Source organism: Aythya fuligula, chromosome 2 (assembly GCF_009819795.1).
Source record: "Aythya fuligula isolate bAytFul2 chromosome 2, bAytFul2.pri, whole genome shotgun sequence".
Lineage (NCBI taxonomy): Eukaryota > Metazoa > Chordata > Aves > Anseriformes > Anatidae > Aythya > Aythya fuligula.
This window is the reverse complement of record NC_045560.1, coordinates 17441380-17563275: the sequence shown is the minus strand read 5'-3', so window position 1 is coordinate 17563275 and position 121896 is coordinate 17441380. Positions and strand designations below refer to the sequence as shown.

At 40.5% G+C, this 121896-nt stretch overlaps 4 protein-coding genes across 5 annotated transcripts; 2 read left to right on the top strand and 2 right to left on the bottom strand.

Moving 5' to 3' along the window:
- The first annotated feature begins 19518 nt into the window (after nucleotides 1-19518).
- On the top strand, nucleotides 19519-48839 carry ACBD5 (acyl-CoA binding domain containing 5). 2 transcript variants are annotated; one of them, XM_032181614.1, is made up of 13 exons: nucleotides 19519-19632; nucleotides 20640-20760; nucleotides 22040-22112; nucleotides 25959-26070; nucleotides 26202-26234; nucleotides 36188-36325; nucleotides 37318-37518; nucleotides 38242-38348; nucleotides 40206-40482; nucleotides 41295-41494; nucleotides 43120-43170; nucleotides 43451-43560; nucleotides 47455-48839. In XM_032181614.1, exons 1-13 carry the CDS (start codon nucleotides 19557-19559, stop codon nucleotides 47465-47467), a joined length of 1512 nt encoding a protein of 503 aa, XP_032037505.1. In that variant the 5' UTR covers nucleotides 19519-19556; the 3' UTR covers nucleotides 47468-48839. The 2 variants fall into 2 exon arrangements, with proteins under 2 accessions (XP_032037505.1, XP_032037506.1); XM_032181615.1 differs by lacking the exon at nucleotides 26202-26234.
- Nucleotides 48840-50385: 1546 nt separating this feature from the next.
- MASTL (microtubule associated serine/threonine kinase like) lies at nucleotides 50386-68303 on the bottom strand. The gene is made up of 12 exons (XM_032183445.1): nucleotides 68255-68303; nucleotides 66518-66655; nucleotides 65970-66109; nucleotides 64470-64558; nucleotides 63776-63882; nucleotides 63313-63448; nucleotides 62723-62895; nucleotides 60288-61535; nucleotides 58294-58432; nucleotides 55355-55468; nucleotides 55149-55250; nucleotides 50386-53611 (listed from the first exon to the last, which is right to left on the bottom strand). The coding sequence occupies exons 2-12, from the start codon at nucleotides 66650-66652 to the stop codon at nucleotides 53454-53456; spliced, it is 2541 nt and encodes an 846-aa protein (XP_032039336.1). The 5' UTR covers nucleotides 66653-66655; nucleotides 68255-68303; the 3' UTR covers nucleotides 50386-53453.
- Nucleotides 68304-72142: 3839 nt separating this feature from the next.
- On the top strand, nucleotides 72143-92093 carry YME1L1 (YME1 like 1 ATPase). Its single transcript, XM_032181555.1, has 19 exons — nucleotides 72143-72172; nucleotides 73986-74117; nucleotides 76597-76759; nucleotides 77628-77726; nucleotides 78521-78630; nucleotides 79726-79876; nucleotides 79969-80076; nucleotides 80853-80935; nucleotides 81953-82043; nucleotides 83407-83559; nucleotides 84712-84844; nucleotides 85053-85115; nucleotides 85623-85735; nucleotides 86112-86267; nucleotides 86925-87076; nucleotides 88096-88222; nucleotides 88319-88392; nucleotides 89033-89119; nucleotides 90301-92093. The coding sequence occupies exons 1-19, from the start codon at nucleotides 72143-72145 to the stop codon at nucleotides 90442-90444; spliced, it is 2169 nt and encodes a 722-aa protein (XP_032037446.1). The 3' UTR covers nucleotides 90445-92093.
- Nucleotides 92094-93873: 1780 nt separating this feature from the next.
- On the bottom strand, nucleotides 93874-102202 carry PTCHD3 (patched domain containing 3). The gene is made up of 4 exons (XM_032183217.1): nucleotides 101420-102202; nucleotides 101203-101324; nucleotides 98992-99137; nucleotides 93874-95778 (listed from the first exon to the last, which is right to left on the bottom strand). The coding sequence occupies exons 1-4, from the start codon at nucleotides 102155-102157 to the stop codon at nucleotides 94205-94207; spliced, it is 2580 nt and encodes an 859-aa protein (XP_032039108.1). The 5' UTR covers nucleotides 102158-102202; the 3' UTR covers nucleotides 93874-94204.
- Between the last annotated feature and the right edge of the window lie 19694 nt (nucleotides 102203-121896).

The following is a 121896-nucleotide window of genomic DNA, read 5'->3' as shown; positions in this document are numbered from 1 at the left end:
TCCTCAAACATAGCACAACTGTTGTCAGCTATTCTTAAAATGTTATTGCTGCCCCTCTACCGAGAGACTGCAGATGCATGGGACCTTGCACATCAACTTTTATCAGTATGCGAAAATTCAGTCGTGTGTGCTTTGTTAAATACATCGTACCTCACATCAGCAGGCAGCCAAGTCCTACAAGCAGATGGCAGAGCAGCAGCTGAGCAGGGCAGTGCTGGCTCCCAGGCAATGCACCCACCTCAAGCTGTAGAAGAGAGGCTCCAGGAGGGCTCACAGCCCCTTGCCCTCCAAAGGATCTCCACCCAAAAGGCCTTGCACAAAACTAAATACATGATCTGCCTCCAAATGTGCTCGCAACTCAAGAGGACCTTTGAAGACCCCATCAAAGAGCGCCACCTTGTGACATCTCTGGCTGCACATTAACCTTCCTGGCACAACCGGGGTGTATCCCGATGGTGAAAGCTAGGTACGACCTGTTGTAGATGAGCATACACCCAAACTGGCTCCACGCTGAGCTGGGTCATCTCTAGCAGGACTTTTTAACCTAGTGCCATACAACCCCAGCAGCAGTGCTGCAAGGGCCAGGCAATACAAGACACACTAAGATTCATGGTACAGTCATGCTCAACTGTTTAGATAGAAAGCAACTTTATTATTTGCTGCCCTGCGATAGTCCTCCTTGGTTTCAGAATGGCTCTGCAGGGTCACTTGAGTGTCTTTGCAATGAGTTCTTCATGTCTGAGGTTCTCAGAGGGTTTATTGACTCAGATGCAATAGACCTGGAGACAAGCTGTCTCCATTAGCATGCATGGTGCATACGCCAGGCGATTCCAAAGCAGCTAAAGGCATAGGGATATTTGAGTAGCTATGCCAATATAAACCCTTGGACTTGAGCTGACCTTGTCTGAAGACACTAGTGTGTGTCTAAACTATGTTCAGTGGATTGTCCTCTAGAAATTGTTACTTAAGCTACATGCAAGTGTGCAAGAGAGCTGGGAACTAAACTTTTCCTGGCTGGAGAGGGTGGACTGAGAGAGAAAAGAATGTAATGATGCTCCTCAAGCTCCACCCAAATGACCACCTAGATGAGATCCCATTCAAAGTCAGATGAGCTTATATACCTCTCAACTCTTTTCCTGAGGTTTGCTCCCCCTCAGTGAGCCAGACTGATCTCAAGGGGCACTGCTGTCCTTATGGGACATAGTCCATTTTTGACTGGAAGAGAAAAAATGTGACTTCTAAATGCATCCATTTAGAATAGCATCAGAGTAGTAGTATCAAAGCAACTTCTGCACTGTAATTTGTGTAGCTCTGTAGCTGTCTATTCCCTTTTCTAGGGCACAAATTGACATGTGTCTTTGTTTTTCCCTTGAAAGCTGTACTTCCTTCAGTCGTGTTGATTGGAAAATAACCATTTATTTCTTGTTGGGCTGTTTCTCGGCTGAATCAATTCCTGATTCAGCTGTTTCGCTGCACAAGCACTTTTGACAGTGCAGTGGAAAGGGAGATGAGGGATTTGAGGGGGCAGCTGGAAGCACAGAGGCCACAGGGTCTATTCAGATCAGCCACATCAGCTCTGCTGCCAAATGCCAAGCCTCACGTTCCTGCAAGAAAAAAAAAATGTTGATTACAGTGATACAGGTATGCAAGTGTAGCTGTACTGGGACAATCCTGTGTGAATACGTAATATTTTTTTTTATTATTTTTTCTTTCTGGGGCCAAAAGTTGCCTTTTTTATATTTCCTACAGCAAATTAGAAGTAACCACACAAGAAAGCAGGTAGCTGTGTTAGTTTGCTTTCCAGTGCTTTGGATCTAGCCCAGAGAGCCTTAAGAACCTGAATAATTAACTATATTGATATTTCAGTAATCATCAAGGGGTGTCTGACTATTTCAGAGACAAATGGGGCTGTTAGCACTTCTCAGACAATTTATCAGGCTCTCTGCACTCCCATGAGCATCTCCACATGTGCTTTTCTTCAATTAATATTACTAAGGTTTTTGTCACAGCCGAAACAAGCGGCAATGCTCCCTCCCGCCTGGCCAGGGCAGCGGGGTGTTTGGGGTTGGGCTGTGTCCCCGATCCCGGTCCAGGGCCCCCTGGCACCCCCCTGCCAGTTGCTAAGCAGCCGGCGAGCTGTGCGAGGCAGAGGCAGCACACAGCAGCCAGGCATTGCTAGGCAGCCCGAGAGCACAAAAATAATAAGATCCACAAGTGCTGCTTGCAGAACGCGCAAGATAAGAGCGGCACAAAAATAAATAGTTCTGCTGTATTTTGGCGCGACCTATCGTATATTTGCACTTGCAGGCTTTCGCCTTCTGTCTCAACCTCGTTTTTCATAAAGCTCTCTTCTCTTCATCCCTCCTGTGTGCTTATCATTGCTCCTCAGCAGTGCTCTGATGGCAACAGGCCTTCCTCTGCTCTCACCCCCACGACCCTTTTCTCAATCTGTCATCTCAGCTGTTTCCCTCCTGTGCTCTGCTGGATCCCCTGTTCCTTTGGCCTCTTTCATTTTGGTTTTCATTCTTTCATCTTTCCCAGCTCAGCCTCCAGGCACCTGCCTTTCCATTTTCGCTGCACCAAAGAATTCCTCCCATATCTTGTGTCCAGCTCCTGATCTTAGCCCCCACTTCTGCCGTCCCTCCCAGCTGTTCATCACGAGGCAGGCTTTTCTTCTTAATCCCCCAAAATGCTGCATGCCATGGAGGGGAGGGCATCCACTGCCCTGAGAGCACAGGAAAAGTGGATGATCCAGACTGTTGTGATGCAGTCATAGGTATGCAGAACCTCAAGAAAGTTAATTTCTTCCTTCCCAGACCAAAACCAAGTCACACAGGTATTGTGTGACAAATGACAAGATGATCTGCTTCTTACTCTAGTAACAAATAAGGCTAAACTTCTGAGGAAGAATGGCTGGAAAGCTGTGCAGAGGAAAGGGATCTGGGAGTGTTGGTCAATGCTTGCCTGAACATGAGCTGACAGTGCCCAGGTGGCCAAGAAGGCCAAAAACATCCTGGCTTATATCAGGAATAGTGCAGCCAGCAGGATCAGGGAGGTGATCGTTCCCCTGTGCTCTGCTCTGGTGAGGCCGCACCTTGAGTGCTGTGTCCAGCTTTGGGCCCCTCACTACAAGAAGCATCTCCAGAGGAGGGCTACAAAGCTGGTGAAGGGCTGGAACACAAGTCCTACGAGGAGCGGCTGAGGGAACTGGGGTTGTTGTGTCTGGAGAAGAGGAAGCTCAAGGGAGACCTTGCTGATCTCTACAACTGCCTGAAAGGAAAGTGTGGGGAGCTGGGGGTCGGCCTCTTCTCGCAGGTAACTAGTGATAGGACCAGAGGGAATGGCCTCAAGTTGCACCAGGGGAGGTTCAGGTTGGAAATGAGGAGACATTTCTGCTCAGAAGGAGCAGCCAGGCATTGGGACAGGTTGCCCAGGGAGGTGGAGGAGTCACTGTCCCTGGGGGTGTTCAAGGAAAGGTTGGACGTGGTGCTCAGGGACATGGCTTAGTGGCTGACATTGGTAGTAGGGTGATGGTTGGACCAGATGATCTTGGAGGCCTTTTCCAACCGTAATGATTTTGTAGAGCAACCACATAAAGTAGGAGGTGGATTTCTGGCTGTGATCCTTTTTACTAGCAATTTTTTTTTGGTCCTTCTTTTATATAATGGCTTTGGGGGTGGTTAGTCTCAATATGAAATGAATCAACCCCATTGAAGAGAGAGGCTCTGAGTGATAGTCATCTTTCTGAGTGGACCCATGCAGGTTTGGCTCCATCATTAGTGAGCAGGTTGGAATTTCCTAATGAAATACCTGTTGGAGGATGGCAGTCCTTTAAAATGGAAGCTTTTCTTTGATATGTATATATCCAATAAAACTTTCCCTGGTTTCTCACCCTGCACAGAGCTTCTGAAACCAGAAAGACAGATACCTTGCCCCAAAAAATTAATATCCTGGTAATTAGCAGTGATATATAATGGAATGTAGCAGATCCAGAGACAAGTCTGCCATGTCCCTGACTTGAAAGCAGGCACTGGAAGGTTGATGCCTTGTGTCAGCAATGTCCTACTCACTTTACTCACTTGGCTCTTTGGAGTAAGCATTCCTAGCAGGGAAAAAATAAAAAATAAAAAAAAAAGTAAAAAAAAATAAACACAGCTCAAGGTCTTGAGAAACATTTTGAAGTCTCAAAACATCATTAGCACGATTTCTGTTCCGTTTTGCACCACTTAATAACAGCCATGAGGCTAACACAAATTAAAATATTCCAGGGTGCAATGCCTAAACCTGTAGAGCCACCCGAGGCTTAGTGGGGCTTATTGGATCAGGTATTATTTCCAGGGTCATCAGGAGTGTAACTGCTTCCTTGAGACACGGAGCCTAAGATGGCTTTGCAAATTCATGCAACGCTGCTAACCATGTCTTGGGACCTCTGGCTACAGGTGAACACAGAGTTAATAAGCTCTTCTGGACTATATTTGCTATACACAGAACTGAAGTGTTTCTGTTTGCTCTACCCAGAGCATCCCTAATACCTGTGGCACCCAGGGTTTTCTAGTGTCATCATTTCCCAGTCTCCCATGATCCTAGATAATGGAGAGTTGACTGTCATAATACCATCGTCTGGTTTTCATATGCACCTCAAAGCTGATTAGTTCACTGTTATGGGTACACCTAACTGCAACCTCTAGCCTAATTTATTTTCCATCTTCATTCCTAATTTTCTGTATGTTAATTGAATGGGTAAAACCCAGAAAGCAGTAAACGGGTATGTTTCAGTTCGCAGTGTCTCACAGCTAACATTTCATTTCTCTCTGTGGATTTTTGATTTTTTTAAATCAATTTAAAATATTTATGTACGTCCATTTTCATGCTAAACAAAAAGAAATCAGAGGCTCTTCAAAAGGTTCTCAGCATAATGCAGAGCCTTAAAAGAATATATTAGTGCAAAGACAGTTTAATTGCACAATCGCAATTTTTCATTGTATTTGAGGAAATGTGAGCATGGACAGGAATTGCTTTTATATAGTTTCTATTTGAAAGATTGGTGTTTTTCTAAGGCCCACAGTTTTTTGATGGAGATTAAAAGCATTCATGTTCTGTACTGATTAATTGGTATGCCTCTTTTGCATTTAAATATATACTTCATTGAATTGCAGCTTTCCATCATAAAGCAGAAAAGAAGAAATAATTAAATGATAACATCATGCTACTACAGAAAGAGTGCTATTTTCCCAACAAAAATAAACATTTGACAGCAATTCTGCAGTGATAGTATTTTTCAACACAATAGTAGGATGGCAAAATAAGTCACAGCGTAATAAGCGTTTTTTTTTCAGTAAGTAAAAACACATTAGAGTTATTGGGTCTGTTCCAGCTCCCAGTGAAACTGTAACGCTTCAACTGGAAGCAATATTGAGTCTCCAGCATTCAGTGGCATTTGAAAAGGAGCACTATCTTCAATAGGCATTGAAGCCAAAAGTAATGGGATTGGATGCAGAGCAACCCTCAGATGCAGTTGTCTACCAGAAAATCATTTCCACACTAAGATAACATTGACATCCTCCTTGGTATTGTCCCAGTCAGAGTCCAAACACAGACTGTGCAGATAATGAGGGTAAAAAAGTCATTACACATAGACTGAGGCTATTCTCTGTTGGGAACATTTAAAAATAAATCAGGCCATTTAGTGCAATCCAACAGAATTTAAAGGCTAAGCATTGGCTATTCAGAATAAATAGTTGGGTTTTTTTTATTATTATTTTTATTTTTTCTGTCTTGTTATTTTTCACTTTGTAACAGGAACAATCTCTTGTACCTATGAGATTGATTACATGACTCAAACTTAGTTTGGATATTAATCAATCTCAGCAACCTCTTATTGTTTCCTGGAGCATAATGCAGTAAAAATTGTCCTTTAATTACCACTAATGAAAGTTACCTCCAGTGGAAGCGAATATACGCCACTGGAAAATGACGTGGTTCAGAGGGCAGCAAATGCAAATATGAGCTATCTTTATGATGCATAGGCACAATTAGAAGTGAATATGCAAATTTCCAGTGGCAGCTTCCTGCAATGCTCAACAATTTGATGTCAACATTAGCTGTGAATGTTTCCATCTATTTGATTATAACTATAATAATCCCGCAGTATTTTTCTGGACAGTGTGCTTCCTGAAGGGCTGGGGACTTTTAAACGCTGTCATGTAATAAATATGGACTTATTCAGAATTAAAAATGCTATTATTATTTAAAATATTTTGGAATGCAGAGTGGATTAATTATGCTTGCCATCTCATCTCTTTATATAATGGAACTGGCCAACGACCCTTCACTCCCTGTCTGACATTTTTGCGATTCTCAGAAGTTCTTTGTTGTGTAAGGTGGTGCCTGTTCAGGTTTTTACATTGATGGAAAACATCTGATAACTAGGTATCTTTGTTCATAAACAAGGAAAAAAATGGCTAGATTTATGTAATACTATTCTGACCACAAAAGAGGTCAAGATGCTGTTTTGTATGGAAGATATAGCATACTGTAATGTGTGTGAAATTTGTTAAGTTTCCCCTGGTAATGCTTTTCTTTCAGTTGCTTCTACCTTTGTCAGTCGTACTTTAACCCTAATAGCACAAATTTCTATTTCAGACAATTTTTTTTTTTCTTCAGGGAATTTGTAAGAAGGAAACAAGGAGAAACGAATTCTATTCAATCCATTACAAATATTTCAGCCAAGAGGTTAAAGCCCCAGCAGCTCTAGATTTTGAATGAGGACTTTGAAATTTGGCAGAAGGTAATTTCAGGGACATGCTTCCTGCTCCTCCTGATAAAATCTGCCATTTGGTTAATTCATAAGTTTCTAAAAGCACTATGCTCTCGGTAGAGTTTTTTAGAGTTAGGATATATCTAAGGAGGAATTGTGTGCTTGGGTGATATTTCACTGTGCACTGCAAGGGTCAAGGGATTTTCTCTGTCTTTATTCTTGCTGAACACACAGTATCACTGTGAAAGGAAAATGGTATAGAAGGATTATATCCCCTGTCACTGAGAACACATATACTGTACTATATATTAATATAGAATTAATATAGTATTAATAGAATACACTATATATTCATACACATGTATATATATTATATATATGACCAGTTATTCCTGCAATGTAGTGGTAATTCACTGTAGATCTGAAGAACCAAATCCTGATTTTGGTCTTGATGTTGATCACACACTGAACTCAACAGGTTGAAACAACATATCAACCAGTTAATTATCTAGCAGGCACAACCTATGTGTGACCATCGTCTTATGGGCTCATCGTTGATGAGACTTCATAACCTCCTAAGCTGATGTTTGGCTGGGTATCATACATGCATACATACAATAAAGGAGGGGAGTCTTTTTTCTCATAGAGATTTATTTAAACAGACTCTTTTGAAAGCTCTTTCGGTTTCCAGAGAAAGAAAAAAATGTTTTGTCAAAAAGAATTGGGATGAATACCTTTGCCTAAATGCCTAATATACATAATTTTTTATTAGTTTTATTGTGTGACCTGAAAGGTTCCTTATCCCATTTCATACAAAAGAATTCAGTATTCAAATGCTTTCTTGATCTCCATTAGGAAGAGAGCAGCAAACTTGACATATGGTACCTCATTCAGAAACATTATTTCTTCATAACTGAAAAAGCTTCATTTCAGTTAACTCTTTTAGTATTATTTACAGTAGCCTCATGCTATATATTAGAACAATAAAGTTGCTATAAGGTGATTTTCCATTCCAGTTCCATGATGGATATAAATTGCACCAACCTGTATCAGCAGCCTACAGCTTTAGTTCAGCTGAAAGCCAGCTGGTGTTGGCTGAAGTAGCAGTGGGTCCATCACAAGCCCTGCTACCTTCTAGTGTGGGCACTACCAGCCATGACAAACTGCTGTTAGGCTGGTAGCTTCTAACTCCTGCCTCGGCACATGGCAGACACTTGTATTTTCTGAATCAGAATATCACTTTTTTTACTTCTTATGCAGTGTTAGTAAGAGTTAGGAAATAACTGAGAATATTGTACGTATCAGTAGAACGTGTTAATAGGAAGGTCTAGTAAATAAATCATCCACTTCCTCTCTTAAATATGGAAAAGTGTCCCCTGTACTCCTGTACTTCGTAGTCCAGGTTTTCATATTTCTAATTTTAAATGTCCCTACTGAAAACAGCCTTGAGCTTCCAATACGTCAGCTGTCAGACATTTCTGCAGCCCACTATGGTACTGCACAACTTTTGCAATACTAAGGGTGACATTGCCGTACGACTTTTCACAGATTTGCATACAAATGTACTGTTCAAAGGTTTAGTGAAGCCACAGGGGAATATATTTATTTATAAGTGCCCAGGAATAATGAGAGCAACAATCTACCAATTCATGTTTAATCCATCGCTGGGGTTTATTCACAAAAAAAAGATTGTATTAATTACCACGTCCAATGTATAACCATTCTGGTGTGAAAGTTTTTAATCAAATAAAAGGTGGCATTTTGTTTCAAAGTAGTTCGCAAGCTACAACAGATAAAATAAGCAAAAAAGGCTTATTCGTCATGAAGTAAGGGTTTCCCTGTGCAGGGTAATACCGAAACAATTATATCAATTTCAAATTCAGGCCTTAATATATGTCAAAACTCTCATGACAGTAGGTTGGTTTGGTTTGCCCTCCACAAAGCAGACCTCTGTTATCATTTATATTCTGAATTTATGTGGGAAAACTTCAAGCTAATGAAAGAACATGTTTTACCTGCAGTTGGCATGTACATACATTAAGCAATGCACTAGTTCTTTTATGTAGTGATGGCTAAAACTGGTGGAAGTTAAGACTTGTCAGCTATTTATTGCTGATTGTATTTTATATAACTCATATTTCATAACCTCTGTTGGTTGGTAAGAAGAGATTTAGTCACAGAAAGGCTTATTTTGATATAAATCAGTAATCTGAAAGCTAAATTCAGGACACAAAGGCAATATATGTTTCTAGCTGCAAGGTTGGTCTGAATGGTGTTTCTTCCTTCTCAATATTCCTGACATTTAGAAATATGTTTTGATATTTAATTGTATTAGTCCGTAATTCATCCAGGATAATCTAGCACATCTTCTGCTACCAATTAAAATTGTTTGGTTTTGCTCAACCGTTTCTCAACAGCACACCTGTAGAAACGACAGGACTTTGTTTTCTGTAAAATATACTGCCTCGTCTATTATTCAGGGAGGGCCACATTACATGAATGAAATGAAGCCACAGCGGGATGAAAGAATTGATCCTATCTACGTACCCAGCCCAGATGTTTAGGACACACCTGACTTGTGTGTGGGTGTGGATGAATAAGCATATTTACCTCACAGGTGCAAAAGGAGCAATAAAACAATAACCATGCTCCAGCAGGACAGGAATACCTGTTACTGTATCACTGAAGTGCTTCAGCTCAGCTTCAGGAGCCTGTCTCTTCAGTATGGGATGGTGCAACAAGCCCTGGTGACAACCGACTCTACCAGGTGAGTATGGATGTTTCCTAAAACAGCTGGATCCATGTAAGAGGCTTCTGCTGGTATGTTTTTCTGGCCAAGGTTTTGCCCTCCTGACACAGTTCCAGCAAGATGAATCTGTAGCGAGGATTTGCTAAGGCATGCCAACTATTTAACAAAACCTGCTTATTCTGGCTGAAAGGGGTAGAGGAGCATTTCTGAGAGCAGCTCCAGAGGCTGATGAGAGGGGCAGCAGTGGGTGGCTGTGGGTGTGCAGGGGATGGTGACTTCTGCAGCCAACTCAGAAGCCACTGGCAGGGGATGTGTGAACACAGCCTACGTTCACGGAAAGAGGCTTAAAAGTGTATTTGCTCTATTAAAATGTAATTTAACTCTGACAATGAAAAGGGTGTAAGACTTGAAAATTAATCATTTGTATCTACTTTGCTTTTTAATTTCCAGCCTCTGACTAGAAGTGGAATTCAGTTTCATGACAAAGTGAGTTGACACCCTTGGTTTAATGCCATTCTGCTCTTTTGAATGGCTTCTGATCTGTGAGCTAATCTGATAAACGAAGACATGTTGTGCACACATGGTATGCATTTTAAAGAGCTTCAGTGTGTTAACGTGCTACTCTGAATATGGTGGGCCCCACGAGGAAGTGAATAATTTGAGACACATGAGACAGAAGCAAAGACTGGAGGAAGTTGGGATGGTCCATTTGGAATGAAAGAACGTGCACCACAGGGCTCCTTTCTAGGGCAGGCATGAACCTTCATTTACTTTTAATACAACTATTTCAAATTATTTACTTATTTATTCTTCAGGTCATTCCCACCACTTTTCTATACACCTTTTCAATAATGTAAAATATCCAAGTCCATTGATTTGGGGTTTGATTCTGCTTCTTTTTACACATGAATTCCCAAATCCAAGACATGTGAGACAACTTCATGTCTGAGGTAAAAAATGCCATCATTTTATCATTTTTCTGTGTATTTTTTTCTGTTTTCATCAATTCTCTATTCCAGTTATGCCACAGATTCTTTAATGAAATGATTCTTTAGTCATGTATATGACAGCATCCAGCAAACGTGAAACTCTTTCACAATGATTTTTAAAATATCTATCTGTGAGTCCTCCTGTGGATGTAAACCTGAGCAAAATAAAGGTAATGGCAGGTGGCAGAAGTAAAACACAAGGCCAGCATTCCTGAAAACCAAGGGCTCTACCTTGTAAACATACACAGGTCTTAATTTTATCATTGCAACATCAGTGGGATGCTCAGGTGGTGAGCTGCAACATGTGTATGATCACAGACTTAGTCAGCTCAACAACTATTTTGTCTTCAAAAGACTCGTATTTGGGCTGTGGTTACAGCGGTTTAGGCTTCATGCTGGGAATGGTTTAATCTTTGTATTGTGAATGTCTCTCATTCCTTCATCTGTCTCCCATGCAGTTTTGGATTTTCTTATAGAGAAGAACGGGGAAGCTGTGGTGGGGTGGGGTAGGCAGGCTTGTGCAGCCAGTAGAGCACTGCCATGTGAGCCACAGCAGAACCCAGCTAATCCGAGGAGGAACAGGCTCTTCAACCTTTGATCCATTTAATACATTGCTTATAGCAACAGCTAATATGTCATTGATCGACTTAATATGTATCATAACTGCTTTATATATTATGGGTGTACAAATACGTGTGTTTAGAGTTGGTCTTTGCATTGTTTCATCGAATATAAAACAGAACTACATTTATGCATTTTGTCCAAAGAACTAAATATCTTTAAACCTTTTTTGAAAAAGAATGTCAGTACATAGTGTAAACAGTACTTTTATTGTGATATAGAAATGTAGACATCAAAATAGACAATCCCACTAATCGAAAGCTTTCTTTTTTTAAGACTTTTTTATACGTATACATATTTAAGTACTTACATTCTAAGACTTAGTTTTAATTTTTGATCTGTAAAAAATTCCTGAGCTGACATTTCATAGAGGCAGTAAAGCAGGAAAGACTTTTATGGGTAATCCAGATGAAAATTCTAGAAGAACTACCATGCACAGGAATGAGAACACATACTGAAAGTTACTCTTAAAAATGGTCTAGAGAAATAAGTGAAAAAACAGCAACTCCCTCTTGCAAAAAGTTATAAACAGGATTGAGCTGCTTATAATGCGTGATTTGCTGAGGCAGCTGGCAGACATTTATCCCTAGAGTTCATAAAAGTCAAAGGTAAACTGCAGAGAAATTTGTAGCTTCCTTTTCAAAAAAAAAAATTAATAAAAAATCATTAGACTCCCATAGCATCTCCCATCTGTAGGGTTTCGAGCAGGCAGTGAAACAGTAAAATACCTGGAGAGTGAACAGACTAACAAAAAGAGATCTTTAATCACAGTGTTTAAAACACAATTTTTGGCTTACATTAAAGGGATAACAAGGGAGATCTAGTTATCTGCAGTTTCTAAATTTAGATAATCTTAAATCAGTGTGTCCAGATTAGTTACATCCAAGAGTTTTAAAAGAGCCAGGAAAGAGCATTACAGACTGTTAATATTCATTCGCAGTCAGTTTTCAAGCACTGGAGAAGTTCCAGAGCACTTAAAGAAAGCAAAGGTTGTGCCACTATTGAAAAAAGATAAATAACTATTGTAGTCCTATCAACTTAGCATTGATCCCGGGTATACAACACAATGACGAACAGGAGATTCCATTAAGAAAGAATTAAAGAAGGATATCTTAATGATGCAAATGAATAGGAATGTTTAGAGAAGTATACATATATTCAGGATAGCTCAATAACCTTTTTTATGAAAATACAAGTTTAATAGATAAATCAGTCCACCTACCTACCTACTACAAACTGTTACAGAAATACATTCATATTTCTGTAAAATATGTGACTTTGCATGAAATTTTGATTGAAAACTACAATAACACTAAAAAACATTTGTGGTACTGAGAAATCATTATGGTGTGCATTAAATCAAGAACATGCTGACAGACTTCAAATGTGGCCATAAAGATGAGTGTAACAATTTGACTCTGTGTTATTTAACTTATTTTGACTAACCTAGCAAGAAAACAAGAAAATCATTGCTGATAAAACTTTCAGAGATTGCAGTGATTAGGGGAGTAAAAAGAATAAGTAAAAGAACAGTGTCACGATAGAATAATCTGATAAGGGAGTTGCAAAGACAGTGTAACTGAAAATGACCACTTACAGTTTCATCACTTGGAACAAAAGCTTCAGGAGTAGGTACTTCTAACTAGACTCCCCAGCTACAAATAGGGTATGAGCATCTTGTGCCTTGAGGCTCTTGTCCATCTCTATACATTCGAAAGGGTCAATGAGTTCTGGATGTACGAATGAGAATACTGAGTCTGGAAAAGGCAGCATCTCAGTCCTCTACTGCCTCTTTGATATTGATACAACAATTACTGCAGCGTTGTAGTAGTATCTGGGATTTAAGAAAGATGTTGAAATATTGGAAGGACGTAAGAAGAATGAATTCACTGGAGCATGAGCATCAGTGAATTCAATTCTAAATAAAGGAATCAAGGGGTTGCTTAATTTCTATTTGTAGGGATTCATAGAAGGATTGTTGGAGAACCTTTCAGGAAGATAATAGTGAGCTCTATAAGCCAGCAGACAAAGATATAAAGAGATAATTAAAAAAAAAAAAAAAAAGTGAACTAGGCAAATAAATGGAAGAAATAGGATATCTTTTCATTGTTCTTTTGTATGGCAAATTTGTAGTACTAACATTTGATTTCACGATGTTTTTAAGTGATCTATATGACACTTAAGACTTGGTCTTTAGTGATGATGCGAACGCTCTTTAATGGATATATCTTTGGTTAAAGATTTATAATGGCTTCTGAAATTGTCCTCTGCCCTCTGTCAGATTACTCAGTGTGACAAACAGACTTTGACATAACTTGTTGTTATCACAGGCATGTAGCTGCCCAGCTCACCACTTAGTTGGGGCTGCACGTGTATCTCTATCTGCAGCAGGCTGACTTGACTTTAAATATCTCAGTTTAGATGCATTCAAAGGCTTCTGTGGATTCAATGATCATTTTTCAATTCATATTGCTTGGTTGTCTTTGTTTCTTATATATATACATACATTTATTATTATTATTATTTTAGAAGACAACAGTAATTTACTTTGAAAACTATCCAGCGGGCTCTTTTATCTATTTTTTCTACTTTTGGGGGAAGAAGAACTGACAGCTGTCTTTCCTCATTAACCTTTCTGGCGCTTACAGAAGCTGTGATACTAAGCTTCTCCTCATACCAAACATATGTATTAGTAACCAGGGCATTTCAGTGACAAGGGAAATAATTAAAAAACAAAAACAAAAACAACAGCAAAAACACTTGTTTTCCTAAGTTTTTATTCATCCCATTCATTCATCCATCCAATAATTTTCAGCTTAAGAGTGAATTCATTATTTTAAATGGCAAAAACTTGGAGGTTCTGGTCTTGAGATGCTGAACGTTGCTGTAGCTGTCCCAGCTCCCTCACCTCACAGAAGCAGGCGGGCCTTGTCAGCCCAAAAATCTGAAGAAGCAATTCTTCACATTTTCTGGTTGAGTCAAGAAGAAATGATTTAACAGCAGAAACCAAAACAGTTCTTGAATGTCAGATTTCTTTCTCAACACGGTTTCACAGACAAACTTTCTTGGATAATGTCCAGTACCAGACCTAACCTGAAGATGAGAGTGAAAAAGCCGTGGTGCAAACCCGGCTAGCTGGCACCATGTTCTGAGGAAGCCAGATTTTTTACCAGGACTCAACGTAGCTGGGTTCTTATGGCCATTGACACCCAATTAAACTCAGTTTTAAATCCTTCAGCCGAGCTTGTTTGTAGGAGGACTTACTCTAGTAAATCACCCCTAATCTCTTAGATTAGATGGTCGAAACCCATTGGCCAAAACCACAGGGGTATATTTTCTGCCTGAATAAATATACAAAAAGATAGAGAGAGGTCAGAAAACACTTGAATTCAGCCCTCTGTGCCAGTTATATTCCAGGTTTTGTGAACTGGTAAATATGTGTCTGAAAACATTTCACAAAGTCATTTTTCAGACTCGCTAGAAAGAATCATAACCTTCTTTTGCTAGAATTTTAAAAGAACAGGCCTAAACTAGGGGTGTTATTTTTTTTTTCCTTCCAAATATTGAAAGAAATATCACAAGAGCTGTCTGGCTATAAATATGCCATTGCATAAGCACATTAATATGATACAGTCACAGTATTTTGTTTGCTGTTCCCAAGAGGCAAATTACACAAGGATAGGCTTATAAAACTTCAGCGGCACTAGTTGCAAAGATAAGAAGTACAAATGTCAAAACAGAAATAATACCCCAGACAGAGTTGGGTTTTCAGAGTCAAATTCTACTCATTTGCATTATGAAAATGTGTAACCATAAATATCCCCAAATCAACCAACTAAATCCAAATTTTCATCCCTGTAAATGACAGCACAATTTAAACTCCAGTAACTGTATTTTTTACTGAAGGGAAAAGAATAAATATTTGTTATGAACTGTCTGGTCCTGCTGTTTATAAGAAGATGCAGTTCATCATTGCTGCAAGATGAAACTTTTTAAAGCTTATTTCATGGCTGGGAAAGGGAACAGGATTTTTAAAATGTTCCATCTAGAATATGCGAAACCTGAACAATTCTGTTATAACAATCTGCTGGTTTTACAAGAATAATACCTTGAGGCAATAAGGAAAACTGAACTTTATTAAAAATTTCATAAAAGAAATGAATAGTAAGCTTGAAAAAAGTAGAGGGGCTTAAGATACGATATGAGACCGCATTGTACTTCAGACCTGCAGTGATGTAAACCTGTAAAAGGTTTCGACTTCGTAAGGACTATATAGTTCAACACAAAGTCAAATGCTGCTAAATGTCTTTGGAAGTGTGATTATATTTTGTTCTCCAAAGGGCGTTTTATGAAAACAGATGTGAGCTGATACTTCTGTTACTGCATCCTCTTTTTTGAAACATGAGATGAGAGGAGGCAGGGGGGAAACAAAAACACAGCTCACGATATTGGTTGCTGAAAGACCTGAGATACCTGAACTGAATAGCCTGAGAGGGATTTAAAATTGGATATTTTACATTTAACCCCTTTGACAACATGGAGCCTAATCCTTAGGCAAAGCAGCCTGATGGTTAAAAATAATTCCATTATTTAATCCTCAACTGTGAAATGAATTGGTATTTCTAGCTGAGTTATTAATGGGTGTATCTGAGCAGCACAACAAAACTTCCATCCCCAAAGGCATTCTTGCTCATTTCAAGCTAGCCTTTTTCCCAAGGGGCTTTTCCTGAAGAACGGGAATTAGCCTACATGGGTGGACAAACTTCAACTGCTGGTTCTGCCATATTGACGGTCTGCAAATAGTTCCCTTTCTCCAGAGCTGTTGATTTTGACACAAATATTCTTCATGATTTCATTAAGAAATCCTGCAGCAAATGTCAACTGATACATTAGCCTTTCTACTGTGAACAATGTCAAATGCTCCTTATGAAAATGCCTGTCTTAGATAACATCTTTCCATTCTTCATAAGCATGTAGATTTAACTTAGAAATTTTAATGCTAATTTAGTTCTTCATAATTATGACTATTAGGTTTTAAATAATTCATTCTCCCTCCCTGCTGGATTACATACCTCAGAAAGTAATCTTTGCTAAAATTGCATGCTCTTGGATCTGGTAGCTTACAGAACTTGCTTTTAATGAATATGAGACTACGGTCTACTTTCTTAAGAATCATTTAAAAATATTTCTGTGAAATACACTGCCGTGATTCAGACCCTTGAGGGAGCAATAGGCATAATTGGTTCCAGTTGCTGCTTTTCACTTGCATAATTATACTGACTCCTCTGTCCCCCAAGTAAAATGAAGGTGCTCCTCAAGCTGGACTGGGATGTAGCTCACCACTGGAAGCAACTGCCAGAAAATTAAATCAGACCTGGGATACAAAAGAGAAGAACACAGAGGGGCGGTTCCAGCTTACACATGGCACAGAATGAGGGTTGTAAAGGAGCTCAACAGATCAGACTTTGTAGACTGTCCTGTGCTCACTGGACATCACTGGACTCAATAACCATCCCTAATCCATCTGTGAAGAGTAGGTCCAAGGTTATACTCAGGATCACACTTGTCTGCATTTTCCAGACATCCTCCAAGCGCGCTCCTTTGGGGACTACAACAGTGTGTTTCTATGTAAGATTTTCATTGCCAGAAATGCCTCGTATTAGCAATTCACATTCTCTTCTTGCGCAGTCTGTGAAACACCAGCTGAAGGGAAGTGTGAGGATAGGAAAGTATACAGACATGTCAAGTGTCATACATAACGCTCACTGCCAAACCACGCTGGTAGCAGAGTACTGTGGTTTCTCCTCTCACACCTCAAACGATCACAGAATCACAGAATCACAGAATTTCTAGGTTGGAAGAGACCTCAAGACCATCAAGTCCAACCTCTGACCTAAGATGGGCGTCACTGGTCAGTCTTTCTATCACAGTTCCCAATGTTTAGATTCTCATATACTAGATTAAAAATAAATATATATATATAAGAAAAGATGGTCATGCTTATGACTGCTTTGGAGGCCACTTTTGCAGAGTGACAGAAACACAATCCACTTCAACACATAGATTATAAGTAGATCTTACAAACTTGTGGTCATTCCCAATAGGTACCCTACAAACTTGTGGTCATTCCTAATAGGTACCCAGCAGACAACAGAGAAACATCTTATAATGCTGTTCCCTCAATAATGGAGTCTAGATCCTTGGCCTGAGATAAAGTTCCAGATTTGTTCCTCGCTGTCTGCAACAGATGAGAGGGTCTCCTTTATTACCTGTATTAACCCTACATGGTAGTCACTACAATGAGAATGCAATATGCATATATAAGGACAGCTAATGGCATGCTGATTAGTATTATATATGAGCATTTAAATTAACTAGTCATTTGTGATATATTCTCACAGGCTCACCAGTGCTTATAATTTGTTTCTCATTTATTATTTCATCCTTGTCTCAGGGTGTGATGGTACTGATTATTTTGGGTTACTTCATTTTCAAGTGCCTCATTCTAGATCTGCAGATCTCACACTCTCACACATCTTCAATGCAAAGATGGCAGCTTCTGTTTTTTCACACAGCCATTAAATAGGCTGTCATTTGCATCTCTTTCAAAGCTTTCTTCCAGTGAAAGAGTGGCAACATTCATTATAAAAATGCAGACTTCATCTCCCTTAAAACAATTAAATGGTAAACGTCATTATAGATTTTCTCAGGTAAATAGAATTTATACATCAGCTGGCCTCACAAGAGGCCCTTTATTTATTTATTTATTTATTTTGCAATTAACTCTTTGCATTTTCAAAAAATCCATATTTATACAGAGACCCATTTATCTTCAAACAAACACTTCCCTTTGATCTGAGCTTCTGTCATTCCTACCTTCATGGATAGAAAGACGATGGATCTTAGTATAAAGCTCACAAGAGCTTCAGAAATCTAGCACTTGAAAAATTCAGAGAAACTCATCTGTAACATTCATATGAGTGCCGCGGCGATGTTCCTAACATGGGTTTGTCATTTACCCAGCGTGGGGAATCCTATTTGAACACCTCTGGAAGCGTAAGCTTCTCGCCAGTAAAGCTCTCCTGGGCCAGCTGGCTGCTGACCTTGTGGAATGCACTAGCTCAGCAGAGCACAGTCTGATCTGCTTTAATTCCCTCTCTGTGGAGCTTTTCTTTCCCACCAGAGGGCATATACTGTGAGTACACAACTGCCTTAAGAGGAATTTAAAATATATGTTGTGTACCAGATAAATGAACTGACTTGAATGCCAAGACTTTGCACTCAATTCTATCTAAAGGGGCTATTAATTCATCCTGAAACTCACTGGGTAAATTATTCCACTTGCTACAAAAGTAGTTTTAGCATACTTTTGTCTGATTTCATGCGCTGTATGCACAGCACTTCTGAATGAGGCCATTCATTTATTTAGCTACTGAGCTAGCTGGCTGTGCTGTAATGGCATTCACCCTCATCTCCGAATGCCATGGCAATAGTTATTTCCAGGGTTCCAGGTTTTAAAAATCACAATCCTGAAATTTTAATGTAAATAGGAGTCATTGCTGCTATTAAAAAAAATAAATAAATAATAGTAAATACGTGGCTAGAGTGAGTTCACATTTGGGTGGGTTATGTGGGAGCAGGTGTGGGTGAGGGCAGCTGTGAGGAGAGGGGGGAGGCAGCAAGGCAGAGTGCCAGGGCGGTCGGGAATCCTGTTTGGCATTCCTATCTTCAGGAATCTCCTGAAGGTACTGGGGACGATACTGGGGACGATACTGGGGACAAAACTGGGGACGACAGTGGGTCAGTGCTGCACAACAGGAGCATGGCACCTTTTGAAATATTCGTATAAAGTAACAAGCAGGGAAGCGAAGGCGTAGGAAGAGGGGATAAAGAAACGAGTGAAAAATAAAACCATTTGAGGTAAAAATAAAGGAGAAAACAGTCCCCTGGGGAGCAGCCCTTCAGCTAGAGCCCAACGCCTCAGCACCCGGGGGCAGCGCCGCGAGGCCGCCCGGCTGCTGGCCACCAGCCCCGGCGTGAGGAGGAAGGAAAGGGCCGGGCGGGGAGCGGGGAGGCCGCGGACTACGTTTCCCAGCGAGCCCCCTGGAGGCCTCGGGGCGGTGCGAGGGGAGGGGAAGGCGTAACATGGGCGCCTGAGGCCGGCAGGGAGGTAGGGGCCAGGCTGGGCCGGGCCGAGCTGCGGCCAGACCTGACCAAGGGGAGCGGGGCCGGGCAGGGCAGGGCAGGGCAGGGCCGGGCACCCCGTCCCGCTGCCGCCGGGGGGCGGTGGGGTGGCGGCGCAGGGCCCGGAGCCTCCCTGCCCCTTCTCCCGTGCTGCAGGCGGCCCGGCGAGGGAGGCTGAGCAGCAGCAGCAGCAGCAGGACGAGGAGGAGAAGGAGGAGGAGGAGGCAGGCGGTCGGGGACGGGACGGGACGGGGAGATGGCGGAGACCGGCTCGGTGCACGCCACCAGGTTCGAGGCGGCCGTGAAGGTGATCCAGAGCCTGCCCAAAAACGGTGAGAGCGGCCCGGGGGCGGCGGGGGCCTCGCTGCTAACACCGAGGGGACGGGACGGGGCGGTGGGGGCAAGCAGGAGGTGGCCCTACGCTTATCGAGCCCCCCCTGCACGGAGGAACGCGGGTTTGGGACTCTCCAGTTCGCCCCAAAAGTTCCTCCTGAAGGAGGGGTCCTGCGGGAGGGGCCTTTGCCTCCTTAAATCCTAAAGTTGGTTTGACAGCTTTGGGGCTGTTACCAGTTCCCTCTGCTGAGTTAGTGAAGTGGTAGAGTGAGGAACCAGCTCGTATCCTTCCGTTAATAACCCTAAAAAAATCACTAATTGCATCGTTACTTATTTCTGTTATAAGTAAACCCGGGTTTGTTGGGGTACCAAGGTAAAGGTCACTGTAAACATCCCCTAATGACTGGAATCCAACCTGAAATAATTAACTCAGTGGAGCAGGTGTGATTCTCTGCCAATTATTGCAGTTCTGTGTTTACATTTCCTGTGCCTACAAGTGTTTACTTCACAGAGGAAGAAGAGAAAACAAAACCAGGAGGAACAGTGAAACTGCTGTTGAAAGACCTGTCAAATATCGAAATAAACAACAAAAAAAGTGCCTTTTTAAATTCTGTAGTCTTTCAGTAAGTTACTGCTTGTATTGCCAGAATGGCTCGTGACATACTGTGTTTACTGAAGGCAAGCTGAATCTGTCCCTTTAAACTAAGTGAAAGGAGGCTTGCTCTTTGTTACTTATTACTCTTTTGCTAATTGTGGAGTCTGACGTTAGCGGTAGTAAAGGTTAGAGTCCCTTCAACTTGATCTGAAGCGTGTGCTCTCTGTAAAGTAAATATTGTCAGTGAGGCTGACTGCAGCTAGCTGATGTTTTTCCTTGACTCAAACTGTACTGCTCTGAATCAGGCTGTAACAAACTGCAGGCTGTTTTCAGGCAGAAATACTGACCTTGTGAAATACTTGTTAATAATCTTGACTACAACTTAATTGTATTTTAAAATGCTTTCACTAGGTTCATTCCAGCCAACAAACGAAATGATGCTGAAGTTCTATAGCTTTTATAAGCAGGCAACACAAGGACCCTGTAACATTCCAAGACCTGGATTTTGGGATCCAATTGGTAGATATAAATGGTAACTTTTCTTGTTTTTTTTTTTTTTTTTTTTTTTTTTTTTTTTTTTTTTTTAATACATTGAGTGGAGATGTTTAGAAGAGTGGCTGTTGGAGGAAGGTACTAGTGAGCTTCTTTCTTTTTCTTAATCTTTGATGCTTCAATTCACTTTCTTCCTTGTGTTCCAACTTTCTAGTTCAGGTGCAGTGTTTATCCCACGCCATAGACTGTAGGCGCTCTGCAGGGTGTGTGATGTGGAATAGTGTCTGGAATTCTTCCTTCATGCGCGCATCATACAAGATAACACGAGAAGTAAATAGGTGCTCATTGAAAGACATGATGAATACTGCTTCAAGCTCTTGAAGAGAGATCTAGTTTGTGCCTTTCTGGTTTGTCTGCCTGGTGGCAGAACTTCCCACTGTCAGTGTTCCCCTTGTGCTGGGAAGACTTCTGATTTGCCAGACTGCTGAGATCTGTTTGAAAACCCATATCAAGACTTTTTATATTAAGCGTTTATAATCATTTTGTCCTGTAGAGTGAGTATTACTGCTGTCTATATGGTCGGCTGTTTGTAGTTCAAATGTGAGCCACCAGCCTTGGGGTTTTGCTGTAAGTGGGACAAATAGTCTGGCAAGAGGTAGGGGTATTGTCAAATCAAGTGCAAGACTGAGTAAGGAAATAGTTTATTCCAGCCTGTATTTTGACAGATTCTTTCTGCAATGCTAAAAAAAACAACCAAACAAAAAAAAAAACCTTCAATTGAAGTTTTCTGTCTTGCAGAACTGGAGAGGTGGGTATTTTCTAGGTCATGGGTAGCAGTGGTGGTAACTGGGGGCAACAAACTACTTGCCTATTAGACAGGCGCATCTTTCCCCTGCTGCTAAACATTTTTCTTGTATCCTGTTATAACTTAGCTGGCACTTTACAAACAGCTGGCACTAAATATTTAGGCCTGCTTTACTCTGTAATAGAGGGCCTTAAGTCAATCCGAAGGGGAATATGTGTCTTTCATAATGTCTGGGCTTGTAAACAGCTTACTGGGTACAAGATCCTAGTTGACCAGTGAGGAACTGTGTAGTCCCCAGGCTGTTCATTTCGTTGCTTCTTTATTGATGTCCCACTGTTTAATTATTCTAGCAAATTATATATCTGGTCTTTCAAAAAAAGTTGCAAATTGTTGTTGCATTTTATTTGTATTAGAGAAACTTGGCGTATTATATAACTGACCTACTTAGGGCTGGGCTGAAAACAATCCCACAGGCCTTGCAGATTCTGAAGATGTGTGTGACTTTGCTCCTTAGGGATGCTTGGAGTGCTCTGGGAGACATGTCCAAAGAAGAAGCCATGATAGCCTATGTTGAAGAAATGAAAAAGGTAAATATATTAATGAGTAGAAGGCATCCTACAGAATAAATGTTCCATGAAATACACTAGGGAATGTGAGGAGATTCTCACTGAATACTGTCAGGGCTGCAAAATTATTCTCTATATGAGCTGTTACACTTCAATACTATGCTGTTTGGCCTGTTGGGTGAATAAAATCATGTAGTTTCCTCCAATTCAATTCCTATTGAATTTGGCATGTTTTTAGAAAAAATGAGTTCTAGTTGATCTGAAGCATAAATGATAGATTTGAAGTACTGAAAACATGGTGAAAGGGGGCTGTGGAGAAAACAAAGCAATCTAATGTGCAACAAAAGAAAAGCTGAATTTACTAAAGACTACCTTGGTTCTCCAAGTTGAAAGAGGTGAGGGATCCTTATCTTGGGGGTGGGGAGGTGTTGGAGTGGGAAGACTCTAAAAGTAACCTGTCAACAAGAATTTTGCTCTCATGACTGGAGAGATGAGTATAATCAAATAAAAACTTAAAACTTAATTGTCTTTGACTTTTTTCAGGAATAACTCAGCAGCCTAAGTTTTCTTTATTTGTGATGAAAATACTTCTTGTATATTGAATTTTGAGTCTGACACTTATAATTGAGTAATTTGTTCTGTCTTGTTTGGAATAGATGTGTAACTTGTAAACATCCATAGTTACTTTATTAAGCGTGTATTAAAGCATTAACTAAAGTAAGTGTTCAGAATTAAGGTTTCTTTTCTTTTATTATCTAACTCTTCTAACTGCAGTCCTTTGCACTAGCTCTTTTAAGTAGCCTGCCCAGTTTAAAGATTATTTTTTCTGTCCTTTTGGATGAAGGTGTATCTGTAACTTATTAGAATGAGGTTAGCATCAAGGAGAGGAAAAACTTAAGTTGTACGCTGGACATGCTTGCTTTTCTCTTAGGCCATTATCATAAACATTCTTAAGGGTTCACTTGAATACTTAACATGTTTAATGATTGGTACAGCAAAAAACCTTTACTTGGTGAAGAGATGGAATTCAACTACTTCTTGTTCTCTGTAATTTTGGTTATTCTGTTCCCATTGACAGTACTGTTTATGCTTTAAAATGAAAAAAAAAAAAATCCAGAAAACACAAGAGGCTAAATGGTCATATTTTTAAGAAATAATCCCCACCAAATTGTAACTTGCTTCGAATGCAGGCCATAAGATTTATCTCTTCCTTTCAAATCTCAGTTTCAAAATGTATTAATATTTCAGTAGAGTACCCGCTCTTTTCAGTGCAGTAGCTAGTTCCATCAGGATGCTAAAATTAAGTGGAGTTGTGCAGTGTGTTCCAAAAAAGGCTTAGTAAGTCTCCTGTGAGGAAGTCTGCTTACTTGACCCTAATGAAGCACAAATATTCTGCCTCTGTACGGATTACGTGCAGAGATTGGAGAGCAAATGACTTCTTGCCTCGCACAGCTTTGAAACTGGGGATCTGTTTACCCTGCATTACTGCAGCTTCAGCCCTCGCATTTGAAATCCTAGCTTCAGCTTTTCCAACCCAGTTGGTTCTGCTTGAAATGTCAATGGAAGTGCATTTCCCACGGATCCGCTGGGCTCTTCCATCAGCACATACTGCACTAATCTCTGTGGTGCTGCTGTGGGCGTTCGGCTCTTGCTGCATAGGTGCCCGTGACATTTGTCTCTTGATGTAACAGAACCGTGTGTAAGGGTGTGATTGGTATTTCTCCCCTCTCCACCACCCAGGAGTATAACCCTAGCACTTGAGTTAGGGCTGTGCATGTATCAGCCGACCCATTTGCAAGTTGAACATTATTGTAGACTTGTTCCCTCCCCTCATGTGGTGGCATTGAAAATTGCAGCTGTTGAGAGGGGTCTGGCTGAGATTTCCAGGTGTTGGTAGGCAATGACCTTACATGTCTCAGCCCTTGCGAAGATGAATCTAAGCTCAGGTACATGTTGTTTAAGGCAAATACCTCTTCCAAATCACATTTCTGAAAGTTTATGTTGCCAAGTACTATTTAGGCTAATTTATTTACATCTCAAATAGCTTGTTTTATTTATTAATATCATTATATGATGCTATTTATATTTAATATTTAACATTATTGTTTTAATATTAAAATTATCATATTAATGAGAAATATCTTAGCATAAAACATTAACTTACAGTGTTTTTAATTTGAAACAAGGATCTTCTTATGTCTGAAAGTCATTTCTTTCCAAAGAAAACAGTAATTCAGGATGCATAGTAACTTATTTTGTATTTACAATTTCAAAATTTGTACGTTGTGCAGAGTGGCTAATATACATAAGCAACCAACTTTGTTTATGAGGGTTTATTGGTTTTATTTTTTTTTCCTACCAAAAAGGTATCAGTTAAGGCCCTTACTGCAAAGCTGCTGTTAAACAAGATACTAGGAATTGCTCCAACTTATTAAAAGTATATTGTCATCTCTTTACAGTGTGAAGAACAGTTACTTTAAACGAATGCACATATGAAAGTGCAGTACGAAACAGTTCACAGTGTAGATGCTAAATATAAATACTTAGCAAATACAAGTGTGTTACTCTAGAGTGGGTTTCTTATTTTTCTCAGTGCTACTGAAGGTTATTTTTTCTGTTTATTTGTTTTTAAAACACCTGTCCTATGTCTAGTTCTTTTCCAGCTCCATATCTGAGCACTGAGCTCTAACAAATACAGGATGAATTATATTTGCTAAATAGATCAAAGAAGTGGTGATGGAACTGTAGGTCGATGGGATCTCTGTCTCTTGGTATCTTTGGTGTGCAAGTGTTGACTTGTTAGCTGCTAGCCTGCCTGGAGCTTCTGCCTTGTGAAATAATGCTGTAGCTTTTGCTTCTGCTGCTTAGTGAAGTGCTCGGTGCTTCTATTTGAGAAGCATGTTCTGTGGCAACCTGTATCTTCCATCTGGTACTTTCTGCTCCTCTTCTGGAGGGGGAAGCATACCATAGACAGTAGTCTGCTTCTACCTGAATCCTTTTGCATAGTTACTGGCTTTTATCCCCTCTTTTGTCTTAAGAGGAAGAAGTAACAAAGCTACCAGCTAAAAGCGTGCTCAAAGGACTTAAAATATAAGGGGGCAAATGTCTAAAACTTCAAAAACAATTTTAAATTATTGAAGTACTTTCTATTTGTTCTAGATTACAACTTAATGTTCTTACCAGAAAGTTAAAGATACTGGTTTTGTAAATTAAAATAATTTTTTTTATCAGAGTAATGACTTTTAAATTCTGCCTTTAAGTCATTTGGAGCTTGTTTGATCTTCTAAGTGTTTATGTGCATTGACACAGCTTTTTTGGATTCTGGTCACTTTGGTTTTTGGTTTTAGGTAGACCCAGGAAGGTACTTTTGATCTGTTCCTTACATTCCATTGAAGATGGCAGGTTTTGACAAATAGGAAGAATCCTCTGGCAAAAAAAGCCTTACGCTCTCATTTTCTGTGTGGAAAGGCAGTCTATAAAGTAAATTGCATCAGATAAAAGCAATCTGTTGAACCTTGGCTAGTTTAGTTTGAAACTGCTGAAATAACAGATTCCTACCAATACTGTGCTGAGGCTGTCCTTTAGTCATGGCAAATGCATTAGCTCTCCTCTCTTACTGTCACCCAAAGCAGGTTAATACAGCTAGTTAAGGTTCTTGTCTGGCAAATTAGGTCCATGCTATTAAAAAAAAAAAAAAAAAAAAAAAAAAAAAAAAAAAAAAAAAAGGAAAGAAAAAATCTTAATAATGTGTTAAGAGACTTAGTGCAATGTTATTGAGCTTACAATAAAAGTTTCTAAAACTAGTTAAAATGCATGAATCATTGAAATGCTGTTTCATGAGGTACTTCATATTTTGGACTTGTACAGATTCTTGAAAGTATGCCAATGACGGAGAAAGTTGAAGAATTACTACAAGTAATAGGCCCCTTCTATGAAATAGTAGAAGATAAAAAGAACAGAGGATCTGACCTAACCTCAGGTTCGGACAAATAACTTCCGTTATACTACTGATAATCACAGGTCTGGATTGTGTGTGGGGGGTTGTTTTCTATAAATGATTTTAAAGCTAAATGTTGCATCTTTCTGTTCATTCTCTTCTCTGTATGGCAGTTCGAATGGAGAAAGTCTCTAAATACTTGGAAGGTAGGAATAACAGATTATGTATAAGTCCATCTCTTCCATTGTTTTGGTGCTATAGTAACTTCCTGCTAATGCTTGCAACTTCTACGTTTGCCACCTCATGAGGCTGGGTTTTTTACTATTTTTATCTACAAATGAAATTAGACCCAGGAAGCCAAATGCTTAATCCTTATCTGCATGCTTTCTGAGATGCTGAGGGAAAACTGTTCCTGAAGAAAGAGGAATATTTAAAATGCCCCTTCCCTAGCTAAATCTAGTTTCTCCCTTTCCATTAATAAAAGGAACAACTGTTTAAAATGTGTAAAAGGTGTAGCTGTGAACTATTGTTAAACTATATGCTGATGCTGGTAATCCAACTCTGTTATCTGATCTGAATTTTTAAATAAATAACTCCCTAGTCAAAACCATGGTTTTAACAATCATGGTTTCTCTAATACCTTCAAAATATAAGATAGGTTTGGGAAACTTTCAAATTAAGCTTTCTGAGGCTTAAGCTTACAAAGGAAACATTTATTTATACCTTTTAAATCTCTTGGCAGGTGGCAAACCTAGTGGTGTCATAGCTGCATAAAAATTGATGTGATGATTATTTTTGTTTTTAGCAATGCTATTGTGAGAATGTTTTGATAATAATAGTTATGTTACAGGTAGTATCTTCATAAAGTTGTAATGTAGGACTTGGCTGTTTAAACCTGGCTTCATTTCAGATAAAACTATTGAAATGCATGGGATCAAAACTTGTAACGGTTTTAAAAAACAAACCATTGCACAAATGAATTTGGTTAATGTATTGAAGAAGTAGCAATCACTGGATAAGTTGCCTTTTGTATATGGCTCTTTTCCCCATCTTAAGCAAACACAATCTTGATTTTGCTTTTGGCATTGAGTTTCAGAGGGAGAGAAATAGTTTTTCATTTATTTTGAGGAAGGGTAATGGTTGAGGGTTTTAAATGGCCATTTTGAAAGCTGTATGAGTTCTTTCTCAACTAAAATTGTGCATATTTCATGTCTGTGGTTTAACAAGCCTTCCTGACAGCTGGATTGATAGGCAAGATTGTAAGAGTATCAGTAGATTCAGGTCAGTGATCTGTGTAATAAGGATTTACTTATACTTGGTGTCTAAGGCAGAGTGTCAAAAGCAGCAGCTTTTTTTTTTTTTTTAAGTGACTTTATCTAGGCAAGCAGAGAATCACAGAAGTTAAAAGCCAAGAGTCCTAAATCTGTTATTGAAATCAGAATAGTTCAAAGGTTCAGCTTAAACATAAGGCAGTATAAATAAAACTAATACAATATTGAAATTTCAACTTTTTCCTCTTCTGACAGCGTTGCACTAAATCTGGCATGTGTAGCGTTATCAATGTAGCCTTAATAATTGATTTGCCCACTACAAGAAAAAATAAACAGGAAATAAAACTAAGATTATATGCTCCTGGAGCCTACTCCAACCCTACCAAGTGAACAGCCTTTTACAACGCTCAAATGTATGGCTTCACCCATGCAACTTGAAGCTGCATCATCTCATTCTGCCACAAGTTAAGAGAGAGTTCTTGGAGAATTCTGTTGTCTTAGGGCTGCAGAAGAGAGTAGATAACTGCAGTATTACAGAAGGACCCTTTTCTTTGCAGTTGCTGGAAGAGTAGAAGACATTGGGAAAGGTGGGGACAAGTCATTGTACCTAGCTGGGATGTCCACTTTAGAAGAGCAATCCTTTAAATAGTTGCACTTGCTAATAAATAAGCAAGAAATCTGATGTCTAAAAAAAGTCTAAGAAGTTTCAAAATGCAGTTATGAATTTGAAACTTTCTGAACAGACATTCCAGTTTTCTTGTTACGTTACACCTGAAGAATCCAAAGGTGGGCTAGAATTGGCACAGTAACCATCTGATACTGGACGAGAAACATGAAAAGTTTCAAAGCCACCTCAGCCTTCCAAATGTTTCCCTGAGAATGTGTGTTGTTGTCTATTCTGACTATGAGTAAATCCAAAGGGGACAAGGAAAAGCCCGAGCTGACACGCCAGCACGAAGGCCCCTCAACAGCTGAGTGAACTATGTGGAATTTGTTCACAAGTTCTTCAGTAGAATTTTCCTGTGTACTCTTTCCATTTTGTGACCAAGGCACTTATCTGTTTTTAAAAATCCTAAATAAAGACCCTCTGCCTTTCTGTTGAGCAGTGGCACTCTCTGTAAACCTTTCTGAAGACTAGAAGTTGCCTTCAATAATGTCAAGTTATGCACCGTGGAGACAGGAAGGTTTCAGCATCGTAATACCTCTGACTTTTGTCATCCTGCTGAGTGTTTCTCTCCTGAGACCTTTGCTCCCAGCTGTATTGCGACTGCACCAGATGAAGCCCTGTTGAAGCAAGGGGACTCCTACTTGTGCAGCTGCATGGGCTGGTTTTGGGCAGCACTGATTGCAGGGCAGCATTTTGCACTGGGAGCCCATACAGGGCACCACTTCAGTAGCACCTCTGAGTGGCAGAAGTTAGTCTGGCTCGCAGGCAGGTAGAGTTTGCTTGGACACGAGAGCTATTTTTTAATTTTTTTTTTTAATATTCACTGAGGTCTGCATTCTTTTAGAACAAGCAACTACATTCCAACACTTCTGTTTTAAAGGTAGTAGTTACTGCAGGACTTAGGTAAGCTTGGGGGTGGAGGGGGGGTGGCATTTAAAAAAATCTGTTCTAAGTTATTACTTCTTGTTAGAAATACTTATTGTAGCTCTAAATGCAGTATATTTTCCAACTGTTCTTCTACAGATTGAGAAAATGCAGCTATTTGAAAAGAGAAACTACTCAAAGAGCTTTTCATCTCATTTTCAACATCTTTGCTTTGTATCAAAGCATTTGGTGGTACGGCTTTCTGCTTGTGTGTGGGTTTCATGTGAAACACCCTGTGTTTGCTTTATAAGCTCAGTTTCTCGTTTCTGTTTGACTTCAGAGGTACTTGTTAAATTGCTTTCCTTCCTTCTCATTCTTCTTTTCCTGACTGGGATTTTGATGGAACTCAGTGGCTGTGAATCCCTAACCCTTCGTAAGAAGGGAAAAAAGAGCTACAATCCCTGTTACTTCACAATTATGCCTCAGTAGGATATGTTGAATGGGTGGCTGTACCGTAGCTGAGAGGTGCATTATGTCAGGGCCAGCATGCAGCAGAAGAAGTTGATGGGTGGGTGAGAGAAGTTCTTAAAGTTCTGAGCTTTGAACTTCCTCTCCTCTTCCAGTTTCCTGCGATACCCTAACAGCTATCACCCAGGTTCCATCTAAATATCGGGAAGCACTTCTTTACTGTGCAAGTGACAAAGCTTTTGCTCAGGCTGTCCAGAGGGGTTGTGGAGTCTCCCTCTTTGGAGACATTCAGAAGCTGCCTGGACGTGGTCCTGGACAACCTGCTGTGTGTAGGTGGCCCTGCTTGAGCAGGTGGTTTGGGCTAGATGACCTCCAGCCAACCGTAACCACTCTGTGAAGGTTACAGTTCATGTTCAGGGAGGCTACTATGAATCTTACTTTACAAATGTTGTTGTTGCTATCTCATTAGTTTAGTAGCTTCAGAAGCATTTAGAATATTCTCTGTTGTGTTCCAGGATGGGATTATTGTAGGATTAAGGGCTGGGCCAGAAACTGCCAAAGTCAGTGGAGAGTGTCCCAACAAGTTGCAGCTTGTGCTGTTGCAATATATACTTCAGGCTTCACAGTCCAAATCTGGGCCTACTTTGTGGTTTGACTTCACACTGATAGTTTTATGCCTGTACTCTCTAACAAAGTTGGAAACTGCAGCAGAACATAAGTATAGAGAAAGCCTTGACTATATCAACAGCTTCACTCTTACACAAACCAGTAGAGATTACACATCAGCACTGGGTGAGCAGCAGAATGTTCAAGTGTTAAAATATATAAGACTTTTTTTTTTTCTTCTAAAGTAGAGATAGATGAGAGAAATTGTCTTACACAAAGACATACCTGACTGTATTCTGTTTCATGCTGGGTTGAGTCAAAGGTAGAAGTTTTTGTGCGTAATTGGTTGTTGGATCTGTACTCTTTCCTCTATTCAGACCAGCTTACTGCAAAAGAGAAAAGGAGTTGTCAAAAGCTCTTCAGGTTCTTTCAATTAAAAAAAAAATAGTAGATGTACCCACTTTCTGTAAAATGTTGGTGTCTCACATTATAGAGATCTGACTTGCAGTTAAAATCGTGTGCTGAGAGAATGAAGGTCTAGATTTCTCACAGCTGTGTTCTACAAAGAAGAAAAAGTAGCCAGAGGTTTGGAAGGCTGGTAAATACCAGATGTAGGTAGTCATATCTTGATTGCTCACATAAAAGTGCCCATTGGGGATGGGTTAGTGTTTTATGCATAACTTTGTTATAGGAAAAATAATGACTTTAATCATAGACTCCAAGATGCATGGAAAAGCCATCTGTGTTATCTATGAGGCACTGTAAAAAGCTGTTCAGTTGGTAGGGTTGGAGTAGGTTCCAGGGGCATATAATCTTAGCTTTATTTCCTGTTTTTTTTTTTTTTTTTTTTTTTTTTTCTTGTACAGGGCAGAGCAGTTTTTGATTAAGGCTCCGTTACTATTGCCTGGAGTTTCTGGACTATAGGTGACCCAGCAATATGTTTTTCTGTTGCTTTCAAGCATAACTCAGTTTCTGTTAGGGGGTTTTGACTTTGTGATGCTCATCTTTTGTTGCAGTTCCTGGGGCAGGAATGGTGTACTTGTATCTATTACCACACCAGTACATAGAGCTCCTCTTTACTTTCCACACTAAGTAAAAGTTCCAAATATTGACTGTATCTCTTCCACACAGAAGAGAATGTAGCAAGTCCTGCTCATTCTCCCTGAGGGACGTAGTACCAGACATGGAGGCATCCTGGATCCTGGAATGATCTTATGGCTCTTGCGAGTTGCTATAAATACTTAAGAAGCAGCTGTTCTTCATGTTCATTCTTACACGTGATCGTTTGCTAAGGTGTTGACAGTAAGTTGGCCTGGATCCGCTGGTCTCGCTGCACATACACCACGTAACTGATCGACGTGTGCTTGGTGGCCTTGTTGTCTGGTGGCCTTCGTGGAACTACCTGCTGGTGCTGGGAATGCCTGCGGGTCAGCTGCTGTTCTCGCTGGGCTGATCTCTCTCAGGAAATCCCAGGCAGGTTGTATCTGCTTGCAGAAGTCTTGGGGTAGTGGGGAGAAGAGAAATATATCCAAGTCAATCCAAAAAACCTCAGCCTTATTTTTCTGTGGAAGGTGTTCTGAATTTTCAGGGGATTAGGTACTAGTGATAAGAATGGAGATGAACTCCATTGATGTTGAACAGGAAAAAAAAAAAAAAAAGTAAAGGTCCAGGATGACTAAGTCAGTAACCCCAAATGCCATTCTTGCAAGTTAATATTAATGTGTAAGAAGCTGTGCTTCATGCTTGTTCTTATCCGCAAATTATTGTTTTGCTGTTTATAAATGGTGAATAAAGACGTGACTATTGCTGATTACTTTGTCTTTTGAAATAAAGTGGCATCTATTTGCATGTAACAGCTTGAGAAGCATATAAGCAGAGAGAGAAATGTGGAAAAAACATGGCTGTAGTCTTCTGGAAAATATTAAAAAGAAAAAGGAGAGTCTTTATATAGTAATATAGTTATAGTAAAGTTCAGGAAGACTAAATAAAAGGAATACTATATAGATGAAAATCTGATTGCCAAGATCTATGTGCTTAGGGAATACTTTTGTCAAAGAACTTAATGCATTTAAAATTAAAAGTGATAAAACAATGGTAGCTAACCTAAGGGATTTTATATTTTTCTGTCTCTGTTTTTTGGTGTGCCCTTCTAAAATCTCTTTATTTGTGATGGCAGCTCATTTGTGTGTTGTAGAACAGATGTTATAGAGTACCCTGGGCCCCTGCAAATTTTCTTTGTACTGTGGTATACTAGAAAGAATGGAAGGAAATGAGGGGTATAAAAGTCTTCTAGCCGAAGAACTTATTGCTCCCAGATGCTTGCATGTACCCCCTGCCCTTTCTGTTTCCCCTCAGGGAGGAGGAAAAAAAAAGCAAACAACAAATGAAACCTTCAGAAGGCATCACTCTCAGCAGTCTATCCTCTGAACTGCTCATCTGAGTGCTTCTTAGTCAAGATAAGCAGGGCTAGCAGATATCCATTATTTATCTTCAAGTGTGTTATTTAAGCAAACCCAAGCCTGGAGGTGGTGGCATCTTGCATAGGGATCCAGGCTGAGCATGGGCTATGTCAGGCATCACAGCTGTAGCCAAGGAAAGATGTATATCTGTGCTCCAGTTTATTGAACCGCGTGTTGAAATACTGCTTATGCTCTCTGTTCTGATGGCAAGTCAGTAGCTCCTGATTCATACTGTTCAAAGACTTTTTGGCTGGAAAGATGAAATGAAAGGACAAATATCAGGAGGGTTTCTAAAACATAAATGAACCCTGGCATGTACTCCCTCCCCATGGCAAGCCATCACTCCTTGTAGTAATACCATATCAGGATACATCAAGGTTTCAAAAAGAAGGTGGAGATTTGTGCAACAAAGTGAACGGGAAATGGCAAAACCTACTTGTGTCAACTTGGAAGTGAAGCATGGAGCCTACCTCAGTCAGGGATGAGCGCAAAAGGTTCTGCTGGCAAGGAAAGAATTCTAGTTACCTGGTTATCCAAGTAACTTAGCATAGCACATGTACATGCAGGTCCCTGGGAGACTTGACACACATTTTGACAGAGCTGGAGCTGGCACAAACACAGCAGTGCAAAGCGGTCCCTAAATAAGTAGTTACAAGTATAGCTCATGTAAATAATCTTTTGGTGGCAGGTTTTGCTGCTATCGAGCTGATAGTAAAGATATGCCATTTTACAAATACACATAGTAATCATTACAATATCAGCATATGCTTTCATCATTCAATGTTTTATATGTTTCATCCGCTATTGCATCCATCCTGGTCACTGGTATTTACACAGAATGAAAGTCTGCATGACTTCTGTGAGCATACTGTGTTGTGCTGGACAGAGTAATAAAAATAGCACAAAAATGTAAAAGCTCGCTTGATTCTTAGTATTCACATTAAAAGACACATTCCCTAGGGAGCAGCTGTTAACCTACCACCAAGGACTGGAGAAGTCACTGCTAGTTGGCTCGGATTTGGCTTTGATGCTATCACCCTGTGTTAGTCATCACTGCTGGTTTCGTAGCAGGTACTTACAGTAACAGGAGGAGTGCAGCAAACGGTGCTGGTTTTGAGCAGCAGAAGCATTTGGGAACAGACTTGATGAGGATAGGAAAAATATTTGTATTTCTGGGGAAAAATACAAGATCAAGCACAGTATTTCAGCATCGCCACAACTGTACAATGCACTGTGTTCTTCAGAGCCAGCACCAAAGCCATTTCTCCTTAAGGAGCACTGTTGCTATGAATGGCTGTGTAGAAGTATGATGCTGATGGGTTTCAGATATTTGGGTGTTCACAGCTTGCTACCCTTATTCCCAATACTTTTCTCCACTTCTTTAGTTAAGTATGCGCAATGTATCACTCGGAAGTTTTTCCAAGTGAATAATCTCCTTGCTGAGATTGAGTGCAGAGAAAACGTGTTGGAATGTTCAAAGACATTCTCTTCAAGAAGAAAAAAAGTAAATCTTACAAAATACGTTTACAGCATGGTTGTTTTTTTTTTACAATATCTTGAGTAGGGTGAGGAGGTTTACAGTTCTATGCCTGCCTTTACAGCTGAATGTGTCTCCAAGTCTTGCCTTTCCCGTTTACTCCCACGGCTGGGTAAGGCACTTGGACGTCTTGGCCTCCACCCCCTTTGTATTTCAAAGGGAAAGGTGTTGCCTGCTTCACATTGCAAGGGGGCTGGGGCTCTGCTTACTCTTCATGCTTCAAAGGACTGTTAGGTTGTCCTGATCACACAGTTTCTTCTCACAAAAACACCTCTAGCACTCAGTTTTGCAGTAAGAGAAACATTTACAAGAAATAAACTGTAAATATGTTGGGATTTTCCTTCTATGAAATTCATTTTCTTGCAAATGTTCTTTGTAGTGAGGAGAAAATGACCGTATATTCTTACAGTCTACAGAATAGACAATAGTTTTTCTAGTTCTTTTTCCACAACAAATAAACTTTTTTTAATCTTCAGATAAAAGTTGGATTAAACCAATCCAAAACAGGGATGGAGGGTGCCCCCGGCAGCCTTATTTCACAGTAAGACTAAGGTGAACAGGATATTCAACATACTCATTATGTTTGGATAAGAAGTAAAGTTTTTTTGCCTTTTTTTTTTTAAGCAGTATGGCTAAGCTTTGAAACTAGAGGAATGTGGGAAGGCAGCCTGCTTCTTCGTGGCGAGATTCAAGTAGAAAACCCTTAGCCCTAAATTACCATGCAGCAAGGAAAGCAGCAGAGCTGGTTGGGCAGCTCTGGTATAATCGGGTGTTATTTTGCTGTTTGATGTTAAGCCTAAACGTAAGAATTAATCTTTCAAGGTTCTGACAAGGGAATGTAAAAAAATATGCAAATGGAGTGCTACGGTAACAATTAAAGCAGGCAGAATCTGGCCTTGTGGTCAGCGTGTAAAATGTGTCTGCTAACTGTGTCCGCTTTGTACTTTAATTGCTCTGTGCTAATGTACAAGGCTTAAATCATCAGTACGTATTTAGCTGTATTTTTTTTCAGAAGGTGGTATAAATGTCCCTTAAATTCTCTGGTTTTGTTTATTCTGGAGGAATCTTTGCCTTGCAATACTTTGTACAGTGAGAAAATTGTTGGTGATCCTTGGAGTGATCACAGGGATGGAAAACAAGGCCTTAGCAGTTACTTCATCAAGATTTGTTTTTTTAGATACGTGCGTAATTAGACAAGCAAACACGAGCCGTGTATTTCATAGAATCATCAGATGGGTTGGGTTGGAAGGGACCTCAAAGATCATCCAGTTCCAACCCCCTGCCATGGGCAGGGACACCTCCCACCAGACAAGGTTGCCCAAAGCCCCATCCAGCCTGGCCTTGAACACCTCCAGGGATGGGGCATCCACAGCTTCTCTGGGCAGCCTGGGCCAAGGCCTCACCACCCTCTGAGTGAAGAATTTCCTCCTGATATCTAATCTAAATCTCCCATCTTCTAGTTTAAAACCATTCTGCCTTGTCCTGTCATTATCTGCCTGAGAAAAAGTTGCTCTCCATCTTGTTTATAAGTCCCCTTTAAGTACTGGAAGGCAACTCTAAGCTCTCCCTAGAGCCTTCTCTTCTCCAGGCTGAACATCCCCAGCTCTCTCAGCCTTTCTGCGTAGGAGAGTTGCTCCAGCCCTCTGATTTATTTCATCATCTTTTTCACTGAAATCAGTGCGCTTATATCCATGCTTGCTTTGCCAGATAAAGATCTCTATAAACTTTATTACCACATTTTGTGTTTGCTTAAGTCACTGGGGGCGAAGATGAATGGGATGTTTTATTTCCCTTCTGCAGGATCCTGTTGCTCACAGAACCGAACAGAATGTTTCAACGTTTGCCTTTGCACTGAGAGCAATTTTGAAGCGTTTCAGCCCAATAGGGAACTTCTATAAAATGTTGATTCTAGATTTAAATGAAAATGTCCATCGCAGTCCTAGATAAAATGTTATTGCAGCTATATCATATTTATGCCATAAACACGGATAAATATCTTGGCGTGAGGCCCTTAGTGAAAGTAACTTGCTGTCTTTTTCCAGTAGGCTTCCTCAGAACTGTTCATTAGTAGTCAGGCATTCTGTGGTGAGCCACAAAGGAGAAACATTAAAACAATTAAGGAAGAGTTTACAGAAGTAAAGCTGGCATTATTTGGTACATCTTCTAATGTGGAAATGCTTTTGTAGAACAATGACCTGATTTTTTTTGGGGGGGTGGGGGCAGTGGAGGTTGTATGTTTGTTTCTTTTAAAATACGTATTTTTTTTTCTCTTTGAATGTTTTCTTAGACCTTAGTAACGTCATGAATTCCACTCCAAATATAAAGGCTGTGAATGGCAAAGCTGAAAGTAGCGATAGTGGAGCAGAATCAGAAGAAGAAGGGCTTCGTGAAGAGGAAGAAAAAGAACTCCAGCAAAACATGAAGGGTAAGTTTTCTGCACTTGGACCAGATGGTTCTTGAAAACTTAAGTAAGTGCTTCTTTACTGTGCAGGTGACTGAGTACTGCTAGAGGTTGCCCAGAGAGGCTGTGGAGTCTCCCTCCTTGGAAATCTTTAGAAGCCCATGGGCATGGTCCTGGGCAACTTGCTGTAGGTGGCCCTGATTAGGGGTTTGGACCAGATGGCCTCCAGAGGTCCCTTCTAACCTCAACCATTCTGTGATTCTTCCCAAGTTTTTTTTAACCATGTAAGTGTTAGAAAATGCCAAAGGGTCATGAACTGTACTTCTCACTGTAATTCTTCAAGAGAATTTTATGCAAATAACTGTAAATGCATGTGTAAGAAATGGCAACATCTCAACCTGTGTTTATGAGATTAAGAACTAGGACAAATTTGTGAGCTGTGCCATATATTTTTTGACTTGGCTGAAAGGTATGTTAGTGTCTTTTGGAAAAGCTGAAAGGATACCCTCTGTTGTTTTCCTTTTTGTTGCAAGTGTTGTATGTAAGAGCTGTGAATGGCTACATGGGCTGTAACAGTAGAATTGAAAATCACATTTCTTCTCTTCAGAGAAAATAAAACAGAACTTGCAATGACATTTGTTTATGGGGTTCTTAAAGAATTTTGAGAAGTACCAATGTCAAGTGAAAGGCAAATGAAATTACACGTTTAAAGTTCTAAGCAGCTTTTTTTTTCTTCCTCCAGGGACATTAGGATAATAATTTATCAGAGGGACCTACAGTAGATCGTCTTATTTATATTTTAAATGTTATCTGCTGTTTATGCAAATTAAAATTTTATATCAGTACGTTTTGAACAGAACAGTCCCAGAGAATGTGAATCTAGGGGCGTTGTCATATTTTGTTCTGTGTGTACATTATGTATTTAGTCCATTAGAAAGCCAGCAAATTTAAGGAATATGTTTTGAGCTATTATGTACCTTGCTTTCTATTTGCAAGCTTTTCCTGTTCTTTTATAGAATATAAGAGTGTGAAAACAGAATCAGCAGCTGCAAAGGATTTGGAAAGTATTGTTGCTAATGGCTGTTACAACGATGGCTTTATCCCAGATCTGCAGAATGGCATCCAGACCAAATCTGCTCTGAATGGCTTGAACACAGAGGAAGAAATAAAGAAAACAGAGCTGAGCCTTGAAATAGCTAATAACAGTGTTCACCAAGGTATTCTCCTTGCAAGATCGTGTTTTAATTTGCATATGTTTTTCTTGGAAAACATTTCTTCTCTTGCATGCTTAATCCTGGGATTCAGAGCCTAGCAGGGGTGTCTTTCAGTTGCACAAACTTGAAGAGAGAATATTAAAAATTAATCAAATTTAATAGCAGTTTAAATAAGGCTGTCTTTGAACATCTTTTACAGAAGAGAGATGAATTCACAGAGAGAGAGAGGCTCAAACGTACAGAAATACAATTATTTTATTTTGAAATCGTTGTGCTATCTTTGTAAATACTATTGGCATTTGAAATCTAATTTGTAATGAAATGAAAATCACTAATAACTGTATTTGTCATTCCCAAAGGCTGAACATATAAATGCCGTCTCGTTGAAAATGATGTCTGAATCTATCATTTTAAAACCAATTGATAACTTTGGGCAAAACTACTTTATATTGAGATTAGGAAGAAGAGTTGAACAACCAAGCTAAAGTTAAAATTTATACCTCACAACATGGAAATACCAGTATGAAGTTTGGTTTTCCCATTAGCAAAAGTTGTGTGTAATTCCTATATTAATGTAACATCTTTATTTTTAACCTGACTTGAAGATGAAAATAGTAGGTGAAAGGAATGAATTGAAGTTTGCCTAGGCATCATAACTCATTGCTTTACTCTGCTGGGATTGGCTCACATTTACAAAGCAAGTGTGCTTACCTCCTTTACATACAGGTGGCAATGAGGAGAATACTGAAGAGGTCTCAGGAACTCAGCACTTAACCAGCGATTCAGACAGTGAAGTTTATTGTGACTCTATGGAACAACTTGGACTAGAAGAGGTAAAGGCTCAGTATCCCTAGGTGTATTTTGAAGCTGGTATGGATATTTTAAAGTAGGTTTCTAGCTGTCAGGTGAACCTGGACATACACAAAGGTGAATGAAATAACTCAGGCATACTTTTCTCTTATTTGGACTGTCATTTTTTGTTGTTTTTGTTGATCTTTTACAACGTGCTTACCACTGATTAAAAGCTTCAAAGTTTTTCCCTTTGGGATTTTTTTTTGAGGGGAAGGTAATAAAAACAACAGTTCAAACGAACAACTGTCAAAAACAACAGTACAAAGAAAGTAAGGCTTGTGTGATGAATTTTGTGTCTCGTAACATATGTAGGGATCTGAATCCTGCTATCCTTCAGAACCAGGAAGTATCTTTGTAATTGTGTGGGCTTTTGTTCTCCTTTTTTCTGGCCTGTTATATCCTGCATTTGTTTCTTAGAATAAATAAAGAATAAGCCTAAGCACTGTACTGGCTTAGTTTTTACTGGCTTAGTTCATTGTATTAACTGTGATCTTAGATGAAGACCATAGATTACTGACTTGGACCACCTCTGTAGATCCAGTTTAAGCATGGACTTTTTAGACTGTGCTCAAACACCTAGTTTGCTGGTTCTGGGGAGAGATATGGGAATGATGCATGGGATCAGAAAGACCTGCAAGCACTGCAATATTGCACCATTTTCTTGTCCATCTGTTTCCTTTCAGCAAATCAAAATTTTACCCAACAATGAAGCGTATTGACAAAGGGTGATTTGGTAGAAGTGCTGCAAGCTGTCTTTTATGTAGGTGATTTCCCAATTGTCTTGTGTGTTGTTTGAGCTTGTTTGAGACTCTTTAATTGTAGTGGGTGGATATGTGTCAGAATTTCCCAACTTGAATGAGAAAAGTTCTAGTTGCGAACAAACTAACAAACGGTTGGGTAGATGTAAATAAATCTAGAAGAACTACAGATGGAATCATTCGAACTAAAAAAAAAGGTTCACTGAAAAAACGAATACAGCTTTTTATTGCAAAAGATGTAGCAAACACTCTGTCTTCAGTTCTGATGATACAAGTGTATGAACTACTACTTGACAAACAGGATTTTGGCAGCAGTTTCTTTTCCCCTCTTTTTTGTTATTTTGTCTTTTTCATGGAGTTATTTTTCAGCTAGCTGTAGTCCTCAGTCTGCTTCAACATGTAGTTGTGCTAATGCTCGTCATTTCACTGAACAAGGGGTGCTTGTACCACCTTAAGACAGTCCTGTTGCAGAACATGTAATTGTGACCTGATCAATGTGTGTCATCTATTTTTAACGTTTTTCTGCAGTACCACGGATTTTGAGGAAGAAAGTTGGCAGAATATTATATCTTTTTTTTTAATTTTTTGGTGTAAAGGACAAGTCAAGCAGTTTTGAACAAGTTCATAATAAACGCTGTGAGTTCTTTGCAGTAAGTGCAAACACTGCCTGCTCGACGTTGCTAATAGTGTGTGAATTTGGCAGCGTGGCTCACCAGTCTGAGTTAGGATACCTCTTCACAGTGGGAGGCAAAGCCTTAAAGGAAAATGGAACACTTTGAGGTCTTCTGAAGGTTTGATTTTAGTGACTACTGAGAATTACTGTACGTTGAAAATGTCTAAAGTAATTCCAAGTGTTACCACTGTTTTGAGAATATTTGCCTCAGATGAATGTCTAACCTTTTCAATCTGAAAAGGACATTTAGACAATATAAGCACATCCTATAGCAAAACACCTGCTCCTGTTAAAAGCCTTAATGCAGAGCAAACTATTTTCTTAAAGTGAAAGAAGAGAGATTGTATTTTTGTTAGTTAACCGTTATGTTTTACAGAATTTAATTACTTCCTAATGTTAATTTGTAGCCCTTGGACATCATCACATCAACTAAAGGATCTTTAAAGCGTTCATCCCATTTATTGGATGTAGACCACAGTCTTCTGTTAGAAAATACGGATCTTCCAAGGCGTGCTTGCATGACTTCTGGGAATCTCCACCTTGGAAATAATGTAGAAGGAACAGTTCAAGAAGAAGGTGAAGTCAAGTGTGGAGGAGAAGATGGCCAAGCCACTAATGGGGGCCCTCACAAAGAGAAGAAAGGTGGAGAAAAAGCAGATTTCTATGGTGTCAGAAGAGGGAGAGGTACTGTGCACACAGCTTTTGTTTTTCCTATTCATTTTCATCGCTGCCATACGTCATGGGGGCCTAAGAAGCACTGGTCAACATAATCCAGTGAGACAGTCATACTATACAGTGCCTCTGTCCTTCATGGTAAAAATAGATGATAAAATCCTAATACCAGTGGGTAGCAATCAGTTTTCTGTTTGAAGTATTTATTTCATTCCTAATAAGCTTTACAAAAGGATTTTATTGTGTTATGGAGATCCTGAATAAGCCCATTGGCTGCTTCTGTTTTGGCTTACCTTGAAATCCAGCTGCTCTTCATGGCACCCGTTCTTCTTAAAAGTGTAGTCTTCAAAACCCATCTATGCATGAGAAGAGGTTATTTGCAAGTTATTTATATTTTTTAAATCCATATCCATTTATACCTCTATGATGTCTCATTTGAAACCAGGGAGCATCGTGGAAAGGTATCAAAAGGTATCACTCTGTTTCAGTGTCCTTTGTATTCCAGCTGGAGACTGTCCCAATTTAAAACATATCTACCCTTCATAATAAGGCAGATCTCTTTTTTTTTCAGATTTTTTCTTTCGTTTTCTTGACAGGATGTGAGTTAATAGTTTTTTTTACTAAATGGTGATGCCGTTGAATGAATGATGCTGTTACACTGAGGCTGTAGGGAAACTTTTCAAAGGACGTTGCAGTAACCTCCCAGTGCTTTTGAACTTAGTTTGGGTGGAAGAAAATTAAACAACCATTCAAAAGAAAGTTTCAATAGAGGTGGTAGCCCATTCTGTGTTTTATGTATCTATTTTTTTTCCCTCTCAACGTAGGGCACAGACTTCAGCCGCTAGGCGACGGTTCGCAAGGTGGACAGATGGGTAGCGGAGGGGATGGAGAGCGCTGGGGATCCGACAGAGGACCCCGGGGTAGCCTCAATGAGCAGATCGCCGTAGTGCTGATGCGGCTGCAGGAAGACATGCAGAATGTCCTTCAGAGGCTGCACATGCTGGAGGCGGTTACAGCGTCACAGGTAATCGTTGAAGATCTTTGATTACATTTTCATTAAATTTCCTCGGATATTTTTATGCTTTCAGATTAAAATGTCAAACAATACGTTCTTAAACTGTAAAGAAATTTCAATTATATTCTGTAGTTTGTTTCAACCTAAAGTTTGTTATTAGTGCCTACTTTCAGGAGCACAAATCAAGACTCCTGAACCTGTGAACAAAAACACGCATTTTAACTTAGAAATTAACCATATATTATTTTAGTGATTTCTGCTATCCAACTAATCTCAGCTGTAGTTATCAATACAAGTCATACAGTCACTATATAGATCATGGTTAATGTTAGTAATGCACAATCCCATATGTCTTTGTCAGGAGATCTCACTTGCTCTGAAAATGCTTTGAGATTATTTTAATTTCCAGATTGGTAAATACTTGCACACAGAACAACTTCTGAGTCCTTTGTTCAGTTAGCAGGCTGATTTTTCATAGCATTCTTTCCCTGCAAAGTAATCCAACTTGCTTAAGTTTCACATTGTGTACAAGCTAGGCAAAAAAAGTCTTAAGCAAGTCTAGATACTTGTTGATGTAGTGTTTCTTTTTCAATGGAAATAGTGATGCACATAATAGTGTAAGTGGGAGGATAGAATGTGCTGTGAATATAGTTGAATCAGCAATCAAAAATGCTTGGTTTTCTTTGGCTTGCTGATAATATTTTGAGCTACCTGAGAACCAAAGAGCTGTGCAAGCAGTATCCTATGGGACGCACATACTCGAAATGTAAGGCAGCCAGGGAGAAAGGATTTATTAAAACCATGATTCTGCTCCATCACAGCTCTTCAAGGATCTGACATCTGGATACAGATCTAAATTTTTTTTTCGGACCAAAGCAATATATGAAGAAACAGTAAAAGATTTTTTCCCCAGCAGTTCATGCTGTGCTTGCTGTCCCTTTCAGAGTAGAAACTGGGTCAAGAACCTTCTGGTTCACACTCACATTCATTAAGAAAGACCTAGAAAGCTGACTTTGTTTCTGTGAAAGCACCACAGTAGCATGGAGGGAAAGGCTTGAAACATTTCTGGTATTTCTTGCTCTCTGTATTGCCTGTAAGAGTATTTGCTCCTTATACCATTAGACATGCCTGTACCTAAAGCTCAGAGCACACTAAAAGAATGTTTTTTGTTTTTATACAGACCAGTGTAAAGAATTACACAAATCAGGCTGCTGGGATTTCACCTCTGGGTTGTAACTGCTGGACCAGAGATGAGGAAGTTGTGATAATACCTTGGGCAGGGGGGCTTTGCAAAGCTGTAGAGAGGTTTGGTCAGTGACACTGACTCATGTTTTAACACCCAGAAATGCAATAGAAATGCTATGAAGTGTAATGGAAGCATGAGAGTTTAAGTTGGAAACCAAGTGGTAAAAGGTGGCTTGCATGGGGGCTGGTTCTACTCTTTAACAAAGTTAAGGGAAAGCTTCCTTTCTCAGGATAGGATTGTAGGCATTAAGGACTGTTCCTCAAACTGTCATATATACAGGCTACAAAGTCTTTACACAATGAACTAAATATTCTCGCTTCATAAAGCAGAAATATTACAATTGCACTTTCATTTTTGGCACTTAACCACTCCTTGTTTGTATTTAAAGGCAAGATCTGCAACACTGCAGTCAAATTATCAGCCTGACTCCTCTGTTAAGGTAAAACACCGTTTGTTACTTTTTAGAAAAAATAGTGTGAGAACAGATTAGATGAATATTTTTAGCTTTCTTAGTATGTGCTTTTCATGTTGTCTTTTCCTTGACTAGGGGATAAAAAATAATCTGTCTGAAAAGATTATTTGCTAGGTGAACCTTTTTTCTGATCTTACTACTTTTTTCTACCTTGATACTATAGCATTTGAAGTGTTGGTGAAGCATACATGTGGTATTCTGTATGTGCATGCAGATTGCTAACTGGAATTTCTCCCGTTTTCCTTAGAAACCTTCGTGGTGGCCCTTTGAAATTTCTCCTGGTATTTTAGCTTTTGCAGTTGTATGGCCGTTTATTGCCCAGTGGTTGGTGCATGTATATCTTCAAAGAAAGCGAAGGTAAAGATGTGCATTCAATAGGTCATATGTACTTTATTTCATCTATTGATGACCGATATGAAGTGTATCACCTTATTTAGACAGACCTAAAAACTGCCTTCAGGCATAAGGATAATGCAAGGGTATGTGCCTGCGCCGTGTCTTTGACAGGATATCTGAAACATGAGGTCGGTATCAAAACGGGGAGCCTGCTGATCATTGCTTTGATAAATGCTGTTTCCCTGAGTTCTTTGCTTCAGGACATCTTGCTCAATGTTCCATTCTATGCATCAGTGACTGATAGCTCTGAAGATACAAGGCTAAAGCAGATCGTACCGTTGAGTCCTTGGTGTGGTGATCATAGGAAGGTGTGTGTCTTAGTCCCACAAACCCAAGACCAATGCTCAACAAGAAATTCTGGAAGCTAGTAGCAGTGCCTTGCATTAGCTGGGACTTCTAGGAAGCGACATGCATAGTTTTGTTCCCCTTGACAACTTCCCAGTGTAAGTAGTGGTTAATTTGACTCTCGATGTGGTATGCTCACTAAAGGCAACTTAGGTTAAATCCATGAAGTCTGGTGTAGAATAAATAATTTCACAGTGAGTATACATGAGAAGTTATGGCTGGATAACTTGGAGGTTATCTCCATGACGTTTTTGACCCCCTCACTTCCAATGTCCTCTTGAGCCATTTTCACTGCTTGCTGGACTCCCTAGTTCCCTTGTGCCATGAGAAAACTGTCAAATATGTTAGTCTCATCTGTCACCTGTTATTTAACATTTACTAGCAACTTGCTCTGGTATTCTTGTAATGTCTTGTTTCACTTCCTTCAGCTAGGGAACACTTGTACTCTCATCTTACCTGTTTCTCAACTTTTTAAGCACCAGAATATCAAGTAAAGGTTGTCAAGTTGGTATATACTTAAACCTCACACCTCACTTCAACTTTGTGTGCTCTTACCTTTTCCTTATAAGGTTTTTCTTCTGTCAGTCCGCAGAGAGTCTGCATATGTGTAGATATTACTAGAACTAACTTAAATTGTAACTTTTTAATGATTAGTTTTCATGCTATTGTTTTCTCTTGTATGGCAAATCACAGAGTCAGAGAATGGTTGAGGTTGGGAGACCTCTGGAGATCTTCTGGTCCAGCCCCTGCTCAGGCAGGGCCACCTAGAGCACCCTGAGCAGGATTGTGTCTAGACTGCTTCTGAGTATCTCCAAGGAGGGAGGCTCCACACCCTCTGGGCAACCTGTGCCACTTTCACCCTGACAGTGAGAGGGGTATCCTGGTGTTTGGATGGAACCCTCCTGTGGTTCAGTTTGTGCCCATTGCCTCTTGTCCTGGCACTGGGCACCACTAAAAAGAGCCTGGCTCTGTTGTCTTTGCACCCTCCCTTCAGATATTTACACCCAGTGATGAGATCTGCCGAGCCTTCTCTTCTCTGGGCTGACAGTCCCAGCTCCCTCAGCCTTTTCCCCAGTCCCTTCATCATCTTTGTGGGGTTCTCCTGTATGTCCACACCTTACCATGGCAGTGTGAAGCAGAAAGGAAGGATCACCTCCCTTTGACCTGCTGGCAGCATTCCTCCTAACGCAGCCCAGGACACCAACGGCCTTCTCTGCATGCAGGGCACGTTGCTGATTCTTGTCCAACTTGGTGCCCACATTTTCCTCAAAGCTGCTTTCCAGCTGGGTGGCCCCCAGCATGTCCTGGTGCCTGGGGCAAGACTTTGCACTTTTCCATGAGCTTCACGAGGTTCCTGTCTGCCCGTTCGTCCAGCCGGGAGATATTTGTCCAGGTCCCTCTGGATAGCAGCATGACCCTCTGGCACGTCAGCCACTCCTCCCAGTTTTGTGTCATCTGCAAACTTGCTGAGGGTACACTGTGCCCCATCATCCAGCTTGTAAATGAAGATGTTAAACAGGACTGATCAGCGCCCTCTGAGCCCGGCCCATTGAATGGTAAATGATGTAACGCCCACAAGGGCTTCACTCTGCCACCTCTGCCAGGACGTACCCAGTCTCAAAGCTGGCATTGATAACAGGGATGTTATTTGCATTTTCTCAGAAACCCAGAAGTTTCACTATTAAGGCTTTTAGGCAGTTCTGTACATTTCTTTGTCCTCTGCACTGATAAACGGAGATTTCAATTTCATCAGCAAGAAAAAAGTTCATTAAAGTCATGTTTTTAGGATCTGATGTGACGTTCCTGTGAACTTTAATGCTTAGCTAACAGCTTTAGAAGAGATGTGTTTTCTCTCAATTTTCCCTTTCTAAAAATAAAACCTGCAGTTCTTGGAAGCCTTTTTCCATCATCCCTTCTGACCTCTGTAGCACAAATTGCGAGCTGTTTCTGAGTCAGTTCACAGGGTCGGTCAGAGTTCATTTCTTAGAAAAACACACGTTCCACCAGTTGTCCTGAGACACTGCTCTATGTGATGCAGAGCTGAAGCGAATAAACAAATGGTGCATGACTTTTAGTTTGGATTTGTCTGACTTCAGCTTTCATCCACCGGATCTTTCTAGACCTTTATCTACCTGACAAAGAGGCCTTGATGTGTCCGTGGGCACTTTATTGCTATAACCAGGCCACCTTTTAATTCTTCTTTCACCAAATGGATGGAGCAACTGGAATCTCATGTTAAAGTTGTTTTCCAAACCTGAGGTGGGTTTTGTGGCTCTTCCCTGAACGCTTCACAGTTGATGAAAATTTGAGTTCTGGACACCAGGACTCGTACTACAGGCTACTAGCAGTAGTACCTCTGAGGGAGACACAGATAGTATAGCCTCAGGCAGTCCTTGACGTGTTCACCTCGACGTGTTCACCTCATCTTTATACAATCCATGAATCTCAGGAACAGAAGCAACGAACGTTTCTGTTCTTCAGCCTTCCTCTTTGCTTCTGAAGAAACGCTCCCATAGCCAGAATTTAGGGACTGTTCCCGCATCACTTTCCATCTCGAGTTTCATCTCCTGTCGCCATTGGCAGAAGGCTATCAGTACACTCAGAGATCAAATGGAATTGTGAAACAAGATTCCTTCTCTGTTGTCCCATTGCCAGTTTCAGCTTGTACTGTGAAGGTGTGTAAGCTTTTAGGCAATCGTTGTGCATTCATTGCCTCTGTCTGTGTTCATTGGGTTTTACAATACACACACCGCCCTGGAGCAGAAACAGGAGTCTGCTACCCGGTGAGGTAACAGCATGGAGTTTGGAGCCATGGCTGCTAAAATCTCTGCCTGTAGTAGAGCAGCTTCCGTGGGACGGGAGGTGAGGAAGCCTTCCCCAGCCTGCATGAGCTTTGTGTCTAGCTCGTGCCCCTGGGATGGGGCAGCTCAGCTCGCTCTGAGCACTCATCAAGTGTTAACCTGGCTCCTAACCCTGCCTCATACCCTGTCTGACTCCTTTAGGGACTTAATGCTGAAAATCTGGGTACTTGCATCCATAGCCCTCACCAAAGAAAACCCAACTCCAAAAGCAGATCAGAAATAGAAGTACATTTTTAGTAATGATTGAGAACTTTTTAGCTTCAGCTCGTGATTTTAGAACATTCTGATTGCTTGCTTTCTGGAGCCACTGGAAAACAGCTCATAACTGCAAACCACTGATGTGGTCAGGCACTATTATCTTCCTTTACCACAAACTCCTCTCATGTTCTGTACTGGAGGAGGCAACAGTAATTAATTTCATCTGCAGGCGAGAATCCTTAGTGGTATTTTGTACACCTTGGTGCGAGTGGTGCTAGTTCTGTCACCTTGCAGATTGTTCTGTAACTTGAGAAGGCAAATTTCCAGGTATTTCGAAGCAGTGGTGCATTCATGGGTAATCATTCACCTATAACCTTAATTGATTTATATATTTAGATAAAGGAAAAATCCTTTCATGATGTTAAATTAACGTACTTGTTTCTTCTTCTAGAAAACAGAACTGAGAATTGATGACTTGGCTCAAAGACTGCTAGGAGAAGATGGCCCTGGAAAGCGAAGGAATTCTGAATTCTTACAGAACCTCAGGATCTGGGATGATGTTCCTTCTGTTATAGTAATATTTGTACTACCTTTGAGCTGAACATTTAAGAACTAACATTATTGATACTTGAATGATTCGCTGCTCCTAGGTTACGAATAAATTCAGTAACTCCATCCTTAAAACCACACGAACATTAATTATTTTGGAACTTGCTCGTGGATGGGCCTTTAGTAATTACTAGTCTTGCTGATGTCAGATAATGGAGAAAATATCTTTGTAAAAGAATAAGTTAATAATACGTAAAGCTGTCACTTCAGTATAGAAATAATGTTACAATCAAAATATCCTTACCTGTTTTTCCACAGGTTTACATACTACAAGATGAAAGCACTAATGAAGTATGAATTCAATACCTTGTAAGCTGTTGGAAAAATACAATATAGCTCTTAGGAATTCAGCTGGTTATTTTTGCTGCTAAACCAGTGTGAGACAAATTTCCTTGTAAATTGATCAGAAATGAAGTGGGATGCTTCAGTTATCCTTTAAGATTGTAAAGGAGGTTTTTGAATTGTTATGTCTTGGAAATTGGAGCTGTTAGTAACAGAGGGATTGTCAAACACAAGTTTGCAAGTGGCGTGATCCATCTAAAGCAAGGGATCCATCTAAAAAGGCTGCACCTTATATTTTTAATTTTCATAATTGTATTCTTGTTGACAACAGTTTGTTTTAACTGAAATAATGCATAGTAGAGGCACAAGGTGCTTCAAAATGAGATGAAAGCCAGCTCTGTAAGTATATCTCTGAGATTTTACAAAGCTCTGTGCATTTTAAGTTTTCTTCTGTCAGTTTATGTCAAATTGAAAAAAAGATCTTATCTATCCCTTATCTGTTGTACACTCTTCCACGCTTACATTAAGAAAAATATTAGTTCTGCTATATTTCCCTCTTATTCTTCTACTTTCTTTCAAAACAAAACTTTTAAGCTAATTTTGGTACCAATTCTTTTTCTTTAATGGAGTATTTATTAACCAGGATACAGCCAGAGTTGTGCATATGTAGATAGATCAATGCATATGTAGCTAAATTGTCCAAATTTCTGGGAAAGAGAAGTGCACTAAAATTAAACTTGACAGAAAATGAAGACATTCATTTGCTATAAAGAAATAAGCCATCACATAACCTGTGCTTAAGATTTGAATCTTTAGAAATGTCACCGTATTATTGATGCACTTTCATTCTCCATCTGCACTAAATATTGCAAATCATTCTTGAGGACAGCTATTTTCTGTCCTTCCTGAAAATCTTTTTATAGTTTGAAAAGCATTTTTACAGCTATACTGTAAAAAAAAAAAAAAAAAAAAAAAAAAAGAAAGAAAAAAAAATACCACAGAATTTAATGTTTGTCTTACTGGGGCAATTATAATTTAAAGTCTTTTTTTTTTTTTAATAGTTATTTTTCCTTATTCTGATTTTCTTCTTGTAAAGCTGAATTTTGAAATAAAACGATCAGAACATCTGTGAAGACTGCTGTAGTGATCGAAAAGTTTCATCTGCCAGAGGTCAGTTTTGGCATGAGATGTACTGAAAACTCAGGTTTGAACAAATCTTATGCTGGAAGGGAAGTTCTACTGTGACCTGAAGCCATTGTGCCTGTAGCTTAAAGTCCTCAGAGTGATCGATTTAATAAAAAACCAACAAATTCTTATATGGGAAGGATGCTCTAGCTTGAAGGTCACTTAAAAACCACACAAAACTGGTAAACCCTGAAGCAGCACGTCTTCTGACAGGATGAAGCACCGCAGAGTGCCTCTCCCAGTTGATAACCGTGTTACGTGTAGGTGTCCAGCTTCTAGAGATGGTACAGACATTCCCAAAGGTACTTAACCGTTAACTTCCCACTGAAATAAATGTAGGCATGTGTTATCTGTGTTATTTATTAATGTTTCAATAAATCAATCCTTTAATATTTTGTATTTAATCTTGAATTTTCTTAATGGCTGGTAAATGCTGCACAGTGCTTTGGTGGTGCAGAACTCGTTGGCTATGTGTTGAAGCAGCAGCTGTGGTCTCAGGGCTGTAACAAAAAACAACATCGCTTCTGCAGCTCTTCACTTGTGACTCCTGCCAGGGCCTCAGCGGGTACAAGCACCTAAAGGTCACTGTAACTGGTGGCCTGGTGCAACTTGGATGGATTTCTAGTTAGCTGATAGTGCATCATAAAGGTAAGGGGGAGATATTTGTCCTTTGCCAGAGGACCAAGAGAGCTTTGACTTGGAGATGGTGGCATCAGGAGAGCACTAGCACATGTTGTGCTAGCTGCTACTCACCTCAGAAGGGCTGGCAGGCAGAAGGGTTTTGCCTGGCTCTAGGAACAGCTGAACACCTGCTGCACTGTTGAAGCAAAGGTGCAGCAAACGTCCTGCAGCAAATCCAACTTCAGCTCAGAGGACAGGCTTGTTGAAAACACAAAGGCATTCCACTGTGTGAAGCATTCAGTCAGGGACTCTAAAGAGAGGCAGTTCTTTCTTTTTTTTTTTTTCCATTTACATGTAACATGAATGCTTTTTAAGATGTTTTCTTAAGATGTTAGTGCAGAAGCTTTTGCTTCCTCCTTAACACTACTTCCCTACTGATTCTCAGGATCTTCACTGGGGTGGGGAAACAGGGATGGGTTCCTTTGCGTAAAAACAGGCACCTGCTCCCCTGTACACACCTGAGAGAGGGCCAAGAGCGTAAGGCCTCTTTAAAGACAAAAATACAGAAGTAGGCAAGAGCAGGACTGCAGTATTTTATTATTTTATACACATACACACACACACACACGAAACTGTGCAAAGTATTTTTTTTCAAAATTTCTGTAGACAGAAAAAAATAGTTTACTAGAAGAGTAACCAAACGTGAAACCTGAACATGCTGGAACAGGAGCTTACCAGCTCGGGAACACATCGGCATTTCAGTGCTTGGGCATCCAAAACTTGTGCAGTGTTCAGGCAAGCCTAACAGCAAGTTAGTGGTAATTATTGTCCAAGAGTGCTATTTCTGTGGTAAAAACTGTAAAGATCAGGGATTATCACTTCTCCAGCTGTGTAGTAGCAGGTCAACTGTCCTCCGGGATATCCTGGATGCTACAGTTTGTATGTCCATTAGGCACATAAAGCGTATGCCTTCCACGACACCAGGTCAAACACTCCAGCTGTTACAAAGGATAGGCCAGAGCTTCTAGGGGCCAAAATTTTGTTCCAGCTTACACAAATAGTTGTAATTGATTACTAATGGGAAGAAGCTTTAAAGCACTTTCAGCTACATTTGATTACAACTCTTCGTGTTTTTCCTGGACTATTTTAAAAGTCAAGCAGAAAGTGTGGAGAAAAAAGTGGCATTAAGGGTTAACAAGGAGGTTCTCTGAGATGACGCATGAAAACGCATGAAAAATACATCTAGGATACGCCTTTTTATAAAGCAAAAAACCCCACCACACATATAATATTCAACTCCAAGTTTGCTATGAACAGGGTAAATACAAGATATCGAAGAGAATGGGGAATTAGTAACCTTCAGTGCTAATTGTACACAGTTTAACAGGTGAAGACAGCAGCGGACATATGCTGCATTTACAACTATCTAACATTAAACATGCTGATTCGTCAGCTGGCTTATTTATGGTCTACAGGATTTATGGGTTTGTATTGCATTTTAGAACTATGGTAGAAGAACCATAATTTTATTTTAGAAGGTTTGAGGTTAAGAGCAAAAGGGTAAGTCAATACAGCTCTTTATGCACAGTGTTTTGGTGCTCTGCATAGTTACATTTGCATTAGATTACTTAGTCTGACTTCTGGGTGGTTCTGTAGCTCCTGGCAGTTGGTTAGGGAAAGTTTAGATAGAAGCTTACTTGACTTCTGCAGCTGATTAAGAATTATTTCAAGGAGTTAGAGGCTATTTGTCTTTAAGATGTCATACCACTGTAACTACTCCCCATAGGTATGCGCTATATACACACTATACTGAAAAATGGGAACAGTCTGTAACCATTTGTAAGGGTCTGAACAACAGTTGTGGTGCTCAATTTGCATGATTTCCACAGTTTTAGGGAGTATTTTTCTCAGCATGAAACTGACATTCATTCCTGTAAGACTGGTTTAAGAAAACTAAACTGAAAAAACAACAAACCCACACACCACATAAATTGCATAGTAATTATTTAAATCAAGGATATTTCTTTTTCATTTTAAGGATATATGTATTCCAACTATACACAGGAAAAACTTGTGTTTTCAGTAAAATGGCAAGCTAATGAACTTCTGATCATTCAAAGAATGTCATCTATGGATCCTGCTACAGTAATGTATTGTATTGATTTCCTTGCACATTTTCATGTAGCATCACTTTCAGTAAGATTCAACAATTTAAAAGTCTTCAGAAACTTAAGTCTGTCACGAAGAGAGTGAGAGTCACTGTATGTTGGACACAGCCTTCCACGATTCTGTTTCACTACGCAAAGCACCAGCTCTAGGCATGATAAACACTGAGCCATTAAGAATTAGCTCCTTAGGTCTTTTGGAGAACTCCACTCCCCCCACCAGCCCCATGCCTTTCCCAAGCTATCTGAAAGGAAAGCAGGAAGCCTGATGATGGAAATCTGAGAAAACACTGCTCGCTGAATCTTGTCTTCCAAGAAGCAGGGCAGTGAAGAGACAACTTAATTCACCTGCATGAAGGGTCAACTCAGGAAATTCAGAAGTCACTTAGCAAAAGTTTGCAAAATGCCTGGCTTCTGGCATATGGCCACTGGCCGGCACCACTGATCTTAATTTAAGAACTACAAACCTGAAAAATAAATCTGCAGGAAGTTATCTGAGAAAGCAATACCTACAAAAGAAAAATATTAAAGAAGATAATTTAAACAGAATTACCTACACACAACCCTTTAAGATTTCAGAAACGCAAACTGTGTTACATTTTAAGAATATATTTAAAAAAGCTTCCCTCTAATTAGAATATACAATACTGAATATACATTTTAACTCAAATTCTTGTGAAATCTCAGATCCGGTTGAGAGTTTACAAAACAGTCTGTTAATTTGCAACACATTATAGTCTTTAACATATAGCAGCTTCAGTATGAGTAATACTTCACTTGTTGGCCAACACTCAAGTGTGTTTTGTTTTCTATCATCCGACATGCCCAAACACTCAGCATTTTCTATTTAAAACAAGTAATTGCTAAAATGTAGGCCGTTCTGTCCATCTTCCTACAGCATCAGCTGTTACAAGGCAACAACTTAAACAGCATTTGTCTAACAGAATGGGCTCAACTCGACTTCCCCTACACCATTTGTCCAGGGAAGGATAATTACCAGCAGAACTGCCGTCAATCTTTACTGCACTACACGTGCCATGTATATACAGCTGAGTTAACTTTGATCAACGCGGTCTTAACCCTTCTGGAGGTAAGGCAAACAGAAATAAGACATTTCAATGCTGCAGTAAGGTTTCAGTTGTCCACTGTGAACAGAAACAACGGTTTTGCACAGTGGTCAGAAGACAAGTCCCAAGTAGTCGGTATAGCGAACCACCACTAGGTAAGTTACATTTAGATACAATGAGCATAAATTTATGTCCTTTCCCTGTTACTGTAAAATAACTTCCCACATCCTAGTCACAATTACTCATTGCTATTAAAAAAAGCTCCCACTTTTGCCAAGGCAAGCGTTACTACCCCTAAAAAATACAACACTCCGGCCTCTCAGTAAGGTGCAGTGACATATGAAGTAGCAAGGCGGAAGCTAAGTTTCATACAGTAGTTTCACTTCAGAATACAATAATAAAAGCAGACTGGTAACTTAAAACACTCTAAATTTGTCAAGGACACTTGGTTAAGAACATACTAGTGTTACGGAACAATCTGAAAGTGTGCAAATAACACGCAGAGTTCACTTATCTTGGTGCTATAGGCTAAATCCAGACACAGTCAGGTGCTGAGCGTTATTCCTAGCCTCAAAGTACGAGGTATCAGTTTCATCATTGGGCTGAGGGATGAACGGCATCGTTTGATTCTGTAGATTATCCCAGTCTACTCCATGAAAGAGGGGGTGAGGTTTCAGTTCTGAAATAAATGTTTTTATAAGCATTAGAAACTTCCTTCTGCCTTACTGTCTAACATCCCCCCCTTTTTTTTTTTTTTTTTCTAAATTCAACACAAGTGCAAGTTTTAATTAGATATTGGTTACCCCCAACAAACACAGAGTGGGGTAAAGTTTTCACAATAGAGCACCACACAAACTTTAAGCAACACTTCAAAGTCAGTTTCTAGTTTTGTGTAAATCCTGTGCGGAGTAAATGTGTGGGAGCCAGTCCTACCCTTCACCCCAGACCACCCACCTTTTGCTATCCCATGGAATAGCCCTTTTCTGCTTTGTACAGTCCCCAAATCATAGCTTTCTACCATCAGCTCAGGGGGATACAAACCTACGTTTATCACCTGTACCCACAGACACCAAAAGCTGTCAGAAAAAAATAGGACAGGTAAGAATCGCATTTAGGAGGTGGAAGTTTGCTCAAGACAAACACTCACTACAAACTTTAAGTCCATACCGCTGGCTTTTAGCTGTTAGGAAGTTGTTAGCTGTTAGAAAGTGTCAACCCTTGCTTACCATTCCTACATTTCCTGATCAAATAACATGGCATGATATTAAAATTTATTATAGACAAAAGACAAGATAGCAGAGGGTTAGTCTTCTAACTCCTAATTGATTCAGCTACTACACTCACATTTCCGAGAACTTTAGACTGGAATAAACCATTATGTCATCTAAATATAAGTTTGTAGGCACCACAGGCAGTTAGATTTTACCCTATTACCCAGGCTAAGGACAATAAATTAAAATACACTCAAGACAATAGATGCTTTTTGGCGGTCATTAAAAGGCCAGAGAATTCCCTGTGACATTATGAGCCTCATTTGTAAATGTGTTCCTACTCTAATTTGTACTGGCTTTATTTCAGCTCTTAGCCTTTAGTCTGAGTAACCATTTCCATAATGATTTGTTCTCCAGCGATTCCTTTGGCAATTCTCCAAGATTTTGTCCCCTTCCTAAAATATCTCACCCTATAGGTTTCCTTCCCTGTTATCAAATTCATATGAAATATATTCCCTGTTACAACTGCAAGTGCTTAAGTCCCCATATAAGGGAAAAATATACCATATACAAAGTGCATCTTGTAAACAACTCTGCCTTCCCTGTGCATTCAAAGATAGCCTGGTTCTTAAGAAAAAAAACTATTGAATTATCTTTTGAAGGATGCTTCTCTACCGAACTAGAGAAACCTTGATTAAAAGCCTAAAATCAGTTTAGTCTAAATCCCCCAAGCAGATGTTATTGAACTGGAAAACAGAGTGAACTTTAGTATGTCAAATACTGAACATCCAAAGAAAAAAGTGTTAAAAAACCCACCCCAACCTCCCCCAAAACTTTCCTCCTTCAAAAGGAAATACAGAAAATATCCCAACTTGCTAAGTATTCTGGCATTATATATGAACCTTAAGCAGGCAATAAAATTTATTGATGTAAGTTTCAATAGGAGGACACCACGTTGAAAATTTTAATTAGTTATAAAGAACACAAACAAAGTTTAATACTAACCCTTCAGTCCAGCTCTCTTAGCACTATCAATTGTTAGAAGAATATCTATTGCATTTTGGGCATTATCAGACAATTTTTCTTCACCCTCTGGCCAGGGAATATCTACAAAGATAGAGATAAGTAAGTAACTCAAACCATACAACAAACTTTGAAAAAAACAAAAACAAAAAACAACAACACATTATCCAATTACTGAAACAGATTACCTCTTTTCAAAATGTTTTGGAAGACTTGTGTTGGTGTTTCATCATTAAAAGGTGGAATTCCAGTCAGAAACTCAAACAGACAAACTCCAAGAGCCCACCAGTCTACAGCAGCACCTGAGTGAGAGAAATTGAGGCTGTTACCATTAAAACTATTTTCATGTATTTGCAAGCATATGAAGATTAGCCACAGCAAAATTTGAAAGTGTTTGTATCCTGCAAAACTTCTTGGAAATGAAAGAAGAAAAGATTGTCAACTTCTTGACAATTATGCAGAAGATAAAAAGTATTAAAGGGCTTCTTTAAAGTCACCCTGATCCTTAATTCCTCACAGCTAATGCCAGGGTTTACTGATAATAACAGGGGTGCTGATTCAATTATCAGCTCTTCAACATAGAATTCAGGAGCTGACTTCTCCACAAGCTGCTTTTTTTTTTTTTTTTTTTTGACAGGAGAAAGTTGTCTTAGATAACTCCTCTAGTGTCTAGATGAACACTTCATGTTTTAACCCCATAGCTTACTCTCAGTTCTTTGAGAACATTCCAAGAATTCAGAGTTTTAACTTAATTTTCATTTGCCTAAATTTATGCCAAAAATATTGAAGGCAGCTTGCAGGGACGAGGCAGCATGTGAAAAACTGGAATTACTTTCCATCACGCTGAAGCTGATTAGGGCAATGTGTAATTACTAGTAATCTCTCTCTCCTTTGTTATTAAGTATTTTTTCCAAGTTCTGGATTTTATAAAATTAAACCATTTAAAAACAGGCAGGCAAAGCAGTCCCAAACACCACTGCATGCGCTGTAAGCTTTCTGCATCTTTAGGCTGTGCCTATACCACTGTATAAAGAGCAGATGCCAAGCCTGCAGCAAAAAACTGAAACAAAATTAAAGTGTAAATTTTTAAAGCTTTTGTATTGTTATTAAAAAAAAAAAAAAAAAAAAAAAGCATTCTCAGCCATTTCAAAATGACTACTTGACTAAGTTTAGAAGTGCTGGAAACTGTATAATTAGTAATAATGCACTTTTAGCAGCTTTTAACAGCAGTTTGAGTGCCCCACCAAGCTAAGCACATCAAAGCAGTGAGATCACATCCATTGGTGTTAGAGGTATTTGGATGTTCAAATAAAAAAACTCCCAGCTTAGTCAAAGTTTAATAAGATCACAACTCTGAACAAAGAAGGCAGGCAGGTTTCAGTAGCACTTTTCTACCTCCTTCCCCAAGTTTAGCTAAAGATACTACATCCACTACTATAACCTTGCTAAGTCATTCCCATCAATACTTGAAGACAGGAATAGAAATACCAGGCCTGAAGTATCTGAGAGTTCTTCACATACACAAACTGATTCAGACTGACTGTACTAAGTGAAAAGGAAACAAGGAAAGTATCTCTGGTTTATTTCCTGTTACACAAGGTCTTCAACAATGCTGACATTACTCCTGAAGTCTAGGCTCACATGTGATTTCTGATAGCATAATCAGCACTACTGGCGATTCCTGGATCTTTTGTGAAGGCACCACACATTATGTGAAGTGCACATCGGATGTAACTTTCTACAGAGAGACACTGTTCACCCGAACAGTTTTCTCGGAAATTGTGATCTACTCATACTTTGACTGTTCAGAGTTGCACTGAGCTTTCCTTTTCTATGCAGTACACAGCAAACTCACCAGAGATCAGAGTCCCTGCATATGAAAAGACAATGAAGCAAGAAAACATTACAATTATTGCAAAAAACCCTAACAAAAAAAGCATATCAAAGAATATCAAGTGTAACTCAAAGTTTGTTTTTATAACTTGGTGACTCAACAAAACTAAAGTTAAAACTAGATTTTCTACTTATAACTTTGATGCGTTACAAAACTATTTTAAGATCACAACTTGGTTTACAAGTCAACTTGCAGCCGAGTTCTGCTGTGTCCAACTATTGCGTATATACATTTCCAACTATTATCCAGTTTTAATACCCACCAAAAAAAAACAGGATTCCTAAAGGGAAGCAAGAACTACCATGTGGGTTTAGTAATTTTCTTCTTGTTACAGTCAAATTTGTTGAGTCTGTTAAACCTTTTCATGGAGTTTTAGTTAATGTATGTCAGCTGCATACCTCAGGGCTTTACAAAGAATGTTGACCTCAATGGAGATCTGATAGTAATATCAGTATAATTTCCCTGAAACTGTTAACTTTATAAAAAAAAAATGTGAAAAAATCTAAAAGTATATTTACAATTAGAGTTTGTTTCCATCTCAAACATACAGGTGTACTCAGGGATATTTTCGTTGTTGTTAGTGACTCAAGCATTATTTTAGACTTTTTGTTGATCTTAGTTGAGCTCAAGATTCGAGCCAACAAAATCTGTGCACTTTAATGCTGTGCTATTTCATTTTCTTATAGTATTTTGCAGGAAATATTCAATGGCTACTACTGTCTACTTTTACGGAAAATCCTGCTAGAAATCCTGAATTTCACAAAGTCACTCAATTCAAGAATAACTGATTTTAACACAACTTTATAAACTTGTCTGAATGCACATAACACTTCAGAATCAACAATGTTGAATACAATGAAAACAATTGTAAGGTTAATCCTTTCATATTAAATTTACTATTTTTTTTTTTTTTTTTTTTAATGAATCTCTAAGTACAGGAATCACAACTTGCTCGTTCTGACTAAGCAACATAAAGGTTTCAGGCTGCCTAAGCACGGTTTCCAATACATCAGATTACCAGGTAGGACCATGCCAGATAGTCCAAACCTTCAGTCATGAAAAAAAAATGAAGGAGCTGCTGAGGCAAACAGCCATCAGTGTTTGCAGAAGCTAAGCACTAGCTTAAAGAATTCACTCTTGTCCTACTTGACAGGTTCAGAGCTCTACATTTCTAAGTCTTTAGATATGTTACCTTTTTATGGATTTACAAAATCCATGGCTTTTTTGTCTTACCATGAGGCTTTGTCAAAAGCAGCTCAGGTGCCAAGTAGTCTGGGGTCCCCAGGATGCGTTCACCTTCTACTGGGGCAGCTCCTCTTCTCACACTCTTTGGGGTCCTAAATGGCGTGCCAGCATCCCCCTGAAGAGGTGTCTTAAAACAGGCAAAAAGAAAATTTTGTACGTCAAACCAAACTTCAACTCCTACCTTCAGGTTTAGAAAAGGCTATAACAGTTGAGGATTAAGTTTAAAATCAAGTACATGTTACAAAACGTACATTCCCTGGAAGTGTGTGAAACATGCCCCTATTTCTTTCCCTCAACTATCTTGAAGCATAAGGAATTAAGCATTGCTTTTTCTTCAATAAACTTTTCCCTAAGCTCTTTTCCCAATGTCAAATCCCCAAATAACATCTCAAAGTTCAAGTCCTCTTAACTTTGAATCTGAAAATGAATAATTTACTAAATATATTTTTATAATATATATATAGTCAAAATAACATCCAATTTGAGCACGGTTCCGCAAATATTTCATAGATCTGTAAAATAATGCATGATTTGTTGCCTATTAGAAACACTCAAAATATATTAAATGAGCTGTTCATTCTTCAACCTGTACATCTATGGGATGCATAATGCCTGCAGATGAAATTCTGCTCAGGTTAGACTTAATGACTGTTTAAAGCTACACAAACCTTCTGAAAGTATTTTGGGACATAATTTGAAGAAACACAGACAGGCTAGGAGGTAGGTCAGTAACTCTCCTAGCTGTAAGGCTGACTGCACTGACAGGTACCCACTAAGGCGTGGAGAGACTGTGAAACTATCTTACACAGACTCTTATTCTCTATTCGACATTATTCCCTGAATTCTAATATATCTGGTATAGTTTTGGTTCCAGCTTCATTTTTAATACAGTAAAGATCAACTCATAAAGATCAACTATACCATACAGGCAGGCTACAGAATCTACTACTAAACCAGAAAAAAAAGTAATCATTTGGTAGTGATGTTGTTTTAAAAAGCATCACTAAAGTATAAGAAACATATTATCCTACTCAAGTCTGAAGCTAGAGAACTAGGTAACGCCATCTGCTTCTCAGGAGATGAAGTGCACTCTACCCTGACTCCAGTTCAGCTGAACACAAGATACATTTCATGGTAGATTAAAGTTTTATGCCAAAACAGAAGCAAGCAATTCAGACATGAGAAGTCTTTCCCCAAAATACTATTCTGAATGTCGCTTTTTGTACACAGAATCATTCAACACGCTTAACAGAACTGCTAAAACATTTGATGGCAAAGGCTTTAAAGCCTACATCAGCTTAAGTAACCAGACAAAGGCTTTATAAAGCTATAGGAAAAATAAAACAGGAAATATGGATCAACATACATACTTTTACCTTTCCCACATCTGAGATTCTAACTTATTGCAAGACAATTTATTTGCTACCAATAGGATTAACAGAATCAAAAGAAAAACTTCATAACCTGCAGACAGGTTTCACTGTTGATGAAAAAATGGGTGAAAAAAGGATAAAAAAAAAAAAAAAAAAAAAAGAAGCAGCAGGCATAGTAGCAATTCCTAGCAGCCAAACACCATTTACAGACTGCCTTGGGGTGATGCACACGAAGAAAAATCAGAAGACATCCCCTTGCCTCAGGAAACCTAAGAATAGCTCACAGAAAGCATCAGTGCTCTAAGAGGTGGATGAGACAGTAGAGCAGGCTTTTTGTACCAGCTCACTGTAAGAGCAAAGGATTTCTCAGAGAGGCAGGCAGATGTGTTGAACAATTTCCAAGCCATGATGTACAGTTACTGCTAAGCTCTCACAGAAATGAAGACTTCAGCCACAAAAGTGCAATGAGTGAAAGCACATCAGCAAAAGCTGTCTTTGGCAGATTACTTCAAAGTACATCAACTTTTCCTTAATTAACAACTTAAAGAATAATTCCAGGTCACTAACGTTTGATGCCCATGCCAAGTTTCTACGTGTCTCCTTGTATACCTGATAGACTCTGTACGGTCTTCCTTTCTGCAGCGGCGTAATAGCTGTTGGATAGGAGCCACTACAAGCAGGTGAAAGATCCATTATGTCTAAGGAAGCCATGCTACACGGCTCAGACACATTGGAGATGTTAATTGGACTATTGTAACTTCGAAAAACAACAGCGTTTTTTTTGAAGAGATTCAGTGTTTTCATCGTCTTTTCTGAAGGAGAAAATAATGTGTCAGGGTAGGTTTCTTCGGTGTGTATTTGGTGATTATCCTGTTCAAGATGTAACACCTTGCAGTCCTGGACAGTATCTGCTTTCTCTCCATTTTCTGAAGCACCTTGGGAGCTAGGTGATGTTATTAGCATGCCTTCTGCTTTTGGTTCCTCAAAGGAGAGGTCTTTAACACTTTTATCCAAATCTAAAAGCTGCTTTTCCAAATGGCTTTCTGTAACAGACATTTCAGGAAGGGATAAATCAGAATCTGCACTCAGGATTCCTAAAGGTTTTTCATCATCAGCACACAAAAAACTTGAGTTCATGTACTCCTTTTTATCCTTTTCATGATTTGCATCCAGATCACACATAAGATTTTTGGCTATATTTGGACTGACTGATTTTTCTGCTCTTTGCTGCCTGCCAATGAAACGATTAATTTCTTCCTTGCTTTTGCAGGTCTCCTGCAGGCACCCATCATCACCGAGCATTAAGGATTCAATTTCTGTTGTCAGACCTGTCCTTTTGTTTGCTGGAAATTCGAAGATCTGACAGCCACGTTTATATTCTGCATTGCTTTTCTTAATGTAGTTAAGCTCCTGACAAGGACTAGTGTCAACTAATTCAAAGCTTCTTTTCACACCTGGTTTTTCAAAAATTTCTTCTTCTTTGATAGGTTTGATACGATCATTCAGGCACAAAGGCGACTGTTGGTAATTGGAAGTTTCTTCTACAGCTTCATTAGTCATCTCTCTTCTACTTGCAATGAGTTTTTCTTCCCAACTCTTGTTTTCACAAAGACATTTTCTTACTATGCCTTTCACATCCAGTGTGGTCACAGGAGTATCTGTTATATCAGAATGTTCAGTTCCCAGCTTCTGCCTGCTGCCAGAATCATTGCTGCTGATGGGAGAAATAGCAGACTCCAGTTCTTTTTTCTTAAGAATTTTAGTATCTTTGCTATTCAGCAATTCTATATTAGAAAGGAGATCTGACTCGCTGGCACTTGTTTTGCCTTTTGTAGAATGGAGTTCATCTTCAGTTTGCTGCAAACGAGCACATTAAGTTTTGAGTATCAAGAAAAAGAAGATCACAGCATTACAGAAATGTGTCCTTGAAAATACCTTATTTCTACTTTAGTAAAGAACAGCAAGTTAGCAAACATTAGTAGTGGTTATGAAGAATAAGTACTGATAAAAAGCAATACATACTGCATCGGAAAAGAAAACCTAAAAGAACTAGACTAGGGAACAGCTTTCATAATTTGGCTTTTTTGGCTTTAAGGAAGAAATAAGCTCGCTACACTACAATGGAAAATGCAGTGTTTTTAAAAGCCTACAGATAAAGAAATATAGTGATTAAAATTCTATTATTTGTGACTATTTTATCTTAAGCCACAGGAAAGGAAAAAAAAAACACATCATAGCAGAAAACCCTGCCATGCTACCCTGACTGCCCTGTAGCATGTTATACTCTAGAGACGAAAGGAAAAGGTAGTATTACTACTATTTTGGTAACAAAACTAGAAACAAGGCCTTGAGAAATGGCTAGATAAAATACGTTTAAAACAACTTATAATACTTTGTTTTGCATGATCCATATAGGAATTGCAGCAAAGGGCTAAATAACACCCCAACATTTTCCTTTAGGTCTCATATTTGTCTGTGCAGAATTTCATTAACAGTTTAAAATAAGAAAAAGAATTTTGCATCAGCTATGACTCGTAAGTACTAGTGGGAGGCTAGCTGGTACAAAACCCTTCAGTAATATAAATGGTAACAGACTGAAGTGTTCTTTTGTACATTTTTTTCTCCTCTTCAAGATTTGTCTTCTAAAGAAATTCTTCAGCCTGCATGCTGAGATAATAAAACTAGAGGTATACAGTCAGCTTTCAGAGAGCCAGAGCTGGCAGCACTGCCTAACTTATGGGGAATAGAGCTAAACCACTGCCTTCCAGCCAAAGCCTTCTTTCACCCCTTTACAGGAGGTTAAATGGCATTTGCTTTTCCTGTTATATTACATGGGACTACTATTTGCTTAGGGTTAAAAAACAGTAACACTAGACAGATCCCAAACTCCCATTCAACAAGGATTACAACCAGCATTCCTTCTCCAGCAGGAAGACTTCTCTGCAGTTGAAGTAACTGGGGGAAGAAGTAGAAGAGAGGCGCAATACCGCACATAGAAGTACGAGCTGTTTTAGTTTGTAGTGGTAAGATGAAACAGTCCTGACCTCTACACCTCTCTCCCACCTGGGGCTGCTGTAGCATTCTGATTCCACACTTGACAAGTATGTGTGGGACTGACTACTGGCACTGGAGGTACCAAACCTTTTTCTTGACTGAAGCAGAGCAGGAGTTAAACTTCTCACTGGCATCACAGGAGTTAATGGAGAAGTATCAAGACCTTGAGAGAAAAAAAAAAAAAGTATATACAGATATTTATATTGGTATACACACAAACCTTGATCCAAATACACAGACTGTATAAACTAGCTTCACAGTATGTCAAGATTGCTTTAATATTGTTTTACTAAATCACTTTCAATTGAAGTACACAAACAGCTGATGCAATTTGTGTAAAATCCTAAAGACAAATCTTGAATTAAATAGCTGTGCATTAAAAAAAATAATCAAATGATGGCACTAGTAAGTTAACTGAAGAAGTGTTAGTACTTAAGCACTAGAGGAATAGTAGACAACAAGACTACTAGAAACACACCTTTATCAAGTGGGTCTAAATTATTCATGTAGGATTAAAAACCAAAAGACAGATCACATGATAGCAAAGAGCGTTGCTCAATACACGATTTGGTATATTTACCTGTTTTGAACAGTTTAGCTGAAAGAGGGGTGTTTTCCTTTTCTGCTATAGACATGGGAGAATCCACTCCATGCGGACTGTCAGATGCAATACTTGAATTGGGATTGATTGGCATTTTCATTCCAACAGGAGTATACTATCAAACAGGAAGAAACATACTTAGAAGTTAATGGAGCTGGAGCAACGCATCCCAGATTGTCAGTGTAACTTTATACATTCTTTATTAAATTTGCAACGGAGCTTAGCCATGAGCATTTACCCAACTTTTATTTTTAAATCACAATTGGTACTCAGCATTTTGAAATATAGTCCAAGGGAACCACTCCAGAACTTCAAGGTACTGAAAAATATACAGGTCATTCTACCAGCTGGCAGAAGCAGCGTAAGAATAGCCTTACTCTTCCTATTTAAGATAAGGAAAATAGAATAACAAAGTACTTCAAAACCAATAAAAATTACTTACAAAACCCAGAGAGCTGATAAGAGACAACAGTTGTCCTGGAGTACGTGAGTAGTCATGTTTTGGCTTTGCCATTGATGGTGTAGTAAGGATATCTATCATGTTTATCTCTACAAATGGATTTGAAAAAATTAAGCAGGTCAGGTTCACATTGACTATTCAGCTCTATTTTCTGCTGCTTGAAAACAGCGTGTTCAGATGCTGAAGCAGTGACCTACAATCTTCTGCTAGACTAGGCTCACTTCTTCACCCTCCTCCTGCACGTTCCATTTATTTGGGTAAGCTCCCAGTTCAGTTCGGAAATTAATATACACAAGGAGTGAGAAACATGCACCGAAGGACAGACATAAGCAGAGATACACCAAGAAAAGGCCAGAATTACTCATTCACTCAAGTTCTCTTAGTGGATTTCATAGAAACTTTGAAATCCATATCCCTTAAGAGAAATGGCTCCAGACCATTTTTCATACACCTTTGTCCCAAAGAATAAAAATCAGCCTCAAAGTGCAGTGCACAGAACACTTTACTAGCATGCACTCCGTCAGTACTTACCTACTAAAAATCAGGTATTAGTGTAGTGTTTGGGCTTATTTAATTGAAAGCTGTCTGCTACAAGGATGCAAAACATTCAAGAACACAGAATTGTGTCCAAAAAAACACTAACAAATACAACCAATAGGATAGGGATAAATCTTACCTCTGTTCAGAGTAACTCTGGAAAGCCCAAAATCTGTCAGCTTTATGTGGCCCTCATTAGAAATGAGCATGTTGTCTGGCTTCAGATCCCTGAAGATACGAATATAGTTGCAGTCAGCAAAAAGACAACCAGGCAACATTATGGAAGTCACCCAACCAAAACCACATAGTCCAAAACACTCAGAATTATTGCTGATTCTCAGCAGTAAGGTGCCTCTCAGCCAACAAAAAGTTCCAGTTGAAAGGATACAGCAATAGCTAAAAATGTCTGGCTCTAAATATTGGACAAATGTCTCGGGGCTTGTAATGCCACCATGCGTGTCACATCAGTTGCACATTCCACTACATGGAGGGTTTAATAAGTGCTCTTGATGAGGACTACCACAGCAACATTTACTGTTATGTGTAGCTCCTACATATAAGAACAAGCATGATAAGCAAACCCCTAAAAGAGTTCATGTGTTCTCTGCAGCTCTACTGAGTGCAGCAAAGAATGCTGTCACTACCAGGAGAGCATTCCAGCAGTCCTTGTCCTTTGTCCTATAGTTATGTACTTGCAGTATCCAGAGGGTTCCTGAACTAGCAGGCACTCAAATGACACAGGTAGAAAGGGGTCTTAGCAGGCAGTAAAGCAGTGCTAATACAGGAATGCACTGGGGAATGGAGGGAAGGAGAAAACCGTGTATATTTTTGTACTAATGTCCACGGATAGGTTTTATTTTTGGTGATTTATGACATTGCTGTAACGTACACATGCAAAAACCTTCAGGAAACTCTAGCAAATGAGGCCGCTGTTACTACAGAATGGCTGTCAGTATGTGTTTGAGGGGAAGATGGAGACAAACTCCACTGACATTAAGTTCTCAATTGCAAAACAAACAAACAAAACCCAAACATGTTCTATTTGGTTCTAGCTACTTTGCAGTGGTTTTGCTGAAAGGGATCATAACTTCTTCATAACCAATACATAGTTTGTCTCCAATAAATAGGAAATAGCAGTCTGGATGCATAATGGGCCTGTTTTGCACAGCAATACTTGGCTAACATAAAAGATGGATCAAAACACAACTTTAGTCAGAAATCCATCACTGGCAATGCATGCCAATGATCCCATACTCCCTGAAGAGCAGATTGCAGTTGCAGTCTGCCATACACATTCCACAAAGAACAGATCTGCAGACTGCATGTCACAACTTACACCATAAGAAATATATGATATTACATAACAAGTACAAATAAATAAAACAGGCAGGCATCCTGAATGCATTCATCCTCAGCAGCAAAGTAAAGGCCATACAGTGAGTGAGTAATGACGGCAATTACATTTATTCAATGAAACTCATGATTCATTCTACTTCGAATTAACAATAAATAGTAAACCACAATAACCACCATTGTTAAACTAAAAGAAAAAACATAGTTTACTTACTTTTTATTTTCAAATGATTGAAAAACCCAAACTACCAATTCTTTTTTATTTAAAAAAAAAAAAAAGTTTTACCTGTGGATTATCCCATGTCTGTGAAGATAGTCAAGAGCCAACGCTGCTTCAGAAATATACTTCACAGCCATTTCTTCATCAAAATATCCATAGATATGGAGAAGAGATTTGACATCTCCACCAATAAGGTACTCCATCACCTGCCATACAAATATTTAAATATAACATTAGAATATGTTTCAAATTTGCAAGTAAAATAAAAAATAGCTTTCACCTCCAGGTGAAAGCTTGTTTCAAAACGCAGAAGCTCATAGAAGCTTCCCCATGGTAGCTTACTTCATGTTCCCACACAAAGCTTTTTACTTAGATATGACAATATACATTAGTATTTTATACTACTTGCCTAGCTTACTTTCTGTAATAAACTTTTTAATTAACTTACAGAGGATTTTTAAATTATTTAAAATAATTTGCAAAGCACTTCCATGATACTCAAGGCCTGAACACCCAAACCTGTTTTTAGACATTAATATAGTTCTGCACTCTATTTTCAACACTACCATATTTTCAACACTACCATAGAACACCACAACCAATTATTTACTCACCAAATAGACATTATTAGCTGACTGAAGCGAGTAATATAAGTGCACAACAAAAGGACTTTTACTAAGAGCTAATGCATCCCTCTCTGCCTGGACCTGGTGAACCATGTTTTTATTGATCATGTCTGCTTTTTTCATCACCTGGAGAGGGGAAAAAAAATAACCAAGTAGATGAATACATTATTTCCCTATGCCAACATGCAGTTCCAATTCATTTAGCTTTATACTTCAAGCTTGCATGTGTATGTCTATATATATAAAGCTGTAGTTTCATATAACAGAATTCTAAGATTGAAGTTATTAGAGAACATTTTTTATTGGTCCTTTTAATTCAGTCTGAACAGAAGTCTGCATACTCCAGAAAATTAGTGAACAATTTGTATCTGAAGTTCAGCTGCCCTGAGCAGCTTGTCTGCAATATATGCAACTTAGAACCAGGAAAGAATATCCAATACTTAGAAAGAGCATTGCTGACCAAATCTTCCCATCTCTTCTGAGGATGCAATAACTGACCCAAGGCTTGAAAACAGAGTACAACAGTCAGCCATGCTATCTTAGTATCAAGCGAAAGACAGCAGCTGCTACTAGCCTCCCATTCCCAGCCCAACTTCACAGAGAACGCAAGTGAATTTGTAGTTGAAGTTTACAATCAAGTCATCCACCAAACATTAGTTTTCTTGGGAAGAATTCTCAAAAGGCAGGCAATTTATGATGAAGAAATAAACTTAACTACGAATTAGGTTCTAGTTCATGTACTGAATTACCCCATTATATATTGATGCTCACTCAATATTAATCTTAAAAAGAGGCATAATAGCACAGTTGATAGGTATTTAAGTATACGTTGAATATTCATTGGAAATTCACCTACCTCCAACATCTTTGGATGGGATATGTATGGTGACATTAAAGCCAATTTAATTTCTCTTCTACATGCCACACAAATTATAGGTTGAGTCCACAGCTATCACCACTATTATTGGATTTGATAATGCATCAGCAAGACCTAAGTGCAATTTGATACCTTCTGCGTAAGCATTAACCTTAACTGTACAGGTATTTAACATATATTTATATTAACATATGAATTTTGTAGCTGTGAGCAATCCATAAGCTTCAATGTGATATGGATAAAGGATTTACAGAGAAGTTTTTCAGTCATAATACTCATAACAACATTTTGTACGATGCTAAAGCAATGTAATTGAACCACTTTTCATGCAACACAAATGACAGCTGAATCCACACCTACCATCATCATTGAAGTTGATACAAATAAAACCAAAAAGACATATACAGAATGTATCAAATTACATTTATAAAATGTTGACCTTAGTTTTACAAATATTCGGCACACGTAAATGTTGTAGCTGCAATCAATCCATAAACTTCATTGCAACAGCAATTAAGGACTTCACACAGAAGCTTCTGGGTCATAACACATAATAAAATGATGTAAGTAGACGCGCATTGCTTTGAAGTATAAAACTCCTTGTTTTACGCTTGCTTTGTGTGCTACGAGCCTGGTTGTTAACCTTTGACTGCAAAACGAAGTTTTTACGACGGAGAAGCCTGTTTTTTTCACCCTGCGCGCGTTAAAAACGCAACAGCTGGCTTCCTCAGACGTGCCCTCAGCGGGGCCGCCCTGCCAGCTCTGGCAGACCGACACTGCCGGCCGGTGTGCGGGCAGGGGCCGAGCAGCTCCGGGGCTGAGGAGAGCCCCGGGGGCCGCCCCCTCACCTTGACGGCGTACAGCCGGCCCGCCTTGCGGCCCAGGTACACCTTCCCGAAGGCGCCGCGGCTGATGGGCTTCACGATGGTGAACTCCTCGATGGAGGGCGGCCGGGGGACCTCCACGCGCCTCGGGCCGGCGGCGGGGCCGTTACCGTCGCCGTTATTGTCGTTGTCCTTGTCGCCGCCCGGCCGCGCCTCAGCCGCCGGCTCCCCCATGCCCGTGGCGTCCCGCGCCCATTCGAAATGGCGGCCCGCCCCGTGACGTCACCGCGGGGAGGTGGCTGTAATGGCGGCCGTAACAGCGGCCGTAATGGCGGCTGGGGCGGGGTGAGGCGAAGCGAAGCGAAGCGGCTGAGGGTGGTGCTGTGGGCAGCGACCTCTCTGTGGCGGCCGCTGATCTGTTGGCCCTGCTCGAATCCGCCTCGCCGGCGTCCGCTGCTAACGGACTTTTTTAGTTTTGCATCTAACCACAGGGAATGGTTAATAAGGGGTTGTGAATGGTTAACAAGTGGTTGTAACTGGCAGGAGCTGAATAAAGTTGGCTGAAACGCTCTTTCAGGGTTTCACAGAATCATAGAATTGTCTAGGTTGGAAGAGACCAACCTCTGACCTAACACTAACAAGTCTTCCACTAAACCATATTGTTAAGTTCAACACCTAAACGTCTTTTAAAGACCTCCAGGGATGGTGACGCCACCACTATCCTGGGCAGCCCATTCCAATGCCTCACAACCCTCTCAGTAAATAAGTTTGTGAGCGCTGTGTCGGTGCCTGCATTTTGGAGTGATGGGTACCTGTAACCATCTCTAGCTGGACCTAGTGTCTTGTAATCTCCTCGTTATATAGCCTTCCTGGTTTTATCAGAAGCACCCCTTGAAAATTTACTCATTTTCATATATAGCAATTGAAAAACAAACAAACAAAAAAAAAAACAAAACAAAAAAAAAAAAAAACCACCCCACTCTGTTCTGTTATTTGGTGCTGTGGTTTTTGTTGCTGTTCGCTTGCTTGTCTTTTAATGAAAATTCATCATGACAAACTGTCAAAGGTCATTGTTAGTCCATGTAACTGATTTCTATCAGTTTCTGATTTCCATCTAGATTTCTCATTTGGAAGTAGGTTGGTACTTGGAGGAACAGGTGTCCTCTGGATTTCTGTGGGGCGCTAAAGGTGTAGGAATTTGAATGCAGTGTGACCCATGAAGGAATTGGAAGGTAATACTTATTTAGAAAGAAACAATGGATTTTGGTCCCACATGCTCATTTTCAGTTATGCTTCATGCATGTGTTTTCTCATACTTGCATATTGGCAAGCAGCAAGAGTGAAGTGGTGCAGTTAGGATCACTTGTGTGCAACAGCACGCTGCCTGTCAAATCCCCCCTACCACTGCTGAGTCTTTGCTGTTTCTTGGCTTCCTCTGGACTGCTGATGACAAACTGCTTTCTGGGCAGCTTTTCTATAGTCAGGAACTACTATGTTGTGATCTGTTGTCTCCCTCCAATTCTTGTTACTTCAGCTTCCATTATCCTCAGGCAGGGTTGCCATGTGTTTGTTTGCTTATCTCCATCGCTACGTTCTGCCTTCCTGTTGTGGCAGTAGGAACGGGAATAGCATATGCAATGCACTGTGACCTTGTGGCCACCCTCCTGTTATCAGAGGATGGCCTTCTGACAAGCCATCTGTGATATAGCCTTATCAGAGCAGAGGCCTTCTGCTCTTAGCTTTAAGGTCATCAGTGTTTACCAGTTTTACTGCTCTCAGCTGTTCTCTTGTGTTTTTTTATCCTTCACCCTGTTTTTTTATTTTGCCATCGCATTTACATTGCCGTTAATTAATTTCTACTAATCATAATTGCTCTGTTGCAGTCTTAGCATTGGCAAAAAGCCGTCCCCATAAGAGGTTAACACAGAACTATGGGTCTCTAGTAGTTTGTCGCTCTTTCAGATGCATATATCACTTATAATCTGACACTGCACACTGAAGTCTTGCTTGTACTTGTGGAGTGAGAATTTAACTTGCAAATGTACAAAACAATCTTTTAAATAAGCTTTCTCTAATGTTATCAGTTTATCATTGCCTGTGTTTGTCATTTAAATTGTCAGCATTAGTTTAGCTGTCATCTCTTGTCAGCAGCAATTTTATCAGAAAAGCAGAGCTGACAGCAAGGAGGGATTGCCCCTTTTGATGGCATCACATTCTGGTGGTCACGCCCCTTGTGGGATCATACAGTTCATCAGCATGTTACTCCACTGAGCCAGCCTGGGAAAGGACCCTCCCTTCCCCTGAAGCAATATCAGCTAGGTAGAAAACTAAATGCGGTGGATCCACATGAATGTTGATTGCCTTTTTTATATTGTTGGGTGAGGTTTCTACCAAATCATCTTGCTGACACGTGTCTGTTATTGTGTGAGTGCTAGTGGAAAGCAGCTGGGAGATGCACGAAAGCTAGGGGAGGCAGCACTGTGGCTTTGCTGATGCAGATCTGTGTATGCAGGTGTGGAACAGTGCTCTTTGTGAGGAAAGGAGCAACAATGAAGAACAGCAGTGAGCTGAAAGGAAGAAAACGATAGTAACCAACCAAAAGTAATTGGTGTGAACATGGAAAGATAGCACAAGGTGGAGAAAAAAAGATCAATATCAAAGATGAATTTCTGTCATATATAGATATGCCCATAACGTTTAGATTACATTCTAACTGAATGTGAGTAACAATATTTAGGTTATTGATACATATCTTAATTTGTAAAAAATTATTTCTATATGCTGTGTACTTCAAGTTCCTGAAAAATATTTTAATTACTTCAGAATGGCATCACAGGTAGTGGTTGTAAGGGCTGTCACCTTACTGACAGACAACCTTGCAAAACCCTTGGCCATTGATTGTGGGGCTGACATGTTTTTAACACCTTTTCCTTAAATACCAAAGTCAACTTCTGATCTTGAACCACGTAGACTCAACTGTAATAGGGAATATGAAATTTGGATAGGTGTGCAATATAACGGTACCAGAGAGGGCCTAAACAGGCAGGGTTAGGTACCAGTGGCAGCCTGGAGCAAAGAACAGGTTAACTGCCTGAGTGTTTTTGATGTAGCAGCTCCAGCGGGCCGTGTGGCCAGCATTTAGTCTGGAGAAGACTCAGGGGAGACCTTATTGCTCTCTATGACTACCTGAAAGGAAGCTGTGGGGAACTGGGGGTCAGTCTCTTCTCACAGGTAACTAGTGATAGGAGTAGAGGGAATGGCCTCAAGGTGTGCCAGGGGAGGTGTAGGTTGGAAATCAGGAGACATTTATTCTCAGAATGAGCAACCAGGGGTTGGGACGGGTTGCCCAGGGAGGTGATGGAGTCACCATCCCTGGGGGTGTTCAAGGAAAAGGTTGGACGTGGTGCTTAGGGACATGGTTTAGTGGGTGACATTGGTGGTAGAGGCATGGTTGGACCAGATGATCTCGGAAGTCTTTTCCAACCTTAATAATTCTATGATTTTCCTCCGTGTCTAGAGGCTACACTGCTGCTGCCGCCCTCACGAGCAGCCCTCCACGCACACCCCGCTCTGGGCACCACACGGCTGCAGCCTGGAGGCAGCGTTCAACCCAGCTCCGTAACCGTTTCTTTGCCCAGCCGTCCTGTTATTTGGGCTCCAGATGACGCCGGCAGCGCCCCCGGGAGATTAGGAAGGTTCGAGCCGGTTGCCGGGCGTCCCTTTTGTGAGGGAGGAGCGCTCCGGAAGCTTTTCCACCATCAGCCGCTTCCGAGGGCGCTCCGGGGCTGGGCGCTGCCGGCGGCGGCAGGGGGCGGCCATTTTGCCGCCGAGCCGGGCCCTCCTGCTGCCGGGGCCAGGAGGAGGACGGGGGGGGGCTTGTGGTGGTCGCCGCCGCCGCCGCCCCTCGGGAGGATGTTTTCCTTCTCCACCGTGCAGCCTCAGGTGGGGATGAGGTGGGGGGAGAGTGGAGAGCAGCCGCAGGCCGCGCCGCCCCTTCGCGGTGCGGGGATGGCGGCGTTTGGGGGCTGTGGGGATCGGCTGGGGGAGCGCAGCGCGTTTTTGGGGGGCTGAAGGGGGCCGTGAGGGGGCTGCGGGGCGCTGGGCTGCCCGCAGAGCCGCGCCGGGTGTCGACCGTGGCTTGTGGGGGGGGGAGAAGGGCCCCACAGAGCCCTCGGTATTTCGGGGGGTGAAAAGCCCCACAGACCTCTCAGTACCGGGGGGAGAAGGGTCCCCCAAACCTCTCGGTATAGGGGAGAGGAGGGCACGGTGTCGCCTCGTGGGATCAGAAGTGAAGAGCTAACCTTAGAGGTGTCATCTCTTACTACTCGTTTTTGGGGTGGAACCGAGGGGGTGCAAGCTGAAGTAAGTTGTGCAGTTGGTTGTGGTGGGTTGCTGTGGAAGTTAAAAAGAAACTGTGTAGAAACGTGGTGAGGTGGTGAAGGAAAAGCCCTTTAATTATTTGTTATAGGAGAGGGTCTGGATGCAACTGGAAAGGCATCTTTCGTCAGTCAGGGGGTAGGATGGGACTGGCGGGTTGCACGGGCTTTGGTCTGAGCCAGTGGTTTTATTCTTCTGCTTTGTGCTAGCGGGATTAGCGCATTACAGTGTCCGCTGTGGGCTTTGATAGCTCCTTCCAGATGTGGGGACCGTGCTAATTGCCTTGCTGGTGCCCTGAAGTTGAGAGGAGGCGTGATGCAATTCTCAGGAATGTGTCACTCCGCACTTTTGTAGTGGGAAATACGTGAGGAGGCCTGGTGAGTCACTAGGGTGCCAGCTTTGCCTCTCTGAGGCTTTATAGTTTTACTGCAAGCTTCCGGAGTTTAACTCTGCACAACTGATTCTCAGGAACTTTTCACGTCATGCAGCTACGTCTGTGTTCTTTTTCTTCTTTTGTATTCGTGTCTATGGTATTTTATGTGTTTTGTAATCATAGCAGGGGCTTAATCAGGAATGGCAAGGCGCTGTTCCAGCAGCAGGAGCTGCAGCCCAGCTCTTGTTACCTAGTGACACACGCTGACACGGGGGCGTTTTGGCAGTGTTGCAATTACTTGGACCCCGTGTTCACAGCAGACAGAGTCATCTGCTAGAGGAGCCCTGATACTGACACACCTGGGCATCTGTATTTCTTCATGAGATGGTGTCGCTGGGATGACTGAGTGTTGCTGAACTGCAGAATTAACTGAGATGCACGTGTGTGCTTTGTGTAGGCTAGGTTGGTACTTAGCTATGTTGCTAAAGTGAGATCCTAAGGGATAATCCTGACATTCCTGAAGGGAAAGTATAATTATAGTAGCAATTTTGTTTCCATACTATTCTAGCAAGAATACATAAAAAGTTGTCTTTTTTTTTAACTGAACATTGTCTTATATATGAATTGAGGACAGTCTCTGTCACCTAAATGTTGATGATCTGTGCCTGCTTCTGTATTTGAAAAAATCTAGTGATTATTTTACTTAAACTATTATTGTGTTTGAAAACCAGAAAACGTGGCCTTTGTTTTCCTCATCCAAGTTTTGTGAGCTTCTAATTTGTCACACATATTTAAACTTTCTTTTTTTTTTTTTTTTTTTTTTCCCTATAATTAGACATGTCAGTTAACGCTGTAGTGTTGAAACTAAGAACATGTTGTTTATTATGCAATCCTCAGTTAAAAGGCAGAGTACAAGATATGTAATTCTAACTTGTGGTTTGGAATGAAAATATGTTTAAATTGTGTAAAGGAAACTTAAATCATTAATTTATTTTATTTGCACAGGCTACCGTTCCCCTGAGTCACCTTATCAATGCCTTTCATTCACCAAAAAGCTCCACTACTACTGCCAGCACAGCATCCTTACAGCCTGCCCAGAGGGACTCCTCATCAGAGCATGATCCTCAGAACAGTGAGGTACTGAAAACCTTTGGAAAATATGTGGTTTGCTTATAACTGAATTCAATCTGTGTAATGCCAATTTAAGTGAATTTCATGTTTGATTCATTTTAAAAAACAGTGTAACGGGACTAAATGCAACAGAATCTTAACAGATAAAATATAACTTTATTGACAGAACTTAAGTCAGTGCTTTGGCGGTAAGGATAGTACAAAAATTCTGTATTTCATTAATAAGAAAAAAATGCAGCTAGTACCTATCTCAGTAATGACTTAGAAAGCTGGAGAGGATCTGTTTCCACTTAATGCTTTTTGCTGCCAAGTAACAAAATACCTTTTCTGTTAGTAAACCTGCTATTATCTTTTCAGCCTGAGTTCTAGGAAAGTGTTTCATCACTGCTTTGGAGAAAACTGTCTGAAACTTAAAACTTGTTGAGGGATTCTGGTAGATTAAATAGCATATTTGTGGGCTTTTCTTTTGACATCAGCTCTTGTTCGTAATGCTGAAAACACAGAATACAGAGGGTGCAAGGTAGAGTTAGATCTTGCTATTTTTTTCAAATAGTTTCTTGCAATGTTATGACTAAGATGATTGTGAGGAAAAACATGGAGTCTCTACAACTAACTATCAAAATCTGGAAATTGGCACAGATTCCATAATTGTACTTGTTATCCTTGTTTTGTGATTCTTCATAAATATAGGGGTATTTGCTTCTGGTGGCAAGAAGTGATTTCAGCAGGAGACTTGGATTTTTGCATGGAACTAAAAGCATATTTCATCTATTCAGTTTTGTGTTTGTCTGTCTACTCAGCAGGAAGATCTGCCCTTTAATTAAAGAGTTTTATTTTTTTTCTTTTAATTCTTCCACTTAAACTCGTCATGTACTGGTTTGTTTCTTTCTATCATGACAAAAGTATGAAAACAATAATTTAAAAAAATGCTACCAATGAAAGGAACTTTATTTTTAAAGGATGTTCTTAAAAACAAGTTCATTAGACTGTAATAAACCCAAGTTTAAGTAAAGGTTAAGTTCAACTTTAAAGTCACCAAATATTGACAAAGTACGTGCAGTTGTAATACTGAATAAAGTTGAACTAGCGGAATGACAAAAGTCATTATTTAAGGCCACAAGGTCTCTATAGTATGAAGTTACACCTGTATGCGGGGGTAGTAGCATCTTCTGAAGGGTCGTAGAAAACGTTTTTCTGTAGAGTTTTCTGTGGGTTTATCTTTTTTTAAATCTTCTTACACCCATCTCCCCCAGTAGTATTGCAGTAATTTTCTAAACAATTATTAAGCTGATGTAGGAAGTCTTGATCTACTCCTTCACATTGTGTGTAAATGGTGTTTAAAAATGTACTTTTTTCTTGAGTAGAAGTGGTCTTTAAACAGAATACTGCGTTTATAGTTTAAGAATAATTTCTTACCCTTTGAATAGGGTGATACTGTAGATGCATCTAGATGTCTGTTTTAAAGTGGCTTCAGCTTTTCACATCTTATTCAAGTGTTTTTCATGTAAATCTCCATGTTAGTTTAATCTTAAAAAGTAGAACAACATAAAGCTTACATAAAAATGATTTAGGAAAAATGAAAATATCCATAATGTTCTAACTACCAAATTAAATTCCATGGCAGAAACATTTTGAATGGCTTGTCATGTAGTTATTTCTTGGTTAAGAAAACGTGACGTCTAGTGCAGACGTTGCATCAAGAGGCTAATAGATATTTTAAATGGTCCAAGCCAATAGGAAAAATGTTTTCATAGGCATGTTTTTAAAATACCTATCTAAAAAATACGATGTTAAAATAACTTAAATCAAGATCACTGCTTTCGTAACTCAAGCAGATGTATGTTACCTCTTGCTTTTTTGAATTTTTTGTATTTTTTTTTGTAAGGAATTCCAGATCCTAGTTCCTACGCTCTCCTAAGTACAGATTTTTGCCTTTCATTGTGTCTTCCCACCTCATGGCTTTTAAAGGTTGAACTCTGGGTATAGTTTCTAAGCATCTGGTCTTCAGGTTTCTGCTAAATTTGCTCTAGCAAGTTTTTGCAGGGAAAGAAAAAGAGGTGGTGTGTGGGATTTTGTCTTTTGCCCACTTGAATGAAGTAATAAGTGGATATTACTTGTACATCTCCCCCCTCACACTCTCTAGTCTTTGTCATAAATATGAGAATGAATTGGAAAAGCATTTTTTTCCTGTGCCTGCTACAGCCATGGGAGCTATTAAAAGAGTGAATTGGGAAGAAAATTTACTTGCCATAAATGTATGCTGTTAATGAAAATATCAATGTATGCATATGAAAAAGTTACTTTGTATTGACGATAGCAAATGTTCTTTAATTGTTTCCTTTCATTGTTCTCTTCACTTATGAAATCGTTGTTTGTCTGAACTTCTTGGCTCGGTGCAGCATTTACATTTTACAATTGGCTTTGTTATTCTCATTTTTCCCCATCTAAATTAAGTAAATTGTGATCACTTATCTCTGTTTTGCAGTCTGTATTTAATTTAAGAGATCTGGGATTGTCTGATTTGAAACCTAACCAGTTCAGAGAACTCGTGAACCGGCTGCTTCCTGGCTACTACACGGAAAACAAAGTCTCTTCGCCGTGGCATACATCATACGTCTCTGCTGAGTCCTTCTTTGAAAATAAGCATGGTATGTGTTGGAGTCTAGTGCCAATGAGAGTCGATAAAATTAAATTATGAAGGTGAACACTGTGTTCTTCTGTAGTTTAATTTCTAGTGCTGTAGATAACTTGTAGTTCGAAAGTGTTTAATAAAACATCTAGTAAAGAGACTACTAATATCTTTATTGTGTACAGGCTGTCTCTAGAGTGGTGCTTCTTGAATCATGGGATTTTAAAAAATTATCTTCAGAGATTTGAACCCAAATTTTGGAATAATTTCTGAAATTTCAGACTTGAAGTAGGTGGTTGTTAAATTTGTCTAAACTCAGCTGTGGCACAAGTGCATATTCTATTAGTGATGAGTCTGAGCTATGAATTTTGTCACCCGTTTGCTTCACCAATAGAATAAATTAAATTTTGCTCATCTACTAGCGTAACACATTCATGAACATCTCCAGTTTATGTAAAGCTATTCCTTTTTTGTTTGAAGCAACGCTAAATGAGCACTAAGGAAAAATGAATTTGTGATGGCAGACTGTTAACTAGCCATTAAGAGTATTTATTTGCTGGAAAAAAATGAAACATGTTTCTTTAAAGATGTTTTGTTAGGATTAGTCTTAAATACAGGCAGTGAGGGCATCATAAATATGCCCAGAAATGTGTTAGAAAAAGTATGTAGATGATGATTGAGATACTGCCTATGCGATACTGCAGCTGGGAGGAAGAGCAGAGGACTGATGTCCGAGGACTGGTAATGGGTTAATTTGTTTAATTACAGGTTCTTGAAGGATTGTGCTAAAATAAAATTAATATTTAAGAAACTAAAAACAACTTGTGTGAGAAGTAATGTTTAGTTGCCATAGGTTGTGTTTACATTTTGATATTATATTTCTACAGGTTTTGGGGATGTCTTTAGTGTTTTGCGCTCATCATGTTTGTACAGACGGCATCCTAATCCCCTCCAAAATTTCTGTTCAGACCTTAGGTGTTGGCCAGGTATGAAACAGTAAACTGTACTTTGTTTTCTTTATAACATATTTTTATTCTTGGAAGGGTTTTTTTTGCCCCTTTTGTTTTAAAGAGGACTAACCCAGAAAATATTAGTAAGTTTCCAGAAAGAGCCTTTGAATTGGTATTAGCACTGTAAATTGTGAGGACTTTTTTTGTATTTGAGCAATATGTTTCCAGGTCTAAGCCCTTCTAGTTCTCTTCAGGGCACCTTTTTAGCTGAGCTTTTAGACAAAGCTTATTTTAGAGCATGAATCTTCATTCCCATCCTTCTGGATTAGCTTTCAAACATTTCATGTTTGTCAGCATGCCTGGATTTAATTAATGTGTATGTCTGTTCTGTTCCTGGAGACAGCGATGACAGGGTTCACCAATTATCTGTAGTTCACAAAGTGAGCTCCTGATTATTTTCACAAAAAAAAGTTACGGAAAAAAAGCATTCTAAAACATTAAGTAACGTACTTGACAGTTCAGAGTATAAGCGTTCAGGGTTGCTTAACACAGAACTAAAATGTGCTGGTTTATACAGTGTATTTTTTTAGATCCAAAAGTGTCTTCATACAATTTTGTGTGTGGTGATTTTTTTGTTGGTCAGGCATCTTAAGTAGATTGCTGTCTGCAATTCTCTTTGCTTTCTACCTTGAATATTTTGGGGAGATTATATTCGGTTTGATCAGGATAAAGTCTTTCTCATATTATAGTTCTTGAAATTTCGTATTTTTTGGTTATTACTATTATTGTAGTGGTAGTAATGGATAGTTCTAAACTTTCCGTTTTTGAAGTTTACATACAATCACGGAGCTTTAAGACTTTGCGATCAAGAGCAAGACGTTTGCAGTCAACATCTGAGCAATTCACCGAAACAAAGAACTCACTTCCTTCACTTCTGAAGGTAAATACAAGTAGTGTTATCTGGTTGTATAGGGCTTTATAGACCATCTCTTTCTCTTGAATGAATCTCCACAATTTACCAAACGTGTTCTGTTTTACTATTGTAAAAAAGTTTCTTAACTCTAAAGCTTGAAGTAAATGACAACATACCATTTTCTTACTAATACACAATTTACTTCATGTGTCATGACTGTAAAGATAGTTTCAATTTTTAGAGTAGTAATTTAAAAGTGAAAACACTGATTTAGAAATGAAATTATCAGTATTCTGTTACTGTGGCTGTGTTTAAAATATCTTGGAGTCAAATGAAGCATTAATTGAAACAAAAATACAATTAGTTTAACTTTAAAAAAAAAGTAATACAGCATGTAATTGGTGCTTTAAGGATAGACTTATTTGTGGCAACTGTCTTTTCAAGGTGCAGAAATTTTAATGTGGATGTTTTGATGGGTTAAAAACTCACTTGTATACACTTAATTTAGCAATTGACTCTCCAGACTTGGGGTAGCCAGGCACTTACCAAAACCAAACTAACTGAGGCACTCTTTGCTTCTAATTGGTTGTACAGAAGTCAGGCTAATTAAAGAGTGTTCTTATTTTATGTTTAAAATTTCTTTGAACTCTCCCGTTCTTTTAGGCATACATGATTTAACCTATGGTCTAGGTATACAATGAAGATACGCAAGAGCTAGTTCCATGCAGTGTTGCTCTTAAATTTGGTAGGGTGACCAAGCTCTATCAAAACTATACTTTGAAGATACTTTATGTTTGGAAATAACCTAAGTTGATTTCATGAAGGAAAAAGGTTAAGCTAATAACTCCCACTGAATTCTGCATACAAAGCTAGTTGTGTGCAAGGCTGTCTTAGGTTATGTCTGTTGTTTGGGGCTCTGAACATTATCTGCTCAGAGCAAAAATCAGGATGACCCTGCTGGCACCACAGTGATTTAATGCTCAAACTACTACCCTCTGTTGTCTAATCCCACACCACCTGAATTAGATGTTTTTTCTTCCTCTCAACAATGCTGTTGAGGTAATAAGTTAAATACATATCAAAACTGAGTTTACCCTAACATTGTTATGGAAATCATTTTAGGGTTTTATCCTGAGAAAGCGAAGAATTGATGTTGAGAACTTGGATACGCTAATGAAAACAAAAAACATCCCAGAGGCACACCAGGATGCTTTTAAAACTGGTTTTGCAGAAGGCTTTTTGAAAGCACAGGTATTCCTGCAAAAAACACTCGGTAAGTTATTTTAGTTCATGTATTTTGTTTTTGCATTCAGAAAGTGGTTAATCCCAGCCTATCTTAAAATTTTTCTTTGTTTTCTTTTGCAGATTCTTTGAGAAGATCACGTTTGCTTTCTTTCTTTCTCTTTGTTCTTTGTTTTTATCTTGCTATATATTCCTCATTTTTACCTGGGAAAGGCTCCTTTTCTGATGCTGGTAAGTTAACTTTCTTTTGAAACTCTTTTACTTGCATTGTACTTCCAGTGGGTTTAGTTCAAATTAAATGTGTTTTGACATGATTGATTTAGGATAATATTTCAGTGTACTAATGAAAAAGTTGTTTCCTGCTTTTGGCTACAGTCTTTTAAACAGTAATGTTGCAAAATGTTTATGAATACAAAGTTAGCTTTTAGTATCTTTTTTATTCTTTTAATGAAACAATTGCATGGAACCAGCAGAGGAGTCTGGTTGTTCATAGATTGTATTTGTCTTTGAATTTAGATGATGTGTTACCTAGGTCAGCGTAGGCAAAATGGTTTGATTTTTATTTGTAGTCACAGCCTAGTTGGTATTTGCATGGCCAATTGCCATCATGAAAAATCTGGTGGAAATACAAGAATGATCAAAGGCTGAATTAATGCAAATGGAGAACTTCAGTTTTGTGTTGAGCTGTGATCTGGTCTCATGAAGATTTCGGTATGTGCAGAAACATTGAGGGCAAACTGGTTTTGTGTACCTGTTTCTGGATGCAGAGCTTTCTGCGCTACAAGTGACCTAAAAGCACTTACACTGAATTAACTGAAAATTCTTTAAAGGGTTTTTTAAAAATATATTTTATTCTTGCTTACATTTGTAAATGGAAACATTGCTTTTTAAAAGGCCAGATATAAAGGTGGAGGCTTAACATATGCATTGATGTACAAAGTACAGTCTTGGAACAAAATGACTTCATGTGTAAATTTTGCTCTTCCTCTTCTGCTGTTTGCTATTAGTACGCTTTCGAACATCAAGTATCTTTGATGCAGCAGTTGATCCAATCCAGCTGAAAAATGTTACCTTTGAGCATGTGAAAGGGGTAAGTTCAAAAGTTAATCATGTGAAAATTCTTTTTTAATCATCTTTGTGAGCGTGAAGAATGCCTTACCCTGTTAAAGGAACTTCTTTTTACGAACTGTTTTAAAAGACAGATCTCTCATATTTGGATATGCCTGAAATCTTAAAATTGAAATGAACAAAGATATGAATGATAGAATAACATTTTCCATTTTTGTGAAGTAGAGAAGCAGTGCAATCTTGAGTAACTGACTTGATTTGCTTTTCTCCCTGCCCCCAAGCTTTCTCAAGGTGTTTGAATTGAAGTAGAACTTTATACCAACTTTTCTCCAAGGCATAACCTATAGTTTTCACTGACTTCGTGTGTTTGTTTTGTATTTGAAAGAAAACCAGTTCAGTTTTAAGACCTGGTAATTGCTTTTTCACATACTTAACCCTGAGTGCTTGAGAAAGAAGCCTTAGGTATATTTTGTCTACTCAACACCAGGGAGGTTTTTAGTACTCTAATGTTATTTTATATCCTTGAGGCATTTAATACTTTGTAAAAGGTGCACTCTCAACTTGTTAAATTTTGAAGGCTAGAATAGCAGATAGTTGAGTTTTGAAAGTCAAGCCATAAGTATGTAGGTTCATCTTTATTTCTGTTCAACTCTTCTTTGGCTGTTGGTAGCAAAATGAGGACCTTCCCCTTAGATGAATGCATAGCTTTGTCTTTTTAACTAATTAGTCTAATATACTGACACAGGACTTTTGATTCCATACTTAGCTTGTTGGTCAGATCTGGTCTTGAACTGTTCAGTTATTCCTTGTTTTATTAACTTTATTCTTTACTCAGTCATATAAAGGATTGTAGGAAATAGGTTAACTTATAGACACTTTGTATCAACACAAATTATGATACAGTTTTATCTCCTCTTTCTGCTATGTATTTTTGTTCAAATAAACTTGTCTGAGTCTTTAATACAAAGGTTATCTACAAAAAAGGTGGAGTATTTTATCAATGTTTATTGATATTTCTTGGCATGTTTTCACCATGTAGGTTGAAGAAGCTAAACAAGAATTGCAGGAAGTTGTAGAATTCCTGAAAAACCCACATAAATTTACCGTACTAGGAGGTAAACTTCCAAAAGGTAAGAACCATTGCTCAGCAGATGTGAAAATCCATATGTAGCCATGGCTATATTTGTTCTCTGTTGAATGACTAATTTACAGCGTTATCTCTGAGCATTTTTTTCCTTTGGGGAATCAAAAAAGCATATGACCAAACTAATAATAAATATCACTGTTTCATTTACTTTATATTTGGGGAAAAATAAATAGTAAAATAATGTTTAAATGAATCATTAAACATTTATTTGTTTAAACATTAAACAGTTATTTGATTTATTAAATAGTAAGAAAATAATGTTAGTGGTAGTAGACTTCCTTGTTTAAACTATTTGAGGAAGAAATGCCTCCTTAAAGAGTATTGTGAAAGTTTCTTTGAGAACACTCTTAAATGAAGTGTTTTCTTTGCTTAAGGCAGTTGCGTTGCATGCTTTCTGTCTTACTGTCAGTTTCCCTACGTGTAAAAATTGGTCACCACTCTTACAGAAGATTTGAGGTATTTGACATGTCACTGAACACACATAGTATTTCAAAAATATTTACTGATAAATTTATGTATAACAGGTATTGATGTACTTTGGAACAGAACTTGATGTAGCCCTAGATTTTCTAGGTCTCTTCTTTTTCCTTTAGTGTCCATAGGAGGATATATTTTTTTTAAAGTTAATAGGTTCCTGTGACCGAAAGTTTAAATTCTGTTCTACATTATCTCATTTGATAAGTATGTGTAACATTAATTTAATCTAAATGATTGCCCAAGATAAAGCAAAAAAAGGTCTCAAAAATCTTCAAATTAATTAATCTTGAAAAAAGAATCTGACAAATTCCATCCCCCTCTCCCCACCCCAGTTTCTTGCTGATAACCTTTTAATGTTTAAGCAAAACGTAGGTGATTATCCATAATTGATTTTTCTCATGTGCTTGAAAATCTGACAAATATTGTGACATACATTCCCAGGTCAGGTGGCAGACAGGAATGACTTTTTCCTTTCCTCTCTCTGTTAATAGACTAAATCCTTTCTTATGTTTCTGTTAGACTTGTGTTATCTTGATAAACATCCAATATGAAGAATAGACTATTAGGGATTCAGCTGCTAAACTCGGCGGTAACTTTGTGGAATAATTCTGATTTGTGCTGTTATTCAGTAGTCTTACAAGACTTTTTTTGTCGTTGTTTAAATGTGGTTCAGAATATATCTAGATCTTTTAAAGGAAACTACTTCAAACTGCAAGTAATGAGCAGGATCTGCAACAGGATGTTAAGTTTTTGAAGCAAATGTAAATTTCTTTTAATGCATGGAAGACCCATATCTGTGTAGTAAGACTGTGTGGTTTTGGTGTTTTTAATATGTTGGTGACTTTTTTCTCTTATTTATTTTCTTTTAGGTATTTTGTTAGTTGGACCACCTGGAACTGGCAAAACTCTTCTTGCCCGAGCTGTAGCTGGTGAAGCTGATGTTCCATTTTATTATGCATCTGGGTCAGAGTTTGATGAGATGTTTGTTGGTGTAGGAGCTAGTCGCATCCGGAGCCTATTCAGTACGTGAAGTATTTGTGGTTTTGAAATCTTTTAACATGCAAGATTAAGTAGTCAGTGTGTACGTGACTTAGATTTCCATGAGCAGCAACTAACTGTAGAAACCTGCTGGTGGGCAGAATGCAATTGTAGCAAAAACTGTAACTCTTACAATACTCTGAGAAGTTATTTAATCACAGCTGTAATGTTCTATAAACCAAATGGATTTTTTAAATTTGTCATTTAGCTATTGGAAAATGTAAATCACTGTAAATTTAAAGTAAATATTTAAAATTTAAGATAAAAATAGTGTTAACTATTTCAGCTATTTCCCTCAGTTTTGTATTCTCTCTTTTTTTTTTTTTTTTTCCTGATTTAGAGCTTTAATATAGCATCACAGTGTAGCACTCACCTCAGGTTTCCTTTTGCACTCCCATCAACAGGCCCTGAATAATGGGCTTTATAATAATATTTAGGTGTCTCTCCTGTGCAAAATATCAATCTAAACACGTTTTCTGTTTTAAATAGTCAAATAAGTAATAATACAAAGGGTGTTGGGGGAAAGTCCAACTTCTCTTACATTTAGGACAGAGTGTCAGGCACTGATAACGTAGAAGTTGGTTTGCATTTGTAGAAGAAATGTGGCTTTTTTCACCTGGAAGGGGATCAAAATGTAGTGGATGTCTTGCACCTTAAAATGTGCTTGTCTTTCTGTTGATAATACTGGTATGCTAGAGGGTGGTGTTTTTCACTGTCAGATAAAAAGCATGCTATATTAAAATAAGCTAGTTAAAGATAAGACCCATAGCATTTCACATTATTTTTATTTAATAGGTTAATGTTTTGTACCTGAGCTATGCAATAAACTGTTGTATGAGTTGGTAGAAGATAGGATGACTTTCTTAATCTACTCCACTAGTTGTTTTTTTTTTTTTACCATTAGAATATACAAGCATATACAGAGAGGAAGAACTCACTTCTTTGCATTGCTTCATTTCAAAAATATATTTCATTCTGGAAGGCTAAAATTGGGATGGTTCTGGTGATGCTATAACACTTCATAATGCAAGAATAATAGACAAACAAGAATCTAAAACAAGAATCCTAAATTACATCATACACGTTCTCCTACTTTGTGTGGTTGAAGTGTCTTTCAGCTATTTTTCTTTTGTCAGGGGAAGCAAAAGCAAATGCACCATGTGTTATATTTATTGATGAGTTGGACTCTGTTGGTGGGAAGAGAATTGAGTCTCCGATGCATCCATATTCAAGACAGACCATTAATCAACTTCTTGCTGAAATGGATGGGTAAATATCTGGATTCTGAGGCATAGAAGGTGCTGACTGGTATTTTGAATGTTTGCATGATTTTTTTCTTCTTTGACACCATTGATTTTTTTCGTAACTTTTATATCCTTGAAAATGTTTTTAAATTTAAAATGATCTATGACCACTTTCTAGTACTCTGTAATTCATTCTGTATAAAAACACATTCTTGGCCTTTTTTTTCATACAGCTTTAAACCTAATGAAGGTGTCGTCATTATTGGTGCAACAAACTTCCCTGAAGCATTAGATAAGTGAGTATAATGCATTGATCATTTTTATGGTATGTGTATTAAAAACAAAAACAGAAAAACACCACTCCACTACAATTTTCAAGTATTACAGTGTTACAGCTGGAGTTTTGTTTTCCCTTGGAAAAGTTTGTATATTGGCTCTTAAAAGGTTGTTGAAATAAATCTCAAGAAATAAGCAACCTGATTCTAAATATCTAAAACTTCTGCAAGTTTTTCTACTTAAATTGATTGGTTACATTCCTTGCTTACCAGGCATTTTAGTAGTGGCTGACAATAGTAGTTTACCTTATTTACAAATGCAAAACCACTTAAAATTGGTCGGTAATAAAACTTTCATCTGACTTTATAGATACAAACAAGGAAAATGCGTTCTATGCGTCTGTGCACCAGACATGTCTTTGTAGATGTCTTTAGAAAGATCAGATGGATTTGTCTTCCTCATATCTATTAGTAACAGTTTACCGTGACTTTTTTAAGCCAATATATTAAATCATCTTTTTCCTTTAGTGCTTTAATACGTCCTGGTCGCTTTGACATGCAAGTTACTGTTCCCAAGCCTGATGTAAGAGGTCGTACAGAAATTTTGAAGTGGTACCTAAACAAAATAAAGTATGATCAATGTAAGTAAATACACTATTGTAATATCTCTTCATATAACTGTTCATACTTGATCAACCCACTGACATATTTAGTCCTTTATTTCAGTAGCAGTAGTGTCTTTACTATGTACCTCAGAAAAAAAAAAACAAAAGAATTGTCTAGTACATAGTGTTATGACAGTTTTCTGAGGCAGAGTTTCTTTCCAGCCCCTAATAGGGTTATAGTGTCTTAAGCATTAAACTTCATTTCTTCTAAAGCTGAAAGTTGTTGTTTAAACAGACAGTTTTTAAAAGAATATGATTCATGTTCAGAATTTGATCATTCCTTGTTCATGATATGTTTTTTTCAGGAACAATATGGTCCCTAATGACTTTCTTTCTTTCTTTTCCCCCACAGCTGTTGATCCAGAAATAATTGCACGAGGCACAGTAGGATTTTCTGGAGCAGAGCTTGAGAATCTTGTAAATCAAGCTGCGTTAAAGGCAGCTGTTGATGGAAAAGATATGGTAACCATGAAAGAATTAGAATTCTCCAAGGACAAAATTCTAATGGGTAGGATTTTTATATACAAAAGACATACATATGTTACAGTACATTTTGTTGTGTAATTAAAACTTTACAGAAGAAGGAAGGTTTTTGGTGGTGTTTTTATTAAAAAAAAAAAAAAATCCTCTGTATAGTTAGTTCTGAATAGCATTTGAGAGCAGGGGCTAATTAGTATATTCAAGCTAGTATTAAATACATTCATTAAGGCTTGTTTGATACTCTGTCAGGAATGATGCATGTTGTACTTGAGCCTAGAGGCAAGACGCAGGTTTGATTTCCTCCTATTTCTCTGTTAGGAATAAGTGGAGGAGAGTAGATGACCAGAAATCCAGAGCTAGATTCAACTAAGTTGCCATGTGGTAACACAAAACTTGGAACATCTGCACCATACAGACCAAAATCTGGTCTGTTCGTGCTTGAGAAAGGAAATGGGATTTCCTTAGATACTCGGATTCATTTTGATGTACTCCTTTAAAAGGAGCATAACTGCAGAGTCATGTCTATTTTAGACATCAACTAACACTCATTAAGTGCAAAATGTTTACAAGTAGGATTTAAATTTTGCTTGCATGCTGTTCCACAGCTACTTTGTACTCTTGAATATGTATAATCTGCGTATCATGGTGGTCAGCTGTACGAATGAGATTGTTTCCTTCCTTTAAGGGCCTGAACGTAGAAGTGTAGAAATTGATGAGAAAAATAAAACCATCACTGCTTACCACGAGTCTGGCCATGCTATCATTGCGTATTACACTAAGGATGCAATGCCAATCAACAAGGCTACGATCATGACACGAGGAACAACACTCGGACATGTGTGTATTTCTAGAATTTGTTGTTGATGTACTGTTAAATGTTGTTGAGAAATTTGCTAACAATGCTCTTGTTGTACTTAAGTTGTAATGCATGTTGGGATATAGTGAAATTTTCAGTTTAGGCTTGGAAAGCTGGCTTTTCTGTGTAATACAAATCTCTCTTCATTTTGCAATATGATCACATTTGCTTATATAATAATTCAAATATATGAGGAAAGAAATGTTTGATTCTGCTGCAGATAAAACAGCACTCAAGAGCAAGACTTTAAAGAATGTCTAAAGGACCCAAAAGTAGCAGCACTGCTCACCTGTATTTTTAATAAAAACATACTTTATCAAGTTGTTCTTTGTCCTATGTGACTTTTTTTTTAAACCTAATTGTCACCTTCTTTCTAGCATAGATATTTTTCACTTTCTGTCCAGGTACTTGGTGTAGCTACTGTCAGGATAGAAGAACTGGTTTTCATTATGTCAGTTTCTTCTCAACTTTATGCAAGTTGATGTGTTCAGTTAAAGAAAAACACTGGTCTGAATCCTCCAGGCGAGAAGTTAATTTGTGCTCAACCCAAATGTAGGGAATAAGGAGAAATGGATAGAATAGATTGTTCTGTTTCTGGTGTTAAGTAGCTTAATTTTAAGGTTTAAGTAGCTTAATTTTATGTGATGCTGGTGGCTCAGAGGAAGCTATTTCACCTAGTAGACCAAGCACTTCCCAAGCAAACCTGATGAGTACATAGCCTTGTAGGCAGCCCAGGGCATTCATGTTGTTGCATTTGTATTCTCTATGGATTTGAACAAGAATTGCTTTAGGCTGCCCAGGGAAGTGGTTGAGTCACCATCCCTGGAGGTCTTTAAAAGACGTTTAGATGTGGAGCTTAGTGATATGGTTTAGTGGAGGACTTGTTAGTGTTAGGTCAGAGGTTGGACTTGGTGATCTTGGAGGTCTCTCCCAACCTAGACGATTCTGTGATTATTTCAGTGTTTCTTCTGTTTCATGACCATGGTTCTGTATCTTCCAGGTATCTCTGCTCCCGGAAAATGACAGATGGAGTGAAACTAGATCTCAGTTGCTTGCACAGATGGATGTCTGCATGGGAGGAAGAGTAGCGGAAGAGCTCATATTTGGAAGTGATCACATCACAACAGGTCAGCTGATCAGTAGTTAGAATCTCTGATCAGAGCTTGTGGGCAGACGTGTTTAACCTGGTGTCAGTAATTAACTTAAATTTGTTTGCTCTCTAGGTGCTTCCAGTGATTTTGACAACGCTACTAAAATTGCAAAACTGATGGTGACTAGATTTGGAATGAGTGAGAAGGTAACGCGTCATCACTTTGTAAATAGTGATATGGCACATGGAAGTGCAGTGTAACTGGCTGTCAGTGATAAAAGGCAAAGTAGTTCTGTTGAAAAATAAGATAACTCAGGGCTTACGATTGGCCCTGCTATAGAGAACTCAGTGAGAAAAGCTGTTCATTTGACAGTTTACAAATCAACTTGCCAGATTTTCACCTCAAAATGACCTTGAAACTTCTTAAAGTCTACAGGAAAAAAAAAATAAACCCAAACTTTTTGGAATTGAGGATATTGTTAACCTCTAGGGCAGGGAGAAGGCAAATGCTGAGTTCTGTATACTTTTAAAGAAACCTCTTTAGTCGTCGTTATTGTCTGCTAAGTGCTAGCAGTCTGAAGTTCTTGCTTTCTCTTTGATTTTCTTCTTAAATAAGAACACACGTAAGGTTCTGTACTATGACCTATGGAAACAGAACTCTGCAGTGACTATGCAGTTTGTGAAGATGCTTCTTGTTTTGCTGCTTCTGTTGCAAACACTTCAGTAAACATTTCTTTAACTATTTTATTTGTTTGCATTTATAAGAAATGGGTGCTGAAGCTCTTACAGAGTATTTTGTGTGTTATATTGCGATAGTGGCAAAAAGTTTGTTTGTTTGTTTGTTTAGCTTGGTGTTATGACCTATACTGACACCGGAAAAGTTAGCCCTGAAACTCAGTCCGCAATTGAACAGGAAGTAAGAACACTTCTGCGGGTAAGATTCTTCCCTTCAGTCTCACGCATTTCTTTTGAGATGACTTGAGCATCAGTTCACTTGATTATTGAATTTGTAATGTGTACCAGTGAGAGAACATAGTTGGTTGAAAGTAATTCCCAAGTACTTAATGTAGCTGCAACTTTGAATCTCTTCATATCAAAGCTTTTTGTAAATTGTCATGCAGGAGCAGTGGATAACAAGTTGATGGTGTTGGGTTCTTAGTATGTTCCTTAGCATTTCCTCTTGTGTAAACACAAGGATTTGTATTTTGCCTATTTAATTCACAGGAAAAAACTAGTGGTGTGGGTTTTTTTTTTTTTTTTTTTTTTTTTTTGAACAGATGTTGATGTTGTCTTTTCCTCCCACATCTCATAACTTGCAGCTGAATCATTTTCTGTAGAAACAGAGAAATGGCCATATTAGTTCAGACCAGAGTGTCATCTGGTTGGGACTCCTGTTACACGCAGGCATCAGAATCAGATGCTTAGGGAAGTTTATATCATTTAATTATCTTGGAACTTCCAGATCTCTGTTCTGGTATTTGGAATTAGTTTGGTACAGGTGGGAGAATTATTTATATCCGATAACATCTAAACCACTAAAAACTTTTTTGCTGAAGTTGTTTCTGAACTGACTTGGTCTGTCTCTGTAGAACTAAAAGTTAAAATTGAAGCTAATAAAGTTGCCAGTGTATTTCTACTTGAAGCAACTGATAACTGGTTGGGTACCTCTCAGCTTTGTAAAGTACATTATACTTTGAGAGTCTGATGACCTTTTGAAAACTTCAAGCTTTGAGGGAATATTTCTTGAATGCTGTAACACTGTCCATAATGTAACATTTAATATATTTGATAAGTGACTTTTCAGATCTTGTAAGTGTCTATGTCATATATAAAAATACTCAGGCTTGTCTCTGGATTTTATTTTCAGGTGTAACTTCTGCAAAATGCAAAGGTGGCATACAGCTATTTTTTCTTGAGCAATTATGGCAGCTAGGTTTTAAATCTTTGCGGGATAGGAGCTCTGGTAGCTGTGCTATGTAAGGCACAACTTTAAACACAAGCTGTATTCACCCAGAAACAACTTTTTAAATAGAATATTGCTGTTACTTTTGTTCTAAAGTTTAATAACCTTCTTTTACCTTCCTTTTTTTTTTTTTTTTTTTTATTAAATTTCAGGACTCATATGAGCGAGCGAAGAACATCTTGAAGACTCATGCAAAAGAACACAAGAATTTAGCAGAAGCTTTACTGAAATATGAGACTTTGGATGCCAAAGAGATCCAAATTGTTCTGGAGGGAAAAAAACTAGAAGTAAGATGATGACTTGTGTGATCCAGTAACTGATAATCTGAAGAATGTACATCTAGCAATGCAGTAGTCTTACGCAGCATAGCTTTTTTTTCCCTTCCTGATGTGTGTATGGCATTAGTGACACGGTAAGATTCTTCTGTCTCTTGTGAGCTTCTGTTACTTATCTATTGTGTCTCATCAGAATAAGACACAAAAATAAAACAGGTTCCTCATCTTCTGCTCTATCTACTCTTCCCACAAGAAGTTATTCAGAAAGATAAATCTCAGGGTTGAATTCAGTGGTTTGGTTTCGTCAATCGTGTTGAAGCTGAGAAGTAAAACGTGTAGATGTACTGGTGTGTTTTGGCATAGGTTCCTGGGTCACACCATAACAGGTGCATTTGAAGTGAAACCCCGTAATATAATAGGGAAGGTTTTATGGGTAGTGACAAATTGACAAGTAAATCAGTAGTATGAGTGTTAGACTACATAATCTGTTTTGAGGTTAGAGATCACTTTTAAAGAAAACTTACTTAAAAATGTAACAAAATATCCGTATAAGTGAAGCAGCTACAGAGTGCATCTCTATTAAAGGGAATTATGAGATCTCCATGTTAGACTAAAATATTAGTGATTGTCTTCTCAGTGCTCTTGGGGTTAGAATACACACTTATGGCTGGGAGAGGAATTTTGATGCAAAACCATTAACAGGCTAAACATGTCTAAACCTCTTTGGACCATGTTTTGGGCAGAACCATGGCAGGGATAAGAGAAATACCTGTAACCTCTGATGTGCTGCTGACAAGATTCTTTAAAAAAATTTTATTACTGCAGTAGATGGACGTGATTTGATAACAATGCTTTTTATACTGCTGGAGATTCTACAGAATTAGTTTCTGCTAATACTATGTATGAGCGTTTGATAATCCAACAAAGAATTTCTTCAAAGAGGACAATATTGCTCACTAGAAAGTAGCTCAGAAAACATTTGAAGCATGTGTTTCAAATAACATTCCCAGTCCTGTTCAGTAGAACTAGGGAAATACAACTTCTTTTCCGACCCTTAGAAGAAACGTCTGGAAATTCTAGGCTCATAATAAAAACCAGTTTCCAATCAAGTAGAAGTGATTGCTAGCAATTATATGCCAGTATTCTTCTGATCCCATGGAACTGGTTTTTAGGAGTAACACAACTTTATCATAATCTTTCTGTACAATTAGTTGTAGACTCCTGGGAATATGAACTTCTGTTGCAGAGAAGGCCTTTTATTATTACGTTAATGTTGAAGGTTAACGTAGTTGGAGATGAAAATAGTTGGGCCGGTGCCAATAAGTGTGAATGGAAATTGGTAACTACATTTAAAACTAGAGTTAACATATTTTAGAATTTTCTGGGTGTAATGCTTGATTATAGCCTAGTTTTCCAGTAAGATCACATGCGTTTTTTTTCTTTCAAAACTAGGATAACTTTCTATTTGCTTATTTTTCCATTGTCAGCTAGCATAGTGACATCCCCGTGCAGCGTGGGAGAACTTCCAAACGTTATAAAACAGTATACCAAATGCCTAGGCTGACTAGTTACAGTTGTACATGTATTTTAGAAATATGCCATTGGAAACAGAAATATACTGCATATTTGGCATCTGTTTTTGGAATAATAAAGGTTAAATTTAATTATGAGTATTGTTTTTTTCCTTTTATTTATCACTGTATATTGCTACAAAATGTAATACAGAGTTCCTTACTATGTAAACTAAGGTATTATAAAACATTTGAACCTGTAAATAAATTTAATAGTTATGGCAAAATTTCACTCTCTAATGATATTTCTAGGGAACATTCTCCCTAGAAATTCAAACCTCTTTTTCAATACGTGCTTCAGTAATGGGACTTGGATAGGAATTATTGGTCTGGGGTCTCATGGGAGTGGAGCAGAGCAAGAGAAGCCTCCTGTGACTCCTGGCTGTGCTTCTTTTGATGTAGCCCCACATATGATTGGGGCTTTTTGGGCTTTGAGCATGTGTTGCCAGCTTGTGTCCAGGTTTTTCATTGACCTGTACCTCCAAGTCCTCCACGTGGCTGCTCTCAGTCCACTCATTCCCCAGTCTGTTCTGATGCTGGGGCTTGCCCTGACCCAGCACTTTGTGCATGGCCTCGTTGAGCTTCATGAGGTTCACATAGCTCCGCTTCTCAGCTGGCCCAGGTCCCTTTGGATGGCACCCCTTACCTCGAGTACCACCTGCAGCACTCAGCTTGGTGCCCTCTGCAGCCTTGCCAAGGGTGCGCTCAATCCCACCACCGATGTTAATGAGGATATTAAACAGTTGATGTCCACGTGCACTGATGCAGTCACTCCAGCGTAGCAGGCCACTAGATGAGCCACGCACAATTGGTGAAGCCACGCTGGCTGTCTCGAGTCACCTACCTGTCTTCATTTTGCCTTACCATCGCTTCCAGGAGGATCTGTTCCATGATCTTCCCAGGCACAGAGGTGAGGCTCACCTGTCTGTGGTTCCCTGGGTCTGTCCTTCTGCCCTTTTTAAGAATGGGAGTGATATTTCCCCTTTTCATGTCACTGGGGAACTTTGCCAGACTGCCAGGACTTTTTCAGTTTGTACTGGAAATTAACTGAGAGTGTCTGTGTGATGTGACTTCCAGTCTGCTGTCCCCACCAGCATGCATTATGAAGGAAAGGGGATTCTGCTCTACGGGGTCTCTGAAATGGGTCACAAATCCAGATGGAACAAGGCTTTGTCACCCTTGCCACAGTTTTCAGAACCACTCCACAGCTGTATGTTTGGACTGAGTGGTTTTATACCTCTCAGATTTTTTTCCCTAAATTACAAATACCAGTTGCCATTATTCAGTTGTTTCTGACAGGTAGCTCACTAAATTGGTGACAAATTACATGCTGGCTCTTCATTCGGTGTTTCATCCCTGCAGGTTAAACACCATTTTTTATTAACTCACATTATTAACTCACACTTCTGTGCAACTCCTCTGTTCTGTTGATGCATCAAAGGCTGGGTTGTCACAGACAAACACAGTAAGAATTTGTGTATTTAGTTTTAGAACAGACCGGCTGCGTTGCTTTTATTTTGCCCTCAACCACGGTGTGATTCTTTCTAGCAAATTCTAGCCCTGGCGTGCCACTGGCATGCCATCTAGCACTACGGCTAGACCACAGAAGTTCAGTCACCTACAATAATCCCTTCAGAAAATGCAGCCAACAAACTAATCTTTTTCAAGCTACATGTTGTTTAATCCAAGCAAGAATGCACAGCAAGAAAAGATGCACGTGAAAACGAAACCTGTCAGTTTGTCTTCCCTTAGGGTTTCTTGTGCTGCGTTAGGAGCCCGAGCAGTCTTAAGTCTCTTGGGGAAAATTGGCTCAGTGTTGGGCTGGGTGACAGCATTAAGGTAAACAGCCAGAAGATGCAAACAATTAGTTGTTGCCCCCTGTGTACATCTACTGACAAAACTGTAACATAGTCCATGAAGCTGGGACAATATTCAGTGTTTATAATAATTTAATTTCAATATATTCAGTAAACAATTCACAAAAAAAAAAGGTTTAACAACATCAAGGTTACAAAGTCAAGCACACAAAAATAGAGGAAATGTACATCTGTTCTGTGCGCTTTCATACCTTCTGTTACTTGCTGCTTAGCTTTTCTTAAGCCTTTGCTTCTCTGTTGCATTGTTCCATCCTTCATTTCTTATATTCCCTGAAAGCCACTGCACTTTAATCTACATGTAACAAATATATAATATAATATTTTATGTTTAACTCATGGACAGTCTTTATTATTTCTATATCTAATCTCTTGAATTTTAGGCGTGCCAAAGTATCCAAAAAAGGTTAAAAATACTGGAATGAAAAAAAGACCATGAACAGCCCCAAACAAAATAACGAGAAACATAATCTTGAAAAACGTTCTAAAGATGTAGGTTTTTGCTGCAGCCAGGACAACCACTCCTAATACAGTAGAAATTGCACCTTGTAGTACTGGGTAACCTAGCTGGTGCAGAGCTCCTATCGCTTTTTTGTTTGCCGATGACTCTTTACTCGTAACAAAGGCATAGGAAATATGAGCAGAAAAATCTACCGAAAATCCTATACAAATGACCAGGTTGATCATGGATATGGAATCCAGGTTGACATCCCAAAATGTCATGAAACCAGTGACACCGACTATAACAGAAGCTATAGCAAAGGTCACCCACACGCTACACAGCGGGTTGGGAATGAGGAAAAGAGAGACAAGGAGCATTGCCCCAGCAGCAATGAGAACATTCTGAATGGTGTTCTGCACTATGACCAGGTATTGGTCGTAGTATATGAATGCTGGGTGGTACACCTTTAGGGGAATTCTGCATTCCTCGGCTTTGGCTCTTAACTGATTTAAAAGATTTTTCTCATCGACGGCTGACGTAACATTCACTGTCTGGACGAAGAAACGTGAGGCTGTTATTTCATTGTGAGTCTTGTTAATGTCCAACTCAAAACCGGGATAGTGGAACAGAATACTTAAATTATTCATGAAAACATCCTTATTGCTAATATTTATGGGAAGACCGTTAGCAAGTGCTGTGTATTCTCTCAGCCATGACTCTGTGAGGTTCTTATCTACATACGAAATGTTCTCTATATTCTGTAGGCATGTCTCAATCTTTTCACGAACAGGCTCTTCCCAGTAACTTACATTCCCAGTAATAATAACCATGACCCTAGGTCCATATTCTGAGAAGTATGTTTCATCATCGTCATAGTACGGAATAACGTAAGAGTCATCACTAGCCAGATTTCGAAGATCTATGCCCTCCCTTATTTGAGTACACCCATAAATACTGCCACCCAGATATGCTCCATACAGCAACACCACAAGTAGCTTGGTCCATTTAACTGTCAAGAAAGGCCCATAATACTTTTTAAAGAATAGGCTCATTGGATGTTCACTGACTGTCTCATTGGTCTGAAGCTGAGATGAGTCGCTAGAACAGCTGCCTATACAACATGCGTTATAGAAGCAGGACGTCCTTCCTTGCTCCACTGGCATACAGGTTAACCAGTGTCGGTTTCCTTGCTCCCTCTTATCATTCAGAACAATAATTGCCCCAAAGAAGGTCATGGTATATATATAGCAGAAGACAAAAGCAGTGCCGGTGTAGAGGCAGAATGATTGCACGGAAGGAAAAGTAGTCCAGGTGCCAATGAAGAAGGCCAAGACATCTGTGACAGTGGTGACTGTCACAGACAGGGCTGCTTCGCTGTAGGTGTCGGCCAGACGAGATTTAGTGTCCGTCTTACTTGCACTTTGTTCCCAGGAAGCGATCATGATGAACATGTCATCGACACCAACACCTGCAAGAAAAAGAGTTAACCCTGCATTGCACAAGGCAGCTTCCTCTGACACCCAGCAAAAGCACAACATGAACAGCCTTTAAGGCTACATGAAATCAAAATAATAAAAGAAAGTGGGCTACTAGCATTGCTTTAGCGCTGATGCAAGTTAAAGGTATAGGAAAACACATCCTTTGTATGCAGATGGCTCTGTTACTTTTCAAAAACTCATAGTGACTGCATGGACTGTTGATCCCTCACCCTGCTGTGCTGAAGGACTGAGCACTCTTAGCGTTTTGTGTCTGTTGTCCATGTGCCCACCGATGTAAAGTACTATATACATCGCTTTAAATACGATTGAAATACATTGCTTATTCTGATGCTTCACTGCCCTTATCAATAGAAGCATCTCCTACTGCCCCTGGAATCTCTTCGTCACCACTGCAACAAATTAGACCAATATTTTCTTGCCCTATCTTCAGCAGACAGTTAGGAGATGGAAAATATACCAAGCACTTCAAGAGGTATGAAGAGTACACAGCAAGTTTGTTAAACTGGCAAAATATTTAATTGCTTTTGGAATTCCAGCAAGTCAATGAACAAAGCACTCCACTTGAGAGGAAAAAAAAAAAAAAGCCCGAAGAGACTGCATGAATAGAACACATGGAGAGTAACTGGTTAAGTGGTAGAAACAGATCTAAGTGGAGGGAAGAAGGATAGGAAATGGTGGGGTAGACAATAAGCAGAGAGGAGCATAATGAGCCAAGGATGGCAAGAACACATTAGCAAGAAAGACAAACGGACAAGTGCCAGTTCATGAACAAAGGCAGCTTAGAGGCAGGTGGCTGAAAGTACTTTGATCTTCCCTGAACCTCTCCTAGAAACTGCATTCTGCAAAGTATGGTACAGCTGAATGTAACAGCTGGTGTATTTAGATAAACCAAACGTGGAGTTCCCTACTATGTCTGGCTTTAAAAAAAAAATCAGATCTCTCTGCTCTGAGCAAGATAGTGTCCAGGAAAGAGGTGTGCTGGGGCTGTATCGCCTCTTTGATATTATTCTCTTTGCACGCTTAAATCACCCTGTTAGAAAGCAGCATGATAACAGTCCGCAAATTAATAAAGGACTGTAAAAAAGAAATCAATTACCTTTGATATATATGAAAGGACAAGGAATGATCGACTTAATGCTATCAGGGACACCTCAAAAGTTATTGAGATAATTGTCAGAAACACCTTCCTGTTTAATTTTCAGTAAGTTCTCAAAAACATTTGGCAGGAGTGGTTTACTTAGATCCTACCTTGCAGCAGGGAGTGTGCCCTCACCAAGTTCCCTCTAAGCCCCAACTTCTTATTCTGATGAAATAGATTCCTTCAAAAAAGCAGCTTCTGGCATATAGTAATTAAATAGCAATCTCGGTGTTCAGCCCTCCCACCTGTGCCTATGTATACTTTTGACACTGTGACAGAAAGATTGAAACATAACCCAAATAGACCCTAAAAACAAGTGGCTGTGTAAAACCACAAACTAAAACAAAAAACAAAAAAAACAACAACAACAACAACAACAAAAACACAAAACAAAACAAACAAACAGAAATTTGAAATTTTGTTTTAGAAAAGTCTCATGATTTTTAACTAGGCTTGTGACTTTTAAACACTTGGGACTGGCTCCTAAATCTCTCAGCATCAGCTAGACACCCAGAACATGGTAAGCAGCAAGCCAGAAGCTAGTACTGAATGGTGTTGAGTGTTGAGCCACATAGTTTCTGGAAGCCAGGTTTGAAAGCAGTTCTTTTAAAGTAAGGGTCATTTGTCACTATTCCAAACTAAGGGTCATAACTCCAAAGGGAGCCAAATTCATCACGTTGCTTATAGAGTTCTGAAGAAGAGTGATGTAAGCCCTTTCTCAGGAATACAAAAGAGCTCTTGTTAAGTTTAGAGCCTTTGTATTTGGTGAGCAAAAAAAAATGCAAATACCAAATGCATCTGAGCAATGAAGGCAACAAAGAAACTACCTGTCTCCTAAAGAGCATTTGCATTAGACATCCAGTACAGCCTCCAGCCTCCATTAACTTGGGAGTTCCATGTGTTTTCCTCAGCACATGGTTAAGACCAAGAAAACATCACATTAATTTGTCATTAATTAACAGGTGACTAGGTAAGGATTTTAAAAGCTGTAATTTATCTGCAGTAATGTTACCCAGAGGTATTTGAAAGGTAGGATCTCTCAGACCGTGCTACAATGATATTCAGTAACTTCCTCGGTGCAACAGAATGAGGCATCGCTTCAATTTTCTATCCCGAGACTGTTCAGAGTCATTTGGTTGAACAGGAAATTTCACATCTCGTGAAAACAAAATGAACATCTTGGAAATTGCAGACAGCCCTGCTCAGTGCTTAAGCTATATGCAGACCCAACTGTATCCGACCAAAGACTACACTCTTACTATAGGATACAAAACCTTACGGTAACTTGTTTCCCATACTCACCTCACACTACATGTACTAGCCTAAGTCACTGCTAGTTCAGCCAGGACATACGTTCCATGGTGCTCACTGCTGAGCTACCTACATGTAGAAAGTGATTAAAAGTATCCAGGTAGGGAGCTCTCGCTGTACGGCAACAAGAGGTGCAGTGATTGAGGGGTGGCTGGTTTTGGAAAGACCTCTGTACCTGCGTAAATTGCTAGCACATTCAGCAGTCCCAGAGAACAGTACTAGCAACAAACTGTTTTGGGGTAGGCTAAGTATTATCTGCAACTAATAATTTACATAAATGGTTATAATACACCTGTAGAAAACAGGAGGGTGTCATAGGAAGGAAGGCAGTGATGGAGCCCCGTTGAGCTCAGCTGAAGCAGGAGCTCTGGACTCCAAGCACTAGTTGAATAAATGGTCAGTCAGCATGGCTAACTTAGCAGTGACCCTAGAATAATGCCAGAAGCACTAACCTTACCAGCCCACCCTTTACACTTGTCAAGCTGGAGCAGCAAAACTAGGGTAGGCGCTATTTTTTGTGAAAGCAGTCCTTTTGCCAGAGCACAACCTCTGCCTCACAGCGTGGGCATACTGAGCCCCCCTGAAGGTCAGGAGAAGCTGCATCTCCTCTCCTCACAGCACGACTGAACTGCGTACGATCTGATACTCATTTCATAAAAAAGAAATGCTGTTAAGTTGGTTTAACTCCAACTTTTTCCTTTGAATCTGAACCCAACACACTTTTTCTACTTACCTAGAATAAGAAACGGTGCATTTGCTACAGTGACCACAAATGGCACTCCACAGTACATCAACAATCCAAAGCTGCTTAATACAGCTAGCCCGGCAGAAACCACTCCGCAGCATGCAAGCCAGACATTATTTCTTATACAGTTCAGTCTGAAAATATTTTAAAGAATATCTTAGTTACACATCAAATATTTCACCAAGACAAGTGAGTATTCTACAGAGATACAGACGGTATCTTGTCCATGAAGAGAACTTGATGAAAGCTGCCGTTTGCTAGGAGAGCTCTCAAGCGTCAGTGTTAGACAAGATTAATTTATACAGCAGGTGCTAAATACGTTATTACTGCTGGCCAGTTATATAGAAATAGATCTGAGAGTAAATATGTGTACTGATCTGTGTATCAATAACAAGTGGACTGGTAAAATGAAAATACGTACACTCTACTAGGGAGGGTCTAGATTTAAGGTGATCAAAAACATCATTAACTTTTGGAAGCTCTGTCCTTTTATACAGATTCTTAGGGTTAGCATCAGCATAATATGAAAGCAACTCCTGGGCAGTAACAACCATGTAGAGAAGCCTTCTAGCAGACAGACTGGCAAGCAGCCATTTGCCAAGATGCCCCCAACAGCTTGCTTGAAGATTCCCCATGAAACATTTCCACTGGGAGACTTCACACCACACTGAAAGGGCAGAGTTGCCTTGTCCCAAATCAGGAATATTTTCCAGGCTGTAGACCATTTCTGAACTTTAAGAGAACCTCTCACTTCCATAGCAAGAAGAGTCTGATAAGTTACCATATCCTATTCTGGTTGTATTTTTGTGGGCTACACCATGATTTTTATATACCTAAAAAGCTGTTGAGGTTGGAATTGTGTATGGCTGAAACCTCCTACCATACTCTAGTATCAGCAGCATAGCACAGCTGCCTAACTCTTGTGAGGTTGTTTAACGCTGTACAGAGAAAATCCCAGGGGGTGTATGGGTGGATGAGTGTTGGTGGAACCACCCTGGTTCTGGCTGCACCCTCAAATGACAGGGCATGAGACAGCTGATACACAGAAATTGTATAGCCTAATTAGCACAAAGTGTAATGCAAGCACTAATCTATTAAGCCCACCCTCTGAGTAGAACTTTATTCCTCAAGCACAGCACACAAACACTGCCGTATGACTGTCAAACGTAGCCTGGCTCACCTCCTTCAGGAGCAAAGAAAGGGCAGACCAAGTTCTTTGTGAAAGCAGGTAAAGCTCAGGGCTCTCTGAGAAAGCACAACGCTTAAAGACCTACACAGACTTGCAGCAATCTGTGAAGTTAGTGCTGATTGATCTGTACCATAACTGAGAAGGTGGCAGAAAAAGCATGCAAACAGATCTTAGCCCGATATACTTCTTCCTCCCTCCCTGTCTTCCTCCCATTTTTGAACTTATCTTTGCAAATATTTAGCATCTTGTGGGCAGGATGAGGGTTGAAACTATGAATGCAACCCAGAAAGTGGCAAAATAACCTTAGCAATATAACCATTTAGTCTTTCCCTGTCCAGTAGGATGACTTCTTGGCTTGATTTTTATGCATCCTTTCTGACAATGTCTCCCCTATGTATGCCAAGCTGGGCTGCTAAGTTTGACCCAGGAGAAGTGCTGGTGCAGAACTGAGCTGCTGCACAGGCTGCTAGAGCAGGCTCCTGGCTCCCTTACGCACAGGGGAAAGTAGAACCTGGCGTCTGTGCCGAATCATTTTCTTAATCCAAAGTGTTTACTTTGGCATAGTGCTTTTGTGTGGAAGTTACAGCACTTACAACCTCCTAAGGAGCACAGGTTTGCTGCAGCTGGAACAGTTGCAACACACGGAAAACATACCATACACAGATATAACATTAATGAAAGTGATTCTTGTGAGATGGGGACTATGTAAATGATTGATGGCTTCAAAGAACACGCTAATGGATATTAGCATTCGGGGTGCGTGGGTCTGAACTAAATGCTAGCTCAAGTATATGTATGGGACTCCGCACGAACCCCATTTACAGAGATGGCTAATGCATGCAAATTGGAGAGAAACAGCAAACAAATCCTTTTTGCCTACTGTTAAATTTCACATGATCTTCAAGAATTACTTCGTTCAAGAACAGAATCATTCTCATTCCCTCAACAGAAGGAGGAGAAAGCAAACGAAAAGAGTGAAAGCCGCCGCCCGCAGATCACAGCTATCTTACCTGAGGCAGGAGACGATCGAAAAGGTTATCGTCAGGAAGTAAGTTACGGAAAAGAGCGGGATCACGCTCTTGGTGTTTCCTTCGAACTCCTGCTGCCTGGACAGCGAGGTGAAGTAAGTCACCTGCCGTGGAAACAAGACGAAGCAAGGTGAATTACCAGCGCTCTCCCTGCCGACACGACCCCAGCCGCCGGCCACCCCCAGCCCCACCGCCTCACCCTCACGGTCTTCAGATCCAAGCGGGCCAGCACCCCGGGGAATTCCCTCAGGAAGGTCTCCAGCCACTCGCGGCTCTTCTCGGCCTCGTCGCCGTCCTCCCGCAGGTAGTACAGCAGCTTCATGGCCCGGGCCGACTCCACGTAGCCGCTGCCGTTCGTCCTCACGCCGCCCAGCGTGGTGCCCAGGAAGAAGCTGCTGTCATTGATGGGGTAGCGCAGCGAGTCCAGCAGGTGGCTGTCCAGCAGCGGCACCAGGGGGTTTGGGGGGACGCAGGAGCCCAGGAGGGAGGCGCAGTGCTGCTTGTAGCTATCGGCGTCGCTCAGGCTTTGCACCGCCCCGTTCAGCTTCATCAGCTCCTTCCTCGCCTCGGGGCTCAGCACCGAGCCGTTCTGCTTCGCCACGGCGATCAGGGCGGCGTAGGAGCCCTCGGTGGCCAGGCGCTGGGCGAAGAAGCGCGAGTCGTTGGTGGGGAAGTGCAGCCGCACCAATTCTCGCTCCGCCTTGGCGGGGCCGCCCGTCGGGGTGAACTGCCCCTCGATGTCGTTCTCCTGCAGCCCGGGCAGGAAGATGAAGCCGGAGCCCAGCCCGCCCGACACCAGCAGCGGCAGCAAGGCGAAGGGCCAGGGGCAGGCGGCCACGGCGCGGCCCAGCCCTTCGAAGAGGCGCTTGAGGGGCCGCTCCAGGCAGTCGGTGTTGCTCCAGGAGCAGCGCTCCTCGTGGGGCCGCCGCTGCCCCATCCCGCCCCGGCTGCTCGCTCCTCACCGCCGGCACCGCGGCTCTGAGCGGCTCCCGGCCCGCGGCGCCCTCCCCGCCTGCCCCGGCCCTGCCTCCGCCCTCCTCGGCGCGGCGGGCGGGGCCCTGCCCGTCCGAGGCGCTGTGGGGAGGCCGCGGGTGCCCCGCCCGGGTCCCTCTGCGCCTGTGGTCACGGAGACCAGGAGCTCAATGAGGGGTGGAGAAGTGTGGAGAGCACGAGGGGAGGCGTTGGGCAGGCAACGAGCAGCCGTTGGGCTGGCATGTTGTCTGAGGGAAGTTCAGGCAGAGTGCGGAGCTGAGGCTACGGGTCACTGTGGGGTTGGTGTTTGGGATCTGGTGCCTCAAGCGCCCTGTACGCTGCTACACTGAACGCCCAGCCTGACCTTCAGGCTGCGTTGTGCTGCACAACCCCCTTGGCTGCAGGATAAGCCCGCTCTGCTCATGGCGACAGAGGAGCCTGCAGGCAGTCCCCAGTCGCTATCAGCGATCCTGCAACCTACACTTCATCCTTTAGACTTCCTCCTCTTGGCCATTTTTTCCCCCCAGTCTGCTGCCCTTGTTCCTTCAGCAGTAGTATTCTGCCCGGGAGCACAGCATATAACCTGCTGATGTGCTTCTTACTGCACTTCCTCGTGTGGTAAACAAGTTTACAAAACAGGAACGAGAACCGAATAAATAAAGGACTTGGAAACAAGGTTTAGTGAGTGCAGTGGGCAAGCCACAAAAATCTCAGTGTTATGGTACTCGGGAGCTTCTTGCAGTAACAATGATGGAAAGCATCTTCCCAAGCGCAAGAAATGCCCTGCAGCCTGCTATTCTTCACTCTCTTAAGTGATGCTGATTTGAGTGCCCCCTGGCCGAGGAGAAAATTAAGCACGGATGTGACACTGCTGCATAAGCGTACAGTCAATTAAACTTGTACGTCACAAACAGGCACTTCTTCTTACCCTTTTTTGAAGGAAGCAACTGTCTCCTCTCCTACCAGTACTTCCAAAGAAAAGTTACCTGATGTCATGCAGAAGCTTGATAAATTATTGGCAAAAGTATCCTCTCTGACATGGAGATTGACTCCAGAGATAAAAACAGCTGTATGTGCAAATAATCTTCAGATATGCCTATCCCCATACCAAGACACTAAGAAGACTGCCAGGATCATTTGTCAGTGGAGTTGTGTGTGGATGATTTACTGACATTGCAGCAGACGTCAAGAGGTTTCCAGTTACATGCTTAAACAGTAAAGGCAGCCATAAAAGCTTTTCAATTGCTTTAGGCTCATCAGAAATGAAAATAGAAACTTGATAGTAATTTTCCTGGTTACAGGAAAACAGTGTCAGTAATTTTAGTTTATTTATTTGTTTTTTTTTTTTGAATTTTGACCTCACAAATGAGAAATGAAAGTTTTTCTTTATTTTGCTTTGCTCTATGCTATGTTACTAACATTATTCAACTACTTTTTTTTTTTTTTTTTTTTTTTTTTTTCTTTTTCTCATCTGTCTGCTCTCATAAGGACTTGGGGAAGTTGAGTGCCATACTCATTTGAAAAGTAAATTTATAAGTTTACCTTTTAGGGAATCGCAGAATCCTTGAGGTTGGAAGAACCATTGGATATCTAGCACCCCACACTCCTGCTTATGTCCTGAATAGGTTGTTCAGGACATGGTCCAGTCCAGTTTTCAAAATTTCCAAAGACAGAGAGTGCACAACCCCTCTGTGCAACCTGTTGCTGTGCTTGAGCACCCACACTGTAAAAAGTTTTGGTTTGATTTTTATAATTATAGGAATAGTCTGGAAGAGTAATAGAACATCCTGTGGATACCAGTGGGGCCTGGACTGTGTGTCAGGAAGCTCAGGATCAAATTTCTCTTGTTTGCCTATTGACATAAAGTCCTGCTCTGCAGGGATTGATATTTGCACTTTCAAAATTTCTATCAGAGCAGAGATGGCTCGTTTCTTCCCCTCTCTTTGGAACTGCAGGACAGAAGGGTATTTCTTTATCCAGGCTGCTTGTGGAAGTGTTGTGCCAATTGTGTGAGTTGCACTGGGCCCTGGAATAAAAAAGTAACACCAGTAATTTATTTTATTTTATTTTATTTTATTTTATTTTATTTTATTTTATTTTATTTTATTTTATTTTATTTTATTTTATTTTATTTTATTTTATTTTATTTTTATTTATTTTTATTTTTATTTTTATTTTTATTTTTATTTTTATTTATCTCATTCCTTCTGCCATAAAGCAGAGCCAGGTCTGCCTATGCCACCTCTGAAGGAAATTTGACTAGTGTGTTGTTTACAGTGCCCACCATAGTACCCCACGAGGTCAGGGAAGTTGCCTACTGGTCTAGCCTAGCCTTTCCATCCATCTGGATGAGGCAGGAGTGCTCTGTTGGCTGCATCTGTCTCTGCATTCATGACTGGCTGCAAAAGCAGGTCCTTCCTTCCTGTGCTAGGCAGTGACAGTCCATGTCCCTAATCTTACATGATTGCAGATGGCATGGAAAATCCAGTGCTTCACACCCATATATCCAAAGCAAGCAGTCTGGCTGTCAAGCTGTGTGTGTCACGGGCAAAACCCACTCAGCACAGGGAGATTATGCACATAATTTATTACTCATTACTAGCAGTCTAAAGCAGTGAGAAATGAAAAGCAAACTGAAAACACGTTCTTGCCATCCACCCGCTTCTACCTCCTTCCCCCAAGTGTCAAAGGGGAACAGGGCATGGGGGCTGCAGTCAGTCCTTAACACTTCGCCATATATCCATATATCCAAAGCAAGCAGTCTGGCTGTCAAGCTGTGTGTGTCTGCTAGGAGAAGTGTTCCCTCTGTGCCCTCACTAGCCAGTGTGCAAGAAAGAATTGCTGTTCATAGACCTTCAGAAAAGTGCACGCAAAGGAATGATAGGGAGGTGGCCTGGTGTGTAGGGCAGCCAGATGAGAGATGAATTCCTGGTTTCTACCACAGCAGCTTATCTGCTTAGATTACACAATTCTGAAGAAAACCTGGTGCACTATTCTGGCACCAGGACCTGGAAGTAACATGTTTATTCAGGTTGAAGAAACTGCTATTCGATTTTGGAGCAAGGGGTTGCTCTTTGGAGCAAGTGGTTGTTCTTCTGCTTGATGATGATACTGGTATTTGCTGTGAATAAGAACAGCAAATGTGAGTGAGCTGGATGCAAGAGGAGATGGTGTCAACACAGAGGCAGTCGCGTTGTAAGAAAAGATGTGACTGCCTTATATGATATGTCAGAGTTGTCAACATGTATTAGGCACAGAGTGGGGCTTTTTAGGAATTTCTATGTTTAGCTGAGTTTTCTTTTTCATTTTTAGGAAGAATGAAGTTGCATAAAGCATTTTAACTGACTAGTCAATAAGCCGTTTTTATTGTACATCAGAATGATGGACAGAATTTCAATTTGTTAATATAGGTTACCAGCAAGGCAAAGTGAGCTGCCAGATTTTATTAATTAAGCTCCAGAAATATTTATTTTTAATCTGACATATACAAAATTTCCCATCTCTACTGTGATTTTGGAATCATGAGGTTTTCCAGGACGGCTGCTCTGAATTACAGTTTTAAAACCCTGGAGTGCTATGAGTACTATGTGACGTGAAGATAATGAAGAGCAATAATCAACTTCTGTACATTTACTGCCTTATTAAAGGGCTGTGGAATTTCACTTTTCTCAATATATATAGATTATTTCATTAATTCTCTGAGAACTGTGAAAATCTGCCTCTTTAATCAGTATATTGCCAATAACTTGGATGTTATCTTTACGGGCTGCTCTTTTAATATGTTACAAACTTCCTTGTAAAATTCCAGTAAGGTCAACAGTGATCTAAATAGAGCATTTATTACGTTATCTATATAACCACTAACTTTGCATATCTCTCCCCATTTCATTTTTGATAAAAGAATTTCATACTTCCCATAGACAGAAACTTTCTGCTTAGCTGCACAATCAATATCATCATTGCTATTCTGTGCCATTTTTCCTGTCCCAATAGGACCTTAGCAAAATTCTCTCTTTTTTTTTTTTTCCTCAGGTCAATCCAGGTTCTCCTGATATTTATCTTTTTAAATTTTTTTATGATGGGTGTGACAGGCAATATAATCTCCTGTTGCTTATACACACACGGAGTGCATGAAGTCTGCTTGGATGGATCTATTTGTGTCTGTGTATTTTCATTTACAGTGGATTTAAATTTTTTTTTTTTTTTTTGGGGGGGGGGGGGGGGAACCAGAAGGTATGCTGAAATGTCAGTACCTGGATAACCTGCTTTCTATGCAGTATACTAGAAACCCATCAAGAATTTCAGCTTCTTAAGTTCCCATAAACTTGGAGCCTGCTTGAAATTGCTTCTGAGATGAACCTTTTTTTGAACTTGTCCTCTGGAAGATTTATTTTCAAACTTAGGTGACTGAAGATTCCTAGAGGGCATCTGATCTCAAACCTGAGGTCTTCCTGGGTCTCTTGTGCCTACTGCTCCTTTTTAGCCTCAATGAATATGCATAGTTTTATTCTCTTGAAAATACTGTGGAGCAGCTCTCCCTCCTGTCACAATTTCTCATGGTAACTGGCTTATGTCTGTTGGCTGCAATGTGCAGGTGATGTGTTTGGCACAAGCATAGGATTTTCAGCACAGCTTGGTACCTCAGCAGGTAGAATGACCACCTCAAATACAAAGCCACTTTACAAATGTCATTGCTCGATCTTCCATTTGCTTTGTCTCCCTTTTTCTCCATATTGTCTGCTTCCCACACCTCCTAAACCCTTCTGCTAATTAAGTAGCAACAGATAATCATGTGTTTTAGATCTAGGATTTCAATGTGATGTTCTGTGTGTTTTCTTTTCTTAGGTGTATTTCAGTACCAGCTTTGTTTTGTGGTTAGGAAGGATGTTGTACACCAAGAATGAGGAGGTTTCCTAAGGTTTCTGTTAGTAGAATAACTGTCTCACAGGAGCACTCTAAGAGTGAAACAGTTCATACTTTCAAATTAGCTAAAGTTCTTGTAAGGCAACATTCCTGCTCTACTCTTTACCTGACATGCACTGATAGTAAGAAAGAAGAGCTAAAGATCCAGAAGTAACCAAAATGTACTACGGAAACCTACTCTACCATCACCTGCTATGGGAAGTCATTTGAACAACTAAATAAAAGCTGACCAGGTGATTTGTACCCTGCCTGAAGCCTAAGTCCCACAGACAGCAAGACTGAGATCTTTCCGAAACCTGTCCAGTTTGAAACCTTAGCTCTTGCACAGATTTGGGTGAGAGACAGGACGATGAGGAAGAGTCTGTGCAGGCCCTCAGTGCATCCCCCCGAGGGGTTTGGCTGGCAGGGCCCTGGACACACGAAGTGATGGCATAGCAGACAACAGCCCCATTCCCCGGGGAGGTGGGCAGAGGCTCCCAGCAGGACTGTGGGGAAGCCAAGGCCAGGGCCCTGACCTGACTGGGGAAACTGTGCCTGTGCCTGGCCATGGCTTTGATCTGGGTCTGGACTCCACCTGCGGGCCAACATCCCAGCCTGGCCTTAGCCCATCCCAGTCCCCATAGCGGTGCCCGAAGCCTGGGCCTGGGGCTGTCCCCCCTGCCCCCCACAGCCCCTGCCCTGCCCTGCTCCCTGGCTTGGGCCATGGAGCTGCCAGGCCCTGTCCTGATGCCCCCAGGGAGTTCCTTGCCCTCACGGGGCCCTGACAGAGGGGAGCATCAGAGCCAAGAGTTGCTGGGTTTAGAGATGGCAGACGATCAGATAGATTCTGTTTTGTAGTGTGCTTTACTCATCAGATCTGAACTATCAGCTGGAAAACAGGCATAGAAATGCACTCCTGAGGGTGCTAAATTTGTGAATGAGGAAAGGGTGCATGAAACCTAATAAAAGAGCCTGAGTTGACAAACAGCATGGGAGAAATAAGAATTTACCAGAAAATGATCAGTTTTCAGACATACAAAATGTGTTAGAGCAAAACTTGGTGGCATATTTTCTTCAGTCGCCACCTCCTTTGCAATGTGGCTCTAACTACTGAATTCCTAGCTGCCTGCCCTGAAGGCCATTGCCCTGTCATCTTGCTGGTGAAAAGGCACTGAACAAATCACAGAATCACACAGAATCATAGAATTTCTAGGTTGGAAGAGACCTCAAGATCATCGAGTCCAACCTCTGACCTAACGCTAACAATCAAAATATCCCAGTTTCTGTTCTAAAATTTATTTTTTGTTGTCCTCCTGCTTTATAAAGGCCTTTAACGCTCAGCTGATGGCCAGATAAAGAGTCTCAAAAACCACTTGTTATGCAACAGGGATTCAATTTTTCATGCAACTCAATCCCTGAACAACTAGTTACTCCAGGTCTCATCCTGAAGTTTTCTGGACTTGACCATGTCTCTTTGGTTTACTCCTCCAGAGAGAACAGAGAAAGTCTCACCTCAGGAGAAGCATTAGCAGTGTTTGTGATGTACCAAGGGTCATAAAAGGGAAAAGCTGGATGCAAATGATATGGGGTGCTTTTACCCTGATATGCAGCTGAACTCCACCACAACCACTCCCTCACTCCTCTTCCTCAAGGAAAAAGGAGAGAATACATGTATATGATAGAAAGGGCTCAAGGGTTGAGGTAAGAACAGGGAGGTCACTCACCAGTTATTGTCACGGGCAAAACACACTCAGCATAGGGAGATTATGCACATAATTTATTACTCATTACTAGCAGTCTAAAGCAGTGAGAAATGAAAAGCAAACTGAAAACACCTTCTTGCCATCCACCCACATCTACCTCCTTCCCCCAAGTGTCAAAGGGGAACAGGGCATGGGGGCTGCAGTCAGTCCTTAACACTTCGCCATATATCCATATATCCAAAGCAAGCAGTCTGGCTGTCAAGCTGTGTGTGTCTGCTAGGAGAAGTGTTCCCTCTGTGCCCTCACTAGCCAGTGTGCAAGAAAGAATTGCTGTTCATAGACCTTCAGAAAAGTGCACGCAAAGGAATGATAGGGAGGTGGCCTGGTGTGTAGGGCAGCCAGATGAGAGATGAATTCCTGGTTTCTACCACAGCAGCTTATCTGCTTAGATTACACAATTCTGAAGAAAACCTGGTGCACTATTCTGGCACCAGGACCTGGAAGTAACATGTTTATTCAGGTTGAAGAAACTGCTATTCGATTTTGGAGCAAGGGGTTGCTCTTTGGAGCAAGTGGTTGTTCTTCTGCTTGATGATGATACTGGTATTTGCTGTGAATAAGAACAGCAAATGTGAGTGAGCTGGATGCAAGAGGAGATGGTGTCAACACAGAGGCAGTCGCGTTGTAAGAAAAGACGTGACTGCCTTATATGATTATGTCAGAGTTGTCAACATGTATTAGGCATGGAGTGGGGCTTTTTAGGAATTTCTATGTTTAGCTGAGTTTTCTTTTTCATTTTTAGGAAGAATGAAGTTGCATGAAGCATTTTAACTGACTAGTCAATAAGCCGTTTTTATTGTACATCAGAATGATGGACACCTGCTCCACCAGGGACTCCTCCACCCATGGGGGGGCTGCAGCATGGAGATCTGCTCCATGTGGGACCCATGGGCTGCAGGGGGACAGCCTGCTCCACCAGGGGCGTCTCCACAGGCTGCAGGGGAACTTCGGCTCTGGTGCCTGGAGCACCTCCTGACCTCCTTCTGCAGCAACCTTGGTGTCTGTGGGGTTGGTTCTCACTCTGGCGCAGCATTTTTTTTTTCCCTTTCTTGAATCTGCTCTCACAGAGGCACCAACAACATCTCTTATTGGCTGAGTTCTGGCCAGCAGCAGCTCCCTTGCAGCAGCCAGCTGAAAGTGCCCCTTATTTAACATGGGGCCTCTTCTGGATTATTCTCACAGAGTCCACCCATTGCAGCCCCCTGCTATGAAAGCCTTGCCATGTAAACCCAATACACCATAGCATCTTGGCTGGCACAGTTAACGTAACTAATCCTTTCCTGAAACCTGAACAAGCACTTATGGCACAGCCAAGGTGCTGTGTCCTCCTTCAACTAACAGCACTCAGCACACTCTGATGCAGGGCAAACCCTCATCCTTATTCATTTCTTAGAAGAACAGCATTTTGCTTTCTTGCTTTAGTTTCAACCAACATAATTATGTGTATGGCTGCTGGAAGCCTGGAAGCTAGAGTCAGGCAATGTGGAAGGAATACATGTACATGGATGTTGTTCATGTTTGTAGGGAGAAAATTCATGCTGCCAAAGCCTAATTAGAGATGAAGCTGGCTAGGTCTGTGGGAGACACTAAAAAATTTGTTTTGTTTGGTTTTTAAATATGTGAACAGAAAAAGGAGAACCAAAGAAAACATAGGTCCGCTACTTCATTGGGAAGGTCACCTCACAGACAAGGACATAGGCAAAGCAGAGACATTTAGTGCCTTCTTTGCCTCCATCTGCAACACCTGATGGTGGGTTTCGGGACCCTGGGTGCCCTGAGCTGGAGGACTGTGATGGTGGGAATGACAAACTCCCAACCTACCCTGAACGTGTGTGGGACTTGCTGCTCCACCTGGATCCATACAAGCTCATGGGTCCAGATGGGATTCATCCCAGGTTGCTTAGACAGCTGGCTGACATCATCGCAGGACCTCTCTAAATTATTTTTCAACGGTCTGGGGAATCTGGAGAGGTCCCAGCAGACTGGAAGCTGGAAAATGTTGCACCAGTTTTCAAGGACAATAAAGAAGACCCTGGCAATTACAGGCCTGTCAGTCTCACATCAGGGATCCGGGGGTTGTGGCTGATGGCAAGCTGAATATGAGTCAGCAGTGTGCCCTGGCAGCCAACCGTATCCTGGGGTTGCATCAGGCATGGCATTGCTAATCGGTTGAGGGAAGTAATTGTCCCACTCTGCTGTGCGTTGGTGCGGCCTCACCTTGAGTACTGTGTGCAGTTCTGGGAACCACAGTACAAAAAGGATGTGAAACTGTTGGTGAGTGTGCAGAGGAGGGCTACAAAGATGGTGAATGGCCTAGAGAGGAAGACGTATGAGGAAGACGTATGAGGAGTGGCTGAGGTCACTTGGCCTGTTCAGCCTGGAAAAGAGGAGGCTGAGGGGAGACCTCGTCGTGGTCTACAGTGTCCTCATGAGGGGGAGTGGAGGGGCAGGCACCGATCTATTTTCTTTAGTGACCAGCGATAGGACCCATGGGAATGGTGTCAAGCTGCAACAGGGGAGGTTCAGGCTAGACATAGGAAGAGGTTCTTCACTGAGAGGGTGGTCACGGACTGAAACAGGCTCCCCAGGGACATAGTCACAGCACCAAGCCTGTCGGAGTTGAAGAAGTGTTTGGACTGTGCACTTAGTCATGTGGTCCAAATTTTTGGGTAGACATGTGTGGTACCAAGAGATGGACTAGATGATCTCTATGGGTCCCTTCCAACTTAGGATATTTTATGATTCTATGTGAAATGGGTATTTCAACAGAAAAAAATAGTTTTGTTTTGCATCTGGCTCTTGATCATCATCTTGATTGTTACGAGAAGCAATAGGATTTTGTGTGTGTGTGTGTGAACCTACACATGCAGCTCTATTTGACTTAATCGCACATACTGACCACGAATCCTCATATAGATTATCACCACAAATTCTACGTTAGCAATCATGTAAATAATAAATTTTCAGAAATGAAACCATACTTTACCACAGGTTCTCTTCCTCTTACAAAATAGCCCTTGAATAATGTATGTTCCTGTAATTCCGACCACTTCTGACACTTTTATATTGTCTTGGGTTTAAGTAACAAGGTTTTTGGGGGAGGGTGAAGGTTGGGGAGGAGTGGGGGGTGTGGGGAGAGGGGCTACAGGGGTGTCCTCTGTGAGCAGAGCGCAGAAGCTGCCCCATGTCAGAGCAGAGCTGACTCCAGCAGGCCCCAAGGGGGACCTGCTTCTGGCCAGAGCTGAGCCAGTGAGCAACATTTTTTTCTGCCTCTGTGAGGGCAGATTCAAGAAAGGGGGAATACAACAACAACAACAACAACAAAAAACCCTGCTGTGCCACAGCAGGTGGGAGAGAGGAGTGAGAACCAACCCCACAGATACCAAGGTCACTGCAGCAGGAGGGGAGGAGGTGCTCTAGGCACCAGAACAGCATTTCCCCAGCAGCCAGTGGAGAGGCCCCTGGTGGAGCAGGCTGTCCCCCTGCAGCCCATGGGTCCCACATGGAGCAGATCTCCATGCTGCAGCCCGTGGAGGAGCCCCCGGTGGAGCAGGGGGTTTGGGGGGAGCTGCTGCCCACCCGTGGGGGACCCGTGCTGGAGCAGTTTGCTCCTGGGGGATGGACCCCGTGGGACAGAGCCGTGTGGGAGCAGTTCTTGAAGAGCTGCTGCCTGAGGGCAGCCCCCACAGGCTCAGTTCGGGAAGGATGGCATCCTGTGGGAGGGACCCCATGGGGAGCAGGGACAGAGAGGGGCTGTGAAGGATCAGCGGAGTCAGTGTTAAGGACTGACTGCAGCCCTCATGCCCTGTTCGCCTTTGACAGTTGGGGGGAGGAGGTAGAAGAGGGTGGATGGCAAGAAGGTATTTTCAGTTTGCTTTTTGTTTCTCACTGCTCTAGCAGTAATAAACTATGGTAGGTATTATCTAGGTAATAAATTGTGTGAATCTCCCTATGCTGAGTGTGTTTTGCCCGTGACAGTAACTGGTGAGTGACCTCCCTGTTCTTACCTCAACCCTTGAGCCCTTTCTATCATATATTCTCTCCTTTTTCCCTGAAGAAGGTGAGTGAGGGAGTGGTTGTGGTGGAGTTCAGCTGCATATCAGGGTAAAATCACCACATACATCTACCTCAGATTCAAATGTGTATCTCTGCCCAGTTGTGTACCTGGCCTCCCCCAAAGTCTCAATAGCTGCAAACATTCTTCAAAAGAATGGACTCTCTGTATCAAGTGAGACTTTTAAAACGTAGGCAGAAGAAGGAGGAAGTAATTTTCTATGTTGATCTATGTATGATGGCTAATGTACATACCTCACAAGTCTGTGATTACCATTACAGTCCTTTCACAAAAGGCCGGATTTCATGCAGATACCAATACGTATTTATACCAGATACAAATCTATTACAAATATATATATAAAACATATATATATACACAAGTATATATATATGTATTTATATATATACACATATATACCAGATAAAAATCTATTATGAGTGGGTACCCTCCCTGCCCCATGTGAAATACAGGCATTGCTGCAAAAAGAATAAAACATCCATGGGGTCAGAACGAAGCAGGAGGACAAGACAGCACAGAATCACTAGGAAGGTTTTGTACCTTCTTCCCTGAACTACTTTGATTTTTAGGCAGTAACTTTTCCAAATGGAACCTAGAGCCTTGACTGGGAACCCGAATCAATCATTTCCAACTCCTGAACAAATTCCCTAACCTTTAGGCTGCATAGTCAAGCTCTTTTGTGCTTTCCCTCTTGGTGTCTCCTTTATTCTTCTTATGCAACCACCCTGCTAACATGACTCAAAGCCATGTTCTACCACTCCAAGATAAGGCTTTAAGCAGTCAGATGCTTTGAAGAAGCTAGCGCCTCTCCACACAATTGCTCTTCACTTCTTTTTAATTCCAGGTGCACGGAAGCATCCATCTGCAACCTAAAGATAGGAATGCAAAAGAGGAGATTATTAGTGCCACCCAGAAAGGTTATTACCTTTCATTTACTGGTAGGTAGGAGTTTCTTCCACTCCTTAACCTCTGCAGTTGTTGTTTTTCAGATTTCTGAGTATCCCATTTCCTCAGCCCACTGGGGAACTGTACCACCCAGCTTTAGATTCTGGATTCTGTGTTAAAGTCTGTAAACCAAACCCAAGAGTTAGATGAGTGTTCACCACTAAAATTTTCAAGTGCATCTACCCACCAAATGGCAGTTTATACCTCTTTCTGGCTACAGTTTTACCATAAATCAACAGTGCTCTTCAGCAAGCAATACCAAAATGTGTTGTGCCTTTTGCAAAAATGATGCAGCTCCCAAATGTTTTCATTTGCTTTTGCGTTCTCCCAGCAGTGTTAGTGGGGGTCTGCCAACAGAATTCAGACAGTGCTCTGAATATCAGGAAACTTCTACTGAGCTGGAAACAAACAAACAAACAAACAAACAAAACACTAGAAAAGGAGAATTGCAATATATCATGCTTCTAGAAAAATGAATTATTCCCTTACTGACTCCGTACACAAGCCTAAGATGGCTTGTGGTCACCTGTTTCTTCCTTCAAGGTCTCTCACGCCTGAAGCTGAAGGCATGTTTTCCTGCCCCATACACAAAGATGCTGAGGGCAAATAGATGGAGGATGCTGATAAGGTACACTTAGAGCACAATTCCTCCAAAAATTCCCAGATCACCCAGGAGAAAACCCAAGTGGCTATGGGGATAATATGTGGTGGTTTTACTCAGGTGGGCAGCCAAACTCCTCCACAACTGCTCTCTCACTCCCCCTCTACAAAGGGGAAGGGGGAGAAAATATGATGCAAAGGGCTCAAGGGTTGAGATAAGGATGGGGATATCACTCAATAATTATCATAAAGGACAAAACAGACTCAGAGTAGGGAGATAGTAAGATTTATTGCCTATTGCTAACAAGCTAGAGGAGTGAGAAACAAAGGAAAAAAAAACACAAACAAACAAACAAACAAAAACATCTTTTCCCATCCACCCTCTGCCACCTCCTCCCCCCCGTGCAGCACAGGGGAACGGGGAAATGGGGGCTGCGGTCAGACTATAGTGCTTCTCCTCCACCACTCCTTCTCGATCACTCTCTTCCCCGTCTCCAATGTGAGGTCCCTCCCACGGGATGCAGTCCTTCCCGAACTCATCCTGAGTGGGTTTTCCACAGGCAGCAGCAATTCAAGAACTGCTCCAGGTATGGGTCTGTACCATGGGGTCCATCCACCAGAAGCACACTGCTCCTACCTGGATCCCCCATGAGCAGCAGCTCCTGCCAGGTCACCTGCTCCTGCGTGGGCTCCTCTCCACGGGCTGCAGCTCCGGCCCAGGGCCTGCCCCTGCGGGGGTCCTCCAGGGGCCACAGCCTCCTCCAGTGTAGATCCATCTGCTCCACTGTGGTCTCCTCCATGGGCTGCAGCATGGAACCCTGCTCCACCATGGTACACCATGGGCTGCAGGGGGACAGCCTGCTCCACCAGGGGCCTCTCCACAAGCTGCAGGCAAACTTCAGCTCTGGTGCCTGGAGCACCTCCTGCCCTCCTTCTGCAGAGAGCTTGGTGTCTGTAAGGCTGTTTTCTCACTCCTCTCTTTCTCTCAGCTGCTGTTCCCAAGCAGTTTTTTTCCCCTTTCTTAAATATGCTCTCATAGAGGTGCAAACAACATCTCTTATTGGTTGAGTTCTTGCCAACAACAGTGCCCTTATCTAACATGGGGCAGCTTCTGGATTCTTCTCGCAGAAGTTACCCTTATGCCCCCTCCACTACCAAAAACTTGCCATGTAAACCCACAACATAAGCATATCTGAAGGTTATTTGCATATACAGCTCTATTTTCCTCTGGAGTTAGCCTCCATGTCAGAGAGGATCCTTTTGCCAATAATTTATCAAGCGTCTGCATGACATCAGGTAACTATTCTTTGGGAGTACTGGTAGGAGAGGAGACAGTTGCTTCCTTCAAAGAAGGAAAGGCAAGAAGAAGTGCCTGTTTGTGACATGCGAGTTATTTGGCTGTATGCTTATGCTGCAGTGTCACATCCATGCTTAATTTTCTCCTCGGCCAGGGGGCACTCAAATCAGCATCACTTAAGAGAGTGAAGAATAGCAGGCTGCAGGGCATTTCTTGCGCTTGGGAAGATGCTTTCCATCATTGTTACTGCATGAAGCTCCCGAGTACCATAACACTGAGATTTTTGTGGCTTGCCCACTGCACTCACTAAACCTTGTTTCCAAGTCCTTTATTTATTCGGTTCTCATTCCTGTTTTGTAAACTTGTTTACCACACGAGGAAGTGCAGTAAGAAGCACATCAGCAGGTTATATGCTGTGCTCCCGGGCAGAATACTACTGCTGAAGGAACAAGGGCAGCAGACTGGGGGGAAAAAATGGCCAAGAGGAGGAGGTCTAAAGGATGAAGTGTAGGTTGCAGGATTGCTGATAGCGATTGGGGGCTGCCTGCAGGCTCCTCTGTTGCCATGAGCAGAGCGGGCTTATCCTGCAGCCAAGGGGGTTGTGCAGCACAACGCAGCCTGAAGGTCAGGCCGAGCATGCAGTGTAGCACAGCCCAGCACAGCATGGCACAACATAGCATTGCATGAAACAGCACAGCACAACACAGGGCCGTGCCTGCTCAGGTCATGGCTACATGGATCACTAACTGCTTGATGTCCAGTGGTCTCCTGGTTGGCATCCCTACACCTCCTGTCCCACTCTAATTGTACAGCCTCCTTCTCAGAACCCAGAAGCTAAGTCTGAATTTAATCCAGTAACGTCAGCCTGTTGTATATTACACTCACTTCCATTATATACACTGCGGAAGTCTCTTCCCCGGCCTGTTTACTGTCCACACACCCAGGGCTCACATTAACCTGGCTTGCTGCAGGGAATTTGAGGCACAGGATCCCAAACACCAACCCCACAGTGACCTGTAGCCTCAGCTCTGCACTAGACGTAAGCTTTCCTGTGACAACTGTGCCAGCCCAACAACTGCTTGTTGCTGGCTGGCATGGTCTTGTTTTGTTCCTCCTGTGACCTTTCCTCCTAACTCTTCCCCTTGTGCATGCCAACGCTCATCTGCTCCCTCAGTGACTTTGTTTGGCTCCTTAAACCCAGGGGAAGCCACTCCTGTCTGTGGGCCAGATGACAGTGGTCTGGTGAAGGAGCACCCTGAGGTCTGGACCTGAGGCTGAGCAAGAGGAAAGTGAGCTGTGAAAACACCTACCTGCTGGCCTCCTCACCATCACCAGTGTGTGGCTCCAACCTAGCAGTCAGTGGGGTCTGCCTCCAGAATTCAGACAGTGCTTCGAATATCTGGAAATTTCTGCTGCACTGGGAAAAAGAATCAAAGAATCATAGAGCCATAGAATATCCCGAATTGGAAGGGACCCACAAGGATCATTGAGTCCAACTCCTAGGTCCCCAAATATCCAGCCTGAATCACCCCTGTCGCAGCTTCAAGCCATTTCCTTGGGTCTTATTTCTGTCCCCACAGAGCAGAGCTCAGCACCTGGATAGGCTGGACCGATGGGCTGAGGTCAACTGCATGAAGTTCAACAAGGCCAAGTGCTGGGTCCTGCACCTGGGGCGCAATAACCCCAAGCAGAGCTACAGCCTGGGAGATGAGTGGTTAGAAAGCTGCCAGCAGTGTGCTCAGGTGGCCAAGACAGCGTGGCCAGCAGGGCCAGGGAAATGATTGTCCCCCTGTACTCGGCTCTGGTGAGGCCACACTTAGAGTACTGTGTTCAGTTTTGGGCCCCTTGCTACAAGAAGGACATTGAGGTGCTCGAGCGAGTCCAGAAAAGGGCAACGAAGCTGGTGAGGGGTCTGGAGAACAAGTCCTACGAGGAGAGGCTGCGGGAGCTGGGCTTGTTCAGTCTGGAAAAGAGGAGGCTCGGGGCGACCTTATCACACTGTACAGGTACCTTAAAGGAGGCTGTAGCAAGGTGAGGGTTGGTCTATTCTCCCACGTGCCTGGTAACAGGACGAGGGGAAATGGGCTAAAGTTGCACCAGGGGAGGTTTAGGTTGGATATTAGGAAGAACTTCTTTACTGAAAGGGTTGTGAGGCATTGGAATGGGCTGCCCAGGGAAGTGGGCAGTGAGTTCCCCACACTGGTGACCGGCCGCCAGCCTGATGCGGCCCCATTTACCATAACTCTTTGAGCTCTGTCAGCCAGTTATTCACCCATCATATGATGGTTTTTCCAGCTGTATGCTGGACATTTTATCCAGTAGGATCCTATGGGAGACTGTCAAAAGCTTTACTGAAATCCGAAAAGATTACATTATCTGGTTTCCCTTGATCGACTAGATGGGTGATCTTATCATAAAAGGAAGTCAAATCTGTTAAACAGGACCTACCCCTCGTGAACCATGCTGGCAGGGAAAGTTAACTCCATCCCAGCCAGACCCAGCACACCCTCATAATGTGACAGTGTGGACTTCAATTCCTGCTCCAGGGGCAAAGCCAGAGGGACATTTTTCTTTGTATTTGGTTAAGACCCTTGGTACAGTGTGACGGCTACATGTAATGAGCACAACACAGAGGTCTGCTACAGAGTGTAAATCTTTAGGACAGAAAAAAGGATGGGCAAGCAATTGCTCCATGCAGCCTTGGATGTAAGTACAGGTGAAGATCTAGCTGCCTCACTGTATGGGCTCAGCTCAGCAGTCACCCTGAAGTGGGTGGTCAAGGGGGTCTTGGGCAAAAGATGCAGCAGTTCTACAAGTTCTACTTTTGCTGTTGTTTGTCGCCTTGAATCTTCTTAATGTTCAGACCTCAGGTAATACCACAGCTTTCCGTTTAGTATACCGTATACGTGAAAAAAGCCTAGGGTTTCCTGCATTGTCCAAAATTCACTGGATTTTTTTTTCTCCAGTCCATGGTGGGGTTTTTACGCAACTAAGGTATGGCTGGGCTGAGGACAAAAACTCTTTCTGCTGCATTCAGGAAACAGTCAGAAATCACATTATGCTGCTTTGAACGCCTGTGCCTGCCCTAAGTAGAAAGTTTCTATTTGAAGGTAAAATAAAGTTATACCATAATTTGGTTGGCAAATTCTATGGGGGATTCCCTTTTAAACCATTTATAACATCCAATATCAATAAAACTAGTTTGAAAGTGCAAAAACATAGTCGTAAAATTCATAATCAATAAAAAAAAAATCATAAACATAAAATTACCTGTGACCGTAACTGCAGAGTTGGTACTAAAGTCAAATGAAATCAAACAGATTCCTGAAAAGACCAAAGAATATCTTTACCTTATTATAGAGAAATATCAACCAAAGTGCAAACAATTTATTTCTTCTTCTGAAGGCTGTAAATAAGGTTCAAAGTTTCAAATGACATGGCATTTATTGACACCTTACAGTGTTATAGTTAATAGAAAATTAACCTAGATTGAAACATAATCTAATATTCAGCACCCACTCCCTACTAGGGTTATGCTATCTTGCATGACAAGAATTCTGTGAGACGGGCAATCAGAAAACTGAGAATGGAAGACAGATAATAACACATCATAGAATCATAAAAAGGCTTGGGTTGGAAAGGACCTTAAAGATTATCCAGTTCCAACCCTTCTGCCATGGTAGGGAAAGTAGCCACTACATCAGATTGCCAAGTGCCTTGTTTAACCTGGCCTTGAACGCCTCCAGGGATGGGGCATCCACAGCTCCTCTGGGCACGCAGTTCAAGTGCCTTACCACCCTCTGAGTGAAGAATTTTCTCCTAACGTCTAATCTAAATCTTCCCTCTTTTAGTTTAAAACCATTCCCCCTTGTCCTGTCATTGTTTGCCTGAGCAAAGAGTTACACTCCGTCTTTTTTATAAGCCCCCTTTAAGTATTGAAAAATTGCAATAAGGTCTCTCCAGAGCCTACTGTTCTTCAGGCTGGCCATCCCCAGCTCTCTCAGCCTTTAGGAGAGGTGCTCCAGCCCTCTGATCCTCTTTGTGGCCCTCCTTTGGACCCATTCTAACAACTCCACACCTGATTGCAGGAGTCCAAGTGAGGCCTCACAAGGGAGGAGCAGAGGGGCACAACCACCTCCCTCCCCTGCTGGCCATCCCTCTATTGATGCAGCCCAGGATGCAGTTGCCCTTCTGGGCTGCAAGCACGCACTGCTGACTCATGTCGTGCTTTTTGTTCACCAGAACCCCGAGTGCTTCTCTGCAGGGCTACTTTCCATGAGTTCTTCTCCCAGTTTGTCCTCATGCATGGGATTTCCCTGGCACAGGTGCAGCGTATGTTCAAGAGAAATTTGTCAGAAGTATGACAATGCATTTCAGTGTGGTGACAGCGTCACTCCTTCTTCAGAGAGCATGTTTGCCAGCCTCTTGAGCTTCTGTTCCTTGTCAATATACAGTCCTCCCTGCTAAAGAAGAAGAATGCAATGCTTTGTTGGTCTTCTGTTTGTTGATTTCTTATCTTTGCCAATTCACAGTAATGCAAGAGACATCAAAGGAATTCAACACAGTTCCTGGCAATTTGGTTCTTCCGGAAAGTTTGCTTCCGTAATCTTAGAAAAAGCCAGAAGAATTTGGACAGCCTAACATTTGCTTTAATCTCAGACCTATCCTTTGTAAGAAATTTTCTTTGTAAACAGACATTATGGAAACGGTAGACAGGCAGGTGGATTGTGACGATAGGAGTCAACAATAGATTTAAATACTAAATGTAGCACTCATAAAATTAAGCGTCTTTACCTAGAATTGCCCACCCCCTCTAGATGATGGTAGTGTAGGCATTTACTAGCATGGGAGATGAGCATCTAAGTGCCCTTTACGGTCAATGGACATTTGGTCAACAAAGTTGGCAGAGTGTTGCAGAGAGCTGGTGTTTTGACCAATGCAGGTAAGCGTCCATTCTTTGTCAGCTTACTCAGATAAAGATAAAAATTTAAGATAAAACTTGGACACAAAACGTAAAGACAAAACTTAAAGATAAAATGACACCTCAGTCATCTAAAGTTAGGTGACATTAACGTCACCAATCCCGTTCCAAGTGGAGTCATTGAGCACTTGAGGAATTGTCTGGAAAAAGGAGGAAAAGGGTTCTCAGTAAAAGGATAATTCTTATCCAAGACAAGGAAATGGCAAGTAGGAATGCCAGGATTAGGTTTTTGTTTTAAACTTAGGAATTTCAGAAGATTCCTAACCTAACAGGATTGATTTCCTTGAACAATATTTCAGTAGGTGACCAGTGAGGAAAAACAAAAGAAAAACAGGCAAACTAGGAGACAAGAGAGCTCTCTTTTTACTACAAAAGCTCATTTACTCTTGCATTTCTGAGCATGCCCACCAGCATCCAGGTTCAATCCCCTGATATCTAACTCCCATCAGATAGTAGATATAGGTAAAAACAGCCATTAGCTTTACTAATGGAGTCAACGGTCCTTCATTTCTTTTAGATTATACACACACATCTTTTGAAGGGCAAATGACAAATGTTTTAAGATTTTCCTTAACTGTTCTCATTACATACAGATATACTTTGTTTTGTTTTCATTATGTACAGATATATTCTGTTTTGTTCTCATTACATACAGATATATTCTGTTTACTAACTAACAGGCTAATGCCATTGATAGATCAATTAATGAATTTTAAAAGCCTCCTAGAATTTAAAATGAGCTAGCTATGCATTTTTTTCACTATGTTGATTTTCTTTGCCCTTCATAATTATTGGTTTGTAGTGCAGCCTATTTATATCCCTTTTTACATTTATCATTTAACAATTTTGTTTAGTTGTCTGATGTGAACAGAAAGGGTCCGGGCTCTTTGGCTTTTATGTTGTGTTTTATGGTACTATTTTCTTTCAGTGATAGATTTAGGAAAGATCATACATTATAACAGCTACTAAATTAAAGTGGAATTTGGCAGTAATGTGTCTTCTGGTTCAAATAATCTGAATGACAGAGTTATTAATGATATTTCTCTTGAATATATACTGTATCAGCTTTCCGCATCAAGGGCTATGAGCTTGTTTCCGGACAGTCATACAATATGACTCTTATTTGGCCTTTCTCATTCCA

Excerpts from the sequence above, each read along its gene's own strand:
- ACBD5 (XM_032181614.1), top strand. The coding sequence starts at position 19,557 with ATGGCGGAGACCGGCTCGGTGCACGCCACCAGGTTCGAGGCGGCCGTG. Across the intron at positions 26,235-36,187 it reads AGTCTCTAAATACTTGGAAG|ACCTTAGTAACGTCATGAAT; the intron begins GTAGGAATAACA and ends ATGTTTTCTTAG. Across the intron at positions 38,349-40,205 it reads AACAACTTGGACTAGAAGAG|CCCTTGGACATCATCACATC; the intron begins GTAAAGGCTCAG and ends GTTAATTTGTAG.
- MASTL (XM_032183445.1), bottom strand. The coding sequence starts at position 66,652 with ATGAAAAAAGCAGACATGATCAATAAAAACATGGTTCACCAGGTCCAG. Across the intron at positions 64,559-65,969 it reads AGACATGGGATAATCCACAG|GGATCTGAAGCCAGACAACA; the intron begins GTAAAACTTTTT and ends TCGTATCTTCAG. Across the intron at positions 63,449-63,775 it reads TTATCAGCTCTCTGGGTTTT|TATACTCCTGTTGGAATGAA; the intron begins GTAAGTAATTTT and ends CCTGTTTGATAG.
- PTCHD3 (XM_032183217.1), bottom strand. The coding sequence starts at position 102,157 with ATGGGGCAGCGGCGGCCCCACGAGGAGCGCTGCTCCTGGAGCAACACC. Across the intron at positions 101,325-101,419 it reads TGGATCTGAAGACCGTGAGG|GTGACTTACTTCACCTCGCT; the intron begins GTGAGGCGGTGG and ends TTTCCACGGCAG. Across the intron at positions 99,138-101,202 it reads TCGATCGTCTCCTGCCTCAG|ACTGAACTGTATAAGAAATA; the intron begins GTAAGATAGCTG and ends AAATATTTTCAG.
- YME1L1 (XM_032181555.1), top strand. The coding sequence starts at position 72,143 with ATGTTTTCCTTCTCCACCGTGCAGCCTCAG. Across the intron at positions 72,173-73,985 it reads TCTCCACCGTGCAGCCTCAG|GCTACCGTTCCCCTGAGTCA; the intron begins GTGGGGATGAGG and ends TTATTTGCACAG. Across the intron at positions 87,077-88,095 it reads GAGGAACAACACTCGGACAT|GTATCTCTGCTCCCGGAAAA; the intron begins GTGTGTATTTCT and ends TGTATCTTCCAG.